This window comes from Neoarius graeffei, chromosome 10, assembly GCF_027579695.1.
Source record: "Neoarius graeffei isolate fNeoGra1 chromosome 10, fNeoGra1.pri, whole genome shotgun sequence".
Lineage (NCBI taxonomy): Eukaryota > Metazoa > Chordata > Actinopteri > Siluriformes > Ariidae > Neoarius > Neoarius graeffei.
In genome coordinates, this window is record NC_083578.1 from 82,224,058 (window position 1) to 82,368,236 (window position 144,179).

At 42.1% G+C, this 144,179-nt stretch overlaps 1 protein-coding gene across 1 annotated transcript; it reads right to left on the reverse strand.

The window, feature by feature from the left end:
• Positions 1-7,850: 7,850 nt before the first annotated feature.
• On the reverse strand, positions 7,851-99,213 carry LOC132893357 (sodium- and chloride-dependent creatine transporter 1-like). Its single transcript, XM_060932407.1, has 13 exons — positions 99,087-99,213; positions 67,889-68,020; positions 63,772-64,036; positions 56,351-56,483; positions 46,698-46,832; positions 45,729-45,832; positions 42,286-42,410; positions 36,028-36,140; positions 26,805-26,933; positions 26,486-26,588; positions 25,668-25,768; positions 20,268-20,438; positions 7,851-7,991 (listed from the first exon to the last, which is right to left on the reverse strand). The coding sequence occupies exons 1-13, from the start codon at positions 99,172-99,174 to the stop codon at positions 7,851-7,853; spliced, it is 1,740 nt and encodes a 579-aa protein (XP_060788390.1). The 5' UTR covers positions 99,175-99,213.
• Between the last annotated feature and the right edge of the window lie 44,966 nt (positions 99,214-144,179).

A 144,179-nucleotide genomic window follows, 5' to 3' on the forward strand; every position in this document is an offset into this window, starting at 1 on the left:
AGCATGCGCGCCATTATCAAAGAACACCTGTCTTTTTAATCAATGAACTGTGTTTGGGCTGCTTAAGGACCGCGCCCATGCAAGGACGATGCAAGGTATTACGCCACGTCTAGGAACGCGAAAAATCCGAAAAATAAATTTCTCCATTCGGAAAACCGGAGATTTTCAAGAGTTTTGTCAAATATCCGTATTTCCGGGTCATTAGCAGAAAAAATCCGGAGGAAAATCTGGAATTCCGGGAAAATCTGGAACACTTTCATGGCTAGAGGAGATACATGGATGTGGTGAGAGAGGACATGAAAGTGGCAGGTGTGGTAGAGAAGGATGAGGAAGACAGGGAGCAATGGAGATGAAAGATCCGCTGTGGCGACCCCTAATCGGGAGCAGCCAAAAGATGATTCACTTTTCCTCATTGTGTGCCCAATTCGTATTACATGAATGGGTTGTGTAAAGTGAGTTAAAGTTTAAATAGAGCTGGTTAAGCAAACTAAAGAGAGAGTAGAAAAATACAACTAAACTCATAAATAGGCCTAATTGAGAAAGTGGAAACTTTACTGAGTAAACTCAAGGGAGATACCAGGAACTAAACAACCAATATAAGAAACCTAGGTACAAAATGTATATCTCAACCCAAACAGGTTGCATTAAATCCAAGCGAGATAAATAGGGATAAATAACCTTATTTTCCTGAGATCTTGGTTTCATTTTGACTGGTTGAAGGGAAATTGAACAATTCCTCTGTTGTGTAAAAGTGTTTGATACCAACATGTGATTATTGTTTCTTTTAGGCAAGGCAAGTTTATTTATACACTGAAAAAAATGGCCTGTTAAATTAACACAAAAAAATCTTGTACATCGGTTGCACTTATTAAAATCATATCCACTAAGACCAATTAAGTCATGTTCAGTCAAACAGAACATGACTTAATTGGTCTTAGTGGATATGATTTTAATAAGTGCAACCGATGTACAAGATTTTGTGTTAATTTAACAGGCCATTTTTTTTCAGTGTATAGCGCATTTCATACACAGTGGCAGTTCAATGTGCTTTACAGAGGTAAAAGCAAAACAGTAAACAATAGAAAATAAAATTACATAAAATAAATGGGGAAGAAGAGAGAAAAAAATAAGAATTAAACAATAGTAGAAATAAAATAATAAAATGAAGTAAAAGTTCAGTAAAAAACAGCAGAATAAAATAGAATAAAAGTTAAGTAAAGTTTAAAACATGCAGAGACTGTAAAAGTTAAGTTTAAAACATGTACAGATGACGATATTTATCAGTTAGCAGAAAGCATCTGAGAACAGCTTGGTCTTTAGTCTAGATTTAAAGCTGCCAACAGCAGGAGCATTTTTTTATGTCCTTTGGGAGTTGGTTCCATAGCATAGTAGCTAAAAGCTGCTTCACCACACTTTGTTTTAACAACAGGTTTTACCAGTAAATTTTGCTGCTGCGATCTGGTAGATCTGATTGGGTTAGGCCGCTGCAACATATCAGAGAGGTAATTGGGCCCTGTACCATTTAGAGATTTGTACACCAGCAGCAATGCTTTAAAGTCAATTCTGTAGCTTACTGGAAGCCAGTGAAGGGACCTTAGAATTGGAGTAATGTGCTCTGTTCTTTTTGTTCGTGTGAGAACCCTAGCCGCTGCATTTTGAATCACCTGAAGTTGTTTGATGGTCTTTTTTGGCAGGCCTGTGAAAAGGCCATTGCAGTAATCAACCCTACTAGAGATGAAGGCATGTATAAGTTTTTCCAGATCATTTTTTGACATAAGTCCTCTTAGTTTGGAAATGTTTTTTAGGTGATAAAATGCCGATTTAGTGATTGCTTTCATGTGACTGTCAAAGTTTAGCTCGCTGTCAATGAAAACACCAAGATTTTTAACCATATCTTTTGTTTTAATCCCCTTTGTGTCAAGAATAGTAATCCTGAGTCTTTCATCTTTTTTCCCAAATAGAATTACTTCTGTTTTATCTGTGTTCAGCTGAAGAAAATTGTGACATCCAGTTGTTGATTTGGTCGATACACTGGTAGAGACATTCAAGGGGTCATAATCATTAGGTGATAGAGCGAAATAAATTTGGGTGTCATCTGCATAGCAGTGATACAAAATTGAGTTGTTCTTGATAATTTGTCCAAGTGGGAGCATATAAAGGTTGAATAGTAATGGCCCAAGGATCGACCCCTGGGGGACACCACAGGTCAAGGACATTGATGTTGAGGTACAATTTCCCATGGTAACAAAGAAGCTTCTATCTTTTAAGTATGATTTTAACCAATTGATAACTTTACCAGTCAACCCAACCAAGTGTTCAAGTCGATATAGCAGTATGTTGTGATCAATAGTATCAAAAGCTGCACTGAGGTCCAGTAACACCAGGACCGATGTTTTGCCTGCATCAGTATTAAGACGTATGTCATTTATAACTTTAATCAGCGCTGTTTCAGTGCTATGATTGGCACGAATTTTTTTTATTAATAATTAATAATTTTAATAATTTATTATATAAATAAGCCGGTAGTTAAAACTTATTCACTGTCTGTTATTCCCATGCACTAGTATTAATCACTCACCTGAACCTAGACTCTGGTCCTAGTAGTCATACTGTCAAGGCTACACAGAGTTCAATAGTGAGAGCTCTCTTATGCTGATGCTACTGTAGCTTCTACATTCTTCACTAATACACAGGAAAGACAAGACGCGAGCATGTTGCCGTGGAGTTAGTTTGTTTTATTGCCAGTTGTTGCTGTGGTATGGGTGAGTGGATCTTCAGCACATGGTCACAGTGGTATAAAGCATGAAGCCCTTTATACATCAACATCTTCAGTGATCAACTCCTGCATGAGCAATGACTTTTACAGCATGAGTCGTTATGTTATTACAACTTCAGCTTACGAATGGAAGACTGTGGTTACAGCTCACAGCATGTCACAAAGCACAATGATGAAAGAGTTAATCACTAAATTATCTATGTTAATAAGAGAGGACCTTCAAGACGGTAACCTGACCCAAAGCTTTAGCGTTCATCTACCTCGAAGATAATGTGCTCTAATATTAATGTTTAAGTCAATAAATTAACTTTTCACTAATGTCTTGATTTAGATTCAAATTGAATCTAAATCAATTTAAATTGAAAAATATATTTGATAGATTTTGATTACAGATTTACATTTATCTGCTTTCAATTTATAGAAGAGTAAAAGTTATTTAAGTTCATTTAGAAATAGATTTAATTCACTAATACTAGATTTATTTTTAATCAATTTATTACTCAATTCATTTAGTAATGTAAAACATTGCTGATTAAAGAAGACATCTTTTTGTACTTTATTATATATTTCCTACATGCTTCCTTTTTTCAAATTAGCATTACTACATCTAATTAACTAGACCAAACAACAGTTCGTTTGCAGTGAGCAAGTCTTTGGGACAAAGCTACTGTCAAGAACAACTTTTTTTTTTTTTTGTAATGTTCATGTTTCTTCTTTGACTATTCTACATACAATGACTAAACAACATTTTATCAGCTGATTATCCCAGCGTGCTGCTGGATGAAGAGGAATTTGAGAAACTTAAAAAAAAGAGAGAGAAAACAGTTCAAATGCTACATCTGTGATCAGTGATCATCACTGGCAGGTTCACTGGGTTTAGTTTTCAGTTTAATTTGAGAAGTGAGAACCAGATTCTCAACTCAAAACTAAACACCCAGAAGGTGCGTTTGGTTTTGGATCAGCCAATCATGTGGCTGCGTGTAAAATAATATAGCTCTGGGTTAACAGCTTCAGTTAATGTTCACATCAAATATCAGAATGAAGAATAAATGTGATCGTGACTTTGACCATGGCACACGTGTTGTAGATGAGCTGGTTTGAGTCTTTCAGAAACTGCGAATCTTCTGGGATTGACATGCACAACACTCTTTATAGTTGCAACCACTCTTTACAGCCATGCTGAGCAGAAAAGCATCTCAGAATGTACACCACATTGCGTTCCACGCCTATTCCCTGACAATATATTATTTTCACACAGATTGACTTAAACATGAACGAGCTCTGAATGTGTCATAATGAGCTGCACTTGCGATCTGTGATCAGCTTCGCTGCTTTCACTTTGATTTAAAAGGTTTTGGGAAATGAGGACGAAAGCCACAGAAACTACTTCGATATTCTGAGAGATTCTTAGATTGGATTAAGTGCTGTGCATGCAATGCTCAAGGGAGTAGCATGCAAAAGTTCATCCCCTGTGTTTTCTGAGTGAAAAAAAGGAGGCTGGAGGCAGTTACACAATTTACCAAGGAATATTACAATCTCAAACCTTTGAATGGATTGTTTCGGGGTTATTAATATCTTAACATGCACTTGAAGGATTTTTGTTACGTTTCTAAGGAAGGAATACCTATGAAACCTAACACACTATACAATAAAGTTATCTTACAGTCTTCTTGTTCCAAGGGTGTACAAACTTTTGCACTCAGCTGTACAGTATCTTGTGTGTCTGGACGTGAGATATTTTCACTTTTATTAATAAAACTACAGGTAGATGAGTTGATCATATAACTACAATACTGTATTGGTCCCTGGGTGGTCAGCTGACAATACTGAAATCTAGCACTCTCTCGATACTTATAACAGACAACATAATGTGCTGTCTTAACATTTCTCTCTGTAACGCCGTTGACTCGTATCATTAATAACTATCTTTCCACAGTCATAGCTTTATCAAAAATTCATCCTTCAGCAAACTTTTAAAATATACCTCACAGATATTCAGTATGGATATTTATACTTGGGTGTGTGTATATCAACAAAATAAAAGCCTTCACAAAATAAATCTCTGGTTTCTTTCACATTATGTAAAACAAATTTTAAGATTAAAATTTTACTTTTTAAAAAAAAAAAATTCTCATGGTATGTACATGTTGATAGTGTTAGAAAGGCTTAGAGTAAGGTACACTAGAGTAAGGAAAGAAGGGCAGAATTCCCACAGTGCACTTTGACTTAATATACATTTAGAAATTAATGGGCTCTTACAGTGAAACAAACAATAAAAGGCAAAGTTTGGCAACTGTAACCCGTCAACTCAGGCTGTACATCACTTCTGCACAGACCTTACACTAACAATCCATTATTCACTACTATTACATGACTGGAGTGTTCTCTCACTCCATTAGTTAACACACTAAACCTCAATGTTAGCAAAAAGCCACTTGCTGTGGTTTGTCATTCGCGTTTAAACCCAAACCATTTATCAAGACGTTAAAAAATCCTGCATATCAACCAACCTCTATAAGGTTTCTAGTGTAATCATTTTAGTTTGATATTTAAGGAATACTCTGCTGTTTTTCAACCTAATTCAAATCCACCACAACTGTATTCTATGTGTCATTACCATGAATGCAATTTTTAAATATTTACTTTTAAATGTTTTCTACTGAGGAAAAAAAATTGGTTAGCTGGATAATAAAAGTCTAAGGGCAGATGTCAAAGGGTGGCAATAAACATTCGGAGTATAAATACACCAATGATTATTGGAAATTATGTGCGCTGATTGGTGGAGAAATTCGGACTATTTCTCGATAATCAACTTTAGCGACTCAGCAAAATGGCGGCTAATCGCTTTGTCACTGTAAGTGAGGAAGAATTCCAAACTATGAAAGAAAATGCTGTTTCTAAAAGCACGAAAGATGCTATGAAGTTTGGTCGAAAACTATTCAAAGGTAAGACGGGATTGTGATTTATTTTATCGACTTCAAAACAAAGTATTTTATGTGACTCGGCGTCGATGAGTGACCAGTCGGTGCCACGCCTTTATTATATTTGCATGCTGCTTTTGAAGTTTGAAATAAATTCTTTTTTTAATATGATATTTTTAAAAACCATCACCTCTGTATTTATACTAAAACAAGTATCCGCCTCAGGCTCAGTGAATAATAATCTCGACTTCATCTTGGTTATTATTCACTGATATTCACTTCAGCAAATAACCGTTAAATACAAAACATTTTAGCATTTTAAGAGCGCTTTCATCAACTTTCAGTCAAGGGTATTTATTACTAAAGATTTACATCTGAATAAATTGTATGGGGTTTTTTTTCCAAGAGAGACACACACAGTAAAAACAAAAACTTCAGAAAAACATTGATAACCAGAATGTGTTTTGCTGCACCGCACCAATTAATGAAATAATAATAAAACTCCACAACTAAATAAGTCTCGTGTCCATCTCATCGTTGGCGTGTCCTGGCAGTTATTTTAAACTTCATCTCATCTCATTATCTGTAGCCGCTTTATCCTGTTCTACAGGGTCGCAGGCAAGCTGGAGCCTATCCCAGCTGACTATGGGCGAAAGGCAGGGTACACCCTGGACAAGTCGCCAGGTCATCACAGGGCTGACACATAGACACAGACAACCATTCACACTCACATTCACACCTACGGTCAATTTAGAGTCACCAGTTAACCTAACCTGCATGTCTTTGGACTGTGGGGGAAACCGGAGCACCCGGAGGAAACCCACGCGGACACAGGGAGAACATGCAAACTCCGCACAGAAAGGCCCTCGCCGGCCACGGGGCTCGAACCCGGACCTTCTTATTGTGAGGCGACAGCGCTAACCACTACACCACCGTGCCGCCCTATTTTAAACTTATTCTATATATTTATATGTTTTACGATAAACACAGTTTACTGACTGCCCTGACAGCTGCCCTTTAGATGCCTACTGTAAATGAAGTTTGATTAAACAGGTTTTCTCATCACAGGGAAATATGATGAAATCCGTCTCCATGGTAACCAGACATAACGCTCCAGATATGATAGAAAAAGCTGATGTTGAGAAAAGGCTGAATTACTCCTTCTTTAAGTCCCCGTCCTCACTGTTATCACTTATTCTTCGAGTATAATATCGAGTTTATTCAGCATTACAGCATAACTGTTACAGACTGCTTTAAAATGAAGCCAAGTCTGAATTTAGTGTTAAAAAATCTTATATTTACAAAAATCTGATATTTTAAAGAAAAAAAAAACAAGCTAAACGCAGACGTTTTATGGCAACAAGTCCTTCTTATCTGAGCGAGATAAAGGAAGTGTTCATGTTTGGCATGCAAACTGAGTTCTATTTTTTTACAGAAAATAAAGTGCTGACATTTTATACAGACATTGAGTTTAAAATAATCAATAAACTGTGCGATAAAAGGAATTGTTCAATGTACATCAGTGGTCAGTTAATGAAAAAGACGAAAGAACAACTACAGTATGTATTGTCTATTTTCATGTTCAAGCTAACACATTAATATATTGACCTAAATAGACACAAAATTCATTGTTTTATACATAGAGTAATACTATATGACAGAATAAAGAAAGGAGAATGTAATGATAGATCATCTATTTTGGCCTTTAGTTTTAAATACAGTGGACCCAATTGCTATGTCTAAACGAACGTTAATGACCATAGATTCAAATGACACGTATCTGTATTTATCCTCCTCATATCGAGCACCAACGTAACTTTTATCCGTGCCAAGCTGAACGAGGAGGATTGTGGGAATTCTGCCCTGAGGAGGTGATGGTAAGAAAGACCTACTCCAAGCTAGACTCCCTTTCATGCTGTGCATCTCTATCTGAACCAAAGACAAGCTAATAGTGTGCTGCTGAAATGGAGTGAAGTAGAAACAGCAGCGATTTCAACCCACGTCTTCTGCCTGATCAGACGACATGATTGAATCATGGGCTTCTTGTAAACTCATTCTCACAGCTAGTTGCTATTGAATTGTGGCTTTTAATTCAGGCAAGTGTAAAACTGAACTGGAATAAAGGCAGCGGCATTATCAGCTTGTCTTCACGGCTACATGCCGGTCTCGAAGATGATGACCATGTTGTCTTCGGTACCTGGGGAGAGCGATGACAGGCTTATGTTGTCACCATCAGGTGCCATGTACTCCGAATGATGCACACCCCACACGGGTTTGGTAAGATTCTCCCAGCGCTATGGATCAAGAAGAAATGAACACAACTCAGATGCTTGACTTAGATGTACACTCTGCCTCTGTAACTGTTTAGTTCTTCAAATATTTGTATATGTATTGAATTTAAACTAGAAGTCAGCGTGGTCTCTTTTTTCTTTTCTTCACAAAACTGTAAAAGTCCCAGAAGTAGAAATGGTAACACTATCACCATAGTGTGTAAATTCCGGCTCTGACAGTTCCTCAATCATCTACATCACTCCAGGACATGATTGTTCTTAACTAGTGATATACCAAGGACATTTATTTTAAAATCTCACTCATGCAGTTATTTGTCTGTGTATCTGCCTGCGATATTTTCTTCAAATTAGTTGCTTCTGTTTCCCAAAATATAAAAAACTCTTAGCCTAAGTAAACCATCGCAACCCTGACCAGGCGGTTACTAAGGATGCTGTAGTGTAAATTCAAATCACTCGGGTTATGCCACATGTTCGTTTCTTCATATTAATGAATGCTGTCTTTATTTGTCCCACAAGCTTCATATCTAACCACTCACTCTCCGGCCAATGTGGAAGTAAAAAACCTTTCACTCATTCAATCTTCCAGCCTCAATCCACACCTCTAATATACACCATACAGTGTACTGCATGTCTATTTCTGATAGCTTAAATCTGTAACTATTTCATCATATAGAAGGTGGGAATCTTTGAGATATTAGCTGCCATTTAGGTTGTCTTGTCTCATGGAACAACGGGGAGTCTTGGTGTTTTCAGAATGAGTTTTCAGAGCTGACAAATGGAGATTAGTGACTCTGAGAACAACCTGAATTAAAGCCGCAAGCGGCCTCGACGGGCCCTCGCGCCAGCGGCCAAGGGGGGCGGGGGCATGCGTCCCTGCGTAAAACCTTCCACAGCTTCTGCGGCAAGAGACATTACTCCCACAATGGCGACAAAGCACCGAATTGGACACATGGCAACAATAGGGTCTCGCACTTCGTGCGTTGTCGACCATGGCAAGCGCCTCAATAAGGGTCTTGAAAAGAGTTTGCTTGCCAAGTTTGACAAATCAGAAGCTGCAATATCATTTTTGCCATAATCAGCACCCACAGGGGCGAAAGTGCACAAAATTTGGCGTATATGTCAGGTGAGCTATGAAGAGTTTGCGTATGAAGTTTGATGACAATTGAGTAAATAGAAGATGAGATATAGATTTTTGAAGAATAAATTTTTTGGTTTTTCCCATGTCAGTAGGTGGCACTATGCTGTACATGAGCGATTATGAGTTGGAAAAATAAGTGTCTACAACAGCAACGTACAATCACAAGGTAGTGGTGTGAAGGAAAAGCATTATGGAATTATTTACCAAAAACCCGTTTTGGAGCAATTGCGTCGGCCAAAAACAGCGCCCCCCATGGACGAAAATTCCCAAAATGTGGTATACATGACATGGGAGGTAGTAAGAGGGTGGCCGTGAAGTTTGACCAAATTTGAGGAAAGATTGGATTTTTTGCCCAAAAATAGCGCCCCCAGTGGCGAAACATCACAGAAATTGGGTCACATGTCAGAAGCCCAATGAGTGATTTGCGTGTGAAGTATGAGCAGTGTTGAGCAATTAGAAGATTTGTTATGAATTTTTAAGCATGTAAAATTCTGCATTGAAAAATGATTGACGTATAACTTCTGAACGGTTTACGCTACGTGAAACGCATTTAGCAACTTTTGTCAGCCATGTCTGTAGATGATGTGTATCAATTTTGGTGACATTCCTATGAACGGTCTAGGAGGAGTTGCGCCGTCTTCGTGGCCATGCATTTCGCACAAAAGTGAAATTACCTCACTTCCTGTAGGGCGTGGCTAATGCATTGGCATTACATTTTTGTCCGGCTTGGTGAGATACATATGCGAACCAAAGGGCATGCCACTACTACAAACTACATGGCAACCAGGCACCTTAATGCGAGAGGCAAAAATCACAACATGTTAGGGGGCGCTATAGAGGCCCTGAGGCCCGCCTGGATCTGGGCTTCTGGTACTCAGTAGCGGTGGCAGTCTAAGAAAAAGGAGCCAAATTTCGAGCGTTGTCGACCATGGCAAGCGCCCCAATAAGGGTCTTGTAAAGAGTTTGCTTGCCAAGGTTGACAAATCAGAAGCTGCAATATCATTTCTGCCATAACCAGCACCCCCAGGGGCGAAAGTGCACAAAATTTGGCGTATATGACAGGTGAGCTATGAAGAGTTTGCCTATGAAGTGTGATGAAAATTGAGTAAGTAGAAGATGAGATATAGATTTTTGAAGAATAAATTTTTTGGTTTTTCCCATGTCAGTAGGTGGCGCTATGCTGTACATGAGCGATTATGAGTTGGAAAAATAAGTGTCTACAACAGCAACGTACTATCACAAGGTAGTGGTGTGAAGGAAAAGCATTATGGAATTATTAACCAAAAACCCATTTTGGAGAAATTGCGTCGGCCAAAAACAGCACCCCCCATGGACGAAAATTCCCAAAATGTGGTATACATGACATGGGAGGTAGTAAGAGGGTGGCCGTGAAGTTTGACCAAATTTGAGGAAAGATTGGATTTTTTGCCCAAAAATAGCGCCCCCAGTGGCGAAATATCACAGAAATTGGGTAACATGTCAGAAGCCCAATGATTGATTAGCGTGTGAAGTATGAGCAGTTTTGAGCAATTAGAAGATTTGCTATGAATTTTTTAGCATGTAAAATTTTGAAGTGAAAATTGATTGACGTATAACTTCTGAACGGTTTATCCTACGTGAAACGTATTTAGTAACTTTTGTCAGCCATGTGTGTAGATGATGTGTATCAATTTTGGTGACATTCCTATGAACGGTCTAGGAGGAGTTGCGCCGTCTTCGTGGCCATGCATTTCGCACAAAAGTGAAATTACCTCACTTCCTGTTGGGCGTGGCTAATGCATTGGCATTACATTTTTGTCCGGCTTAGTGAGATACATATGCGTACCAAATGGCATGCCAGTACTACAAACTATATGGAAACCAGGCACCTTAATGCGGGAGGCCAAAATCACAACGACTTAGGGGGCGCTATAGAGGCCCTGAGCCCCGGCCAAGTTTGGGCTTTTGGTTCTGAGTAGCGGTGGCAATTCTCGGAAGTGGTGCCAAATTTCGTGCGTTTTCGCCCATGGCAAGCGCCCCGAAAATGGCCCAACAGCGGAGAAAAATAAAGAAGAAGAAGAAGAAGACGGAAGAATAATTAAAGCCGCAAGCGGCCTCGACGGGCCCTCGCGCCAGCGGCCGGGGGGGCGGGGGCATGCGTCCCCGCGAAATACCGTAAAGAGTTTGCTTGCCAAGTTTGACAAATCAGAAGCTGCAATATCATTTGTGCCATAACCAGCACCCCCAGGGGCGAAAGTGCACAAAATTTGGCGTATATGTCAGGTGAGCTATGAAGAGTTTGCGTATGAAGTTTGATGACAATTGAGTAAATAGAAGATGAGATGTAGATTTTTGAAGAATACATTCTTTGGTTTTTCCCATGTCAGTAGGTGGCGCTATGCTGTACATGAGCGATTATGAGTTGGAAAAATAAGTGTCTACAACAGCAACGTACTATCACAAGGTAGAGGTGTGAAGGAAAAGCATTATGGAATTATTTACCAAAAACCCGTTTTGGAGCAATTGCATCGGCCAAAAACAGCGCCCCCCATGGACGAAAATTCCCAAAATGTGGTATACATGACATGGGAGGTAGTAAGAGGGTGGCCGTGAAGTTTGACCAAATTTGAGGAAAGATTGGATTTCTTGCCCAAAAATAGCGCCCCCAGTGGCGAAAGTGCACAGAATTTGGCGTATATGTCAGGTGAGCTATGAAGAGTTTGCGTATGAAGTTTGATGACAATTGAGTAAATAGAAGATGAGATATAGATTTTTGAAGAATAAATTTTTTGGATTTTCCCATGTCAGTAGGTGGCGCTATGCTGTACATGAGCGATTATGAGTTGGAAAAATAAGTGTCTACTACAGCAACGTACTATCACAAGGTAGTGGTGTGAAGGAAAAGCATTATGGAATTATTCACCAAAAACCCGTTTTGGAGCAAGTGCGTCGGCCAAAAACAGCGCCCCCCATGGACGAAAATTCCCAAAATGTGGTATACATGACATGGGAGGTAGTAAGAGGGTGGCCGTGAAGTTTGACCAAATTTGAGGAAAGATTGGATTTTTTGCCCAAAAATAGAGCCCCCAGTGGCGAAATATCACAGAAATTGGGTAACATGTCAGAAGCCCAATGAGTGATTTGCGTGTGAAGTATGAGCAGTTTTGAGCAATCAGAAGATTTGTTATGAATTTTTAAGCATGTAAAATTTTGCATCGAAAATTGATTGACGTATAACTTCTGAACGGTTTATCCTACGTGAAACGTATTTAGTAACTTTTGTCAGCCATGTCTGTAGATGATGTGTATCAATTTTGGTGACATTCCTATGAACGGTCTAGGAGGAGTTGCGCCGTCTTCGTGGCCATGCATTTCGCACAAAAGTGAAATTACCTCACTTCCTGTTGGGCGTGGCTAATGCATTGGCATTACATTTTTGTCCGGCTTAGTGAGATACATATGCGTACCAAATGGCATGCCACTACTACAAACTACACGGCACCCAGGCACCTTAAAGCGGGAGGCCAAAATCACAACGACTTAGGGGGCACTATAGAGGCCCTGAGCCCCGGCCAAGTTTGGGCTTTTGGTTCTGAGTAGCGGTGGCAATTCTCGGAACTGGTGCCAAATTTGGTGCGTTTTCGCCCATGGCAAGCGCCCCGAAAATGGCCCAACAGCGGAGAAAAATAAAGAAGAAGAAGAAGAAGAAGAAGAAGAAGAAGACGGAAGAATAATAATTAAAGCCGCAAGCGGCCTCGACGGGCCCTCGCGCCAGCGGCCAGGGGGGGCGGGGGCATGCGTCCCCGCGAAATACCGTAAAGAGTTTGCTTGCCAAGTTTGACAAATCAGAAGCTGCAATATCATTTGTGCCATAACCAGCACCCCCAGGGGCGAAAGTGCACAAAATTTGGCGTATATGTCAGGTGAGCTATGAAGAGTTTGCGTATGAAGTTTGATGACAATTGAGTAAATAGAAGATGAGATATAGATTTTTGAAGAATAAATTTTTTGGTTTTTCCCATGTCAGTTTGTGGCGCTATGCTGTACATGAGCGATTATGAGTTGGAAAAATAAGTGTCTACAACAGCAACGCACTATCACAAGGTAGTGGTGTGAAGGAAAAGCATTATGGAATTATTTACCAAAAACCCGTTTTGGAGCAATTGCGTCGGCCAAAAACAGCGCCCCCATGGACGAAAATTCCCAAAATGTGGTATACATGACATGGGATGTAGTAAGAGGGTGGCCGTGAAGTGTGACCAAATTTGAGGAAAGATTGGATTTTTTGCCCAAAAATAGCGCCCCCAGTGGCGAAATATCACAGAAATTGGGTAACATGTCAGAAGCCCAATGAGTGATTTGCGTGTGAAGTATGAGCAGTTTTGAGCAATTAGAAGATTTGTTATGAATTTTTAAGCATGTAAAATTTTGCATTGAAAATTGATTGACGTATAACTTCTGAACGGTTAACGCTACGTGAAACATATTTAGTAACTTTTGTCAGCCATGTCTGTAGATGATGTGTATCAATTTTGGTGACATTCCTATGAACGGTCAAGGAGGAGTTGCGCCGTCTTCGTGGCCATGCATTTCGCACAAAAGAGAAATTACCTCACTTCCTGTTGGGCGTGGCTAATGCATTGGCATTACATTTTTGTCCGGCTTAGTGAGATACATATGCGTACCAAATGGCATGCCACCACTACAAACTACATGGCAACCAGGCACCTTAAAGCGGGAGGCCAAAATCACAACGAGTTAGGGGGCGCTATAGCGGCCCTGAGGCCCGCCTGGATCTGGGCTTTTGGTTCTCAGTAGCGGTGGCAGTCTAAGAAAAAGGAGCCAAATTTCGTGCGTTGTCGACCATGGCAAGCGCCCCAATAAGGGTCTTGAAAAGAGTTTGCTTGCCAAGTTTGACAAATCAGAAGCTGCAATATCATTTCCGCCATAACCAGCACCCCCAGGGGCGAAAGTGCACAAAATTTGGCGTACATGTCAGGTGAGCTATGAAGAGTTAGCGAATGAAGTTTGATGACAATTGAGTAAATAGAAGATGAGATATAGATTTTTGAAGAATACATTTTTTGGTTTTTCCCATGTCAGAAGGTGGCGCTATGCTGTACATGAGCGATTATGAGTTGGAAAAATAAGTGTCTACAACAGGAACGCACTATCACAAGGTAGTGGTGTGAAGGAAAAGCATTATGGAATTATTTACCAAAAACCCGTTTTGGAGCAATTGCGTCGGCCAAAAACAGCGCCCCCCATGGACGAAAATTACCAAAATGCGGTATACATGACATGGGAGGTAGTAAGAGGGTGGCCGTTAAGTTTGACCAAATTTGAGGAAAGATTGGATTTTTTGCCCAAAAATAGCGCCCCCAGTGGCGAAATATCACAGAAATTGGGTAACATGTCAGAAGCCCAATGAGTGATTTGCGTGTGAAGTATGAGCAGTTTTGAACAATTAGAAGATTTGTTATGAATTTTTTAGCATGTAAAATTTTGAAGTGAAAATTGATTGACGTATAACTTCTGAACGGTTTATCCTACGTGAAACGTATTTAGTAACTTTTGTCAGCCATGTCTGTAGATGATGTCAATCAATTTTGGTGACATTCCCATGAACGGTCTAGGAGGAGTTGCGCCGTCTTCATGGCCATTCATTTCGCACAAAAGTGAAATTACCTCACTTCCTGTTGGGCGTGGCTAATGCATTGGCATTACATTTTTGTCCGGCTTAGTGAGATACATATGCATACCAAATGGCATGCCACTACTACAAACTATATGGCAACCAGGCACCTTAATGCGGGAAGCCAAAATCACAACGACTTAGGGGGCGCTATAGAGGCCCTGAGCCCCGGCCAAGTTTGGGCTTTTGGTTCTGAGTAGCGGTGGCAATTCTCGGAACTGGTGCCAAATTTCGTGCGTTTTCGCCCATGGCAAGCGCCCCGAAAATGGCCCAACAGCGGAGAAAAATAAAGAAGAAGAAGAAGACGGAAGAATAATAATAGTGAACTCTTACAAGAACAATAGGGCCTTCGCCCATAGGGCTCGGGCCCTAATAATAGTGAACTCTTACAAGAACAATAGGGCCTTCGCCCTATAGGGCTCGGGCCCTAATAATAGTGAACTCTTACAAGAACAATAGGGCCTTCGCCCATAGGGCTCGGGCCCTAATTATTACCATCCTAACAATCCTCCCCACAGTGGTGTAGTGGTTAGCATGGTCGCCTCACAGCAAGAAGGTTCTGGGTTTGAGCCCAGTGGCTGGCGGGGGTCTTTCTGTGCAGAGTTTGCATGTTCTCCCCGTGTCTGCGTGGGTTTCCTCCGGGTGCTCTGGTTTCCCCCACAGTCCAAAGACATGCGGTTAGGTTAATATGGGACGGCCTTGGGCTGAGGTGCCCTTCAGCGAGGCACCTAACTCCCAACTGCTCCCCGGGCGCTGTTAGCATGGCTGCCCACTGCTCTGGGTATGTGTGTGTGCTCATTGCTCACGTGTGTGTTCACTGCTTCAGATGGGTTAAATGCAGAGAGGAAATTTCACAAATGTGTGATGAATAAAGTTGTGCTTTCTTTTCTTTTCTTTTCTTTTCTTCATTACATACTTTTCCTCAAAACAGCTATAAATTCTACTTTATCTCCAGGCATTGCTCAATAAATAAACCAGGAATGAACAGTGAACAAGCAGGAGCTCGCTGTATTCAAACCTCTCTACGAAAGAATCAGCCTGAAAGAAAATTCTCTCTTTGTGAAATTTTTACACTTGTGCCTCAACCTCGAGTTTCTGCATCTACACCAAGTGTCAGGATTTACTGACCCCCTTTACTGACCCAGTCAGTTTGTTTTGTTCTGCCTATTTCAGAAAACGTGCTTCAACAAGCCGTTCAGATTTGGCTCAACTTTCTAGGTCACAAGTGGAGCTCATTAGAATAACCCCTCCTCTTCATCTGAATATCTCCACTCATGGCTTGAGAACTGCCCTTGTGAATGAATATTCATCTCATCTCATCTCATTATCTCTAGCCGCTTTATCCTGTTCTACAGGGTCGCAGGCAAGCTGGAGCCTATCCCAGCTGACTATGGGCGAAAGGCAGGGTACACCCTGGACAAGTCGCCAGGTCATCACAGGGCTGACACATAGACACAGACAACCATTCACACTCACATTCACACCTATGGTCAATTTAGAGTCACCAGTTAACCTAACCTGCATGTCTTTGGACTGTGGGGGAAACCGGAGCACCCGGAGGAAACCCACGCGGACACGGGGAGAACATGCAAACTCCGCACAGAAAGGCCCTCGCCGGCCCCGGGGCTCAAACCCAGGACCTTCTTGCTGTGAGGCGACAGCGCTAACCACTACACCACCATGCCGCCCTGAATGAATATTCGAATAAAGATAAATAGATACTTTATTCATCCCGAACAGGCCGTTTAGACAGAATGAGAAGGGAGCTGTGGTGTTTTATCCTTGTAGTATTTTGAGCAAACCTTCTCACAGAGATTTTATTAAGACCTAAGGGAACTGTGTCAACTGGTGGAAAAGGGGTATAATAGCTCATTATCTCTAGCCGCTTTATCCTGTTCTACAGGGTTGCAGTCAAGCTGGAGCCTATCCCATGTCACCTTTAAATAATCACTTATTCTGAACATTTAGCTCAACACTTGCCATGAGAATTTCATTATACAGGTGCTGGTCATATAATTAGAATATCATGAAAAAGTTGATTTATTTCAGTAATTCCATTCAAAAAGTGAAACTTGTATTTTATATTCATTCATTACACACAGACCGATATATTTCAAATGTTTATTTCTTTTAATGTTGATGATTATAACTGACAACTAATGAAAATCCCAAATTCAGTATCTCAGAAAATAAGAATATTACTTAAGACCAATATAAAAAAAGGATTTTTAGAAATGTTGGCCAACTGAAAAGTATGAACATGAAAAGTATGAGCATGTACAGCACTCAATACTTAGTTGGGGCTCCTTTTGTCTGAATTACTGCAGCAATGCAGCGTGGCATGGAGTCGATCAGTCTGTGGCACTGCTCAGGTGTTATGAGAGCCCAGGTTGCTCTGATAGTGGCCTTCAGCTCTTCTGCATTGTTGGGTCTGGCGTATCGCATCTTCCTCTTCACGATACCCCATAGATTTTCTATGGGGTTAAAGTCAGGCAAGTTTGCTGGCCAATTAAGAACAGGGATACCATGGTCCTTAAACCAGGTACTGGTAGCTTTGGCACTGTGTGCAGGTGCCAATTACTGTTGGAAAATGAAATCTGCATCTCCATAAAGTTGGTCAGCAGCAGGAAGCATGACGTGCTCTAAAACTTCCTGGTAGACGGCTGCGTTGACCTTGGACCTCAGAAAACACAGTGGACCAACACCAGCAGATGACATGGCACCCCAAACCATCACTGACTGTGGAAACTTTACACTGGACCTCAAGCAACGTGGATTCTGTGCCTCTCCTCTCTTCCTCCAGACTCTGGGACCTTGATTTCCAAAGGAAATGCAAAATGTACTTTCATCAGAGAACTTAACTTTGGACCACTCAGCAGCAGTCCAGTCCTTTTTGTCTTTAGCCCAGGCGAGACGCTTCTGACGCTGTCTCTTGTTCAAGAGTGGCTTGACACAAGGAATGCGACAGCTGAAACCCATGTCTTGCATACGTCTGTGCGTGGTGGTTCTTGAAGCACTGACTCCAGCTGCAGTCCACTCTTTGTGAATCTCCCCCACATTTTTGAATGGGTTTTGTTTCACAATCCTCTCCAGGGTGTGGTTATCCCTATTGCTTGTACACTTTTTTCTACCACATCTTTTCCTTCCCTTCACCTCTCTATTAATGTGCTTGGAGACAGAGCTCTGTGAACAGCCAGCCTCTTTAGCAATGACCTTTTGTGTCTTGCCCTCCTTGTGCAAGGTGTCAATGGTCGTCTTTTGGAAACTGTCAAGTCCGCAGTCTTCCCCATGATTGTGTCGCCTACAGAACTAGACTGAGAGACCATTTAAAGGCCTTTGCAGGTGTTTTGAGTTAATTAGCTGATTAGAGTGTGGCACCAGGTGTCTTCAATATTGAACCTTTTCACAATACTGTAATTTTCTGAGATACTGAATTTGGGGTTTTCATTAGTTGTCAGTTATAATCATCAAAATTAAAAGAAATAAACACTTGAAATATATCAGTCTGTGTGTAATGAATGAATATAATATACAAGTTTCACTTTTTGAATGGAATTACTGAAATAAATGAACTTTTTCATGATATTCTAATTATATGACCAGCACCTGTATTAAATTTGGAGTCCAATACTTTTTCACAAAAGTGCTGAAATTCTTGCTCATGATCATCACAAATTACGGCATAAACGCAATATATTAACATGACCCTGAAAGCTGCTGAAGTCCACCTTCAACTACAACCCCGATTCCAAAAAAGTTGGGACAAAGTACAAATTGTAAATAAAAACGGAATGCAATAATTTACAAATCTCAAAAACTGATATTGTATTCACAATAGAACACAGACAACATATCAAATGTCGAAAGTGAGACATTTTGAAATTTCATGCCAAATATTGGCTCATTTGAAATTTCATGACAGCAACACATCTCAAAAAAGTTGGGACAGGGGCAATAAGAGGCTGGAAAAGTTAAAGGTACAAAAAAGGAACAGCTGGAGGACCAAATTGCAACTCATTAGGTCAATTGGCAATAGGTCATTAACATGACTGGGTATAAAAAGAGCATCTTGGAGTGGCAGCGGCTCTCAGAAGTAAAGATGGGAAGAGGATCACCAATCCCCCTAATTCTGCGCTGACAAATAGTGGAGCAATATCAGAAAGGAGTTCGACAGTGTAAAATTGCAAAGAGTTTGAACATATCATCATCTACAGTGCATAATATCATCAAAAGATTCAGAGAATCTGGAAGAATCTCTGTGCGTAAGGGTCAAGGCCGGAAAACCATACTGGGTGCCCGTGATCTTCGGGCCCTTAGACGGCACTGCATCACATACAGGCATGCTTCTGTATTGGAAATCACAAAATGGGCTCAGGAATATTTCCAGAGAACATCATCTGTGAACACAATTCACCGTGCCATCCACCGTTGCCAGCTAAAACTCTATAGTTCAAAGAAGAAGCCGTATCTAAACACGATCCAGAAGCGCAGACGTCTTCTCTGGGCCAAGGCTCATTTAAAATGGACTGTGGCAAAGTGGAAAACTGTTCTGTGGTCAGACGAATCAAAATTTGAAGTTCTTTATGGAAATCAGGGACGCCGTGTCATTCGGACTAAAGAGGAGAAGGACGACCCAAGTTGTTATCAGCGCTCAGTTCAGAAGCCTGCATCTCTGATGGTATGGGGTTGCATTAGTGCGTGTGGCATGGGCAGCTTACACATCTGGAAAGACCCCATCAATGCTGAAAGGTATATCCAGGTTCTAGAGCAACATATGCTCCCATCCAGACGACGTCTCTTTCAGGGAAGACCTTGCATTTTCCAACATGACAATGCCAAACCACATACTGCATCAATTACAGCATCATGGCTGCGTAGAAGAAGGGTCCGGGTACTGAACTGGCCAGCCTGCAGTCCAGATCTTTCACCCATAGAAAACATTTGGCGCATCATAAAACGGAAGATACGACAAAAAAGACCTAAGACAGTTGAGCAACTAGAATCCTACATTAGACAAGAATGGGTTAGCATTCCTATCCCTAAACTTGAGCAACTTGTCTCCTCAGTCCCCAGACGTTTACAGACTGTTTTAAAGAGAAAAGGGGATGTCTCACAGTGGTAAACATGGCCTTGTCCCAACTTTTTTGAGATGTGTTGTTGTCATGAAATTTAAAATCACCTCATTTTTCTCTTTAAATGATACATTTTCTCAGTTTAAACATTTGATATGTCATCTATGTTCTATTCTGAATAAAATATGGAATTTTGAAACTTCCACATCATTGCATTCTGTTTTTATTTACAATTTGTACTTTGTCCCAACTTTTTTGGAATCGGGGTTGTACTTCATGAAATCTTGAAGTGTTCACTAGAGTCTACTGTACTGTAAGAGTTTACTGAGCTCTAATCAGAGAGAGAATGCTGTGTACGTTGTACACAAAAAGTAGAAGCCTTGCGTGGGCGGTACCTGTCTGAAGGATCCTTTGGCCATGATGAGCTTGTAGATGACACCAAAAGGGATGCAGAGCATGGAGGAGAGAGCCATCCACCATCCGATCATCTCCCCCCACCACGGGTACACATACATATTGTTGTAGGTAAGAGGCATGTAGTTCACCAGATGGAACACGAATATTCCCTGAGATGTGGAGAGAGAGAGAGACAATACAAACACTAGTCAGTTTCAACCATAACATCCACCCATACTGTGTGTGTGTATGAGAAAGAGATATGATCTCTGTATATGAGTATGCTTTAATAACTAGACTGCATTTCCGCAGAGAAAATGCAGTGTGCTTGCTGAGCTGTAGCAGAACAGCTAGCATGCTAGCATGCTAAAAGCTAGCATGCCAACATGCTAATGCCAACATGCTAACAACTAGCATGCTAACAGTTAGCATACTAACATGCTAAAAGCTAGTATGTTAACATGTTAATGCTAACATGCTAATAGATAACATGCTAACAGCTAGCATTCTAACATGCTAATGATTAACATGCTATTTGTTAAAATTCTAACACTTTAAGGCTAATATGCTGACAGCTATCATGCTAACAGCTAACAGGCTAACATGCTAATGGCTAGTATGTTAACTTTTAGCATGCTAACACGCTGAGGGTGACATGCTAACAGCTAACATGCTAACAGTTAGCATGCTAACATGTTCAGGCGAACTCGCTAACAACAAACATGCGAACTCTGCATGCTACCATGCTAATCCTAACATGTTAACAGCTCTCATGATAACATGCTAATGGTGAACATGCTAACAACTCGCGAGCTAACAGCAGGCATGTTATCATAAGAGGTAACATGCTAACAGCTAGCATGGTAACACGTGAATTCTTATATGCTAATTGCTATCGTGTGTGCATGTAAGTATTCCTAATAAAGTGGCCATTGAGTTGAAGTTGATTTGCTGTCAAAGTCTCAAATGAGCAGATCCTTGCCAAATACATCATCACCTATAGGGGAAGGGAGGAATGACTCAGTCAAGCTTCCATTGATTAGCGGCAAAATGGAGAAAAAATGGACGGATGAAAGGCAAGAGAAAGACGAGTGCGGGTCAGAACCGATATCATGTGTGTGATGGTGATTTGGCCTGAGGTGCCGTATGAAGTTTGGTGGATGTGTGGTGAAGTGTTACTGAGCAAAACTCCATTCATTTGAATGGGGCCAAAAATCAATGGAAGCCTTTGGAGGTAAAAAGAGATGCGTGAAAACCGAGGAAAAGACGAGTGCAGGTCTCAGATGAGGGGATGGATCTGTGCGGGGACTTGGCCTGAGGCATCAAGTGAAGTTTCTTGAAGTTTGGTCACTTGGTTAAAAAAAATTGATGGAGAGTGAAAGTTTTTCTCCTGAAACACCATTCATTTTCAATGGGGCCAAAAATCAATGCAAGCCTATGGAGGAAAAAGGGATGAGCAAAAAGAAAGGAAAAATATGAGTGTGGGTCAGAACCGATTGCATGTATGTGTCGGGGGAGTTGGCCTGAAGTATCACATGAGGTTTGGTGTATCTGCGATGGAGCGTGTCCGAGTAGGACGATTCGATTCATGAGCCCTATTCATTCTCTATGGGAAAAACCAAAAGAAAAACGACAAGAACAAGAGAACGGGCGCGCTGATCCAAAAGCTGTATACAAGCACACTGCACCACTTCGGGCCAGACGTCTCAGAGTTGGAACGGTGTCTCTATCTCGAACGCCCTAGGAGGAGTAGTGGATCCAAAAAACGTGTCGGAATAAGGCAGAATAAGTAAATTTAAGAAGGACAATAGTGTGCTTGCCTTTGGCAAGCACACTAATTAAACAAAATGGCATTATGGGTGTTATTCCTGTCCTTTACTCACCTGATTGAACTCCTCTGCTCATGATCAAGCGTGAGAGGAGCAGGTTCAGGTGTTGATAAAGCAGGGTCATGTGTGCTGACATGCTGAATGTTTAGGCTCTCCTGGGGACTGGATATAAACATGACTGGCCTAAACATAGCGAATCTGTCCTAAATTCTGAAATTCATGTCTGCTTGGTGTTATTACTAGTACAACCCCAATTCCAAAAAAGTTGGGACACTGTGTAAACTGTAAATAAAAACAAAAATGTGATAATTTGCAAATCATGGAAACCCTATATTTCTTTGAAAATAGTACAAAGACAGCAGATCACATGTTGAAACTGAGAAATTTTATTGTTTTTTGAAAAATATGTGCTCATTTTGAATTTGATGTCAGCAACACGTTTCAAAAAAGTTGGGACAGGGGCATGTCTACCACTGTGCTGCATCACCTCTACTTTTAACAACACTCTGTAAACGTTTGGGAACTGAGGAGAGCAATTGCTGTAGTTTTGAAAGAGAAATGTTGTCCCATTTTTGCACGAGACACAATTTCAGTTGCTCAACAGTTCGGGTCTCCTTTGTCATATTTTGAGCTTCATAATGCGCCAAATGTTTTAAATGGGAGACAGGTCTGGATTGCAGGCAGGCCAGTTTAGCACCCAGACTCTTCTACTACAGAACCATGCAGTTTTAATATGTGCAGAAAGCAGTTTGGCATTGTCTTGCTGAAAGAAGGAAGGCCTTCCCTGAAAAATATTTTGTCTGGATGGCAGCATGTTGCTCTGAAACATGTATATATCATTCAGCATTCATAATGCCTTCCAAGATGTGCAAGCTACCCAATGTCACGTACATTAATGCACCCTCATACGGTACCATCACAGACGCTGGCTTTTGAACTGTGCACTGATAACAAGCCGGCTGGTCCCTCTCCTTTTTAGCCTGGAGGACGTGATGTCCAAGATTTCTAAAAAGAATTTCAGATTTCGATTCGTCAGACCTTGGGACAATTTTCCACTTCACCTCAGTCCATCGTAAAAGAGCTTGGGCCCAGAGAAGGTAGCTGTGTTTCTGGATATTGTTTATATCTAGTTTTAACTTGCATTTGTGGATGCAGAAATGAACTGTTTTCACAGACGATGGTTTTCTGAAGTGTTCCTGAGCCCATCCAGTGATTTCCACTACAGACATGTGTCTGCTTTTAATGCAGTGACACCTGAGGGCCTGAAGATCACAGGCATCCAGTGTCAGGTTTCAGCCTTGTCTCTTGCATACAGAAATTTCTCCAGATTCTCTGAATCTTTTAATGATATTATGGACCATAGATGATGTGATCCCCAAATTCTGTGCAATTTTACATTGAGGAACGTTATTCTTAAGTTGTTGTACTGTTTGCCCAAGCAGTCTTTTACAGAGCGGTGAACCCCTCCCCATCTTTACTTCTGAGAGACTCCGCCTCTCTGGGATGCTCTTTTTATACCCAATCATGTTACTGACCTGTTGCCAATTAACCTAATTACTTTTTTTTAGCATTACACAACTTTTTCAGTCTTTTGTTGCCCCTGTCCCAACTTTTCTGAAATGTGTTGCTGACATCAAATTCAAAATGAGCATATATTTTTCAAAAAACAAAATTTTTCAGTTTCAACATTTGATATGTTGTCTTTGTACTATTTTCAATGCAATATAGGGTTTCCATGATTTGCAAATTATCGCATTCTGATTTTACTGGTGTTTTACAGAATGTCCCAACTTTTTTGGAATCGGGGTTGTATTCCAGTCTTTAAAAAAAACCTTAAAACGCTGGAACACATGCAGTCTGTTCCAACAAAACATTTTCATAGTCTTTATTTTCCATTATTACAGGGCTTTGTTGAATTCTCAATTGTGATTGATCAAGAACGTCATCCTACCATCTGTTATTTCTGTATAACAGACCGTTGCTATGGAGCATGTCATGAGTAGAAGCAAGAAATTCATTTTTAAATCAATAAAATCATTTGAAATCAATATTTAATCGAGCTTTATGAGAATAGAATAGTTAATCTTCAGACTTAAAGGGATAGTTCGGGATTTTTGACATGAATCTGTATGGCATCCCCATCAATAGTGTCGTGCAAACACACTGACTTACCCCTGACAGCATCCTGTGAGTCCAGTTCTTGTCCAGTTTTGGTCCAGACGAAAGTAATCCGGCAAGTTTGTTGGGGTCACGAAAGTAAAACGTTTTTCGTCTCAAAACAGTATGTGTTCAAAAGAGTGATATATTTGCATCACAAAACCGTTGCCAAATAAAAAGTCAGACCTCGAAATCGCTTGGCACTATTTTCTCTCCCTTCTTATCACTGCGCGCTGCCGGCTTCATCCAGCTGCGGCTCCAGCTTCAAGGATAAGCTGGAGCCGCATAAGTAGGAGTCCCGGCGGGTGGTTTGTATTCGATTCATTTATATCCCGACCTTGTCAGCTGTCACATTTATGTTCATGGACCCGGTAAGCTGGTAAATAATATTTATTTATTTATTTCTTTACCAAATTCTAACAGAAAACGAGAGCGCCCGAAAGGGAAAACCGAGCCGAGCCGCCTCACGGCTGTAATGCAAATTGCTTTCCTCCTCAGTATACAAGTGCGCTTCCATGGCAGGGAAAAAGAAACTACCACTGCTGCCTATGTAGTGCCCTATTTATACAAATAGGAGTCATTCAGGATTCAGCCATGTTTTTGCTCCGTGTCATGGCTGAATCCTGAATGACTCCTATTTGTATAAATAGGGCACTACATAGGCAGTAGTGGTAGTTTCTTTTTCCCTGCCATGGAAGCGCACTTGTATACTGAGGAGGAAAGCAATTTGCATTACAGCCGTGAGGCGGCTCGGTTTTCCCTTTCGGGCGCTCTCGTTTTCTGTTAGAATTTGGTAAAGAAAAAAATAAATAAATATTATTTACCAGCTTACCGGGTCCATGAACATAAATGTGACAGCTGACAAGGTCGGGATATAAACGAATCGAATACAAACCACCCGCCGGGACTCCTACTTATGCGGCTCCAGCTTATCCTTGAAGCTGGAGCCGCAGCTGGATGAAGCCGGCAGCACGCAGTGATAAGAAGGGAGAGAAAATAGTGCCAAGCGATTTCGAGGTCTGACTTTTTATTTGGCAACGGTTTTGTGATGCAAATATATCACCCTTTTGAACACATACTGTTTTGAGACGAAAAACGTTTTACTTTCGTGACCCCAACAAACTTGCCGGACTACTTTCGTCTGGACCAAAACTGGACAAGAACTGGACTCACAGGATGCTGTCGGGGTAAGTCAGTGTATTTGCACGACACTATTGATGGGGATGCCATACAGATTCATGTCAAAAATCCCGAACTATCCCTTTAACTCCTCTAGTGCTGAATGATGTATACGAAACAATCCAAGGATTGCGCATCGAAGACAACACCACTATTACGGAAAATTATGGCACTGTATTTTCTAGCCACTGCAGTATTTCTGTAAGTTCAGAAGCAGAAAACAGATTCTCTCACCATGCAAACACATGGAGTAAGAAATGACCAGCACCACTTCATCCAAGGGAAAGGCCGGTAACCGATCATACGGCCAATGTCATCCATAAACCTATCAGCACCTGCACACACACACAGGGTACACACTTTAATACACAGGCGCAGATGAGTTTGTATAGCCTTTACTTTAGTATACAAATCATGGATAAGAATGCGGGATACAATGCGTGATCTTCATAATTATGTAACAAAAATAGAACACAACAGGTGTGCTGTTATCAGAAAATAATCAGTGTGATGTGAAAGCCGCCCTGAAGTTGATTATTTTCCACCCTGAAGAGTTTTTAATCCACTTACACCACTTGTCAATGATTATGATATTTTATTAAGTAAAGAATGATAGGTTGGATTTGTTTCCATTTACAGTTACATATAAACACGTGTTAAAAACAAGTTAGCTCCTGCGTTAGACTTCTCTATTTCTCTCTACATGTTAGTAAGACGCATCTTGTCATGTTATTGAGACACTCCGAAGCACAAAGTTCTCCGTCCTGAAGACTTTCCCTGAAGACACTGCAGACCCCTTTCCAAAAATGTTACCAAACACCAAACCTGACCATGTCCACAATTTACAACTCCACATGTTTATGTGGAGCATCTACCATACAAGCCCCTGTCTAAGCTGTTACTACAGAAACATTAAGGTATAACAACAAGCGCATTAATTTGGATCCTGCAGCCAGAACTACCATCAGAGCTACTGTTATAGAAAACTACTGAGCGTTAAACAGTGATGTGTTATACAGTATTACAGAATATGTGGTGTTGGTGAGTCTTACCATAAACCCAGGCGACAACCACACATTCCCAGAATGCCTGCCACAACAGGGTCATTCCACTGGCTGAATAATAGTCAAAAATCTGGAAGACATACATCCCTCCCTACACACACAAATGGACAGTGAGGTCTACTGTAACAGCCTGCAATAATAATAATCATCATCATAAAAAAAAACTCTTGCGCAGCTTTACTGAAATGCATAATAAATACCTCCATAAATGATTGTAATAATTTGCTGAAGATGATCCACAGTGATCCTATTTCAGTAACAGTCTATGGGAACTAAGAATGTTGGCTAAAATATTTGCTCCACTTACCTGTGTAACCATGGAGAGATCAATAACAAAGCAAAACGTGCAGCAGATCGCCACAGTGATTTCTCGCTTGTAAAACTTCTGAGGGAGCAGATCCAGGATGCCAGTTATAAAGCCTTCCACGCCAACAAACTACACGAGGAGAAGCAACACATCAAATTACACATGATTCTGACTGCTGGTGCTATCTCTGGCTCACTGAGTGAACGTCAGCACTTGAGGCATCATTGGGTTCATAACTGAAGCACATAACACCACAGATTCAAAACACTGCTGAAAAATCCCAGTACTGCATTCACCATTAATGTTCTGTCAGGCTTTTTGGGCTGTTTCACAATTGTGTGTGTGTGTGGGTACACACACATACATACATATACATATATCCACACACACACACGAGCGTAAGTCAAAAAGTTTTAAGACAGATGTTATAATTTCAAAAAGAATTCAAAAAAGGAGTACAAAGAAGGAATTCTCTGATGGAAACATTGCTTGCAGAAGTGTTTAGACTTAAATGGAGGATATGTAGAGAAATAGCTTTATTTTCATAAATAAAGATTTTTTTAATTTGTCTTAGAACTTTTGACTTACGTTCGTGGGCGTGTGTGTGTATATATACCGGTACGTGTGTGTGTGTGTATATATATACAGTATATATCAGAGGTGGGGACTTGAGACTTGGGGACTTGGACCCGAGTCGACTCGAGTCACTGTTTTCATGACTTGTGACTTGACTTGACTCGGACTTGGAAGTTTAAGACTCGGGACTTGACATGACTTGACACACGATGACTTGAGTGACTTGAGTGTTATTTCCATCGTGTTTTTATTGTGAAAATAAAATGTAATATGCACATACTTCAGTAATTTTGATTGCACTGCCGTTGCGTTGTCACCGCCCTGTCCATCAGGCACGCTCTCTGCGTGGGCTATATACCGGCACGTCCCATGCCACGATGTGTTCACAGATTTCACATCATATCATCATGTCAGCCATCCCAAGAGTAATCACTTTCGGCTTCAAGGGCTACTGCCTAGAAGGTAAATGACGAACGGCGCAGTGCAAGATTTGCAACGTGACGATTTCTGACAGCCAGACCACGACCTCCAATTTCGTCCGGCATCTGAAGATCCATTCTGCCCAGTAAGTTTATTAATGTGTTATTTGGTGATAGCAGCTAAACTCCTCATTAGCCAATGTTAGCCACGAGAGTGAGCGGTAGGAGGATTTTAGCCGTTGCAGATGTAGCTAGGGATTCAGTTTATTATTGTGAAATTCTTATGTGAATGCTGGTAAGTCAAGTTTAATGATATTGTATATCAGTAGTAGTAAGTTGATTGTGCACTTTGCAGTCGTGATGCTGAATAACATAAGCAGCTTCCTACCCTGTTGTTCTGTTTCAGGGTTAAGCTAATGGTCAGCTTGTGAACATGTACACGTTCATGAGCAGTACAAATTCGTGTAAGTGTGTTCGTGTACATTAGCCAGACTGTCCATAGGGCATAGAGGCAGGGGAGTTTATCATAGCCGTTTGAATTAGCAGTGCAGCAACCTGCACATTTTTTTTCGTCACACTACCCGATCAAAAAAGAAAAGAAAACTCTGTCCCACTGCCTATCATGCACTATTGAAAAAAGTGCCACGATTTGGATTCACCGGCATGCCACTCGCTGTTTGAATACAGGCTAGCAGCAATACTAAACTCTGCAAAATAGGCTGACTGTGTGCGGGAGTCTCGGTTCCCGCTGTAACACAGTGTTACGAAAATAAATTGTGCAGTCATCCAAACCATGAATTTACATTTAGTATATCAGGCTACCAGGCCGCCAAAACAATGGTTTGAATGACTGCAATTTAGAGAGCACAACTCTGTAACTGAACAGATGCATTGGATATTTCCCAGTGAGGTAATTTAAAAAGTCTCTGGGTAATTGTTCAAGGAAAGATGAATCCCGCGCACTGTCCTTTCCGTATTGTTCCCGAAACGTTGCACTTGTGGTAAGGAGGACAGTGTGTTAGCCACGACCGAAATGTTGTGAGCAAAGTTCCTGTGGAAAGGAATGCACAGGATGCATATTTCATCTCATCTCATTATCTCTAGCCGCTTTATCCTTCTACAGGGTCGCAGGCAAGCTGGAGCCTATCCCAGCTGACTACGGGCGAAAGGCGGGGTACACCCTGGACAAGTCGCCAGGTCATCACAGGGCTGACACATAGACACAGACAACCATTTACACTCACATTCACACCTACGGTCAATTTAGAGTCACCAGTTAACCTAACCTGCATGTCTTTGGACTGTGGGGGAAACCGGAGCACCCGGAGGAAACCCACGCGGACACGGGGAGAACATGCAAACTCCACACAGAAAGGCCCTCGCCGGCCACGGGGCTCGAACCCAGGACCTTCTTGCTGTGAGGCGACAGCGCTAACCACTACACCACCGTGCCGCCCATGCATATTTCATTTAATATTTATTTTCGTAACAATCTATTATAGCGGGAACCAAGACTCCCGCGCCAAAGTCGTTCTATATGTCCCCGCTCCGCACAGGCTGAGGCAGCCTCGGAGAGGGAGAGAGCGAGAGAGCACTTTTGCACACACCTCTGGAGCTTGTCATATGGGGTAAGATGATGTCACTTTTGCACAGGCGAACAGGTCTTCTTTTTGAGACCTAAATTATGTCTGACACATTTCTCTATCCTTTGGGGGTTTTTTTTACTGGCGCAAACATACATCGAAGTCACTTCAGGTTTCTCCACATGTATCTTATTAATAATAATCATCTCATCTGACGTGATTAGAGATTGGAGGAGCTCATGCCCCTGTTAACCCAAGGTGTCGTCCTACCCTCTTTTAACTACGCACATAACAGAATGCCAATTCTCTGTTTATTTTTCTTGTTGGCTGATGACAATGTGAGAAACTTAGTTGGCTTTCAATCTTGCAATCAATTTTGCCATCAATAAATAACTTTGTGACATTATTACTGTTTTGTATTATTCCATGATGTATTTTACAGAACATGAGTATTTAAAATGCAAATATTTAACAGGTTGGGCACATGTGCCAGGGATATTTACTGACATTTACTTATGTATTGCCTTTTCAGTGTATTAAATTCATATTCTGCTGCTAAAATTACGCCAATACGCCTAAGGTGACTTGACTTGGACTTGACTTGACTTATTATAGGACTTGACTTGACTTGACATAGCCTGTGACTTGACTTGCCCAAGACAAAAAAGACTTGGGACTTACTTGGGACTTGAAGGTTAAGACTTGAGACTTACTTGAGACTTGCACATGTGTGACTTGGTCCCATCTCTGGAGATATATATATATATATATATATATATATATATATATATATATACATACACACTCATATATATATATATATATATATATATATATATATATATATATATATATATATATATATCAGGGTTCTCCACGAGGGGTTTTAGAGGTGCGGGCCGCCCCCCTTTCTGTGATTCCCGCCCCCATTTAATTTCTGCCGCCCCTTTACAAAAGGAAGAGACGTGCCCTTTGTTTTCTTTGTGACAGATAGCCTTTCTCTGTTGGAGTACCGACAACGCGACAACACCCGAGTGTGAAACTCATTTACCAGCAATTAGTTTAGTCAGTCTGACGATTATAGTCTAAGAAAAGCGTTTCACACTTCGGCGTTTTTGACACATTGTTCTTGCGCCGGGAGATAACACGCCTTTATAATAACGTGTGAATCGACACCAAGTTCGAGATAACTGTTATTGTCGGCAGAGAAATAAAGGATAAAAACAAAAAGTTCAAAGTTGGTGCGGCAAGCGTGATATTGCCTATAAAACCGTGAGGATATAACCTGGCTGTCAGTGTTACTGTAGCTCTTGAAGCTCTGCACGTTGCAATCCAGGGGCCTCCACCAGAGGAGTTTGATTTTCACAAAGCTGCAAAACTATGGGCAGGCATTAGGAACAGGAAGATCACCTTCGAAGTGGATGTTTAGGAAAAGAGGAAAGCAGGTAATTTTGAGTTAGTTTCTTTCAAATATCAAAGCATTTTGTGCAACCATATTTTAGAGATCATGTTAGGCTGTGTAACTATTACAATGCATTTTGCTTGAGTCTGTATGAATCAGTTTAAATTACAATGTCATTTTTCTTTTTTATCTTCTTAGACTGTTAACTGGTGAACATGCATGGAGCAGTGTAAATATAGCCATAGAGCAGTGTAAATATAGCCATGGAGCAGTGTAAATATAGTTAAAACAACATCTTTTCAATGTACTTTACTCTCTAAAAAAATAATTTTTTCCAGTTGTGCCTGCAATTACATTTCCATTTCAAACAATGTCAGCTTTTGTGGAGCAGTGTGAATATAGTTAATACAAAAGATTTTCTGTACTTTTCTGTTCTTTTTTTGTAGTTTGCTAAATAAAAAATATTTTTTCCAGTTCCATTTCAATGTGTCTGAATATGATGTGTAAGTGTGTAATGTTTGATGTATGATGTGTTTTGTACCAGTCCAATTGATTCCTCTATTCTAAATGATTACTATTTGAGAGTATTTTATGCAAATTTTATGCAAATGACATATGTAAATATATGCAAATTTGTTTCAAGGTCATCCGATTGACCCCCACCCCCCTATATTTTCAATCTGTGGAGAACCCTGTATATACTGTATATATATGTGTGTGTGTGTGTGTGTGTATATATATATATATATATATATATATATATATATATATATATATATATATACACACACACACACACATACATACATACATACATACATATATACAACCCCAATTCCAAAAAAGTTGGGACAAAGTACAAATTGTAAATAAAAATGGAATGCAATGATGTGGAAGTTTCAAAATTCCATATTTTATTCAGAATAGAACATAGATGACATATCAAATGTTTAAACTGAGAAAATGTATCATTTAAAGAGAAAAATTAGGTGATTTTAAATTTCATGACAACAACACATCTCAAAAAAGTTGGGACAAGGCCATGTTTCCCACTGTGAGACATCCCCTTTTCTCTTTACAACAGTCTGTAAACGTCTGGGGACTGAGGAGACAAGTTGCTCAAGTTTAGGGATAGGAATGTTAACCCATTCTTGTCTAATGTAGGATTCTAGTTGCTCAACTGTATTAGGTCTTTTTTGTCGTATCTTCCGTTTTATGATGTGCCAAATGTTTTCTATGGGTGAAAGATCTGGACTGCAGGCTGGCCAGTTCAGTACCCGGACCCTTCTTCTACGCAGCCATGATGCTGTAATTGGTGCAGTATGTGGTTGGCATTGTCATGTTGGAAAATGCAAGGTCTTCCCTGAAAGAGACGTCGTCTGGATGGGAGCATATGCTGCTTTAGAACCTGGATATACCTTTCAGCATTGATGGTGTCTTTCCAGATGTGTAAACTGCCCATGCCACACGCACTAATGCAACCCCATACCATCAGAGATGCAGGCTTCTGAACTGAGCGCTGATAACAACTTGGGTCGTCCTTCTCCTCTTTAGTCCGAATGACACGGCGTCCCTGATTTCCATAAAGAACTTCAAATTTTGATTTGTCTGACCACAGAACAGTTTTCCACTTTGCCACAGTCCATTTTAAATGAGCCTTGGCCCAGAGAAGATGTCTGCGCTTCTGGATCATGTTTAGATACGGCTTCTTCTTTGAACTATAGAGTTTTAGCTGGCAACGGCGGATGGCACGGTGAATTGTGTTCACAGATAATGTTCTCTGGAAATATTCCTGAGCCCATTTTGTGATTTCCAATACAGAAGCATGCCTGTATGTGATGCAATGCTGCCTAAGGGCCCGAAGATCACGGGCACCCAGTATGGTTTTCTGGCCTTGACCCTTACGCACGGAGATTCTTCCAGATTCTCTGAATCTTTTGATGATATTATGCACTGTAGATGATGATATGTTCAAACTCTTTGCAATTTTACACTGTCAAACTCCTTTCTGATATTGCTCCACTATTTGTCGGCGCAGAATTAGGGGGATTGGTGATCCTCTTCCCATCTTTACTTCTGAGAGCCGCTGCCACTCCAAGATGCTCTTTTTATGCCCAGTCATGTTAATGACCTATTGCCAATCGGGGTTGTACATACATATACGCACACGCACACACACACACACACACACACACATATATATATATATATATATATATATATATATATATATATATATATATATACACACACACACACACACACAGTGGGGCAAAAAAAGTATTTAGTCAGTCACCAATTGTGCAAGTTCTCCCACTTAAAAAGATGAGAAAGGCCTGTAATTTTCATCATAGGTATACCTCAACTATGAGAGACAAAATGAGAAAAAAAATCCAGAAAATCACATTGTCTGATTTTTAACGAATTTATTTGCAAATTATGGTGGAAAACAAGTATTTGGTCAATAACAAAAGTTCATCTCAGTACTTTGTTATATACCCTTTGTTGGCAATGACAGAGGTCAAACGTTTTCTGTAAGTCTTCACAAGGTTTTCACACACTGTTGCTGGTATTTTGGCCCATTCCTCCATGCAGATCTCCTCTAGAGCAGTGATGTTTTGGGGCTGTCGCTGGGCAACACGGACTTTCAACTTCCTCCAAAGATTTTCTATGGGGTTGAGATCTGGAGACTGACTAGGCCACTCCAGGACCTTGAAATGCTTCAGGATAAAGCGGCTAGAGATAATGAATGAGGGTAGGCACAACCAAGAAAAGTTTTTGTATTTCTGTTTGTGGGTAACAGTTTAAATGAGGAGCTCAAGGGATGTCCAGACATGAAGTGGTTTAAAAAGATGTACAAAAATTTTATTTTCACAAGGTATAAGGATGAAGGGGATTAATCGTAACTGGCTGTTTACTGTGTATTTTTTTTTATTTTGTTCTTTTTTGAGTCATCATCTATTTGATTTGTTTTTATCTTGTTCTTCTCCATTGTGAGGGTGGTATTAGTAGTAAACCTGTGTAGACATATGAATATACATATATAATTAATTATATGATATAGTCATAGAGAATTAATACCTGAATAGTTGAAGTAATAAGTAATATACAGTGTATGTATGTGTGTATATATATATATGGAAGCTAGATAATCAATTTATATTGACTAAAGAAGAGGGCTGGGATTAAATAAGTTTTTACTTCAGCCCACTCCTTTTCGGACATGTAAATTCAAAACTGCTTAGTGCGTCCTTGTTTGTATTTTTGTTTTGTTTTCTTTGTTTTTGATATATTATTATTACCTATATTATTTATGGTTTATTTTCTAATTTAGTGGCTTTTTACGTGTTCTTGTTGCAAATGCTGTTTTGCTTTTCTTGTTTTCTGCTTATTTATTCATTGTTTGTTTACATGTTCAAAATAAATTATCATCATCATTCTTTGTGTTCTTGACACATGATTGGCTGACTGAGCAGATGTATTATCCATCCATTATCTGTAGCCACTTATCCTGTTCTACAGGGTCGCAGGCAAGCTGGAGCCTATCCCAGCTGACTATGGGCGAGAGGTGGGGTACACCCTGGACAAGCTGCCAAATCATCGCAGGGCTGACACATAGACACAGACAACCATTCACACTCACATTCACACCTACGGTCAATTTAGAGCCACCAATTAGCCTAGCCTGCATGCCTTTGGGGGAAACCGGAGCACCTGGAGGAAACCCACGCAGACAACATGCAAACTCTACACAGAAAGGCCCTCGTCGGCCGCTGGGCTCGAACCCGGACCTTCTTGCTGTGAGGCGACAGTGCTAACCACTACACCACCGTGCCGCCCCGATGTATTATCCAGGTGTATTAAAATGGACCACTGTATGTGGTAAATATATGGTATATGGGAATCTGTCCATTAATATGTCTGCGTGGGTTTCCTCTGGGTGTGCCGGTTTCCCCCACAGTCCAAACACATGCAGGTTAGGCTAATTGGTGGCTCTAAATTGACCATAGGTGTGAGTGTGAATAGTTGTTTGTCTATGGCCCTGTTTACATTATTTCAAATCAGCGGATCATCAGATTAACGTTTTTAAAACGATTCGCGTGCACACAGCAACGCCAATACACGATTCGCGTGCACACAGCAACGCCAATACACGGATACGCTAATCACATGACTAATTAGACGGCACGTCACATGATCCCAGTGCATATCGGGCATGCGCAAGTCACTCACCACTTGCAAGTGGAAGGATGGCAAGCGAACACCTTCTCCAGCAGATAAACACACCTGGCTGTGATGTTCATGTTCTCACTGAGTTTAAGCGCCTGAAGGAGGTAAATAAGTTGAAATGTGTAAATAAACCTCAGTGCAGCTCAGCGCTTCCTCCTGCGCTCCAAATCACTCCGCCCTGAATAGCGAGTGCCCTCTGGAGGGTGCGCACTCCGGCCCTGCGCAGCTCACAGAGCGCGCGAGTGAAGCGCACGAGCAGTGATTCGGGACTGAGCCGCTGTGTGTGTGATCCCAACGCCAGCGAATCAGGAAGGTGGATGTCACAGTGACGTTGTCCAATGACGACGTCAGCTAGAGCTCAGCACAGCGTATCCGCGTATTCTCAATGTTTACACAGCACCGGACCAGACACGATCTAGATTGAACATGGACCCTGGCGGATTCCCGTTTCCCGGCGTTTCCAGGCGTTTTAATGTAAACGGACAGTGCATCCGCGAAGAAAACGAGACAGATACGGTCTAATGTAAACTTGGCCTATATGTGTCAGCCTTGTGATGAGTAGTGGTGTGGTTAGCACTGTCGCTTCACAGCAAGAAGGTCCTGGGTTCGAGCCCAGCGGCCAACGAGGGCCTTTCTGTGTGGAGATGTGAGTGGACAACCATTCACACTCACATCTACGGTCAATTTAGAGCCACCAGTTAACCTAACCTGCATGTCTTTGGACTGTGGGGGAAACCGGAGCACCCGGAGGAAACCCACACAGACACGGGGAGAACATGCAAATTCCACACAGAAAGTCCCTCGCTGGCCGCAAACCCAGGACCTTCTTGCTGTGAGGCAACAGTGCTAACCAACTGCACCATCGTGCTGCCTGCTGATTAAACTCATCAGTTATATTATTAAGCCTGAAAATTGTTAAAAGACACAAATTGCAAAACAGTGACCCAGGACCTAAGAAAGCACCAGTTTCATAGTAGGTGTTAAATCCCACCACGTGACCCTGAATGACTGACCTGACTGTCCAGCCCCAGTGTCAGCAGCATGAAGAAGAAGAGTGCGGCCCAAAATGGTGCCACGGGCATCATCGACACGGCTTTGGGGTACGCGATGAACGCCAGGCCCGGTCCTGCAAGCAGGAGAGCAGCATAAGACACATTCATCACAATAGACCAGGGGCAGGCCATGATACACACCAACACACAACACCAACGTCACAGAGACAGAGAGAGCAAGATGGAGAGAGACTGAGAGGAAAAGAGAGATGAAGGTGCATCTGGATGTGATGACGTGTGTGAAAGAATTATTCTTGTGTCATTTTCTGGGTTGAGTAGGTTCTCTCTAGCGACAGCAGTGTTCACATTCAGACACATTAGTTACAACAGTGTTGTACTATAGATTTGTTTAGGTTTTGGCAAAGGGACGGTGCTGTTTGAGTTGTGTTTGAGTTAGCATTTGGGTATTAAACCGTGTTGAATTTAGCGCAACTCTTAAGAAGGAACAAACCACTTCATTGTGTGCAGTTCTAGGAAAATAATCAATGATGGCTTGGTGTTTTGTTGCATGATGCAAAGCAGTTTTACTGTTACCACCTTGAAGTTGATTATTTTCTTTATTTACGCCCCCTAAGAGTTGTATTCCTCTTATACCATGGCAATTTGCTAACAATTCATTTTTCCTAATTATTAAAACGTCATACTTTTTTTTTAAATCTCTTTTTAGTCACATTTAAAGATGTGCAACTTTCGCAGCAAGTTTCTATTATCAATGATATTATTATTATTATTATTATTATTATTATTATTATACTTGCAATCGCACTCCGGTTCGTCACCACAACAAGGACAGACAAGATCTTTCACACAGCCAAAAATACTTCACAAACTCACGACATGTTCTCTGTCTCATGTACACACATACGCATGTGCTGAATGAATAAACAAACAAACAAACAAACAATGCAGGGGCGGCACGGTGGTGTAGTGGTTAGCGCTGTCGCCTCACAGCAAGAAGGTCCGGGTTCGAGCCCCGTGGCCAGCGAGGGCCTTTCTGTGTGGAGTCTGCATGTTCTCCCCGTGTCCGTGTGGGTTTCCTCCGGGTGCTCCGGTTTCCCCCACAGTCCAAAGACATGCAGGTTAGGTTAACTGGTGACTCTAAATTGACCGTAGGTGTGAATGTGAGTGTGAATGGTTGTCTGTGTCTATGTGTCAGCCCTGTGATGACCTGGCGACTTGTCCAGGGTGTACCCCGCCTTTCGCCCATAGTCAGCTGGGATAGGCTCCAGCTTGCCTGCGACCCTGTAGAAGGATAAAGCGGCTAGAGATAATGAGATGAGATGACCTTCACTTGCATGAAGATCAGTTTGTGAGGTGTTCCTCAGAAAAACATCACGATTAAAATTAAAACGTGCATATCAACAGCTATTAAACAAATCACCTCCATTTTGAAATCCAAAAATTGTGCATTCTAACAGTCAATCAGGCTATGTTATTTTATTTCTTGTCCCGTTTTAATTATTTATTATATTACAGCAATTTGGTCAACTTGACATGTTTTAGAAATAAAGCTTACTTGCATATTAGTTTCAAAGGTGAGCTCTGGAATATTCACCCTGTTGCGTTTAGCCAATCAGACAACAGCTTCATGAAATCCAAGGTGACAGAAATGATCAAATAACGGAGCAGATAGAGCATGTAGTGGCATGTACGTGCAAGCAGGCATGTACTCTAAGACAACCTTCTTTATCATTCTGTCTCTCTGCACTGAATCTAGAATATGATGTTCTTTCTTTAGACGCAACAAATTCACGCAAACTGTTCAACACTCTGATATGAATTTTGATCTGGAACACTGAGTGCTCTTACAGCACACCAGGAGGACTGACCAAAAGAGCTGAAACACACCAAGGAGCTCAATCTTGCTCAAGATCTAACAGGAATATTAGGAATTCACATTTGCCATCACATCTTTCTCCAAAGCTCATGAGGCCGAGCACATTCTAAGCATAGAGGAGAAGCACACAACAGTCGAAACACTGAAAGAGTCAGAAACCGTTTTTGTTTTCTAGCCAAATGGCCATTCAGTACTTATTCAGTAATTATTTGGTGGCAAGCTAATGATGGGAAATGTATCATCAGGGGCGTATCACCCGCGGGGGATGTGTACGTTTCATCCCCCCCACTTTTGTTGAAACACAATTTCATCCCCCGCACTTTTGTCAGATTAAAATGACATCATTATGAAAATTATACAGCTACTATAAAATGTGTAACAAGGAAGTAAACTATTGCCATAACGTTAGACAAAAAACAGCCACGCAACGGACTCAAAACAGTTTTTCTCACCCGACCAATCAGCAGTTGCGTGAATATAATAGCCAGTTTGCGTAGCGTGCCAAAAGCGCTCAATAATACAGTATCTGTCTGCAGAGCTGCAGAGCCAACACCAGTTTTACCGCTCCTGATTCACCGTTCCAGGTTTGACGTCGCATGCGGTGCTTACTGTGCCTGGCTCTGCAGACAGACCCTTCTCAAAGCGCTTGCGATGCCGTCGTTCAAACAGTTGTCCCAGATGCCACGCCCTAAAAGATTGTGTTAATAGTAGTTACTAGTTGTAAAGTCAGTTGAGGCAAGTTTTTTTTATTACGAGTGTGTGTGTTTGTACCAAGTCTACTTTTCATGCATTATAACTGCTTATCACTTTTTAGAAGAGTTTTTCAATTGAGATTTAAAGGCATTTCAAATCGAATGAATGTTCAATAATTGTTGTACAGTAATGTTATTTGGCCATTCAGTGTTTGTTGTATGTGTAGTCTATTGCATCATTTTCAAATTTTATGCATTAAACCTGATGTAATGCATGATGCAAACAAGTTTTGTACACGAGTTTGAATAATTAAAGACATTAAAAGCAGGAACTGCCCCGTCTTATTTGAATGCTATACTAAAGAGGTCCTTCCAGGATGCTGCGCTTCTCCAACATGAACTGATTAGCCATGCCTCCTGCTCACACAAAGCAATCCCAGTCCAAACTGTTATGCATGATGGTGTATGATCTATACATTGTGTATGACTTCTTGGGCTATGTGAAGTTTTTGGTTTTGTTTATATCAGTGTATACCAGTGTAGGCAGCAATACTGACATCTCTGTTATAGAACAGTATCCTGTTACCTAGAATTATCACTCAATACTTTTTGCCTTCACTTACTGAATAATTACATAGCCCTGGCAGTTAAAAAAAAAGTTAGTTAAAGTCCTTCCCGCGCCTACAGTACCTGGTATTCCTAGGCAGTCTCCCACTCAAGTACTAACCAGGCCCAACTCTGATGGTGGCGCATCGGGCGGCGCCGATCTCCGTTTCCGTAGCCCTCGGCCTCTCGCCTATTACATAGCTAGGGTTACAGTGGGGGGCTAGTCCTCTGGTAACCACGAGAGTTTAACTCCCCATGCACATCTGTATTGCAACGTGCCTTGGCAGATGGTAGTAGGTACCACTTTTATAATGGTCTTTGGTATGACCCGACCGTGAATAGAACTCACGATCTCCCGATCGAGAGCCAGACACGCTACCACTAGGCCACTAGTCGGTACTAGCCCTGGCAGTAACAACACCAAAACCCAACATGATAGATCTCTGCATGAAATGCAGAACTTGGCTGGAGTCAACTGGATTTATAGGCTTTCTGCTGTCGCTGTCCTCCCTTTCATTTGCATCCATGGACCATGGGTATGAAAAAGTTCCATATCGGTCATTGACAGTACATCACAGTGTACACACCGGGAGTGTATATAGCCATAAACCGATTTCTAATGATATGGCTTCCCCATTCCAGAACACCCCCACTTTTGGAAAGCTTGATACGCCCCTGTGTATCATTATCATTATCATTACCTGTGTGATTTTCTGTTCAATACATTTTCCCATCATTATTATTCATTATTGTTCATAAATCAAACACAGAACAAACATCTTCAATAGTAAAAACAGTAGGAAATCTGTAAACGTTTTATTTGTAATCTTGAACTTTAACAGGGGTGGTGCAGTGGTTAGCATCGTCACCTCAAAGCAAGAAGGTTCTGGGTTCGGACCTGGTGATTGACCTTTCTGTGTGGAGTTTGCATGTTCTCCTCGTGCCTGAGTGAGCTTACTCCCACAGTCCAAAGATATGCAGATTAGGTCAGCTGACTACTCTAAATTACCCGTGAGTGTGAATGTGAATGGCTGGCTGTCTTTGACAGACTGGCAACCTGCCCAGGGTGAACGCCGCCTCCCACCAAACGTCAGCTGGAATTGGCTCCAGCTTCCCCCATAACCCTGACAGATAAGCGGTATAGATAATGGATGGATGGATGACCTTTGATGGAAAATGGAATTAATGTGCTGTACATTTTCCCTTCATAATTGTTTCCCACCATATGAACAATAACTTCTGACTGGCCATTTGACTGAAAACAAAACAGAACTTTCTGACTTCTGCACATCACTGTATCTTCTTTCCCAGACAGAAGAGAGACAAAAGATCCGGATCCAGTGCAAAATAATATATAGATAATGTATCAGAGTGTTTTCAAATGTCCTTGCTTCAAGTCAATCTGAATGGCTAATTAAAATCAGCTCATGCTTTATCTGATTTGATTAGCAAAACGTTGCTACTCTGGCAATCAAAAGCCAGACAAGAGGCATTTCCAAGTAGATGAATGCATCAGTGACTTTCTCACGAAAACTCAACATGACTTAGTCTCTTCAACTAAAGCTTCTTATCCACTGTAGGGCTGAAAGATTACCATGCGCACCATCCTGTGCCAGCGTGGACTCGGTGTGAACAGCTGGTTTTACTTTTCCCACTACCACTCTGAAGAATGACACGGTGGAGGATTTGAAATGGTATGAGATTTTTTTTTTACATTTCATGCACGACAAAGTAAAAGATTCATGGGGTGTTAATTCCTGTCCTTTCATACAGTATGTTTTATATTATCATGAGGAAACAGGACTAATAAAGTGGAATAAGGTGAGATATGCAAGACAATTGTAATACTTGGCAAATTATAAATTGATTAAAAAAATAATGTCTTTCTTTATTTCACTCACAATAGTATACACTCGCTGGCCACTTTATTAGATACGCCTGCTGTTTTATGCAGTTATCTTATCAGTCAGTTCCTTGATAGCAGCACAATGCATAAAATCATGCAGATACAAATCAAGAGCTTCAGTTAATGTTCACTTCAAATATCAGAATGGGGAAAAATTGTGATCTCTGTGACTTTCACTGTGGCATGAGTGTTGGTGCCAGGTGGACTGGTTTGAGTATTTCAGAAACTGCTGATCTCCTGGGGTTTCACGCACAACAGTCTCTAGAGTTTACGCAGAATGATGCGAAAAACAAAAAACATTGAGTGAGCGACAGTTCTGTGGGTGGAAACGTCTTGTTGATAAGAGAGGTCAGAGGAAAATGGCCAAATTGGTTTGAGCTGCCAGGAAGGATATACTGTAGTAACTCATAGCAACGGGCGGCACGGTGGTGTAGTGGTTAGCGCTGTCGCCTCACAGCAAGAAGGTCCGGGTTCGAGCCCCGTGGCCGACGAGGGCCTTTCTGTGTAGAGTTTGCATGTTCTCCCCGTGTCCGCGTGGGTTTCCTCCGGGTGCTCCGGTTTCCCCCACAGTCCAAAGACATGCAGGTTAGGTTAACTGGTGGCTCTAAATTGACCGTAGGTGTGAATGTGAGTGTGAATGGTTGTCTGTGTCTATGTGTCAGCCCTGTGATGACCTGGCGACTTGTCCAGGGTGTACCCCGCCTTTCACCCGTAGTCAGCTGGGATAGGCTCCAGCTTGCCTGCGACCCTGTAGAACAGGATAAAGCGGCTAGGGATAATGAGAATGAGAAGTAAATAGCCCCTATTCCACACCACAACTGTAGCAACCCATATTACGTCAAGAACCGCTCAACTAAGTAAAGAGAAACAACATAAATAATTACTTTAAGACCTGAAGTGACTTTTAATGAATAAAAATAAAGAAAAAACGTTGAATTAGAAGGCGTGTCCAAACTTTTGCCAGGTACTGTATGTATGTATGTATGTATGTATCACAGGGACACTACTGTAAACTTTATCCCTGATAGAAAATCATGAACAGTTCTCAATTCCAGTAAATTCTCATCAGGAATTCAGATCAGGATTAAACAGTACAGCTCAGCCAGAAAGTCCAGAGTAAAGCCCATACACACTTCATAAACATGCGCTGAATACGCTAACTGTTACTGGACTCTTACCTGACTCTGCCACTTTTGAGATGTCCACACCTTGCTCAGCAGCCATGAAGCCCAGAATGGAAAAAACCACAAAGCCAGCGAAGAAACTGGTACCGCTGTTTATCAGGGCCAACACAAACGTATCCCTGAGGATGACGGGACAAACAAAAGTCAGACATGTCTGGGACAGACAGCACATTAACTCAAAAATATACAGTACTTTGGTATATAGTTTGTGATTTCATCAAGAAGTCAATTCAATCCTGTCTAATATGCAAATTACTATGGAATGACATTGTATCTGAAAGCTTAGCCATGTACTCTGTAGGGGAGACTGGGGAGACTTGGGACAGTTTGTCTCATCTCATCTCATTATCTCTAGCCGCTTTATCCTTCTACAGGGCCGCAGGCAAGCTGGAGCCTATCCCAGCTGACTATGGGCGAAAGGCAGGGTACACCCTGGACAAGTCGCCAGGTCATCACAGGGCTGACACATAGACACAGACAACCATTCACACCTACGGTCAATTTAGAGTCACCAGTTAACCTAACCTGCATGTCTTTGGACTGTGGGGGAAACCGGAGCACCCGGAGGAAACCCACGCGGACACGGGGAGAACATGCAAACTCCGCACAGAAAGGCCCTCGCCGGCCACGGGGCTCGAACCCGGACCTTCATGCTGTGAGGCGACAGCGCTAACCACTACACCACCGTGCCGCCGGGACAGTTTGTATTCCCATCAATTAATTTCAACCAATCATGTTTTAGATGGCATCAGAAGTTAGATGTTGCCCCTTCGAGTAACCTACTTCCTTTAGAGCCATGAAGCTGGACACTGCAATAAGGTATGTGCAGTTCAATATTTCTGTCAACCAAAACTTGTATTTTCTACTTCGCCTCCACCTCCATTCTATGGTGTGATGTACGCTGGTGAATTCAGGATTTGTTGGGAATTAAAGTATGTAGCCTGGAGTTACCATATATAGTATCATTTATTGCACTTAAATTCTAGGGAAAAACACTTAAAGACTTTTTTTTTTCAAAGTGGCCAGATGAGGAGAGTTGGGACAGTTCATCATGTTACAGGTTTTTTTTTTTCTTGTGGTTTACAAATATAAAATTGTCCATTTTTTGTGTGTGTGTGTGTGTGTGTGTGTGTGTGTGTGTGTGTGTGTGTGTGTGAAAAATATGGGTGTGTACCGGCATGAGGATTAATCTTATTTCATTCCTTCTTGAGAATGGAACTGTTTTGTCGAGTCAGGTTTTGGGTAAACTGACATTTTTCTATCGCTGTACCAGCATTGTGTGTTCATACAGTTCATATTTTACAAGCAGTGCTTAATTTGTGAAGTGGGAGGTCCCGGAACGCAGGAGGCGGGTGGGTCCGGCGACTCAAAAAAAAAAAACGGCGGGGGGTGGTTTACTATAACTTTACGCACACACGTGTGTGTAAAAAAAAAAAATAATATCAGACATTATGAACTTAGAAAACGCTTTAGTGACGAACAGTTTGACAGTAATATGTCGTGATATTATGTTATAAAATATTATTTTTTATTAGGCTATATATTAAATTATATATCAAATGTATCTTCTAAATTAACAACTGTACTCATATCACAACCGGTTTATTTCACCATTGGAGAGATCACACAAGACATGAGTTAAATGACTCATTTTAAGGATTTAAGTAGGGTATTTAAAAGCAGTGCTAGTGGGACTCTGTAGCTCAGGTGGATAAGGCACTATACTATAAATCCGGGGACCCGGGTTCGATTGCGGCCATTTTCCGAGCCCTCCCTGTTTTTCTCCCGCTCATTTCCTGTCTCTACACTGTCCTATCCAATAAAGGTGGAAAAACTCCAAAAAAGAGAATAATTTAAAAGCAGTGCCAGCAAACATAAGTGCAATCAATTCAAGTAATAGTTAAGAAATAAAGGGTTTACAAATTCATTTAAAAAATTTTAGTAAGCTTTCTTGTTTTTTTTGTTGCCATTTTTTCCACAGCGCAAGCTAACGGCTACAAAAAACCCGATGTTCTACTGAGCGGAAGTATACACCCCATGCCCCCCCCCCTTCCCCTTTCGCATAGATTTTGTGGATGTCATAGGAGAGAAATCAACAACAGATATCAAAATCAAAACCGAACACTAAACACATTTTTATTCACTTATTTATTTAATTTATTGTTTGATTTTTTTTCCCTTTGTGATGGTCACGGAGGTGATCTGATCCATTTAAATAGCTGCCGGAACACCGAATGAAATGAAAATAGCTGCCAGATCCCACGACGGAGGTTCCGGATCTTGTTCCGTCATGTTCAGGCTCAAATTAAGCCCTGGTTACAAGTTTTGAGAATAAAGAAAAATTAAATATTTAGGATTAAGCTAGGTATTTTATTTCTGTTCCATATCTCCCCAATGTGTCCCAAGTCTCCTACGATAATGTCCCTTGTCTCCCCTCAGTGTCTAATGTCTCCCTGCAAAAAATTATGACAGAAAAAATAAAGCCTGAAGGCCAGTATATGTGACAATCTGAGAAACTAATGTTGTGGTAAGAGGCTATAGTAAATACTCTCTAAGGCAATATGAATGTGACGCTACCTGCAAAGAATTTCACACAATCTACAAAAGCTGAAAACTTGTCCCAAGTCTCCCCGCTCTTCCCTATGTGAGGCTAACTAGCTGATTAGCAAATTAAATACTAAACAAAATGCTGGTTGTTATAGTGTATTTTTTTTTTTTGGCTACTCTTAAATAAATCACTGAGAATAGGAAAATATAAATCCAGATTCAATCATGTCTACCTGTGATACATGTAAGCTAGTTTGTGAGCAATTAACATGTGAGTTAGCTTACTTATCTAATGCTAGTCATTAAAAAAGGTCTGTGATGGCATGTACACTCTGTTGAGAATATGATGATGCTATTTGAGATCCAGATACTGAAATTCCACTTGTGTGGCAAATGTGAGTTTAACTAGCAGTTAACTAGCCGGCTGGCTAAGTTAGCTAATATTACCCAGTTAGTCCATGGCATGTTTCCAATTTTACGCATCATCATATATCGTGGCACTTTTATAATGAAAGCAAAGGGGTCAAGATATGCCATTTGTACTAGTTTTTTGGGCATTATAAAAGAAAATATTCCACATTTAATGAGTCAACACTAATTATTTTACTGGTTTAAAATGATCACATTTAGGAGTACATTATGCCTCAGTTTAATATAATATTCAATAAGTGATCGAGTTCTCTCTTTACACTTACGAAGCTTCCCTTGAATTATGTCTTATGACCATTAAATGGCCGTCCTTCAGTGTGTTAAAGCTTGTCGTTTGCTAAAAAAAAATGATAATGGAAAGTCATGCAACATAGAAGTAGAGACTGGGCAGTCACAGACAACAAAAATAGAGAGCGAGAGAGAGAAAAAAAAGCAGTGTGCTTATAAAAGATGAAACTTACCTGTAGCAGTTGTTGTTGAATTGATTATAACTGCCAAGAGCAGTCAGGGCTCCAAGTCCGATGGCATAAGAAAAGAACACTTGAGTACCGGCATCGATCCAGACCTGAATGATGGACTTGTTTAGGTCTTGGAATGTTCCCCATTTTACAAATAAATTCACTCTTTATATGGAAACAGTGTTCATTTTAAGGAGTATTTCTATCTGGCTTTCCATTAAGCTGATTAATGCGCAATTTGAAACATGCAAACTTAAAACTGAGTAATGGAAACGTGAATTTTTAAAAAAAACTCGCAAATATCACAAAGAGGTTTCTATGCTCACATGAGGAGGTTTCTGAGGCAATTTGATAAATTAATATTTCACAAAACTGAAATGGAAACACATTTTTCACATTGGAATTAACATTATCCCGGCGATTGTAGTAGATGCAATTGAAATCCCATGCCAAATATCAGACCTCAGAGATCTGAATGACTCTCGCAAGGGAAGAAAACCCAGGTTTAATCGCATAACATCACTCAATTTAAACACAGACCATTCACTATTGTGTTTTGCTGACTTTTTTTTTTTTTAATTCCTTCTATTCTGCACAAAACAGTAATGGAAACCTGGCTATTGTTTGAGGCTAAACAAAGTAACCCTAGAGACTGATATAAAGGCACGCTTAAAAATAAGAAATAAACACTTTTCCCCTTCAAACACTGCTGAGCAGGCGTAGACTTCCATTACTCCTTATTTTCTGAAATATCTTGTCACCTGTTAGCGTTAGGAGTGATTTATAAATATGTAACGATCCTATTCATTATTCTGTCAGGATATCAAAATGGATGGCTTTTGCAGTGAAGCTGAACATTTAATCCTCTCAGAAATCTTGTCATGCTAGCAGTAGCTGCATTTGGGCTAACTGAAAAATTGCATAAATTAGATTAGATATATATTTTTACAGACCCATTCCTTCAGTGCTCACCTGGGCCTCTTTAATCTTTGACCAGTCAGGCTTCAGATAGTACATGATACCATTATAAGCCCCAGGAAGGGTCACACCTCTCACCAGGAGAATGATCAGGACAACGTAGGGGAACATGGCAGTGAAATACACAACCTGCAACACACATAAGCAACAGTTATGGATATTATAAACAGGGGATCTGCTGAATGTCCTTTTTTGTTCAAGTACATGGAACACATTTAAGAAGGTTGAAGAAATCCAGTTTGTGATCAGTGGGCCAGTTATTCATTTTTTAGCTTATCCGGCCGCCAGCCAGCCTGGATGAGCTTATGCGATCACGCGTCATCTGTCCGTCGTCCGTATGTTATCATCCATCCACATTTTTAAAAAATCGCTACTCCTCCTACAGGATTGATCGGATTTCGATCAAACTCGCATACAATGTTCCCATGGGCGCCGCCAGGGGGGGAAAGGTTAGAACAATTCTAGGGGCCTAGCACTGCCATGGGGCCCTTTAAGGGGCTGATGATATGCTTTTAATGATTTTAATAAGACTTTTGAAATAACAACAATGCAATATTCCATCTGGTAAAATGACCTAATTGAACAAGGTTGTCTATTTCTTGAGTTCTTCAACATATTGTCATTTAATCCTCCCCCTTTTGCGAAATGGTACGGTCCAGTTCTGGTAGAAGCGCGATGCGTTAAATCTGTGTGCTGATCAGTGCAACGCTACTTGCTGCTGTGTCGCGGTGCAGCAGCCAGCCAGCCAGCAGTGGAGTGCGTACAGTCTATGATCGCTAAATATGAAGAGTGGCTGTCAAAAATGTAAAGAAAGGCAGCTGAAAGCTGAGAGGGACCGGAGAGGCAGGCAACTGGTCACTCAGTTTTTCCCAAATAAAGGTAGCTATCGCTCACATGTGTGTTCAAAATATTAGCGAATGGTAAATGAACAGTGTGAACGTGGTTGGATTAGCCTATCAAGAGAACACTTTAACAGTTTGTACAGTGACATTTTTTCCATTTTAATAACTGAACTGACTTGTGTGATAAACAAGATGAAATATTACATTATGCTGGTGCTAATAACTAGTGCTAATAACCAGTTTCATAACTAATGGGGTGCCCTAAATATGCACAGATTCAGCCTCAGGGGGACCTCCGCCCTACCAAACCACTGAACCCCCCTTTGGAGAAGGAGGTAAGCAGCAATACAACCCATAAATGCTTTAGGATTGAAGTTTTTAATGAGCGAGCGCCATATACAGTTTGCTAGATTAAAGTGTTGCTAATAACGGACACCAGTCAAGTGTTTGACATGGTTACGTGTATGGAATGTTCACACGTTCCAAACCATTGGTTTCAAATTGAGGAGCTAGAGAAAGCGCAGCACACATAAAAGAGGGATAGAGGTTACAACATATGAAGAAATACGTACGTAATTGATCAAATTGAAATGTCACTCCGTGTCACTTTGAAATAAATTTATAATAAGATGTTTCCTGTCTTTTATGGGTAACATTTGTAAGGCTACTGAGTATGGAGTTCATTTAAATGCATCAAACTTGAATGCACTGACCAGTTTTCATCTAGTCCCTGGTAGGTTAACACATAAAATGTAATAACAAAGTCACAAACTCAAGGTCCATGGGCTATCAAAAGTCAAATGACAATAGTGCAATTGTGACGAGGGTGGGCAAAGTTGGGGGGCCCAAAATTCTAATCTTTCATGGGGCCCAAAATTTCTGGCGGCGCCCCTGATGTTCCCCAGGTGGGTGTGCATCAAAGTTGTCAAGATGGTGGCACTACCTGTCATATTTATGAGTTTATTGGCATCTTTGGCAGTATGAACTACAGCCTCATTGAGGCTATTTTATTTTTCTCTCTTGCAAAGCCAATGGCAATCTTTGGCTTTTGGCAATACAAAGCAGGTCAGAAATATAGAACATTGTCTACAATTCTGTAGGTTAAAATATGCCAGCAGTGCAATTAATAAGCAGTTTTATTGCCAGCTTAGTGACTTTGCTGCTAGTGGATGTGGCGACCTATAAGACCCCTTTAATGATTTTATTATTTAAAAAGCAACAAATCTGGAAATTTTCTGAGCAGACATTAGTAACTGCAAGCTCTACAGTGGTGTACAGCCATTGTAGGGCCAAAAAAAAAAGGACCTGGGGAGGGAAGTAATATTCCAAGGAAAAACTCGGGGGATTAAAGTTGAAAATGTTATGAGAAAAAAAAAAACCTCAGAAATTCCAAGATTGTCACAAAATTACGATAAAAAAAAAAAAAAGCACAACGATCTCGTGCTTCCCGGCTTTCTGGCTACAATGCATTCTGGGAAATGTTAGAGAAAATCTCTTAGCACTTTATTCTTTTATATTGTGTGATCGAAAAGGAGAGACTGCATTTCCGATAACTCTCGGCTCAGCCGTTTCAAAGGAACAGAGATTTGGGTAGATTAGAATAATCCACACAATAAAAGCAACAGGAAATCAAATCAAGTTTATTTGTATAGCACTTTTAACAATAAACATTGTCGCAAAGCAGCTTTACAGAATTTGAACGACTTAAAACATGAGCTAATTTTATCCCTAATCTATCCCCAATGAGCAAGCCTGTGGCGACAGTGGCAAGGAAAATCTCCCTCAGACGACATGAGGAAGAAACCTCGAGAGGAACCAGACTCAAAAGGGAACCCATCCTCATTTGGGCAACAACAGACAGCCTGACTATAATATTAACAGTTTTAACAGGTATAACCCTCAACTGTCCTCATGGGGCCGTCCTTCACAGGAGCGGTGCGATAAAACTCCGACCAGACACAGGGCACCAGGATGGATCAAGCAGGTCCGAGGGGCAGAAGAGGCCAGCATCTCAATCCCAGGATCAACATGTAACTCAGAGGGACAGATTGGGGGGGGAAGAAAACACAGGTTGTTAGGTATGCCCTAAAAATGACAAGTATTAAATCTGTGTGGGAGGCTCGCAGAGACGAGAGTCTTTACATCAGGCATAACACACAACAATGGCATGTTAATATGGTAAAATATATCATGACCTGCTCTGGCTGGATGCTTGATTGGGTGATGGGAGCACACTCCTCAGCAATGATGAGATGCAGATGGGACCCTTAGGGCTGGCCAAGACAATTCAGTTACATTTCACCGGGTCTGGGACATGCGACAGAATGTCTGACGGTCGATTCCCTGCAGGCTACGATAGCCAGTCGAGGTCTCCACCCTCTCCACCAAAAGATTTCCTGTTGACTCCATGTAACTCAGAGGGACAGATTTGGGGTGGGGGGGGAGGGAAAGAAAACACAGGTGGTTAGGTATGCCCAATGTCACCTGAATAAGTAGAAACAGTATACATATTGCACCGAGTACAAGCAGGGACTCCGGCAACTAACTATGACAGCATAACTAAAAGGAGAGAGCCAGAAGGTAACACAGGCATGAGGGAGCCCCGGGACATAAAGCAGCCAGCCACTACACCGTCAACAAACTCGAGTGAGCAAGCGAGTGGGGACTGACAGCATCCATACATCCCAGTTTACCAAAACACTCTATGTCTGAGGACCCTCCAGATCTACTCCTTTACCTCATAAACACCATTAACAAAAGGCTTGACTAAACAGATATGTTTTCAGCCTAGACTTAAATGCTGAAACTGCTCTCGCACAATAAAAATATATTTAGGAAACAGCTAAGACAAAAAAGGACACAAATAAACAAAGCTGTGTACTTCCTTTAACTCTCGGCTCAGTCGTGACGTCTGTGGTGTGATAATACTGATCCAGTCTTACAAATTGAAGCAATGTGGTTCTTTGACAAAAAAAAAAAAGACAGGTTTTTTTTTCCTTGTATCTTTTTAATCTGGGAATTTCTGAGTTTTTTTCACAAATGTATGACTTTATAATCTCAGAGAATGTCTGAGTTTTTCAAAATTTCTGACTTTCATCTCAGAAATTCTGAGGGGTTTTTTTTTCTGAATATTACCTCCTCCCTCAGCTCTGATTTTCTTAACCTACAGTGACCCTAATACGCTGTTGTCCAGCTCACATACCAGCTGCTGATTATATCACTGGAGAAAACATGTTCGGTTGACACAACACCTTGTACGAGCCTGCGTTCCCAATTACCAATCACTGACCTTCATCATTTATCCCACCTGCATAATCATTTTCTTCTTCTTTGTTTTCTTTCTGCTAATATTTATTATACACTCATTGGCCACTTAATTAGGAACACCCATACACCTGCTGTTTTATGCAGTTACAGTGGGGCAAAAAAGTATTTAGTCAGCCACCAATTGTGCAAGTTCTCCCACTTAAAAAGATGAGAGAGGCCTGTAATTTTCATCATAGGTACACTTCAACTATGAGAGACAGAATGGGGGGAAAGAATCCAGGAAATCACATTGTAGGATTTTTAATGAATTAATTGGTAAATTTTCTGCAAAGGGACCAGGACGACTGATCCGTGTAAAGGAAAGAATGAATGGGGCCATGTGTCGTGAGATTTTGAGTGAAAACCTCCTTCCATCAGCAAGGGCATTGAAGATGAAACGTGGCTGGGTCTTTCAGCATGACAATGATCCCAAACACACCGCCCGGGCAACGAAGGAGTGGCTTCGTAAGAAGCATTTCAAGGTCCTGGAGTGGCCTAGCCAGTCTCCAGATCTCAACCCCATAATCATAATAAGTTATGAAAGTTTCATAATAAGTTATGAAAATCTTTGGAGGGAGTTGAAAGTCCGTGTTGCCCAGCGACAGCCCCAAAACATCACTGCTCTAGAGGAGATCTGCATGGAGGAATGGGCCAAAATACCAGCAACAGTGTGTGAAAACCTTGTGAAGACTTACAGAAAACGTTTGACCTCTGTCATTGCCAACAAAGGGTATATAACAAAGTATTGAGATGAACTTTTGTTATTGACCAAATACTTATTTTCCACCATCATTTGCAAATAAATTCTTTAAAAATCAGACAGTGTGATTTTCTGGATTTTTTTTCTCATTTTGTCTCTCATAGTTGAGGTATACCTATGATGAAAATTACAGGCCTCTCTCATCTTTTTAAGTGGGAGAACTTGCACAATTGGTGACTGACAATACTTTTTTGCCCCACTGTATCTAATCAGCCAATTCCTTGACAGCAGTATAATTCATAAAATCATGCAGATACAAATCAAGAGCTTCAGTAAATTTTCACTTCAAACATCAGAATGGGAAAAACTGTGATCTCTGTGGCTTTCACTGTGGCATGAGTGTTGGTGCCAGATGGACTGGTTTGAATATTTCAGAAACTCCTGATCTCCTGGGGTTTTCACATGACAGTCTCTAGAGTTTGCACGGAATGGTGTGAAAAACAAAAAAACATTGAATGAGCAACAGTTCTGCAGGTGGAATTGTCTTATTGATAAGAGAGGTCAAAGGAAAATGGCTAGATTGATTTGAGCTGCCAAGAGGGATATAGTAACTCATAGCAACTCTTTACAACTGTGGTGAGCAGAAAAGCATCTCTGCATGCAAAAGCAGAAGACCACACTGGGTTCCACTCCTGCTAGCCAAGAACAGGAGTCTTAGAATCAAGATCAAGTTCCTGTTAAAGTGGCTGGTGAGTGTATGTATTAAATTTACTATATATTGGATAATAAAAGTAAGTTATTTAGTTATTTTTGTCTGTAACCATTTCCTTCATGTAAATTTCTCAACCACTCACTACACCTGTTTTATTTTTTCTGCATTCCTGATAACATTTTCTCAATACATAAATAGCTACTTGGCTCCATTTTGTAAAGAGTTAGTTTGTGGTTCTATGTCGAAGGAACTCTTCTTTCATTAAGATATAAGTTATCATTTATGCTATTCCATACTAAAGTGTCTTTTTAGAAAATCTCCCTGCTTCGTGTAAGATGTTTTGATATGCAAATTAGTTTATGACAAAATCTGTTGACTTCTAGGGACTTTCTGAGCATGCATTCACCCTGAAAAGATTTGGCAATAATATTGATATGATTCCCTTTGTATGAAATATGATTCACTTTTATGAAACATCCATGATCGTTCTACATTTCATGTAATGACTGGGTGAGTCACACATAGCGAGGACATAATACATTTGAGACAAAGTATACCGTAAAGGAGGTGGTTGGTATTCATTCAATACAATGCATCAGACAAAGTTCTGAATGATGTTTCCTTTTTTCTTCTTCCACTCATATGTTCTGCTGTGGTGGCTTTGTTTACGAGCTCACCCGGCAACAGCCCCCTCACGCACTCCAGCTCTCGCTCCAAATACACACCTCGGTATGCAGTGTCACATGTCCATGGGGAAATGATTCACACACCCTGTGTCTGTCCTTGGACATGGAAAGCTCAGGCTGGGTTGATTATTTCTCAGTGGCTCTCAGGAATGATGAACTTAGCTTATAATGTGGCTAGTGTAGCACAATGTCGCCCAGAGACAGGGCCGCTATTCAGGACAGACACTTCACACACTGAACTCACCAGGTCCCCAGTCCCCTCCTGTGAATAAGTTTCTGTGTAATATATTGGCCCTGTGTTCTTGCTTTTTCATGTGATCATAGTACAGAGACTTTGAGGCTTTGAACCGTGCTGCCTTCTAATGAATCCTGACACTCGTTGTAGAGGTGGAACAATGACTCAACAAAGATGTGATTATATGCCTCTTCTATGAGAGACAGAACTTCAATAAGTCTCTCTGGAGCAAAAAATCAAATAACAACCAAGTAGAAATTACAGCAGTTGTATTTATCAGTAGGTGAAAAAACGATGTCTTTCATAAGCAAGGAAAAGAAGGCTTCACTGTTTCAGATTCGTTTTTAGTTACCCACCCACAACGGTCACTGATATAGCCTGATCTTGAACTAAGCTTTACACACATTATATTACAGAAGCTCCAATGCACAGTCCGGCTGAATCCTAATTTTCATTTGGGTTGCTCTATGTCTAATCCCTTACTGCATCTAAATACGGTAGGTTTGGACTGAATGTGGGAAACTTTCATTCATGGCCTTGTCCTATTGTGTTACTGGATTCCTTGGAATCATTACTGCATTATAACTCTTACTCACTACAGTACCACAGGCCACAACACTGGGGTTCGAGTTAATGAAATAAACCCCCACAAAAGCTAAATAATGCTTCTTACATACACAATATTGGCAAAAGTTTGTGGACACCTGCCCATCACACCTATTCCCATTCCAGATTTAGTCCCCCTTTACTGTTATAATAACCTTCACTCTTCTGGGAAGGCTTTCTACTCGAGTTTGGAGTGTGGCTCTGGGGATTTGTGTTCATTCAGCCACCAGAGCATTAATGAGGTCAGGCCTTGACATCGGGAAAGGAAGCCTGGTGCACAGTCAGTGTATCAATTCATCCCAAAGGTGTTCAGGTGTTCACTAAACTTGGCAAACCATGTCGCGCTTGGACCTCACTTTGTGCACGTCATGCTGGAACAGGTTCGGGCCTCTTAGTTCCAGTGAAATGAAATTACAGTGTGCTTAAAACTTTGTGGCAACAGTTTGATGAAGAACCACATATAGATGTGATGGTCAGGTGTCCACATACTTTTGGCCTTATAGTATACTTTGAGGGTGACAAGAACTAAAAATATTCCTCAGCACTTTGTAAATAAATAAACAGTAAATAAACTCTACTTTCTATCCCACCTGATCTGTGAGATGTAGGCTAATCTGATGCTTTGTTTCAGGGCCTCGTTTCATTTAATCAGATTCTGGAAAAAAGCCAATTAGCTCACTGGGACACGAGCTTATGGCATGGGAATGCAGGCCCAGGGAGCTTTGTGAGCTCAAACTACTTCTTTTAAAATGACAAATAGGAGAAATCGGCGGCTGGCACCTATTTTAGAGGGATTTTAAATGGCAATTTCCATTCCTTAACTGGAAATATTTGACTGTCTGTTTCTTTGTTGAGGCTGATTTTAAGCTGATGGTATGTGAAACATAAGCAAGTGGTTGTAAAATGCGTGGGGGATGGAGGGTGGCTGTATGAGACACCAGAAATAAACTCCACACATTCTGACGGTGAGGATTCATGTGATCTCACCCCCATAACATTCCCATAGTAGGCATATCAGACTTCTGCTGGCCGTGGTGTGAAAATTGTGCATGCAGACGCTCATCTAAGTTTATAAACTTGTCATTGCTTAACTCTTGAATATTTTCTATTGTGAATACTATCATTAAAAAGCTTATAATCTCTGCTTTCCAAAGAAATTTATCTCGTTAAGATCTGTTCAATACTTTGGGAGTAACAACAGGTTGAAGTTGGTACAACAGAGTTCACTCTCTGCTTGCGTGACGTCGGGAAACTGCCGGTGCTTTTTGAGTCACGGGAAAGCGGTCAAGCTCTCTCTCTCTCTCTCTCTCTCTCTCTCTCTTCTGATCGGTTTCCGACTGGATTACTCATGAATATCAATCAAATAACTTTTATAGGGATGTTCTCTCGCTCTCACTGTTTCTGATGAAGTATTCAGCAAAATTTCCCATTTGCTAGTTTTGATGTTATGATTCACAGGAGATTTTGAAGTGAGTTTTCATAGCTTTATCTACTTATTGTTTCAAATCAAACTGATTCATGTAAATAAATAACTATTTTAGAATATAACTGTCACTGTTTTGATGAATTATTGAGATCTTAGTGGTCGGAATGATATTTAAAAAAGTCGGAAGTCAGAAACACTAGTGTCAATTTCAATTCAGTTAATGTGAATTGTTTATTGGATGTGGATCACGCAATTTTTTCGAGGTTCACCTTGAAAGCTGTGAATATTATCATTTATATTATTTAATATAAACAGTAGTAGGCCCTACTTTTAAGAAATACAAAGGCCTACAGAGCACAAAGAAGGTATTAGAAATAATCTTCCATTACTTTTTTATTGAGTTTACCAATTTAACGTTTGACCTACTTATCATAATTAATACTAATTAAATATTAATTTGCATAATGTATTTTTTACTAATTTTTCAAACTTTGTATTCAGTATACAACCATCTATATGCCTGCCAATTTCCATGTAAATATCTTGAAAAATAAAAAAAAGTTATTAAGAAAAAACATTTGATCTCATTGGTTAACGAGGCCCATTTTGGACCATGTGATCCTCGTACAGAATATTACGGCAGTTTTCTAAAAATGAAGCCGTTTTTTCAATCTTTGATTTGTAATATTCTCAAGAACAGATAAATATATTTTAATTCTGTAAAAAGTATGCTGTTCTGCATTCAGTTCTGAATTCAATAAGAGCAATTTCACACAACTTTGACTGAATTTGAAATTTCACCTGATATGCCTAATCATACATTCAGAATCGTGTAAGATGCAGATCTGTGTTTGCAGCACAACACAAATAGGCAAAAAAGAGAAAAGAAAAGAAAATAAAGCAAGAGAGCTAGACATAGAGAACAAGGGAGCAGGATACAGTGAGTGCTGCTTTTAATCAGCTTGTCACTGTCTCCACGTGATTGCTCGTTTTTTACCTGGAGTCATAACTGCAGCAGGGATCAGTGGCCTCGCCAAGCTGCCTCTGTGTGTGTGTGTGTGTGTGTGTGTGTGTGTGTGTGTGTGTGTGTGTGTGTCTGAGAGAGAGAAAAACAGACTTTACACGGGTCTGTACCTTTCCTGTCGACTTTACTCCCTTCCATACGCAGAAGTAAACCAACACCCAGACAGCCATCAGACACAGAACCATTGCCCAGTTAATCTGGCCTATATCGTCCAGGCCTTTGGAGATACGCAGCACCTTATTCCTGCAGAATGAGGGACAGAGAACGCTGCCTGAAACAATGCAAGACTCATACGCTCACACATCCTAACTAAAAAATTAACAAATGTCCACACATCCTGTTTCTCAGAAAACAGAAGCTGTAAATCAGCTCTGAAACAATTTTTAAACTATATTTTCCTAATGCTTCCCTATAATACGACAGCTACACCGTCAGACACAAAAGGGTGCTGTATGTTTTCTTGTTGCTCTGGTGATAGCATTATTTTTGTACCTTTAATATGTATCTTTGACCTGGAAATTAAAGGTCAATGGTCAACACTTTAAAAGTACTGTACTGTGTCCACCTTTCTAGTTAGAAGAGACATACAACACATACAGAATGTGTACATTTGATAGTAGATGAGGAATAATAGCCTTTTTTCTGACTATGAGAGCTAACACATGCTTCCTCTGAGACACACCAAGCTACTGCAACGTCTCCAAGTTTAGCACATGCTGCATCACAGAGTGTAAAATTCAATATAAATTTTATTTGTATAGTGCTTTCGACAGCTGAGAATGTCAGAAAGCAGCTGTAGAGAAATCAGGATGTAGATTTAAATTTAGATCTTTTAATGAGTAAGCCAGAGATGACAGTTGGTGAGGAAAAATTCTGATGCATCGCAATATTTATGTTCATAAGCAGGGAGCCAGTAAAGGAAATGTCCAAGACGTCTATAGAAGAATATCTGTAAAATGTACCTAATTCACCAAAAGAGCGACAGGGATAGAACATTCATCCATTATCCATAGCTGCTTATCCTGTGCAGGGTCGCAGGCAAGCTGGAGCCTATCCCAGCTGACTATGGGAGAGAGGTGAGGTACACTCTGGACAAGTCGCCAGATCATCGCAGGGTTGACACATAGAGACAAGCAACCATTCATACTCATGGTCAATTTAGAGACACCAATTAGCCTAACCTGCATGTCTTTGGACTGTGGGGGAAACCGGAGCACCTGGAAGAAACCCACGCAGACACGGGGAGAACACGCAAACTCCACACAGAAAGGCCCCTGTCAGCCACTGGGCTCGAACCCAGAACCTTCTTGCTGTGAGGCGACAGTGCTAACCACGACACCATCGTGCCGCCGGGATAGAACATTCAGACTTTAAAACATTCCGATTTTTAAATGTTTAGATTTTGGTCCAGGTTATGAAAGTGCTGATGATCCCAGTATTGTGCACAAAAAGCTCAAGTAAAAATATTTCTATGTATTATATGGACACAAGTGTTTTACTGGGAAATATGCCACTCGTATTTTTCATATGAGCTACATCCAGGACATGGAGAACCAAAACCAGGACATATATCTCTATATGTCACTTTTGAAGAAATCAATGAATTATAGTTAGTTTTTTCTTTTTTTATCAGACATCTAGTTTTTAGGTTTGTTTACCTGACATGTTTCGACGTACGACTGTCGTCTTCCTCAGAGTGTCACCGGATGTTGTTGGTGACGCATCTTTTATCAGCTGATGTTTCCGAAGGCGTGGCCTTCCTGTCTGGTTTGACAGGTCGGTCACGCCTTCTACTGTCTGTTCGTCCCCTGCAAGATGGCACTCCAGGTATGGGAGAGCATGTATGCTCCCTCATCCCGGTTGATGGTCCTCGGGCTTCGCTTACGGATCTCCATGGCCTCCCTGATCCAGCGCTGATGTTTATTAAGCGTAAGCGAAGCCCGAGGACCATCAACCGGGATGAGGGAGCATACATGCTCTCCCATACCTGGAGTGCCATCTTGCAGGGGACGAACAGACAGTAGAAGGCATGACTGACCTGTCAAACCAGACAGGAAGGCCACGCCTTCGGAAACATCAGCTGATAAAAGATGCGTCACCAACAACATCCGGTGACACTCTGAGGAAGACGACAGTCGTACGTCGAAACATGTCAGGTAAACAAACCTAAAAACTAGATGTCTGATAAAAAAAGAAAAAACTAACTATATTTAATATATGACATAATGAACGTAATCGAAAAATCAATGAATTGTTTTGATAAATTTCAGTACTTTTTATTTGTGAATGTGTCTACATAAAAAGAAAATCACACATTGGCTTGAAGATATGAAGTTTATCTTCTTGTGTTGAAAAACTTGCATTTTTAATACGAACTTCATCGCAGAGCTGAGTGACATATTTAAATATTATTCTATCCACATTCACTGGATATGAGCAATTTCATGCCCTGATTGGCTACTCTACAGTACTTCTAGACTATCAGCTCATATACCATAAATAGAGAAAAACAAAATGGTGGAGCGTGTTGCTGAACCAAATGTGGATGAAATAAAAACTCTACTCAAAAACAAAACCCCAAAAAACACAAAAAAGCAACAAAATATGGAATGAAAATATTTGATGGTAAGAACATATCTTTTTCATTTTTCAAGAATTATTATTATAGCATTTTCACAAATTGCTACTGTCATTTTGTTGGTTTGTTTACATTCTAAGCGTAAATTATTTTGTTGGACATTTTGTATAAAGTTTTTATTGATCAAATTTTAAAAAAAATTAAAATAAAAATGCTGTTTCTCAAAATCCAGTGAATGTGGATATAATAAAACAGTTATTCCACTCAATCTCATCATACACAGCTTATAGCCAACTCAGTGCTCCGCGCCTCATCAGCTATCAACTCATGAGTGACTCGATTTTGTGGAATAACTGTTAAATATTGGCTGGCATTGAGTGGTATCTCATCTCATCTCATCTCATTATCTCTAGCCGCTTTATCCTGTTCTACAGGGTCGCAGGCAAGCTGGAGCCTATCCCAGCTGACTACGGGCAAAAGGCGGGGTACACCCTGGACAAGTCGCCAGGTCATCACAGGGCTGACACATAGGCCAAGTTTACATTAGACCGTATCTGTCTCGTTTTCTTCGCGGATGCACTGTCCGTTTACATTAAAACGCCTGGAAACGCCGGGAAACGGGAATCCGCCAGGGCCCACGTATTCAATCCAGATCGTGTCAGCTCCGGTGCTGTGTAAACATTGAGACACGCGGATACGCTGTGCTGAGCTCTAGCTGGCGTCGTCATTGGACAACGTCACTGTGACATCCACCTTCCTGATTCGCTGGCGTTGGTCATGTGACGCGACTGCTGAAAAACGGCGCGGACTTCCGCCTTGTATCACCTTTCATTAAAGAGTATAAAAGTATGAAAATACTGCAAATACTGATGCAAATACTGCCCTTTGTGTAGTTATGATTGTCTTTAGGCTTGCCATCCTTCCACTTGCAAGTGGTAAGTGATATGCGCTGGGATCACACACACAGCGGCTCAGTCCCGAATCATTGCTTATGTGCTTCACTCGCGCGCTCTGTGAGCTGCGCAGGGCCGGAGTGCGCACCCTCCAGAGGGCACTCGCTGTTCAGGGCGGAGTGATTTGGAGCGCAGGGTGCCTGCGGAGCCGAGCGTATCCGTGTATTGGTGTTGCTGTGTGCACGCAAATCGTGTATTGGTGTTGCTGTGTGCACACTAATCGTTTTAAAAACGTTAATCTGATGATCCGCTGATACGGTCTAATGTAAACATGGGCATAGACACAGACAACCATTCACACTCACATTCACACCTACGGTCAATTTAGAGTCACCAGTTAACCTAACCTGCATGTCTTTGGACTGTGGGGGAAACCGGAGCACCCGGAGGAAACCCACGCGGACACGGGGAAAACATGCAAACTCCACACAGAAAGGCCCTCGCCAGCCACGGGGCTCGAACCCGGACCTTCTTGCTGTGAGGTGACAGCGCTAACCACTACACCACCTTGCCGCCCACATTGAGTGGTATATCAGATATATTCCATTCAGCTAGCATGATATTGAACGAGTCGAAGAAGAGTAGCTGAATGGAATATATTTGATATACCGCAAAAAAAAGCCAGCCAATATTATTATTATCCATACACATTCATGGGAACAATTATAGTTATACATATTATAACTCCAAAAACTCCTGTTTTTCTCTTGTAAATATGCATGAAGAATACCTAATGAAGTTTTGGTAGCCTTTCAAGTGTTCAACGCATCTTTCTCTTTCCTGGCGAACAAAGAAATGCTTCTGCGCAGCAGAAAACTCTCATTGAATATTCACATCTGCTCTAACATGTGATGTCATGTTATCTTGACAACCATGCAATATTGTAAACCATATTCAACGCTTATTCTCCATTGGGTAGAGTGATGTAATACACGTAAGATAAGTGATATGCTAACAATATTGTACGGTATGCTATCAAACCAAATGAATGAAACCCGCTAGAAGGGAATAGAACACGTTTTTATTCCATGGAAAAAGTGTCCTGTATGTATAATAATCCCCGATATTTCAATCCGATGATGTCACTCCCAATGTCTTCCCACTGACTAGACACGTTATCAAAATGGCGATCTGGTTCACAATTAAAATTCTTGTGATTAACTTGCATATGTTTTGTGGATGTGTCCACACAACATTACATGGTGGTACAAAGATATGAATTTGAAAGAAGTTTTCATATTGAAAAATATTTAATTCGTTCACTCTGGTCACTCGTGATATACATTCACGACTCAAAGATAAACTATGTATCTTCGTACCACCGTGTAATATCCTCTATGTCTTTGTTTTTTTCCTACCTCAGAAACAGGGCATAAAACAGTTTTAGTTCAGTGAAACTGCTTGGTCGTTAGAGTTCTTTATTACATGGTTCACTTGAATACTTGATTCTGATTGGTCAATTACGGCATTATACAGAAATAACAGACCGTTGCTATAGAAACAGTCAAAAGTTTGGATATTCATACTCATTCTACTCAATCATAGGTTTTTCTGTATTTTGACCATTTTCTACATTGTAGAATAACACTGAAGACATAAAAACTATGAAACAACATCTGGAACATATTTAACGTATCCAGCGTTTACCTTGACACTTTGCACACTATTGGCATTATCTTAACCAGTTTCATGAGGTAGTCACCTGGAATGCTTTTCAATTAACAGCTGTGCCTCATCAAAAGTTGACTAGTGGACGAGTTTCTTGCCTTCTTAATGCATTTGAGATCAAACAGTAAATAGTAAATAATAAACATACAGTAAATAGCCCTATTCAACACCATAACTGTAGTAATCCATATTATATCAAGAACCGCTAAACTAAGTAAAGAAAAACGACAGTCCATCATTACTTTAAGACATGAAGTGACTTTTAATTCATAAAAATAAATAAAAAACACTGAATTAGAAGGTGTGTCCAAACTTTTGACTGGTACTGTATGGATCATGTCATTAGCAGAAGCAATCAATCATTTTTCAATCAACATTTTATGTCAGATTATTGATTTCTTTCAGAAGCAGCTGTGTACTAAGCGTAATGTGTAATAAGTGTAATGACTTGAGGTTTTAAGTATAAGGGATAATGTACAGCAAGTCAGTCATTATTGCGAAATAAACCCCTTTAGGTTGATTCAAGACGTGCATCAAGTCCCGCATCACCCTATCAGGGTTTATTTCATGATAATGACTGGCTCGCTGTACATTATCCCTTATACTTTATGTTTTAAGTCAACTAGTGTTTCTACATTCAGTTAATTTGAACCCACAGTACTGCATATGTTAGCTTTCTAATCAATCTAAATACATTTTACAGGAAAAGGAAGCAGTTGTGATTATTCATTTGATTTACCCTTACTTCATTTGGCTGTGGAATTTCTACTTATCATCACAGCATAAACAAGCGGAGGCAGTCGTTTTCTTTAAAGCAACTCACTGGGTGGCATCCATCCAGAAGACACAGAAGTGTTATTACTGTACACTGCTGCTCTTGCTATTTGTTTATTCTATTTGAAAAACATTTTCACACATTTGCCAGGAAAGTTGAGTGATTTTAGAAACTCGTGTTCAGTTCAGTGACTCTTCCTTTGCTATTTAAAAAAGCCAAACACTTGCACCTTTAAAAACAATCTCTGCTTGGTGCTAACACGCCCTGAGATCAACGTTGCGTCTGAAATACACCGATTCTCATCAACATCACAAAGCCTGGTCTCTGGAGAGGTTTTACTAGGTACCTTTTTTGAACAGGAAACTGATGTCAAGTTATTTATAACCACACTTTCTGTTATCACCCAGATGAAGATGGGTTCCACTGTGAGTCTGGTTCCTCTCAAGGTTTCTTCCTCATGGTGTCATTCCTTGTCACCCGTTGCCTCAGGCTTGCTCATTAGGGATAAATACATTTATCAGGGAGCTCATGTTTAAAGTCTTTATTTTTATGTAAAGCTGCTTTGCGACAATGTCTGTTGTTAAAAGCTCTATACAAATAAAATAAACTGACTTGATGTTGGGTTCTACGTGGGAGTTTTAGGGTTCTAGATTTAATTTTTTTTTTTAATAAAAGCATAGCTTTCTAAAGAAAATCTACTCTGAATCGTAACTGATAACTATTGAAAATTGTTGTGTTCTATGTAAAGGATTAGCTCAGAAGGACCAACAACAACAGTTGAAGGTTCTAGATTTAACCACTTTTTAAAGTGTAGCTTCCTAAAATGGACTTGGTTGGAACCCTCTCTGACAGGAAAACTCTCTGTTGTAGAGTTCTACCTAGAACCTTTACTCAGAGGGACTGACCACAAAACTCATAAGAGCTTGATTTAACCTCTTTGGTTGTTTTTGTAAAGCATAGCTTTCCTAAAGGGACCTACTCAGAACCCTGTCTGAGAGGGAGGTTCTCTGTTCTAGAGTTCTACATAGAACCTTTACACATTCCCCTAAAGTTTAAAACTAACCTTTAAGGAGTAGCTTCTTAAAGGGGACATATGTGGAACCCTGTCTCACATCGTAGAATATTTACAGATTTTTTCTCAGAAGGACAAACCAAAGATCCCTGAACGGTTCTAGTTTTAATCTCTTTTTTACCACTGAAAGTGTAACTAATTAAAAGGGACGTACCTACCGTAGCACACTGTCTGATAGGGAAGCCTGGCTCTATGTAGAAACTTTCAGAATTTATGCAGAGGGACAAACCAAAACACACAAGCACTCTTTCATGTGTATATTAGGTTTCGGTTATTTAAGCAGAAGAGAGTTTGTTTTCTGTGAAACTAGAGATGTTGAGCTAACAACCAAGTGGAACATCTCCATCACCAATCTGCTGTGTAAAATCTAAGGTTTATTTTCTAGGGCCTAGCAGCATCATTACACTGAATCACATTAAAAATCTCCATTGACCGATTACAAAGAAACACTGAGATAAAATGCAAATTAAAAGAAATAAACTTACTCCCAAAATTCAATGATAGGAGACGTGGCGTTCTCTAACTCCTCACAGGTCTTGTTCATGAAGGTGTAGTTGCTGATGGTTCCATTCTTGCAGGCGTCGTGGCGGAAGGTCTCGATACAGTTCTCTGTGTTCCAGTAGTTGGTGCAGGTGGACCAGGGCAGTGTCTTAGTGAAGGACTGGAGGAGGTAATAGAAACTCCATGCCAAGACCATGATGTAGTAGGTGTTGCAGAAGAACACTATAACCGTCGAAGCATAGCCGAGTCCTGAGACACACAGTATAAAAGTGGAACAGGGAGAAATTTTACTTTCAGGTTTTTACAAACTGCATGCGTCTCAACAAATATAATACGGCCACATTGATTCAAAACAGCATTCAGAACTGAACTCACATTCATTTCTGCATTGATAAAGATAGAAACAGCAAAATATATTACATCATGATTCTAGATATTTTCACAATACACAATATGTATTCTGATATTTAACTTTGAAGTGCTAACAAAGTGCAAGAAGCAGAAATTAAGCACTTGAATAGGTTTTAATGTCCAGTCAGCTACAGGTCTGTTGTTGTGATGTTGTAACCGTCTTTCCCAGTGAGGATGGGGTGGCCTGTGTTCTTCGTTCTAGTTAATGAGACATAGCCTGTGTTTTTAGTCCTAATGAAGGAGGCGTGGCCTGTGTTTTTAGTACTAATGAAGGAGGCATGGCCTGTGTTTTTAGTACTAATGAAGGAGGCATGGCCTGTGTTCTTCATCCTAATCAATGAGACATGGCCTGGGATTTTAGTACTAATGAATGAGGCATTGTTTGAGTTTTGAATACTAATGAATGAGGCATGGTCTGGGTTTTTAGTAGAAATGAAAGCGGTATGACCTGTTTTTTTTTGCCCTAAGGAGGTGTGGCCTGTGTTTTTATCACTAATGGAGGAGGCGTGGCCTGTGTTTTTAGTACTAATGAAGGAGGCGTGGCCTGTATTTTTAGTACTATTGAACAAGGCATGGCCTGTGTTTTTAGCACTAAAGAAGGAGGCATGACCTTTTTTTTTTTTTAGTACTAATGAAAGAGGCATGGCCTGGGTTTTTAGTCCTAAGGAGGTGTGGCCTATGTGTTTCATACAAATTAAAGTAGTGTGGCCTGTGTTTTTAGCACTAATGAAGCAGGCGTGGCCTGTGTTTTTAGCACTAATGAAGGAGGCGTGGCCTGTGTTCTTCGTCCTAATTAATGAGACATGGCCTGGGGTTTTAGGACTAATGAATGATGCATTGTTTGAGTTTTGAATACTAATGAATGAGGCATGGTCTGGGTTTTTAGTAGTAATGAAAGCGGTATGACCTGGGGGTTTTTGCCCTAAGGAGGTGTGGCCTGTGTTTTTAGCACTAATGAAGGAGGCATGGCCTGTATTTTTAGTACTAATGAATGAGGCATGGCCTGTGTTTTTAGCACTAAAGAAGAAGGTGTGGCCTTTTTCTTTAGTACTAATGAAAGAGACATGGCCTGGGTTTTTAGTCCTACGGAGGTGTGGCCTATGTGTTTCATGCAAATTAAAGTAGTGTGGCCTGTGTTTTTAGCACTAATGAAGGAGGCGTGGCCTGTGTTTTTAGTACTAATGAAGGAGGCATGGCCTATGTTTTTAGTCCTAATGAAGGAGGTGTGGCCTGGTTTTAGCACTAATGAAGGAGGCGTGGCCTGTGTTTTTAGTACTAATGAAGGAGGCATGGCCTGTGTTTTTAGTACTAATGAAGGAGGTGTGGCCTGGTTTTAGCACTAATGAAGGAGGCGTGGCCTGTGTTTTTAGTACTAATGAAGGAGGCATGGCCTGTGTTTTTAGTACTAATGAAGGAGGTGTGGCCTGGTTTTAGCACTAATGAAGGAGGCATGGCCTGTGTTTTTAGTACTAATGAAGGAGGCATGGCCTATGTTTTTAGTACTAATGAAGGAGGCATGGCCTGTGTTTTTGGCACTAATGAATGAGGCATGGTCTGTGTTTTTAGTACTAATGAATGAGGCATGGTCTGGGTTTTTAGTAGTAATGAAAGCGGTATGACCTGGGTTTTTTTGCCCTAAGGAGGTGTGGCCTGTGTTTTTAGCACTAATGAAGGAGGCGTGGCCTGTATTTTTGGTACTAATGAATGAGGCATGGCCTGTATTTTTAGCACTACAGAAGGAGGCGTGACTTTTTTTAGTACTAATGAAAGAGGCATGGCCTGGGTTTTTAGTCCTAAGGAGGTGTGGCATATGTGTTTCATACAAATTAAAGTAGTGTGGCCTGTGTTTTTAGCACTAATGAAGCAGGCGTGGCCTGTGTTTTTAGCACTAATGAAGGAGGCGTGGCCTGTGTTCTTCGTCCTAATTAATGAGACATGGCCTGGGGTTTTAGGACTAATGAATGATGCATTGTTTGAGTTTTGAATACTAATGAATGAGGCATGGTCTGGGTTTTTAGTAGTAATGAAAGCGGTATGACCTGGGGGTTTTTGCCCTAAGGAGGTGTGGCCTGTGTTTTTAGCACTAATGAAGGAGGCATGGCCTGTATTTTTAGTACTAATGAATGAGGCATGGCCTGTGTTTTTAGCACTAAAGAAGAAGGTGTGGCCTTTTTCTTTAGTACTAATGAAAGAGACATGGCCTGGGTTTTTAGTCCTACGGAGGTGTGGCCTATGTGTTTCATGCAAATTAAAGTAGTGTGGCCTGTGTTTTTAGCACTAATGAAGGAGGCGTGGCCTGTGTTTTTAGTACTAATGAAGGAGGCATGGCCTATGTTTTTAGTCCTAATGAAGGAGGTGTGGCCTGGTTTTAGCACTAATGAAGGAGGCGTGGCCTGTGTTTTTAGTACTAATGAAGGAGGCATGGCCTGTGTTTTTAGTACTAATGAAGGAGGTGTGGCCTGGTTTTAGCACTAATGAAGGAGGCGTGGCCTGTGTTTTTAGTACTAATGAAGGAGGCATGGCCTATGTTTTTAGTACTAATGAAGGAGGCATGGCCTGTGTTTTTAGTACTAATGAAGGAGGTGTGGCCTGGTTTTAGCACTAATGAAGGAGGCATGGCCTGTGTTTTTAGTACTAATGAAGGAGGCATGGCCTATGTTTTTAGTACTAATGAAGGAGGCATGGCCTGTGTTTTTGGCACTAATGAATGAGGCATGGTCTGTGTTTTTAGTACTAATGAATGAGGCATGGTCTGGGTTTTTAGTAGTAATGAAAGCGGTATGACCTGGGGTTTTTTGCCCTAAGGAGGTGTGGCCTGTGTTTTTAGCACTAATGAAGGAGGCGTGGCCTGTATTTTTGGTACTAATGAATGAGGCATGGCCTGTATTTTTAGCACTACAGAAGGAGGCGTGACTTTTTTTAGTACTAATGAAAGAGGCATGGCCTGGGTTTTTAGTCCTAAGGAGGTGTGGCATATGTGTTTCATACAAATTAAAGTAGTGTGGCCTGTGTTTTTAGTACTAAAGCATGAGGCATGGCCTGGATTTTAAAGGCTGATGAAGGAGGCACTTCCTTTCATTTTTCTACTTCAAATGGATTTCATTACTGTCACACAGCTCAGAGTTAAAGATTTAAAGAGTTAAATTTATCTTTCATACATTGGATCACGGGCGGCACGGTGGTGTAGTGGTTAGCACTGTCGCCTCACAGCAAGAAGGTCCGGGTTCGATCCCCGTGGCCGGCGAGGGCCTTTCTGTGCGGAGTTTGCATGTTCTCCCCGTGTCTGCGTGGGTTTCCTCTGGGTGCTCCGGTTTCCCCCCACAGTCCAAAGACATGCAGGTTAGGTTAACTGGTGACTCTAAATTGACCGTAGGTGTGAATGTGAGTGTGAATGGTTGTCTGTGTCTATGTGTCAGCCCTGTGATGACCTGGCGACTTGTCCAGGGTGTACCCCGCCTTTCGCCCGTAGTCAGCTGGGATAGGCTCCAGCTTGCCTGCGACCCTGTAGAACAGGATAAAGCGGCTAGAGATAATGAGATGAGATGAGACATTGGATCACTCGCTGAATAGTAAAACACCTCTATATTGTATTGCATCTGTCATAAACTGGATAACTGTTCAGATCGAACTGGACCTCGAATCATCTCAGGAGGCAACATCTAGTTCTGCAAGCTAAGATGGAAGTCATACCTTGAAAGAGAGGAGCGATGTTCCACACAGCGATGCTTCCAGCCTTCATAAACTGGCCCAGAGAAATTTCCAGAAAGAAAACAGGAATTCCACCGAGGAATATGAACAACACATAGGGAATGAGAAAGACGCCTGTGCAGGAAAGAGAGAGAAAAAAGAGAAATAGAAAGATTTGAATCATTTCAGTTGGCTTAATCTTAATAAACCACTGCACTGCTAAATGCTAGAATCTGATTGGTCAGAAAGCGTTGATTAATTTTCTAATGCAACAGCTCGGACAATAGTTCCGGCTGTAAGGTTTATATTCATGCATTAATTCAAATACATTATCATTTCTATAGTAACAACTTACACTGGAACATGTATGGCAGATGTGGCAGATTATCTAAGACTCATTACATACAGATAAAAAACGTTATTTCACAGAGAAAAACATTCCTGAGTTGGCAATGGGAAAAGAATAAAGCACTTAAGGAGGTGCTATTCTTGTCAAATAATCAATTTCAGAGTGGTAACGGTGTCTGGCCACATCATACCACCTGGGTGATTATTTTCGTGTCATAGCAGGCACCCAAGTGATTTAATCCTTACATAAAAGTATGGTTTATACAATTCACTTGTATAACTTGATTTATACATTTCCATTTTTAATAACTGCATGTAAGCATGTAACAATATATCATGGGACAAAAATTGAGATACAAATTTATGACAATTCAAATCGATGTAATGAAAAATTAATCGCGATTATTATCAGGTTGCGTAATCTTAGTTTTTCCAAGTGGTAATTGTGTTGTTTAGACCACAGAGGAATACATGTGACTTCACCATCGGCAGAAGTAACACAGCACTAACACAGATCTGCAAAAACACAAAAAAAACAGATCTAAAATGAGAAAGAGCTGTTGTGAGATTGTACAAATAGATTTAACAAAAAATCAGAGCTCTATTTTTACAGACTATTGAAAGCTAAAGAAAAGAGAAGCAAATGGAGGGAGTGTAAATGTTCATAACTTTTTTTCACTTTTATTAAAAGGAATATTTTGGTTAATAGGCTGTTATATTTTAATCCAACCTTTGCAAATGTGGTTTAATAATTGCTGCTGGTTATTAAGAAAATGAAACAAAAGTTTTTTTTATTTAAATTTAAGAAAATGATTTTGAGGTTGATGAAGAATAGGAAAATAAATGTTGTATTTTTTTTTAGTCATAAAAGTTTCTTCATTTAATATTTTTTCAAACCTATCAGAAAATTTAATCCTGAACCTGATATCATGAATCAAATTGAATCGTGAATGGGGTGAATTAAGTATTTTATTATTATTATTATTATTATTATTGCAGTATTATATTGTCAGTATTTTATTCAGTATTAAGGTAAATGTATAAATAGTGTTTTCAGATGAATACTGTGGGATTATGAATGACACAACATAAGCATGCAGGCTTTGTTTCCTTTTCAAGGCAGCAAGTTCAAGGACACCATCCTCCTTTTGGCTGTGTTCATTTTCAGAGCTTTCAAGTGCATTTTCAAACACCTCCAGTCGAGAGATCTGCGAGTGACAGTGGCAGCTGAAGCTCAGCCTATTTGTTCGTTCATTCATTCATTCATTTATTCAATCATTCATTAATTTATTCAAAGGTGGGGGAGGGACAAAAGGGGGATGAGAGGCAGGAAAAGGGGGATGGGCTTCAATCATGGACCAATCAGCTGCAGCAACATAAGCCTTAGGTGGGGTTTACATTAGACCGTATCAGCGGATCATCAGATTAACGTTTTTAAAACAATTCGCGTGCACACAGCAACGCCAATACACGATTTGCGTGCATACAGCAACGCCAATACACGGATACGCTCGGATCCGCAGGCATCCTGCGCTCCAAATCACTCCGCTCTGAACAGCGAGTGCCCTCTGGAGGGTGCGCACTCCGGCCCTGCGCAGCTCACAGAGCGCGCGAGTGAAGCGCACGAGCAGTGATTCGGGACTGAGCCGCTGTGTGTGTGATCCCAGTGCATATCGGGCATGCGCGTCACTTACCACTTGCAAGTGGAAGGATGGCAAGCCTAAAGACAATCATAACTACACAATGGGCAGTATTTGCATCAGTATTTGCAGTATTTTCATACTTTTATACTCTTTAATGAAAGGTGATACAAGGCGGAAGTCCGCGCCGTTTTTCAGCAGTCACGTCACATGACCAACGCCAGCGAATCAGGAAGGTGGATGTCACAGTGACGTTGTCCAATGACGACGCCAGCTAGAGCTCAGCACAGCGTATCCGCGTATTCTCAATGTTTACACAGCACCGGACCAGACACGATCTGGATTGAATACGTGGACCCTGGCGGATTCCCGTTTCCCGGCGTTTCCAGGTGTTTTAATGTAAACGGACAGTGCATCCGCGAAGAAAACGAGACAGATACGGTCTAATGTAAACTTGGCCTTAATTCAGACTGAAGAACAAATGATGAGTTGGACTGAATGAAAATCCTGCTGAGAGAGAGAAGAACTAAGATGAGAAAAAAAGGGTGAGAGAAAAACAGAGAGAGAGAGAGAACTGTGTCAAGTGTCATCCTTGCGTAACAGTCAGGCTATACAGACTCATGGGAACGGCAAATTGCTCCCTATCGCATAAAGAAATTTCAAAATGGCTGGTGCAGCGATCAGAGCACTACAGTGAATTAGCATGAGCATGTTTTCTAAGTCAGAATCAAGACTGCATGGAACACATAATGAACACTATTGAGAACAGGGAGGGTTGTGAATGAGCAGGCAGCTTTGCCTTTCAGAAAAGCGAGCGCTATTGTTTGACACAGAGCCCTTTTGATAAGCAGCCGAGACAGAGGCTGAAAGTCGAGAACGTGCTGCGCAGTCATGATAATGACAGAGTGTGACGTTGGGAACCCCGGTGTGTGACGTTAGGACTGCTGCACTGAGCAAAGGCAGCTCAGGAAATATGCAGTGTGGGCTCAGAGAGAGAGAGAGAGAGAGAGAGAGAGAGAGAGAGAGACAGGTTTGTTTGCAAACAAAGAGCGTGTCAATGAAATGACTGCCGGTGGATGATGTATGAGAATATGACTGCTGGCCTGCATTTACACACTTATACAACACACACGCACACACACATCGAGTCTCTCTCCCTTTGTCTTTCTTTCTCTCTCACTTACAAGTCTGCACACTGCGGAGGCTGCGTCGTGACTGCTCAGGAAATGACAGGATTCGAAAATGAAGGGAAAACTAATAGACAGGTCTGAATGAGTCTGCATCAGTGCACTTTCAAATAAGCTCAAGGGTTTCTGCTGAATAAAGAACGTCAACAGGACCAAATATTTCTGATTTAAAATAAACACTATAGAGCAAGTCAAATTCCTTTAAAAGCAGCATTTGATTTTTAATGATTTAAAACGTTTGTTCATTGAAAAAAACTATTCCTGATAGAATTTTTTATTTAATGAATAATAAAATCGACAGGTGGCATGGTGGTGCACTGGTCAGCACTGTCTCCTCACAGCAAGAGGGTTCTGGGTTCGAAACCTTTGGCCAACTGGGGCCTTTCTGTGTGGAGTTTGCATTTGTATCTTTATTTACATAAGATAGATGGGGTTTTATTCAGCATTTATTTTCAATTTGCTTTTTAAAAAATAATTTACGAACACGGCGGCACGGTGGTGTAGTGGTTAGCGCTGTCGCCTCACAGCAAGAAGGTCCTGGGTTCGAGCCCCGTGGCCGGCGAGGGCCTTTCTGTGCGGAGTTTGCATGTTCTCCCCGTGTCCGTGTGGGTTTCCTCCGGGTGCTCTGGTTTCCCCCACAGTCCAAAGACATGCAGGTTAGGTTAACTGGTGACTCTAAATTGACCGTAGGTGTGAATGTGAGTGTGAATGGTTGTCTGTGTCTATGTGTCAGCCCTGTGATGACCTGGCGACTTGTCCAGGGTGTACCCCGCCTTTCGCCCATAGTCAGCTGGGATAGGCTCCAGCTTGCCTGCGACCCTGTAGAAGGATAAAGCGGCTACAGATAATGAATGAATGAATGAATTTACGAACACATTTTATGGAAAATATTGATTTAATTTTTTTTTTTAATCGCGGGCAACATATCTTCCCATTATATGCAGCTGATTACTCTAAACTGCCCAGAAGGTGTGAGTGTGAATGGTTGCTCATCTCTGTTAGCCATGAGGTAGTCTGGTGACCTGATCAGGGCGTACCCTGCCTAATGTCTCTCTATAATATATTCCAATATTATTTTAGAGAGAACATTGCTGTGTCCACTCTAAACTGGCCGTGAGTGTGAATGGTTGTTTGTGTCTCTATGTGTGTGTCAGCCCTGCGATGAGCTGGCGACTTGTCCAGGGTGTACCCTGCCTCTTACCCATGGTTAGCTGGGATAGGCTCCAGCTTGCCCCCCGCGACCCTGCACAGGATAATTGATTACAGATAAAACAAAACAAATTGCTGTGTCCTGTGCTGTTCTCAAGCTTTCGGACACCGTGAACCACACTGAGGTTAACTTTGGCACTTTGCCTCAAACGCCATCAGTTAGAATAGCATCTGTTAATCTTTTAATCCCTTTTCTGACCAGCACTTGCCTCAGGGTGATTTAGGGATCAGGAAAAAAAGAACTGAACTTTGACTCAATTTTTGGAACCATTTATGTACGTACTCTACTACATTCTCAAACTTTAAAGAACTGTTAAAAATGCTTTGGTTTTTGCATGTGGGTCCAGTTAAACCCTGAAAACATCCACGACTCATAAGTGGGTCGAGACTTAATTCCTCACTGACTAATAGAAATCCCTGTTCTATCAGTGTCACTGTAGTTACTGAATAATAATAATAATAATAATAGGGTGTGGGCACGCTAGCTAAATTAAGAGCTGCTCCTTACAAAACCCCTCTGCCAAGTGCTTTTCTTGCAAACACCAGCTCACTCGCCAATAAAATGGACGAGCTCCGACTGGACATCACTACGAACAGGAGGTTAAAAGACTGCTGCTTTCTGATCTTTTCGGAGACGTGGCTGAACCCCAGTATACCGGACAGTGCAGCTGAGCTAGCAGGCCGCACGCTCCACCATGCTGACAGAATGTCCGACTCCTCCAGTTTCGGCCATGATGGAGTAGGCAGCAAGAGTGAGGAGCTCTGACCAAATTTACGTGTAACTATATATAAATTTACCTGAACATATCAGAATCGAAGTAATTTAACAAGCTGAGTGTTTTATAGAGCTACGAGCTTATGAAGACTTCCTCTAGACAAAAACAAACCTCTCTTACAATGAGAAACACAATTGCTAACAAGCTAACAGTCATGGCTTCCACTGCTAATGAACGCTCTTCCAAAGATGAAGGAATTACTATGCATCAGCTGGTGGAAGAACTGTCCAAGCAATGCGCCAGTCTCAAAGAAGACGTTTCTGTTCTCATTCAGGAGTCAGTTGGGCCGTTACAGGCTTTGATGAACGCCCTAAAAGAGACGGTGGACTCCTTTCAAACCCGCCTGACCGCAACGGAATCCCTGGCAGGGGAGAACTTTGATAAGATATATGCAGCTGAAGCAGCTATCAAGTCCCTGTGAACACAGAATGCTGCACTCCTGGATAGCATTGATGATTTAGAAAATCGTTCACGCAGAACCAATTTAAGGACTGATATGTTCCAGAAAACAGTGAGAGGGATGAGGACACTGTTACATTCATGTCGGCCATGCTTATGGAGATAACAGGTAAGAAGTTATTTGAGTCTGCCCCTATTCTAGAGAGAGCGCATAGAGTGGGCAAAAAGCCGGAAAAAGGAGGACTTTCTCCGAGACCATTTGTGGTACGCTTCCACCGATTCCAAGAAAAAGAACGACTGCTGAGATGGGCTAGACAGCATCAAGTGACATACCAGAATTCTACCCTGAGAATATACCCCGATTTCAGCACCAGTCTATCGAGGAGACGTGCAGAATTCAACAACATCAAACAAGCCCTGTAAGCGAAGGGGGTAAAATTCCAGCTTCTTTATCCTGCTACCCTGCGAGTTACCTTCGAGGGAAATACCTTCAAATTCGACACACCAGAGGAGGCAAAGGCGTTCTACAGTCGACAGGTCATGGCTCTAGACAGTCAAGACTAACCTGGCTCTGTTTGGACGATGGAGCGCAGCTAGCCCCGAGTGTGGAGCCAGCCAGCTAGCTTGCTGCTAACGATGTCATACGGACTTTGCTTCACATGGACTGATTATGGTAAATCATTCACCTTGAGGTAAATCTGTATTGTGCCTAATCTACTAGTTTAAAAGAAATGATTGTATAAATACTTAGTTGTTTTATCTGATCAGCGTTTTTCCTATTAATGTTTTAAGTGATAGCAGTGACTAGTTGTTGGTTATCCGCTCGGATTTGGACTCACATATTAAACTACTTCATTAGAGGATAGTCTTTACCTTAAATGTCCACGATCAACGTAGCTAATGACAACTGAGGACTTTTGTTTACCTTTGTGCATTGAGGCTAACTCGATTCGATTTATTGGTGTTTTTTTCTTTTTTTTTTGTTAACTACATTGCTTCAGAATGTAACTGGTGAATGGTCAGAGGCTTTCCATATATGGTAGCATTAAGTTTAGGATGCACCAGAAGATTCAGGATTTAGATGGAGGGAGCCTGCGGTCTGCCTATGTTTGGGAGGCAGGCATAGGAAAGTTGTGTGTTTTGTTTAAGGTTGGGACGGGATTATCTACTGATGCAACTGATGGTTTATTTTGTAATGAATGGGATTATACTGCCGAGGGGGATTTGAGTATGTTTTATTTGATGCTTTTATTTTTGGGGGATACTGAAAAATGTTATGGGGCACACACTCATTATTACTGTTACTAGTATTACTTTCATTTCATCCCCCCCATATAACATGACTGACAATATAACTATAAATAATGCCAAGGCTGAAATAGGTGTATCATCCACTCGTTTTATAACTTGGAATGTTAAAAGGTCTCAATGGGCCAAATAAAAGAGCAAAAATCTTTTCCCACTTAAAAAGGCTAAAAGCAGAAATTGTATTTTTACAAGAAACACATTTAAAAAATGCTGATCAAGTAAGGCTCAGAAAGAATTGGGTTGGACAGAGTTTCCATTCTAACTTCAAAACTAAAGCACATGGGGCAGCAATATTAATCCATAAAAAACTAGAAAAGCACTCGGAGAGCGCAGACCTCCGCCGAGAATCCTTTAAAAAAATCCGGGATCCAGAAGGTGATCCGGATCACCGCCAAAATTTAATGGATTGTTACTTGTACCCAGTCACACCTCTGGAAAAAATTTCAGAGCAATCCGTTCATAACTTTTTCCGTAATGTTGCTAACAGACAAACAAACAAACAGACAAACGCTACCAAAAACATAACCTCCTTGGCGGAGGTAAATATTGTTTACTCCAGCGCAAACAATCTCAGATCCTCAAGGGCGATTTGTAATAGTATCAGGGTCTCTCTTTAACACCTCAGTCGTACTTGTAAGTATATTATGTCCCTAATTGGGATGATGTTAGTTTCATTATTAAACTTACCACTCTCATACCAAATCTATACTCACATAAACTCATTATTGCTGGAGATTTGAATACTGTGATGGACCCAGCTATGGATCGCTCCAGTCCTAAAACTTTAGCACAACTTTAGCACTCTTTGTGAATTCTTGGATGAGACAGGATGTGGGCGGCACGGTGGTGTAGTGGTTAGCGCTGTCGCCTCACAGCAAGAAGGTCCGGGTTCGAGCCCCGTGGCCGGCGAGGGCCTTTCTGTGCGGAGTTTGCATGTTCTCCCCGTGTCCGCGTGGGTTTCCTCCGGGTGCTCCGGTTTCCCCCACAGTCCAAAGACATGCAGGTTAGGTTAACTGGTGACTCTAAATTGACCATAGATGTGAGTGTGAGTGTGAATGGTTGTCTGTGTCTATGTGTCAGCCCTGTGATGACCTGGCGACTTGTCCAGGGTGTACCCCGCCTTTCGCCCGTAGTCAGCTGGGATAGGCTCCAGCTTGCCTGCGACCCTGTAGAACAGGATAAAGCGGCTAGAGATAATGAGATGAGATGAGATGAGACAGGAGGTTTCTCTATCCACGCAAGAAGGAATTTTCATACTTTTCACATGTTCACCATACACACAGTAGAATAGATTATTTCTTTATTGACAAAACTCTTCTTCCTGCTGTAAAGAAAGCCGAGTATATTGCCATTGTAGAGTCAGATCATGCACCAGTGACTCTTGATCTCTTATTCTCTCAGAACCTATCACGGCGTAATCCCTGGAGATTAAACACAGCCCTGCTGGCAGACAATCAATTTTGCAAACTAATATCTGAGGCAATAGATGAGTTTTTGATATTCAACAAGTCAGATTCAATATCCCCATCCACATTATGGGAGACACTGAAAGTTGTTATAAGAGGCGAGATTATATCTTACACCATTTCACACAATAAAAAGAGAAAGCAGAAGGAGCAAGAACGTATCACATCAATAAGAAACATAGATCAGCAACATTCCATCACCCCAACTCCAGAATTATATACAGTGCCTTGAAAAAGTATTCATACCCCTTGAACTTTTTCACATTTTTCCACCTTACAACCACGAACTTAAAAGTTTTTTATTGAGATTTTATGTGATAAACCAACACAGAGTAGCACATAATTGTGAAGTGAAACAAAAATGATAAATGGCCTTCAAAATTTTAAACAAATAAAAATCTGAAAAATGTGGTGTGCATTAGTATTCAGCCCCCATGTGTCAATACTCTGTAGCGCCACCTTTTGCTGCAATTACAGCTGCAAGTCTTTTGTGGTATGTCTCTACCAGCTTTGCACATCTAGACACTGAAATTTTTGCCCATTCTTCTTTGCAAAATAGCTCAAGCTCAGCCAGATTGGATGGAGAGCGTCTGTGAACAGCAATTTTCAAGTCTTGCCACAGATGCTCAATGGGATTTAGGTCTGGACTTTGACTGGGCCATTCTAACACATGAATATTCTTTGATCTAAACCATTCCATTGTAGCTCTGGCTGTATGTTTAGGGTCATTGTCTTGCTGGAAGGTGAATCTCCTTCCCAGTCTCAAGTCTTTTGCAGCCTCCAACAGGTTTTCTTCCAGGATTGCCCTCTATTTAGCTCCATCCATCTTCCCATCAACTCTGACCAGCTTCCCTGTCCCTGCTGAAGAAAAGCATCCCCATAGCATGATGCTGCCACCACCATGTTTCACAGTGGGGATGGTGTGTGCAGGGTGATGAGCAGTGTTAGTTTTCCGCCACACATAGCACTTTGCATTTAAGCCTAGGTCACAACTGGACGTACGATTTTTTGGCCGTGCGATTTTTGGCGTTTGCCAAATCGCTGCGTTTTTTTTGTTCATGGAGAAAGACGCGCATTGGCCGTAAGTTTGTCTTGCAACCTGAAAAAAAACGTAAGTGCCCATAGAGTGAGTTTGACATGACAAAGAACCTCTGCGGCCGGTCTACGGCCAGAAAATCAGCACGTCACACGCACGCCCTCCGTGCGTTTCACATGCGCCCTCTGTGCATTTCTTGCGTTTTTTGCATGTAGACCGGCTGTAGGAGCATGTACGGCCGGTTATGACCGAGGCTTTAGGCCAAAAAGTTCAACTTTGGTCTCATCTGACCAAAGCACCTTCTTCCACATGTTTGCTGTGTCCCCTACATGACTTCTTATGCCTGTCTTTCAACAATAGCTTTCTTCTTGCCACTCTTCCAAAAAGGCCAGATTTGTGGAGTGTACGACTTATAGTTGTCCTGTGCACAGATTCTCCCACCTGAGCTGTGGATTTCTGCAGCTCCTCCAGAGTGATCATGGGCCTCTTGGCTGCTTCTCTGACTAGTGCCCTCCTTGCTCGCTCTGTCAGTTTAGGTAGACGGCCATGTCTTGGTAGGTTTGCAGTTGTGCCATACTTTTTCCATTTTTGAATGATGGATTGAACAGTGCTTCTTGAGATGTTCAGAGCTTGGGATATTTTTTATAACCTAACCCTGCTTTAAACTTCTCCAGAACTTTATCCCTGACCTGTCTGGCGAGTTCTTTGGTCTTCATGATGCTGTTTGTTCTTCAGTGTTCTCTAACAAACCACTGAGGCCTTCACAGAACAAGTGTATTTATGCTGAGATTAAATTACACACAGTAGGACTCTATTAACTAATTAGATGACTTCTGAAGGCAATTGATTGCACTGGATTGTATTTAGAGGTATCAGAGTACAGGGGGCTGAATACTAATGCACACCACATTTTTCAGATTTTTATTTGTTTAAAATTTTGAAGACCATTTATCATTTTCGTTTCACTTCACAATTATGTGCTACTCTGTGTTGGTCTATCACATAAAATCTCAATAAAAAACTTTTTAGTTCGTGGTTGTAAGGTGGAAAAATGGGAAAAAGTTCAAGGGGTATGAATACTTTTTCAAGGCACTGTAAAGAAAGGGTTGCATTGAAAACTCTATGATTTGTTATCAACAGAAAGAACTGAGAAGCACCAGTTGTGGTTAAGTGGTCGTTATTATGAGCATGGAGAGAAAGCAGGCCGCCTTCTGGTATACCAGCTTAAATGCAGATCTGCATCTCGTTTGATTCCACAGATTCGTAATAGACCTACTTCACAATCATTGACTATAGACCCAATGGAAATCAACAACACCTTTAAAGATTTTTACTCAGAATCATACACATCTGCTTTTCCACATAATAACTCAAGCATGACAACTTTTTTGGACAACTTAGAGATTCCAAAGATAGACGTGGATATTAAAGATGATCTTGACAAACCCTTTCAGCTGCAGGAGATTGTAAATTCTATTAAAAAAAATGCAAAGTGGTAAAACCCAGGGTCTGACGGCTATCCTGTGGAATTTTACAGGAAATTTGCTTCTCAGCTCGCCCCAATTCTACTTGAAATCTTTAGTTATTCTTTTAGTCAGAAAAATCTACCAACAAGTCTTACTGAGGCATCAATTTCTCTTCTTTTAAAACCAGGCAAGAACCCACTTGAATGTGGGTCCTGTTGACCTATTTGTTTGTTAAATGCAGATGTAAAAATTCTGGCCAAACTTCTTGCCTCAAGACTAGATAATGTACTACCCCAGGTCATCTCAATGGAACAAACTGGATTCATGAATGGCCGTCACTCCTTTACAAATATCCACAAACTCCTGAGTGTTGTGCACTCTCCAGCATCCAGGGAGGTGCCAGAAGTGGTTGTCTCCCTGGATGCTGAGAAAGCATTTGACAGAATTAAGTGCTGCTATCTACACTATTTGCTGTGCTTGAGAGGTTTGGTTTTGGCTCTAAATTTATCTCTTGGATCCACCTGTTATATACCTCTCTTAAAGCTTCAGTAATAACAAATAAATTAGCATCCCAACTTTTTCCTCTGTCCAGGGGCACACGTCAGGGGTGTCCCCTTAGCCCTCTATTATTTGCGTTAGCTTTCGAGCCTCTATCAATTAAGTTCAGAACAGCACTTAACATATATGGAATTCACAGGATGGAAATTGAACATAGAATCTCTCTTTATGCAGACGATCTGCTGCTGTATATTTCAGATCCAGTGTCATGTGTCCCTAATATCGTGAATATCCTGAATGAGTTTGGCCTTTTTTCTGGTTATAAATTGAACCTGTCTAAAAGTGAATGTTTTCCAATCAATAACTTAGCCCTTCAGATATCAGACAATGTACTCCCCTTCCGAATGTCAAAGTCTGGCTTTAAATACTTAGGCATAAATGTCACCCGCGCTTTCCCTGATCTTTATAAGAAAAATTTCAAACCACTCATGAATAAATTGGAATCAGATCTAAAGAGATGGTCTGCACTCTATTTATCTCTTGCAGGCAGAGTTAATTACATAAAGATGAATGTCTTACCTAGATTTCTATACCTGTTTCAGTGTTTCCCAGTGTCTGTCCAAATCCTTCTTTCAGTCATTGGATAGTTTATCTCTTCATTTTTGTGGGCTGGTAAAAATCCCAAGATCCGCAGAGAATTCTTGGAAAGACCTAGGGACCAAGGCAACCTGGCAGTTCCTAACATGAGGAAATACTACTGGGGGTCTAATATACAAAAAGTCATATACTGGTATCAGGCCCCAAAACTGGACTGGTGCAAAATTGAGGCAAACTCTTGTCTGCCGACATCACTTTCTGCTCTTATTACTGCAAAATTACCACTCTCACCATCAAAGTACACATCAAGCCCCATAGTAATTACCACCCTTAAAATATGGGCACAATTCAGGCAGAAGTTCCAGCTTAAAGACTTTTCTGTGTATAGCCCTATTTGTAACAACCACCTCTTCCAGGCAGCCAAACTGGACCACACCTTTACACAATGGCGTAAGCGTGGTCTTGCTACATGTTACAATTTCTTTATAGATGGCTATTTTGGCAGCTTTGCAGATCTCTCTGAAAAATTCCAGTCAGATTTATTCAGATACTTTCAGGTCTGTCACTTTATTCGGACCCTGGGTCCAGCCTTTCCAGCTCTGCCAGCAGACTCAGTTCTAGAGATGATCTTGAGGGCTCCTATGCAGCATAATGGACAGATATCAAACATCTCAAACATAATCACATCCCTTCAGAATATATCATTGGACCAGCTTAGAGCTGAATGGGAGGAAGAACTTGGTATGGAAATATCTGATGCAGCCTGGGACTGTGCTCAGTCTAGAGTTAACAATACGTCCTCTTGTGCCCGTCTCAACCTGATACAGTTCAAAGTCTTTCACAGAATCTATGACACCAAATCCAAACTATCCAAAATGTTGAAGACAGGTGTGGGCGCTGTAATACAACCCAAGCAGACATGGCACATATGTTTTGGAGTTGTCCAAAACTAAGAGACTTTTGGTCATCCGTTTGTAAAACTCTAAACGATGCATTTAATACCAAAGTGAAACCCTCTGCAGAAATGGCCATTTTTGGAGTATTAGTCAATGAGATTTTATTGGCCACAGACAAGAAAAATGCTTTTGCCTTTGCCTCTCTTTTAGCCCACAGAAGAACAGCTTTACAGTGGAAATCTCCTGATCCACCGAAAGTTTCTTTTTGGCTCAGCGACCTGATGCTTTTCCTGAAATTAGAAAAAATTAAGTATTTCACCAGAGGATCAATTAGAAAGTTCCACAAGATATGGAACCCCTTAATTTTGTACTTCGACAGGCTCAACACTCTCCCATAGCATCCTAAGGCCCTGATGATTCTTTTATTTATAACAAAAGAGAAGGCAGGATGTACTTTATACAAAGTGTGAAATTACCATTCCTTATTATTTTTTTTCTTTCTTCATTTCTTTTTTATACAAAAAAGAATGTCAGACTCCGGTAAGAAAAAAGGAGGAGGACTCTGTGTTTACATTAACGATGCTTGGTGGACAAGCACAACCACAATCAATAAGTTGGAATATTTAATGCTAAAATGCCGACCATTTTACTTGCCCAGGGAATATATAATAGTAATCATCATGGCAGTATACATACCACCACAGGCTAATGTTAACCTAGCACTGGAGCAGTTATATGATGTTATGAGTAAACAACAGAACATACATGTGGATGTACAGTGGTGCTTGAAAGTTTGTGAAGCCTTTAGAATTTTCTATATTTCTACATAAATATGACCTAAAACATCATCAGATTTTCACACTAGTCCTAAAAGTAGATAAAGAGAACCCAGTTAAACAAATGAGACAAAAATATTATACTTGGTCATATTGAGGAAAATGATCCAATATTACCAGTGATGGGAATAACAGCGTTAGAAATAAACGGCGTTACTAACGGCGTTACTTTTTTTAGTAACGAGTAATCTAACTAATTACTTTTTACATCGTTATAACGCCGTTCCCGTTACTTACAATAAAATACTATGCGTTACTTTATTAAAGCTGTTTTCATCTGGCACGCTGCTCGTTCAGCCTTTCTTTACTCTGCTTTAGTGTGGGGCGGGGAGATGCGAGACAACGGCATAGTCAGCCAATCAGAGTAGATTTGGACAGTATACGTAGGTAGGCCACACCTACTGCACTACTGCGCACACTTTCAATCAGAAGACACAGCGATGGCGAGCGGTCAGCCCAACACTGCGTTTTCACATTGGAAATACAGCCAGGACTTTTCATTACTTGAAATAAAAGGCAAAAATGTCCACGTGCAATGCACATTATGTCGAGGAACAAAGCGTTTGTCCTCGTCAGTGGCCAGTAATTAGTAACATAATTTTAATAACTACAAAAATATATTAAATTTGATAGATGTCTTCTCACATTGTCCCACAAAAATATTAATATAGTGTAGATAATGTTACTAATTGGTTCTGTTAAGTGTCCATTTCAGTCATTAAACACATTTAACATTCACTTTTATTATGATTACACTAATTGAATTTGATTTATTTTTTGGGGGGGTAACACAAAATGTAACGGAATAATTACTTTCCCTGGTAATTAGTTACTTTTATGACAAAGTAACTCCGTTACTAACTCAGTTACTTTTTGGAAAAAGTAACTAGTAACTATAACTAATTACTTTTTGAAAGTAACGTGCCCAACACTGAATATTACATATCTGTGAGTGGCAAAAGTACGTGAACCTTTGCTTTCAGTATCTGGTGTGACCCCCTTGTGCAGCAATAACTGCAACTAAACGTTTCCGGTAACTGTTGATCAGTCCTGCACACTGGCTTGGAGGAATTTTAGCCCGTTCCTCCGTACAGAACAGCTTCAACTCTGGGATGATGGTGGGTTTCCTCACATGAACTGCTCGCTTCAGGTCCTTCCGCAACATTTCCATTGGATTAAGATCAGGACTTTGACTTGGCCATTCCAAAACATTAACTTTATTCTTCTTTAACCATTCTTTGGTAGAACGACTTGTGTGCTTAAGGTCGTTGTCTTACTGCATGACCCACCTTCTCTTGACATTCAGTTCATGGACAGATGTCTTGACAGTTTCCTTTAGAATTCACTGGTATAATTCAGAATTCATTGTTCCATCAATGATGGCAAGTCATCCTGGCCCAGATGCAGCAAAACAGGCCCAAACCATGATACTACCACCACCATGTTTCACAGATGGGATAAGGTTCTTATGCTAGAATGTAATGTTTTCCTTTCTCCAAACATAACGCTTCTCATTTAAAGCAAAAAGTTCTATTTTGGCCTCATCTGTCCACAAAACATTTTTCCAATAGCCTTCTGGCTTGTCCACGTGATCTTTAGCAAACTGCAGACGAGCAGCAATGTTCTTTTTGGAGGGCAGTGGCTTTCTCCTTGCAACCCTGCCATGCACACCATTGTTGTTCTGTGTTCTCCTGATGGTGGACTCATGAACATTAACATTAGCCAATGTGAGAGAGGCCTTCAGTTGCTTAGAAGTTACCCTGGGGTTCTTTGTGACCTCACCGACTATTACACGCCTTGCTCTTGGAGTGATCTTTGTTGGTCGACCGCTCCTGGGGAGGGTAACGATGGTCTTGAATTTCCTCCATTTGTACACAACCTGTCTGACTGTGGATTGGTGGAGTCCAAACTCTTTAGAGATGGTTTTGTGACCTTTTCCAGCCTGATGAGCATCAACAATGCTTTTTCTGAGGTCCTCAGAAATCTCCTTTGTTCATGCCATGATACACTTCCACAAACATGTGTTGTGAAGATCAGACTTTGATAGATCCCTGTTCTTTAAATAAAACAGGGTGCTCACTTACACCTGATTGTCATCCCATTGATTGAAAACACCTGACTCTAATTTCACCTTCAAATTAACTGCTAATCCTAGAGGTTCTCATACTTTTGCCACTCACAGCTATGTAATATTGGATCATTTTCCTCAATAAATAAATGACCAAGTGTAATATTTTTGTCTCATTTGTTTAACTGGGTTCTCTTTATCTACTTTTAGGACTTGTGTGGAAATCTGATGATGTTTTAGGTCATATTTATGCAGAAATATAGAAATTTTTAAAGGGTTCACAAACATTCAAGCACCACTGTAGTTTTTATCATCGCTGGGGATTTTAACCAAGTACACCTCAAGAATATACTTCCTAGATTTTACCAACATGTGAAGTGCAAAACCAGAGGGGAAAACACCTTGGATCATGTTTACACAAACATAAAAGATGCCTACACGGTGATACCCCATTCCCACCTCGGAAAATCAGACCACCTCTCTTTGTTTCTTGTCCCTGCACACAAAGCCCTTGTTAACAGTGTGAACCCAACCAGCAGGATGGTTAAAGTCTGGTCAGAGGCTGCCACCTCCCAGCTCCAAGACTGCTTTGAGCACACAGACTGGAATATATTCTCCCATCTGACAGACTTGGACACATATGCTTCATCTGTGCTGCCATATATTAACTTCTGTGTGGACAATGTGACTGTTAACAAAAGGATCAATGTGTACCCAAATGAAAAACCATGGGTGAACAGCGAGGTAAAACAGTTGCTCAAGGTAAGGGACACAGCCTTCAAATCAGGAGATCCTTCAGCTTACAGTACCACCAGGGCAAATTTGAAGACAGGCATCAGGTCAGCAAAACACAAATACAAATAACGGATTGAAGAGGACTTTGGCAATAATTCCAATACGCGGCGGATGTGGCAAGGCATCCGATCAATCACGGATCACAAATAAGAAAAATGACATACAGCACACGCCATTCAAGAACAGTAATAACCAAGCAGAGGAGCTCAACGCTTTCTTTGCTCGGGTTGACAAAGACAATAACCAGCCTCCTGTCAGCGTCAATCTGACAGGAGACTCACAGCCCCTTGTCCTACACACGCATCAGGTACGACGGACATTCTGCAGCATTAACACAAGGAAAGCAGCAGGTCCTGATGGCATACAAGGACATATGCTTCAGGCCTGTGCTGACCAACTAGTAGAGGTATTCACACACACAACCTCTCTCTCTCCTTATGCACAGTTCCCACATGTCTGAACAACCATTGTTCCCATCCCCAAAAAACACACAATAACCTGCCTCAATGATTATCGCCCAGTCGCTCTTACCCCTGTTATTGCTAAGTGCTTTGAGCAGCTGATAATCACTCACATCAAAGACTCTATCCCAGTTGATCTCGACCAACACCAGTTTGCCTACCAGGCAAATAGATCAACTGAGGATGCCATCTGTGTGGTTCTTCATGCAGTCCTTTCACACCTGGAGAAGCCCAACACCTACGTTAGGATGTTGTTTGTTGACTACAGCTCAGCGTTTAGCACCATCGTGCCAAGCCAGCTGATCAACAAACTGTTTGCACTAGGACTAACTCCATACATATGCAAATGGTCACTGGACTTTCTGACCAATCGCCCCCAGTCAATCAGGCTTGGCAGACATACATCTTCCATCCTCACCCTGAGTACTGGCATGCCGTAAGGCTGTGTGCTGAGCCCCGTCCTCTACGCACTTTTCACCTACGACAAACCCACAAATCGAACATTATTATTAAGTTTGCGGATGATACGACAGTCATTGGGCTTATGTCTAACAACGATGAAGCTGTATACAGAGAGGAGGCTCAGAACCTGGCAGCATGGTGCAACACCAACAACCTGGTCTTGAACACCAAGAAGACCAAAGAAATCATTGTGGACTTCAGGACCTCCAAAAAGATAGCACACAGCCCAGTAACCATCAGAGCAGAGACTGTGGAGAGAGTCTCCAACTTCAAGTTTCTGGGAAAGACCATCGCGGAGGACCTCTCCTGGACTGATAACACCTCAGGGGTAGTAGGCAAAGTACAACAATGACTCTACTTTCTGAGGAGATTAAGAGGAGTCAACCTCCCCCAGAAGCTGCTGGTCAATTTCTATAGGTGCACCATAGAAAGCATATTAACAAACTGTATGACCGCCTGGTACAGCAGCTGCACCAAAGCTGCCAGAAAAGCCCTACAGCATATTGTGAAGACAGCACAGGACATAGTTGGCACTGAGTTGCCATCACTGGATCTGCTACACAACACTCGTTGTGTCAGAAGGGCCAAAAACATTATAAAGGACATCACTCACCCTGCACATCACATGTTTAAGCTCCTCCCATCAGGCAGGCGCTTCAGGTCTATACGCACACACACCAACAGGCTTAAAAACAGTTTCCTTCCGACTGAAATAAACTTATTAAATTCTGATATCTCTACAGACTGAGATATGGCATGTGCAATACATTGTTTTTCTATTCAATCCACAACCTGTACATATTGCTTGATTTTCATATCGTTTCTGTTAAGTGTATTTATGTTCATTTTGTATATATTATATTTATTTACTGTAGCTCTCAGGTATTTGCTAAGTAAGTGTTGTTTTGTTTTTTATATTTTTGTCTTAATATTTTGCACCGTAATTTTTTGCACCTTTGGGACTGGCACAAAAGAAATTTCGTTGTGCCTTAACAATGACAATAAAGTGTTTGAACTTGAATAATATTGATATTTAAGCATTGCCTAAAAGCAGAGCTCCTGATGAGTGTATGAGCAAAATATTTACAAGGGCACAAAATCAACCTGAATAGAATAATAATATTAAAGCATATGAACCATTGAATTGTGTAGTGTCGTATATTTCATGTCAGTAAATCGCTGCATTGTCTTGTGACAGTGAGACCAATAATATGATACGCACTGCAGTTACGAATACATATTTATTGCTTTCTTTGACATTGCATGCCATGTGCCAGAAACAACACCACAACATTTATTATGGTGTGACTCTGCTGGGTGCCTGGTGGACAGCAGTGAACCAGCGCTTTCACTATTACTATATAGCTACCGACTGTCGAATATTATCGGACATAAGAACTAACTGATATTGATCCACAGTAGTTTTAGATGATCTACAACTAAGGAAAGATGCTCATAATTGCTATTGAACTATACAATAATTATGTTTACATGAGTGTTCAGAGTAAGAAATCATTCAGGTAAAAAAAAAAATACAATGCATAGATACATTGCCCGCTATGAAAAAAACCAGTAGGATAAAAACCTTCAGGGAAAAAAAAACCTACTGGAAAACATCCTCCTTAACCGAATGAGCTCCAAGGGTTTGAGCTGAGATCTTAATATTTCAAACTTGATGTCAAACCGTTGTCTGGTTACAACTGTCAAATGTCCAACAAGCTAGTTGACTAATAAAACTGTTTTAACTAGTTTTATAAGAAACTGTCATGAATATTTTCCATAAAATATGTTAGTAAATACTCCCACGTTATTGTTTAAAAAGCAAATTAAAAATGAGCGCCGGATAAAAACCCATCTGTCTTATGTAAATAAAGATACAGATCTCGTTGTCTGGTGGTCAAGTGTTTATGAGATGCGTTGTCTTGCACTTACGATCAGGTTCCCTGTGGTGGTACACGGACGTCGTTCGGTCGCAAAAGCCATCAAAAATCAGGTCGATGCATTACCATATTCTCTTAAGTATGGAGCTTCGCTCTGCGCACGAGCTCTGCTATAACACCTGCTAAGATAAAAAAGAGTAGATTTATCTCGAAATATACTGTAGTATTAGGAATAAGGAGTAAAAAATGACAAGACATGTTGTTAAAGGAAAAGTATTTATGATGGATGTGTGATACGGCTCCATGCAAAGCTATCAGCCCTGACACCCTATACAGCATGTGTTGGAGTGTTTTATTCATTCAGTGAATGCCATTAATGAATGACACATTCTTTTTAAACACTTATCCAGTAGTGACATTTATTGTTATTTTAAATGAACAAGCAAAGTTGGTTCCTGCTATCACTTATGTCATAGCAGCTATAAACAGTCAATAGACATTTATCTCCATCCTGAAGAATTTCCCGTAGTAGGAAACTTACTATTATAAAACACCAATATTGGAGACTCCTTCCATAAATATCAAATAAACATCAAGTTACAGAAAGTTTCACCGTTCTGAGCATCCTCCATATAAGCTGTTGTAAATGGGTTACTATAGAAACGGTAACAACAACAGCGTTGTGGCATAAACTGATGGAGCTAAGGTGCATCTCTTCTTTAGGATGAATACAGCAAAACAAAATTCCACTGATGAAGTCAAAGTAAATCAGGCAATGAGGAACATGATATGGTTAGTATTTTTATTAAAAGGTGAAAAAAATCAATCAAATTTAAGATATTAACCAGAGTGTCAGCGACGCAGTAGCTCACACGACTGTACCATGAGAAACCAGACTCTTTTATAATTAGCTAAGTTCTTCTTCATGAGAACAACTGCAACAATCTGATCTTCCAAACAAAACAATCAGAATCAAAATCCATTGAAAACTGAGGGAGGAGTAGCGACGTTCCTGATAGTTCGTTAACTGGCCTACTTAGCAATTTGCTAATGAGAAATCACAAAACCAGGGAGTAATTTTTGTGCAGACTGATTAGATCTTCCACACAAAACAATCAGAATCAAAATCCATTGAAAACTCAGGGAGGAGTAGTGACTTTCCTGACAGTTTGTTAACCGGCCTATGGCTGGGTGAACTAAAAATATTTATAGTACTGTGCAAAAGTCTTAGGAACATGCAAAGAAATGCTGTAGACAAAAACATGGCTTAAAAATAATGAAATGAAATGTTTCAACATTAAAAAAATACTATAAACAGCAGTAAGCCATAATAAATGAAACAAAGTCAATATTTGATGTGAGATGATCCATCCATTATCTGTAGCCGCTTATCCTGTTCTACAGGGTCGCAGGCAAGCTGGAGCCTATCCCAGCCGACTATGTACTAGCGGGGTACACCCTGGATAAGTCGCCAGGTTATCGCAGGGCTGACACAGAGACAAACAACCATTCACACCTACGGTCAATTTAGTGCCACCAATTAACCTAACCTGCATGTCTTTGGACTGTGGGGGAAACCGGAGCACCTAGAGGAAACCCACACAGACATGGGGAGAACATCCAAACTCCACACAGAAAGGCCCTCGCTGGCCGCTGGGCTCGAACCCAGGACCTTCTTGCTGTGAGGCGACAGTGTTAACCACTACACCACCGTGCCACCTGGAATAGTACATGCAGTGGTGCTTGACAGTTTGTGAACCCTTTAGAATTTTCTATATTTCTGCATAAATATGACCTAAAACATCATCAGATTTTCACACAAGTCCTAAAAGTAGATAAAGAGAACCCAGTTAAACAAATGAGACAAAAATATTATACTTGGTCATTTATTTATTGAGGAAAATGACCCGATATTACATATCTGTGAGTGGCAAAAGTATGTGAACTTCTAGGATTAGCAGTTAATTTGAAGGTAAAATTTGAGTCAGGTATTTTCAATCAATGGGATGACAATCAGGTGTGAGTGGGCACCCTGTTTTATTTAAAGAACAGGGATCTATCAAAGTCTGATCTTCACAACACATGTTTGTGGAAGTGTATCATGGCACGAACAAAGGAGATTTCTGAGGACCTCAGAAAATGTGTTGTTGATGCTCATCAGGCTGGAAAAGGTTACAAAACCATCTCTAAAGAGTTTGGACTCCACCAATCCACAGTCAGACAGATTGTGTACAAATGGAGGAAATTCAAGACCATTGTTACCCTCCCCAGGAGTGGTCGACCAACAAAGATCAAAGAACAAAGACCAACAGCAAGGCGTGTAATAGTCGGCGAGGTCACAAAGGACCCCAGGGTAACTTCTAAGCAACTGAAGGCCTCTCCCACATTGGCTAATGTTAATGTTCATGAGTCCACCATCAGAAGAACACTGAACAACAATGGTGTGCGTGGCAGGGTTGCAAGGAGAAAGCCACTGCTCTCCAAAAGGAACATTGCTGCTCGTCTGCAGTTTGCTAAAGATCACATGGACAAGCCAAAAAGCTATTGGAAAAATGTTTTGTTGATGGATGAGACTAAAATAGAACATTTTGGTTTAAATGAGAAGCATTATGTTTGGAGAAAGGAAAACACTGCATTCCAGCATAAGAACCTTATCCCATCTGTGAAACATGGTGGTGGTAGTATCATGGTTTGGGCCTGTTTTGCTGCATCTGGGCCAGGACAGCTTGCCATCGTTGATGGAACAATGAATTCTGAATTATACCAGCGAATTCTAAAGGAAAATGTCAGGACAACTGTCCATGAACTGAATCTCAAGAGAAGGTGGGTTATGCAGCAAGACAACGACCCTAAGCACACAAGTCGTTCTACCAAAGAATGGTTAAAGAAGAATAAAGTTAATGTTTTGGAATGGCCAAGTCAAAGTCCTGACCTTAATCCAATCGAAATGTTGCGGAAGGACCTGAAGCGAGCAGTTCATGTGAGGAAACCCACCAACATCCCAGAGTTGAAGCTGTTCTGTACGGAGGAACGGGCTAAAATTCCTCCAAGCCGGTGTGCAGGACTGATCAACAGTTACCGCAAACGTTTAGCTGCAGTTATTGCTGCACAAGGGGGTCACACCAGATACTGAAAGCAAAGGTTCACATACATTTGCCACTCACAGATATGTAATATCGGATCATTTTCCTCAATAAACAAATGACCAAGTATAATATTTTTGTCTCATTTGTTTAACTGGGCTCTCTTTATCTACTTTTAAGACTTGTGTGAAAATCTGATGATGTTTTAGGTCATATTTATGCAGAAATATTGAAAATTCTAAAGGTTTCACAAACTTTCAAGCACCACTGTAATTTACAATTATTCGCCAAAGGTGAAGTTAATATCTGTGAATAATAACTGAGACAAAGTCGAGGTTATTATTCACTGACATTTAACGAGCCTGAGGTGGATAATTGTTTTAGTATAAATGCATAGATGATTATTTTTTTAAAAACCAACATATTAAAAAAAAAAAGTTATTTCAAACTTTAAAAGCAGCATGCAAATGTATTAACGGCATGTTTTATATATATATATATATATATTTTTTTTTTCTTATCAGTGCAATCTGTGTACATACAGAACCAATACAATTCTGTTTATATTCTATTTTTACTATTTTATCAGTGCAATCTGTGTACATATAGAACGAATACAATTCTGTTTACATTCTGTTTATACTATTTTACCAGTGCAAATCTGTATACTTTACTATTTATTTTTATACTTTATTTCTTTTTTTTCTATAACTCATGAGTCAACAGCACCTTCAATTTCGTTGCACCTTTGAAAAAGTGACAATGACAATAAACACTTGTCTTTGATCCAGCTTACACAGCTGGAACTTACAAAGTTACACCCCTCCCCCATATAGAGGATGTGCAGTCACATGACCCGTCCGTGTTTACTCCGCCTACTCCGCCATATTGGACGGCTTCAGGATAGTTTACCTTGCGCGAGTGTAATGGATCCAGGGAGTAATCCCCAAGAAAATTCGGAAAATACCCCATCTACATCACACGATTACTTGTCTAAGTTTGTTCAGCATCTTGAAGGTGACGTGAGGCAGCGTTACGTGGAAAAGTGTTCCAGGTTGGGGATTGCAGATCCGTACAACTTGCCGCAATCCTTGTTCAGGGAAATACGGAGCTGCGGTGCCGGCGATTTGCCCGATCTGGCCTACCACGACATTTACAATTTTCTCGTTAATCGTGAATCGTATTACACTGGCAAAGCCCTCAAAGCTTACAAGAGCCTGGAAGCTTATAAATATTTTGTTGCGGGATGGATATCTCAACTATACCTCTGGAAGGTTCCGAAGGAGGAAGTCTACTTGATAACCTCACGGATAAGTGGCATTAAGACGTTTATCATAAAGAGACTATGCAGGACGTTTTATCGCTTATTTAGTAATTTTAATACAGAATTTACTCTGATGAAATTATTCAGACACTCCAACGCCCACCCAAAAAAAAAAAATCGGATCTGCACGATTCAGCCGTGAAAAAGGCGCATCCGCCGTTTGCATCCCTGTTTAAACTCATAGGTTAACCGACTTTAACCGGCTAATGAGGCTCGGTGGTCGGTCAAGATTTTTTTTTAGTTTTCGCCATCCCTACTGTGGATTGGCCTTTCAAAGGCATATATGAGCCAAAAAGATGAAACATTGTCATAGACTAGGCCAGGGTAGTAGGGCTAGGCATAGCCATTTTAAACGTTAGAGACTGCCTAGTTTCTAAGTATGCAGTTATCATTCAATCCGAAAATCAACTTAACAGATGTACTAGGAGTATTGAATTAGAAGATTACACCCACCTGATATGAAGTGTTCACTACAAATTCGGCTGGTAGAACTGGGGTTCCAGTTTTCTCTTCGCACAGCGGACACCCATTTTGCGTGTCTCTCCTCGTCTGCGGGGAATCTATAAAATGACAGGCCCTCCTTTTGGCCCTGTCTATTGGTACAACCAAATGCTGAACAAGATATAACCATTCTCGAAAGATTTACTCCCACACACTTGATAATTAGAATGGGTTCGTCTAAGTTCTATGCGCGGCCTTGCCGTCCAAAATGGCGGATAAACAAATATCACGTGACCTCGTGACGTCACGTGCATGCTCCCTATTGAGGTTTTTCACCTGACGTCACAGGGTCACATGACGCCCCGGTGTCCGCCATTTTGAACGGCAAGCTAGCTAATGACTGTTAAAACCTTTCAGTCTCAAGTTTTTCCTTTACTGTATTTACTAGTTTACTGAGCCAGCCAGCCCCGGAGTGCACTAGCTAGCTAGTGCCAGCCAGCCCCGGAGCGCGCTAGCTAGCTAGCTAGTGCCAGCCAGCCAGCCAGCCCCGGAGCGCGCTAGCTAGCTAGCTAGCTGGCGCCAGCCAGCCAGCCAGCCCCGGAGCGTGCTAGCTAGCTAGCTAGCTGGCACCAGCCAGCCAGCAGGCCCCGGAGCACGCTAGCTAGCTAGCTAGCTAGCTGGCGCCAGCCAGCCAGCCAGCCCCGGAGCGCGCTAGCTAGCTAGCTAGCACCAGCCAGCCAGCCCCGGAGCGCACTAGCTAGCTAGCTAGCTAGCGCCAGCCAGCCAGCCAGCCCCGGAGCGCGCTAGCTAGCTAGCGCCAGCCAGCCAGCCCCGGAGCGCGCTAGCTAGCTAGCACCAGCCAGCCAGCCCCGGAGCGCGCTCAGTAAACTAGTAAATACAGTAAAGGAAAAACTTATAACGGGCCATGTCTCAACAGACTAAGAAGTTATTTCAATGACATTTAATAACATTTTGTTTATCCTGAGGACCGAAAGTAAATGAAAATGTGAACAAACCTTAGCTGTCAGTGAACAATCCTGGTGGAAGCAGGTAAACGTCGTTCTCTAAGCCTGCTAACCTCAATTTTTGCAAATACCTCTCCCTCTGCTCGCCCTGTAAATGCCCTACGTCGCTGGATAGTGAAGGTGTTTTCTGCATCTCGCTCCTTTTTCTTTTATGTTTTTCATTTGTCGCCTTCCTTGCATTCAAACTGATTCGAGCCGTGCTGTCCAAAATGGCAGCATCACATGACTTGGTCACGTGGGTGAAATACCTCAATAGGACAGTCAGATCACCTTTCTCTGTTTCTCACCCCTAAGTACTCACCACTCATCCAACGTGTGAAACCCATAATGAAGACAATAAAAGTGTGCCCAGAGGGGACAGACTCTGTTACAGGACCAATTCAAACACACAGACTGGAATATGTTTGCCATTCAAGCAACCTGTCACTCCCACACAGACATTGAGAGCTATGCTTCCTCTGTACTGGACTACATCACCACCACCATAGACAGCATCACCACCCAGAAAATGATCACCTTGTACCCAAATCAGAAACCCTGGATGAACAGAGATGTCCGTCTACTGCTGAAAGCCCACAACACTGCTTTCAGATCAGGAGATGTACAAGCCTACAGTACAGCCAGAGCTGACTTGAAGCGTGGCATCAAGAAGACCAAGAACTGCTACAAACAGAAGGTTGAGGAGCATTTCTCCAACTCCAACCCCCAACGTATGTGGCAAGGCATTCAGGTCATTAGCGACTACAAGTCCAACAACCCTTCCCCCCCATCCTCTGATATCTCCTTTCTCAACGAGCTCAACGATTTCTATGCTCGGTTTGAGAAGGACAACCAGGAGTCTGCATCCAGGGCAAGGCTAACTACAGACCACCAACCCCTAACACTCTCCCCCACTGATGTTAAAGCAGTGCTGAGCAGGATTAATTCACATAAAGCTGCAGGCCCTGATGGCATCCCTGGATGTGTGTTCAGAGCATGTGCTGGGGAGCTGGCGGGGGTCCTGATGGACTTATTCAACATGTCTTTGGCCCATGCTATCGTTCCGACCTGCTTCAAGACCACCTTCATCGTGCCAGTACCAAAACACTCCACTCCAACATGTCTCAACGACTACTGTCTAGTAGCACTCACCCCCATCATTACAAAGTGTTTAGAGCAGCTGGTCCTGACAAATCACAAATGGACCCCCACCAATTTGCCTACCGCAAGAACAGGACCACAGAGGATGCAGTCTCCCTAGCACTGCACTCTGTCCTCTCGCACCTGGATAATGGCAAAACATACGCCAGAATGCTGTTCATAGACTTCACTTCAGCATTTAACACTGTCATCCCCTCTAAGCTCATCACCAAACTCATAGATCTGGGCATCAGTGCTCCCATCTGCAACTGGTTGTTGGATTTTCTAACCAACAGGCCCCAACATGTTCGTTTAGACCAGAGGTGGGCAAACTACGGCCCGCGGGCCACATCCAGCCCGTTGGCGCTTTTAATCCGGCCCGCAGAAGACAATCATATAAACACGATTGAGCAGATCTATAAACTATAAGCGTCAGTGTTATCACGTAGACAGGTGTTCTAGAGATCCGTCTTTCCAGTCAGTCGTATTCACGCGAGATTACATTTATTACACTTATCCTGTTCTACAGGGTCGCAGGCAAGCTGGAGCCTATCCCAGCCGACTATGTACTAGCGGGGTACACCCTGGATAAGTCGCCAGATTATCGCAGGGCTCGTGGGGAGAACATGCAAACTCCACACAGAAGGGCCCTCGCCAGCCCCGGGGCTCGAACCCAGGACCTTCTTGCTGTGAGGCGACAGCGCTAACCACTACACCACCGTGCCGCCCGCTCAAAGATGTAATTTAAGAATTAAGTGTGCTACTTTTCTTACTATCACGTGTGTGTGTGTGTGTGTGTGTGTGTGTGTGTGTGTGTGTGTGTGTGTGTGTGTGTATTACTTTTCTGGATGGATCCAGTGCCAATCTGTTGAACTGCAAACATTTTTCTGCTCTGCCTTTGTTGACTGAGAACTAAAATAAATGTCAATCTGATCTGCATTTGGGTCTCTGTCAGTGAAGGCCTTACAATAACACTAAAGCTTTTCCAGTTTATGTTCGATATGTATGAATTTGGTGTTGGCCCGGCCCGCCTGGCAAATTTCAAAAGTCAATGTGGCCCCTGAGCCAAAAAGTTTGCCCACCCCTGGTTTAGACCATCACTGCTCCTCTACCCTTATACTAAACACTGGTATACCACAAGGCTGTGTGATGAGCCTGTTCCTCTACTCCCTTTTTACTCATGACTGCAGACCTGTGCATTACACTAACACCATCATCAAGTTTGCAGATGACACCACAATGATAGGCCAACAATGAGTCAGCCTACAGAGAGGAGGTGGACCGCCTAGCTGTGTAATGCAGCGAGAACAACCTACTGCTCAACACCAATAAAACCAAGGAGCTCATCGTGGACTTCAGGAGGAATGCTGGCACACACACACCCATTCACATCAACGGTGCAGCAGTGGAGCATGTGACCAGCTTCAAATTCCTGGGGATCCATATCTCGCAGGACCTCACCTGGACAACCAACTGCTTCAACTTGGTCAAGAAGGCTTACCACCGTCTCTTTTTCTTGAGGACTCTGAAGAAAAACCACCTCTCTTCAGACATCCTGGTGAACTTCTACCATTGTACTATCGAGAGCATCCTAACCAACTGTATTACAGTGTGGTATGGGAACTGCTCTGTCTTGGACCAGAAGGCACTGCAGAGGGTGGGGAAGATCACCCAGTGTGTCGTGGGAGCCTCACTTCCTCCTATTGAGGATGTCTACAGGAAGCGATGTCTCAGGACAGCCATAAACATCATCAAAGACTCCAGCACACAAACTGTTCACTCTCCTGCCCTCTGGAAGGCGCTACAGGAGCCTTCAGACCAAAACCACCAGGTTCAGGAACAGTTTTTTTCCTTCAGTTGTCTCACTGCTGAACTCCACCCCCCATGGTCCCCCCCACACACACACACACACTCATCAACAACCCCCCCCAACAAACTGAAATGACTTGAACTGACTTCATTGCACTATCACTATTTGCACTACTGTGTATTCATATTGTGTTTTGTATATACTGCAAATATCTATGTATCATACCATTGCACTACAGTTCATTCATATTGCACATTTTCATTCATATTGCACATTTTGAACATACTGTAAATATCTATCATATCATTATACCATTCCATACCCTGTAATTCCTGTACATTTATATTTATATTTATGTATATTACACTTATTTACTGCTATGCACTTCTGGTTAGATGCAATCTGCATTTCATTGCCTTGTACCTGTGACATGTGCAATGACAATAAAGTTGAATCTAATCTAATCTAATCTAATCTAATCTAATCTAATCTAATCTAATCTAATCTACGTAATCTAATTTTAGTTTAAGTCACACGTTCCTAACTCTTTGTCCTGGAACACACTCTGTGCTTCAAATTTTCGCATTTTTCTGTTCTCTAACACACTGGATCCAACTCCGAAAAGGATGTTAGAGAAGGGGAAAAAATGCTAAAGTATGAAGTCTGATTCAGACATGAGATGCTGTTGGCAGCACGGTGGTGTAGTGGTTAGCACTGTCGTCTCACAGCAAGAAGGTCCTGGGTTCGAGCCCAGTGGCCGACGGGGGCCTTTCTGTGTGGAGTTTGCATGTTCTCCCCATGTCTGTGTGGGTTTCCTGTGGGTGCTCTGGTTTCCCCCACAATTCAAAGAAATGCAGTTAGGTTAACATGGGATGGCCTTGGGCTGAAGCGCCCAAGAGTGGCGGCGTGCACGTATGCAGTGTCTTTGCTCTCCTATGATGAACTGAATTTCATTGTACATTTGTGCAGTGACAATAAAGGCATTCCATTCAGCTACTGTTGGTGAACCTTTCCTACAGCTGAGCAAACTCGTTTTCTCTGCGGAAATACAGTGTAGTTAGCAAATTAACATCCTTTCCAAAGTTGGATCCAGTGTGTTAGAGAACGGAAAAATGCTAAAATATGAAGCACAGAGTGTGTTCCAGGACAAAGAGTTGGGAACATGTGACTTAAACCAAAATAAGTTGTGAAGTCTTCATGCGCTGATTCTCCTAAACTGCGAACAAAAAGGCATCTTTGGATGTGTCATTCTTCTAGATTTTGTGAAAGAGAAACGGTGTATTGTATCATGCCTTGACACTAGGGTGGACAAGTATATTTGGTATGCATCCTTAATGTGTGAGTGTGTGGTTTAAGTCAACTGACACGATTAATGAATGCTTGCACAACAACACCAGCATCTTAATCTCAGACAACTGCTGTATTCCACAGCAGATTAAGTGACCGCTTGGAACTGGAGAGGAAGTAAATTTAAGGGCAGCTGCAGAGATCCTACTGAACTAGAAAACCTGATACAAGTCATCATCAACCCTTCATGAGGTTAAAACTGGAAATGCACAGAAGGACCAAAGGACTGAAGGAGCAGGGCTGAGGAATCACCACTGTTAGAAATGGGGGTACAGTAGGAGTCCGTTTCTGTCCTCCACGGTACAATGTACATTAAGGTACCCCCTACGGCTCATTATTAGACCTCAAGGTACCTATGTTAGCTATGTTTTTAGGGCCAAAAAGGTACATACATGGTCCCAAACAGTATATAAAGGGTATAAATAAGTACCTTAGAGGGTACTGCGCCAGTAACAAGCCACTGTATCTCTAAAGATACAATAATGTACTTTATTCTCTGAGTGCACATGCCCTAAACCAGAGGCCCTCAACCCTCCTCCTTGAGATCTACCTTGCTGCAGGTTTCCTCTCTAACCTAGATTGAACACACCTCTTTTAATTGCTCAAGAAGGTCTAACGGCAATGAATGATTAGATGATAAGGTTAGGGCTAAAGCCTTCAGGAAAAGCTACAAATCTCGAAGAACAAAGCTGGTGGAAAACATCCATCCATCATCTGTAGGCACTTATCCTGTTCTACAGGGTCGCAAGCAAGCTGGAGCCTATCCCAGCTGACTATGGGTGAGAGGCGGGGTACACCCTGGACAAGTCGCCAGGTCATTGCAGGGCTGACACATAGAGACAAACAACCATTCACACTCTCATTCACACCTACGGTCAATTTAGAGCCACCAATTAACCTAACCTGCATGTCTTTGGACTGTGGGGGAAACCAGAGCACCCAGAGGAAACCCACGCAGACACAGGGAGAACATGCAAACTCCACACAGAAAGGCCCTCGCCGGCCGCTGTGCTCGAACCCAGGACCTTCTTGCTGTGAGGCGACAGTGCTAACCACTACACCACCGTGCCGCCCTGGTGGAAAGCAAGCATCCATCCATCCATTATCTGTAGCTGCTTTATCCTGTTCTACAGGGTCGCAGGCAAGCTGGAGCCTATCCTAGCTGACTATGGGCGAGAGGCGGGGTACACCCTGGACAAGTCGCCAGGTCATTGCAGGGCTGGCACAGAGACAAACAACCATTCACACTCACATTCACACCTACAGTCAATTTAGAGCCACCAATTAGCCTAGCCTGCATGTCTTTGGACTGTGGGGGAAACCGGAGCACCCAGAGGAAACCCATGCAGACACAGGGAGAACATGCAAACTCCACACAGAAAGGCCCTCGCCGGCCGCTGTGCTCGAACCCAGGACCTTCTTGCTGTGAGGTGACACTACACCACACACTACACCACTACGCCACCCTGTTGGAAAACAATGGCTGTTAAATGATTGCCTTGAGAAGCTCTCGATCACCTAAAAGAAGTGTGTTAGATTTAGGTTGGAAATGAAACCTGCAATTAGGTCAATTGAAAGGAAGAGGCTTGGTAACAACATGTTCTAACCTGTCTTCTGGTATGAATGAACCTCATGTATGTGGGGAAAGAGGATTCCCCTGACGGGATGGGACGTAGGCTGGGGCACTGGTTTGTTTGTTTGTTTGTTTGTTTATATATACTCACCTCCACCATTTTTGTAGCACAGGTAAGGGAAGCGCCACACGTTCCCCAGACCAACAGCGAAGCCCACACAGGACATCATGAAGTCCATCGGCCGGGTCCATGTCTCTCTCTCTGGCTGCACATGCGCAGTGTCGCTGTTGGGAATGAAGCGGCTGTCATTCTCCTCCACGTCTGCACTCAGTGCGCTCATCTCCATCCTAAACACACATGGAGCTTACACACACTCACACTCACAGAGCCCTAACCAGACAACAACAACAACAACAACAAAGACGGAGTGGGGGATCAGTCAGTACCTCTGGGATTGGAAATAATCCCAACTCTCTTTGTTCCTTTTTATTTGTCTGATGGCTCGAGTCAGTTTCCTTTAAATGTCCTTCTGTTCTTCTTCTTCTTTCTATCTATCTATCTGATATAAACCTGTAAGGGTTAACAGGATCTGGTCCTCTGCCTTTTATTTCTATAAAGGCTGTTTTTTTTATTTATTATTATTATTATTATTATTATTCAGAATTATTATTTAAAATATAGGCTTTTTTTTCAGTCAGGCTTCTCAGGGAGGTGTTTAAAAAAATCGTCCGCAGAAATAACCGGAGGGAAATAAGATGCTTGAGGAGGCTCGTGCGAAAAATGAAAGAAAAAAATTATCACCGGATTGAAAAGGGCACCTTCAAAAACAATCCACGAAACACTTGAAGGTGAGTCTGAAGAATCGCATCGGCACGTATCTCTCGAAGAGGAGGCGGCTGTCTGGACGGAAAAACCGGGCGCTGCTCGCGCGCTCAGCTCACCACTGTAAAGGAATTACATTCACCGGTTCACACGCACAAGAAATCCGCTTCTCCTACACCATCTCTCCCTGTGCGGATCCTCTCCGACTGCAGAAATAACACAACAGGTGTAACAGTGCGCTCTCTCTCTCTCTCTCTCTCTCTCTCTGTGTGTGTGTGGGTGGGTGGTGCTGGATCTCTTCTGTCTCTAGCCTGTGCGTCCACAGATGTTCACAGCTGGTTCTGCTGGTTGTGTCGTCACTCTGAGTCCACCCCCCCGCATGAGGACGCAGACATCACTATGGAAGGCCAAATGGATCAGAAACACGCAGCGTGTTGGAGCGTTTACCGTACGGTACATACAGGCCCGGCGCCAGGAACAGTATACTAAGGGGGCAATTAGAAATCGCAAGGGGGCAAATATTTTTCATATAGTGTGTAGTAGTGATGGCGGTCTGACAACGTGTTTCAAACAATTAACTGCGCCAACCACAAAACCACGGCCCCGAAGGTTGCTTTAGTCCGGGAAAATCATGTGACATATTACCAGGGCAGTTGCGCTTTATCAGCACCCGTGCCCACCTGTTAACCCTCCCCTCCAATTTTCTCACAGACACGCGGTACAACCGGAAAGATGCCAAACATATGCCAACACACACAAACCTACAGGGGCGGCACGGTGGTGTAGTGGTTAGCGCTGTCGCCTCACAGCAAGAAGGTCCTGGGTTCGAGCCCCGGGGCCGGCGAGGGCCTTTCTGTGTGGAGTTTGCATGTTCTCCCCGTGTCCGCGTGGGTTTCCTCCGGGTGCTCCGGTTTCCCCTACAGTCCAAAGACATGCAGGTTAGGTTAACTGGTGACTCTAAATTGACCGTAGGTGTGAATGTGAGTGTGAATGGTTGTCTGTGTCTATGTGTCAGCCCTGTGATGACCTGGCGACTTGTCCAGGGTGTACCCCGCCTTTCGCCCGTAGTCAGCTGGGATAGGCTCCAGCTTGCCTGCGACCCTGTAGAAGGATAAAGCGGCTAGAGATAATGAGATGAGATGAGAGACAAACCTACAGGCAAGTCCTTTACATTTAAAATACATACAAATAGCTCCGCGGCATGAAAACAAAACGTCAATGCAAGTCTAAGGTACTTGGCTCGGCGGCCAAAATCATAATTTAAAAAAATCAACAGACCCCGCGGCTGCACCAGTAATAGCCTTCCTGACTTGCACCGAGTCAACGCTAACCACTTAATCCTCGATCCCAGTTTAGGCGTGTAGGGGACAAAATAAACACTCTGAGGTGATTAATTTTCACCCCTGCTGCATGGGGGGTGACGTCAACGACACATATTCTTACGCTATTTGCGCACAAAGCGGACCATATATGAACACATACACCAACATAAACGGAGATAAACTTAGCCTACAAAAAAAGAAAATGGATTCACAATATTGTGATTGAATTCGTTTAATTCGGTGGGGGAAAGACTACTCCCGTAAACTTGAGTGCATATTACAGGATATTGCAGAGACAGTGCACTTGTAAGTGCACATGTAAAACCCCCGCCCGCACGACCCCTCCCCCTGTCCTTATCACAGGTCTGTGTGTGCGCGGCTATGTCAGCATTTCACACATACACCCACAATAACTAGTCCCCAGTAGTTAGGATTGATACATATGTCTAAAACAGGGTTAATATTAAATTCAGGCTTTTTGAAATAATCCTACCTTAATACAGTTGAATTCTACGATTGCAACGTAAGAATCATAACAACCAATCAGATTTGTTCTACCGTGCCAGTTTTACTAGTGATTTATGTGAAATGTATTTTTGTGCAATGCGCAACCACTTAATATTTCATATTTGAAAATGCATATTATTAATACGTCTATAATACATTATATTTTCATAAGAAAACAATTAAGTGATCTGAGTCTCCGTTGAGGGGGCGGGGCTGTAGCCACGAGGGGGTGACGCCCCCTTTCGCCCCCCCATGGCACCGGGCCTGGGTACATACATGGATGAACCTTATGAGCGAAACGGAACAGAACGGCTCCAGACTTAAAGTGCATATTCTGGACCAAAATCATCTCGTCTCGTCTTCTTCTGCTTATTCGGAGCCGGGTCGCGGAGGCAGCAGTCTGAGCATGGTGGAAGCCCAAACTTCCCTCTCCCCAGACACCTCGGTCAGCTCCTCGGGAAGAACGCCGAGGCGTTCCCAGGCCAGCTCAGAGACATATACCCCTTTTCCACCAAATCAGTTTCAGGGCTGGTTCAGGGCCAGTGCTGGTGCTGGTTCACAACTTGTTCAACTTGCGAGCCAGCTGAGAACCAGTTTGCTTTTCCATAGCTCGCGGTGCTAAGGGAAGCCACGTCATTACGTCGCTGTATACATCAGTTACGTCGCTGTATATGTCAGTTACGTCGCTACATTTGCATAAACCTTGGTGCGAATATCGAAGCAAAAACAACATGGAAGAAGCAGCAGCAGCTACAACAACAACAACAATAATAATGGATGACTTCGCGTTTGTACAGCTGCTGGTTCTCGTCACTTAAAAGTGGTGATCTTTCGCGGTCTTGTTATTGTTGTTGGTCTTAACAACTCCGCCCCCCTGCTGACATAAGCGGTTCTTTCCTCTGGCCCAGCAGAGAGTTGGTGTTAGCCTGGAACCGTTTTTTCTGGCCCCAGAGCCAGTTCTTTGTCAGTGGAAACAGAAAACCCGGTTCCAAGCTAAGCACTGGCCCCGAACCAGCCCTGGAACTGCTTTGGTGGAAAAGGGGCAATAGTCCCTCCAGCATGTCCTGGGTCTTCCCCGGGGCCTCCTCCCAGGGGGGCATGCCTAGAACACCTCCCCAGGGAGGCGTCCAGGAGGCATCCGAAAGAGATGCCCGAGCCACCTCAGCTGATTCCTCTCGATGTGGAGGAGCAGCGGCTCTACTCCGAGCTCCTCCCAAGTGACTGTGCTTCTCACCCTATCTCTAAGGGAGCGCCCAGCCACCCTGCAAAGGAAACTCATTTTGGCCGCTTATATCCACGATCTTGTTCTTTCGGTCATTACCCAAAGCTCATGACCATAGGTGAGGGTCGGAACGTAGATCGACCAGTAAATCGAGAGCTTCGCCTTTTGGCTCAGCTCCTTCTTCACCATGACGGATCGGTAAAGTGACCGCATCACTGCGGAGGCCGCACTGATCCGCCTGTCGATCTCACGCTCTATCCTTCCCTCACTCGTGAACAAGATCCCAAGGTACTTAAACTCCTCCACTTGAGGCAGGACTTCTCCACCAACCTGGAGAGGACAAGCCACCCTTTTCCGGTCGAGAACCATGGCCTCGGACTTGGAGGTGCTGATTCTCATCCCAGCCGCTTCACACTCAACTGCAAACCGCCCCAGTGCATGCTGAAGGTCCTGGTTTGAAGAAGCCAACAGGACAACATCATCTGCAAAAAGCAGAGATGAAATCCTGTGGTTCCCAAACAGGATTCCTTCCGGCCCCTGGCTGCACCTAGAAATTCTGTCCATAAAGATTATGAACACAACCGGTGACAAAGGGCAGCCCTGCCAGAGTCCAACATGCACTGGGAACAGGTCTGGCTTACTGCCGGCAATGCGAACCAGACTCCTGCTCCGTTCGTACAGGGACCGGACAGCCCTTAGCAAAGAGCCCCAAACCCCATACTCCCGAAGCACCTCCCCCCAGAATACCACGAGGGACACGGTCGAATGCCTTCTCCAGATCCACAAAGCACATGTGGACTGGTTGAGCAAACTCCCATGAACCCTCGAGCACCCTATGAAGGGTATAGAGCTGGTCCAGTGTTCTGACCAAATTCGTTTTTTTAAAATATGAAAGTATGTCCCTTTACACATTCATCCAGAAGGGTGATTTTGCACAAGGCCATCTGTCTACAGCAGAAAAAAAATAAAATAACAAAACGCGTCTGGAAAAATCCCAAGGGAGTCTGGAGCCAGATTCGTGACGTCACATGCAGAAACGCCAGCAGGCTGCGCGAGCTTGCATGGTTTCAGTGCACAGCCTGTGTAGACCAAGTTTAGCAGCTAGCAATTTTGCATTGAAATATGGAATTGTCACCTGAGCGCAATGTGGGAAACGATGAGTACTAATCCCATCAAGATTGGTGTTGCTACACCATTCTACGATACATCTGTTAACCATTTTAATAATTATGTGATAACGTTGAAGAAATTTGCAGAAAACCACCAGGTCGTTTTCTCATAAACAAACCAGTGCTGACATAGGATTCAGAAAGAGGCGTCCCGCACGCGACATCACGAAAATCAATGTCTCATCTCATCTCATTATCTCTAGCCACTTTATCCTTCTACAGGGTCGCAGGCAAGCTGGAGCCTATCCCAGCTGACTACGGGCGAAAGGCGGGGTACACCCTGGACAAGTCGCCAGGTCATCACAGGGCTGACACATAGACACAGACAACCATTCACACTCACATTCACACCTACGGTCAATTTAGAGTCACCAGTTAACCTAACCTGCATGTCTTTGGACTGTGGGGGAAACCGGAGCACCCGGAGGAAACCCACGCAGACACGGGGAGAACATGCAAACTCCACACAGAAAGGCCCTCGCCGGCCCCGGGGCTCGAACCCAGGACCTTCTTGCTGTGAGGCGACAGCGCTAACCACTACACCACCGTGCCGCCCAAAATTCTATCTATGTAATTTTATTAAATCTTCGGAATGCATTTTTGATCGCTATTTTGTCACTGCTATAGCAAGTTATGAGTGTTTGAAATATGCTTTGTAATATATCAGTCCATATGTCAAAGCAATGGCCGTAAACGAGATTCGTTGAGACCTGTGTGAGACATCATAGGACGGAAGTAAAACGTACAGCGGAAATCAAAGTGATCAGCATCTGCCAAGGTTGTCAAAAGACGCGCGCGCCTTCTTTCGAATGCTGATGTGATCAAGCCGGAAGTTTTGTTTGTTTTGATAGCGATCAGGAAAGTTTGAAAAACGTAGGCAGTAATTGTCATTTAAACTCATTTTTGTGCAATATTTCATTTGGAAAACAGCTTTCAAAATGGTGGCACTGACACCTGGCTGACACTTTAAGTTTCGTAGTCTCGCACAAGTCTCATGAAGATCGCGCGGATAAGCGACGCCTGCCGTGGACCAAACAAACTAAATTCAACATGGCTAAAAACCGAACAGGCCGATAAGTATAATATTTAATTGCAATTAGTTGCCAGTAGGGCAGCACGGTGGTGTAGTGGTTAGCACTGTCGCCTCACAGCAAGAAGGTCCTGGGTTTGAGCCTAGCAGCCAGCGAGGGCCTTTCTGTGTGGAGTTTGCTTGTTCTTCTTGTGTCCGCGTGGGTTTCCTCCGGGTGCTCCGGTTTCCCTCACAGTCCAAAGACATGCAGGTTAGGTTAATTGGTGGCTCTAAATTGACCGTAGGTGTGAATATGAGTATGAATGGTTGTGTGTCTCTGGGTCAGCCCTGCGATAACCTGGCAACTTGTCCAGGGTGTACCCTGCCTCTAGCCCATAGTCAGCTGGGATAGGCTCCAGCTTGCCTGCGACCCTGTAGAACAGGATAAGCAGCTACAGATGATGGATGGATGGATGATAGTTGCCAGTACGAGTCACGATATAAGGTTACAAAAACAAAAATGTAATTGAATAACACATTAATTAAGAAGTAAAGCAAGTTTAAAAATGTCTTCAGTTCTCCTTTAAAAGAATATGGGAAAGCATCATCCTGATTTTTGATGGGTTTTGCATTGAGCACAAACACAGGGATCCCGATTGTAAGTGCAAGGCAACATATCTCATAAACACGACCACTAGGCAATGGAATTTGTATATTTATTTACATAAGACAGATTGGTTTTTATCCAGCACTTATTTTGAATTTGCGTTTAAAAAAATAGCATACGATTGAGCGATAAAGTACAAAAAACAATGGCCAATAAAAGTACAACCTACCGACAACATCAGACCAACATATAACAAGCAAAGCAGGGGAGAGAAAGAAAAAGAATAAAGCACTACACATACAGCATTGTGATTACACTATCCATGAGAAATTTCTCCAGTGCGAATGTCTGAGTGATAAATTACCTTTATAAATGTGCAAAGGAAAGATTAGTTTAGCATGTGCAATTATATGGTATTTATACTGGAACCTCTTAGTTGAAGGTACTTTTTAGTGGTTAGAGGAATAATACTAATAATAATAATACACAATAGTGTCTAATGGGGTAGTGTATAAGGTTCTTATGTGTATTTTTGTTCATATATGTGCATTTGTAAGGATAAGGTCAGTGGCTGTTAAGAATCCTGATGACTTGTGGGAAAAAGCAGTGATTGAAGCAGGTGGTCCTTGTTCAAGTTCAAACACTTTATTATCATTGTTAAGGCACAACAAAATTTATTTTGTGCTAGTCCCAAAGGTGCAAAAAATTAAGGTGCGAAATATTAAGACACAAATATTAAAAAAAAAAAAACCACAGCACTTACTTAGCAAATACCTGAGAGCTATAGTAAGAAAGGTGATAAATAAATAAATACAATATATACAAAATGAACATAAAATGAAAGCACTGGTTCACTGCTGTCCACCAGGCACCCAGCAGAGTCACACCATAATAAATATCATGGTGTTGTTTCTGGCGCATGGTGTCAAAGAAAGGAATAAATATGATATGTATTCCTAACCGCAATGCGTATCTCATTATTAGTATCACTGTCACAAGCCAATTCAGCAATTTATTGACTTGAAACACACAACACTACACAATTCGGTTGTTCATATGCTATAATATTATTGTTCTATTCAGGTTGGTTCTGTGACCTTGCAAATATTTTGCTCATACACTCATCAGGAGCTCTGCGATAGGCACTGCCAAAATATCTATATTAAACTGTTAACAATCATATACCTCATTCCGATTGACACCTTAATCAGATTGAAAGAGGTGGTGTAGACCTCTGATTGGAATATCTGATTGGATATTAGCCATTTAAATGCTCGATCAGATTACCTTCTTCACCATATTCAGTACGCCTGATTGCAGCGATGACACTGTGACATTTTATGGATGGGAGAATCACAGGCAGGAAACATGTCAGCTTTGTGGGATTGTGGGAATGTCAGAAATTCTACTCCGATTGTATGCTTGGGATGCATAAATACGCACGTTTATCTGATCTCTTTCATGTAAATGGTACGTTGGGAATCTCCTAATTAATTCATTCCAAATGTTACTTAGGCTTGAGTTCAGAGCGAAACTTAGGCTTGAGTGTGGGGCCCCTAAAGGAAACTTTGCAAAAAAAATAATAAAGTCCAAAAAAATCTCAATTAGTTTTTCATTTTATTTAAAAAATCTCATGAAAATAAAAATTATTGCATGAACATTAATCATTTTCTCAAGAGATTTTTTTCTTCAGGAAAATGAGATAGTAAGTGATGTGTACATGATAATTACATAAAAACTTTACACAGTCCTTTTCTTTCAGAAAAAAAATTCATGAAAACCGAAAATTCTTGTGTGCAAATTCTTTAATGTTGCTGTTATTGTTGTTGTTGTTGTTGTTGTTGTTGTTTGCATAGGTTATTTGCATACTCCTGGCCTGACCTGCTGGAACCTGAATCACTTTGGTAACTTTAGTTTGATTTGGCTCTTGAAAAAAAAATGTCTTCTGTTTTGCAGCATTCTGTTTGTGATTTGTTTAGACAGGTCACAGGGACTGTGTCAGAGATAGGTGGGAAACAGATGCAAGCGCAGAAGTAAGATTTATTAATAATAGTGAAAACACATAGGCAAAGAATCCAAATCGACAGACAAGCTCATAAACATTAAATTAGAAAAAGGTCAGGCGAGGCACAAACAGACAGGCAGTGACAAAAACGGAAACTAGTAACAAGAACAAGGATCAGAAACCAGGAACTGCTGTCCACCAGGCACCCAGCAGAGTCACACCATAATAAATGTTATGGTGTTGTTTCTGGCACATGGCATGCAGTGTCAAAGAAAGGAATAAATATAAAGGTGTCTAATATGGAGAATAAAGCTCGGTAATGCGCACTAATGTAACATAATACTTCGCACTGAATGTGTGTAGACACAGCCCTTATATAGGAGCGTAGATTGCGCCTTAATCATGCACAGGTAAGCATAGTTAACAGCGCGTGTGCGAGAGTCCGCTCGACGTGCGCGCGCAGTCCAGAGCGCACCCAAGAATCCCACTGGTGTGCGCACCAAAGCGCACAGGACTGACAGACTGCAGTCGTAGATGTCCAGATTGCATGATTGCATGCCAACCACGAATTCCACCATCAAATGTGATAGGTTAATGTTGATTAGAAAAAAATATAGGCCGACAACCCCAATTCCAAAAAAGTTGGGACACTATGTAAAAGGTAAATAAAAACAATGCAATGACTTGCAAATATTGTTTGACCTACAGTACCAGTCAAAAGTTTAGACACACCTTCTAATTTAATGCTTTTTTTAATTAATTAAATTGAAATGGAGATCGATGCCGCACCCATACGCCTTAAAGAGTTGGTTCGTACTGGGACAGGAGCCTGCCTTGGAAGACCAGATTCTGGCGTGAGAGGGACTTTGATTTTTTTATTAATTAAAATACACTTCATGTCTTAAAGTAATGATGGCTGTCATTTCTCTTTACTTCGTCGAGCGGTTCTTGACATAATATGGATTACTGCAGTTGTGGAATAGAGCTATTTACTGTAATTTTATTATTTATTGTTCAATCTCAAACGCATTAAGAAGGCAAGAAACTAGTCCACTAATTCACTTTTGACAAGGCACAGCTGTTAATTGAAAAGCATTCCAGGTGACTACCTCATGAAATTGGTTAAGATAATGTCAATAGTGTGCAAAGGGTCATCCATGTAAATGATGGCTACTTTGAAAAATCTGAAATAAATATTAAACATATCTTGTTTTATAAACACTTTTTTTGTTTACCACATAATTCCATATATGCTCCATTTGTTATTTCATAGTTTTGATATCTTCAGTATTGTTCTACAATGAAGAAAATAGTCCGAATACAGGGGTGGCACGGTGGTGTAGTGGTTAGCGCTGTCGCCTCACAGCAAGAAGGTCCTGGGTTCGAGCCCCGTGGCCGGTGAGGGCCTTTCTGTGTGGAGTTTGCATGTTCTCCCCGTGTCCGCGTGGGTTTCCTCCGGGTGCTCCGGTTTCCCCCACAGTCCAAAGACATGCAGGTTAGGTTAACTGGTGACTCTAAATTGACCGTAGGTGTGAATGTGAGTGTGAATGGTTGTCTGTGTCTATGTGTCAGCCCTGTGATGACCTGGCGACTTGTCCAGGGTGTACCCCGCCTTTCGCCCGTAGTCAGCTGGGATAGGCTCCAGCTTGTCTGCGACCCTGTAGGATAAAGCGACTAGAGATAATGAGATGAGATGAAATACAGAAATGAGTACTGTAGGGGCGCACAAACTTTTGCCTGGTGCGTTATATGAAAGTAACTCTCTGTATGTGGGAGTTTCAGGTTTGTGAAAATAAGTTTTTTGACAAAGGAAAGTCTATAGGATAGAGGACTTTGTGCTTTCTGATTTCTCAATGACATGATAAACTGCATTATTAACTGAGAGAGAGAGAGAGAGAGAGAGATGCTGGTGAGGGAATAGCTTTTTATAGCTGCTATAACATAAATGCTAACAGGAGCTAACTTACCGCAGAGATTTTCTACAACACTACATTTAACTATAAATGGATTAAAAAAATGAAACATGTGGTTCAGTAAAAAATGAACACTGGTATTCAGTGGCAAACTGCTGTAGTATATGAGCAATAAAACACAATATTCCTGTCTCAGAATGCTCTGAAATGTTTTATATCTTAAAGAATTAATCATACAGCTAATTAATCACATGTTTTTCAGCTAGTGTCTTGACTATATCATAGGATTAATAACATATCTAATTAATTCAACGCATTATTAGTACTGTTTGTCAATAAAGCAAAATACATTTCACTGATATATTTCAGGGTGGGACGGTGGTGTAGTGGTTAGCGCTGTCGCCTCACAGCAAGAAGGTCCTGGGTTCGAGCCCAGCAGCTGACGGGGGCCTTTCTGTGTGGAGTTTGCATGTTCTCCCCGTGTCTGCGTGGGTTTCCTCCAGGTGCTCCGGTTTCCCCCACAGTCCAAAGACATGCAGGTTAGGTTAACTGGTGACTCTAAATTGACCGTAGGTGTGAATGTGAGTGTGAATGGTTGTCTGTGTCTATGTGTCAGCCCTGTGATGACCTGGCGACTTGTCCAGGGTGTACCCCGCCTTTCGCCCGTAGTCAGCTGGGATAGGCTCCAGCTTGCCTGCGACCCTGTAGAACAGGATAAGCGGCTACAGATAATGGATGGATGGATGGATGGATTATATATTTCGGTGGTTCTCTTGTCTTTTATTCAAATCTTCAGTCTGTTCATTTAGACACGTAAAAGTTTTGCATTTTGCATTTAAAATACCTGATCAATGTCCTTGATTTTCAAAACGGTTCCTAAGGATGAGACATATACCACAGAATCTGTGTTAAACTGCTGATCTGCTAATGTGGTGTATCAGTACATCTGTGACAAACAAAGGCTACATTATTCAGTGCTACATTATAAATCTGGAGTCCCTGAAGGACTTTCTCTAATCTAGAGAAATTCAGGCCTGTTCACTTGCTGTCATGCTCTCTGTGCTCAAGGTCAGGGACACATGAGAGGAGGAAAAACTCATCTCATCTCATTATCTCTAGCCGCTTTATCCTGTTCTACAGGGTCGCAGGCAAGCTGGAGCCTATCCCAGCTGACTACGGGCGAAAGGCGGGGTACACCCTGGACAAGTCGCCAGGTCATCACAGGGCTGACACATAGACACAGACAACCATTCACACTCACATTCACACCTACGGTCAATTTAGAGTCACCAGTTAACCTAACCTGCATGTCTTTGGACTGTGGGGGAAACCGGAGCACCCGGAGGAAACCCACACGGACAACATGCAAACTCCGCACAGAAAGGCCCTCGCCGGCCCCGGGGCTCGAACCCAGGACCTTCTTGCTGTGAGGCGACAGCGCTAACCACTACACCACCGTGCCGCCAGGAAGAAAAACTTTGACAGTAATAGGCCATTTGCAGGAATTGGTCACGTGTCAATTTTCCCCATAGCAACAAGCCCGTCGTGGGCAAGCTAACTTGACATTCCTTGACAACCATAAGAGTTTGACTGGCGATGCAAAGCAATCCATTTCTATAATAGCTGTTTTTACCTTTTCTACTGTCTTTTTTTACCTGAATTTTCGTGTGTACTTGGAAAAAGTTTGTGGTTTTAACTTCTCTCGTAAGTTAAAGCGAATCATTGGCTGTAAAAGAGAGTTTTTTGGACTCAAGTTGGTCGCCGCTGAAAGAAATTAACGTGCGAAATGGCGGATTTCTCAGGTATGTTTATAACTTATAATTTCTCCTTTTCTACCTTTATCATTCGCTTAAAGGGCCCATGGCATGGTGGTTTGTTGATGCTTTAAACGGGATCGTGGAGGCTTCCGGATGTTATATCCGCAGCCTTTCTCGAAATGAACCCTCGGAACGTAGATATAGCCTCCTGGGAGAAAGCCCCATTTCAGCGCTTTTCCTAGTGCATCGTTTTGCTAATGAGAAGCAGGAGGCGGGGAAGGGTAGAGGGTGTGGGCGGGCCATGGGGGAAGGGGGAGGGGCTTGACCAAGCTGCGGCCATGCTAGCTGTGTGTGAACAGTAGCAATGGCAGGTCAAGCAACAGTCCAAGCTTTCGCTTTTGACCCGGAGTCCGACCCCGAAGCAGAAGCGCAAGCAGTTGAACAAACTGTAAATCACCGACTTCAGCAGGACGTATCAGAATGGTGAGTCTGAAATGTTATGTCTGGAAACGGGAATTATTGGGTTGGTTATGTTTCCCGTTATAAAGTTCGCGATCAAACCGAGTCTGTGTTTACACAAAGGTAGTGATTTAGGCTATATCCCGGTTTGCTTGACAAAATGTTCACATGCTGATATAAATAGCCACCATACTTCATCATATCCCTATCGTGGTGGATACAAAATGTATCTACATGAAGTCATTTGTAAAACTCAACTATTTTTGCACAGCTTCCCAGCGCACCTTGTATTGCACTAGGGACTAGTCTGTTAGCAAAATAGGCATGCTCATGGCTGCACTGGAGAATAGCCAGCTTTTCTTTGTACATGTAGTTATATGGCATTCTAAGATACATATCGCTTATCCAACAGAAGACATGCATTGCGGAGCAATAGTCAAACATAAGCTCATAAGTTACAGTCAATTTCCAGACTAAACTCAGTTTAACAGAGCATGCTGCATGCTCTTTAGTTTTGTAGCGCAGATTACCTGGCTAACTGCAGGAAGCGGTTAGCTGCACAGCTAATGTAGCCATTGCTAGGCTAACGTGGCACCGATTTTAAAACACGGCAAAACGACCAGTTATACACTTACTTGTTCGGTGTTTGAGGCTGATGTGGCAGGGATGCTTGGCACAGACCCAGGCTTCAGTAACAGTTGATGTGCAAAACCTGCCCGGTACTGTCCCAAGTTGTGGAAACATTCATCAGTAAAATGCTTCCGACAAACATACACCGTCTTAGGTAGACTCGACGGCGTATTATTGAAGTAAATAAAATTAAGCCACTGCGTCTTCAGGGGCTCTCCCGTCGGCAGTAAAAACAGACTCCTTTCTGTGTTGTCACATCCATGTACAGCACAACTTCCATGTTTCACTCGCTTAGGTGGTGCCATGTTGTTGTGTCCTCTATGGTCTCCTCACTACAACTGGGCGGGCAATCCATACGGTGGGTGGGAATCCAAAGGGGGGGCGTGGGGATCATCTCCCTTGCTGACGTAGGCAAGGGAAGAGCTTCTCAACACGCCGTTTTGACGCGCCATTCTCAAATATTGGGCATAGTTTGGTTTACACATTATGAAATTTCTAGCCACTGGGGTGACTTAAGAAGGTCAGAGGAACTCATTTTAACGTTAAAAAACCTCAGAAAGTGAAAATTTCATGCCATGGGACCTTTAATGTGTGAAGACTCTTGAAAATAAATACAGATATACTGGTATCTGTAGATGTGTTTCAGCCGATAAGAAGCAGATTTATTCCCCAATGATTCGCTTTAACTTACGACAGAAGTTAAAACCACAAACTTTTTCCAGGTACACACAAAAATTCGGGTCAAAGAAGACAGTAGAAAAGGTAAAAACAGCTATTATAGAAATACAGAACATTCTAGTGGTGTGAGGAGAAATATCAGCTGTCATAGCTTTGCACATTTTTGTCCAGATTTAGACTGTGATTAGATTAATTCATCGATTGATCGATTGATTGATATGAAATCCTCTGGAATTAACATGTATTTCCTTGCTCTGAATTGTGTGTTTGGGTTGATGCTAAATACGATTGCCCTCTATTGGTGATACTTGTGTATTACATCTCAATAATGATTCAGACTGGCTGACAAAAGCTGCAGCTAAAATGGATTCCTCCTTAGAAGTTTGCCATTTTGTGAGGTTTTTATTGTGTAGAATTTTCCAGTAGAGTTCTCCAGATACAAAATTTGTAGAAATTTGTGAAAAATCATGCTCCCCAATTAGCGGCACGGTGGTGTAGTGGTTAGCACTGTCGCCTCACAGCAAGAAGGTCCTGGGTTCGAGCCCCGGGGCCGGCGAGGGCCTTTCTGTGCGGAGTTTGCATGTTCTCCCCGTGTCCGCGTGGGTTTCCTCCGGGTGCTCCGGTTTCCCCCACAGTCCAAAGACATGCAGGTTGGGTTAACTGGTGACTCTAAATTGACCGTAGGTGTGAATGTGAGTGTGAATGGTTGTCTGTGTCTATGTGTCAGCCCTGTGACGACCTGGCGACTTGTCCAGGGTGTACCCCGCCTTTCACCCGTAGTCAGCTGGGATAGGCTCCAGCTTGCCTGCGACCCTGTAGAACAGGATAAAGCGGCTAGAGATAATGAGATGAGATGAGATGAATTTCATAGTCATCTAAAATACATTAATATTTGGTGGTTAAACCCCCAAATTGTGCAATTAAGATGCTGGAAACCAAACTGTCAGGAATGAAAGAGCTTTTGTCAATCATTTTATATATATATATGATTAAAAGTACTGAGGAGATTTTTCTTCTCTTCACATTTGAAGAACAGTATAAACAGTAGTTGTTTGTTTGTTTGTTTGTTTGTTTTTATTGGAAGTTGTTATTTACTCAGTTTATTCAGTAGGATTCTTCCCTTAAATCAGAATTAAAGCTCTCTATTGAGCTTGATATGTCAATAAATCCTCCATCAGGGTTTTATTTCATAGCGACTGAAAGCAGTGTGGACTGGAATAAACTAGTCCACTGTGCATTTCTGTTACTTCTCTGGAGGAGAAGGAGCCATCGCTTCAGAGTCTGCGGTGGAGGTGATCATTTTCCTACAGTAAAGGCTTGAGAAGAGTGAAAGAGAAACAAGAGAGGGAAAAACAACAACAACAAACACAATAATAGAAGAAGTAAAAGTAAACAGAGATAAAGTCTTTAGTGCATAGTGTAATGACCCCTAAATCAAACACCAAAAAACGCACATTCACCACCGTTTAGTAACATCACAAGCACTCGTTCAGTTGTCTCCTTTTAAGGCAAAAATAACTGCAAGAGAAAACAAATTCACAGAACTGGAAAATACTTCTCGCCAAACAATCACATAATTCTATAATTTTATCATCTGAACAGTATTATCCACATAATCCACAAGAATTTTAGTCCATCTAGTAGAATATTAAACATTATGAGAAAGTTCATTAATTTATTAAAAGACAAAAGATTTATTAAAAGACAAAAAGAGGTTATATTCAGGAGAGAAAACAGAACAGTAACTTTTTTTTACATGCAAAAAATCAGAGAAAAAAAAGAATAAAAGACAACAGGATGCAACACACTGAACACAGCGTAATTTGACGTTAAGCATACAGGATGGGATCACTCCTTAAACCTGTATGGTACAATCCAGCAACAGGAAGTGATGCATGGATGTGGCTTCAGGAAGGTGAGACAGACAGGTGTGGGGGGGCAAACTCCATCAGTCGGATTTCTTATCATGCTGAGAGTCAAACGTTGCCTGGAAATAACACACACATGCACGCACACACAACATTGTAAGGCAAACAATTCCTCATTATACAAGAGATAAGAGTTTCACTCTGAACATAAACGTATTTATATGTACTACCTGGTATTCTGCAAAATTGTTTCTCTGAAAATTACATTTTGGAACTTGCTGAGTAAAGCAAGGATTTGGGGGAGACTAACTTCCATTTCAGGGGCGGCACAGTGGTGTAGTGGTTAGCACTGTCGCCTCACAGCAAGAAGGTTCTGGGTTCGAGCCCAGCGGCTGACGGGGGCCTTTCTGTGTGGAGTTTGCATGTTCTCCTTGTGTCTGCATGGGTTTCCTCCGGGTGCTCCGGTTCCCCCCACAGTCCAAAGACATGCAGGTTAGGTTAATTGGTGTCTCTAAATTGATGGTAGGTGTGAATGGTTGTCTGTCTCTACGTATGTGTCAGCCCTGCGATGACCTGGCAACTTGTCCAGGGTGTACCCCGCCTCTCACACATTGTCGGCTCGGATAGGCTCCAGCTTGCCTGCGACCCTGCACAGGATAAGCGGTTACGGATAATGAATGGATGGACCTCCATTTCCAGTGACACTGCAAAATTAAAACAAAAGCCAATTCAGTAAACAGGTCTTGTCTGATGAAACTGTGTTTGCAGTAGACAAATTATGTAAATGCTCATTGCTCACGTGTGTGTTCACTGCTTCAGATGGGTTAAATGCAGAGAGGAATTTCACAAGCGTGTGATGAATAAAAGTTGTTGTTCTTCTTCTTTTTCTTTCTAAACCATGACCTTAATGCACACTTGTTCACATAATTTTCTTCACCTCTGGCAGAAAGGAAAAAAAAAACACACACAACACAACACACCTCAAGCCCAAGCACAAAGGATCACACAGTCTGCATGATGATTGTGCTCCAACTCTCTATGTAATTTAGAACAATCATTTCTAGTACAAGCACTGATAACATACATGACACCATGATTACTGATCCGTCACACTCCAGTGCCGCAGCTCTGCTCTTTAATACTCTGCTCTAGGCACTGGGCCTCTCAGGACTACAAGTCATATCTGGATTGGTGAGAAAACTGAGAAAACTAAAACTTGAAGGTTTAACCTTCAAGAAATACAACCGGGTATTTACAAGCACGGTCACGTGTCATGCTAGTCCTGGTACGCACGTCTGATTTGAGGAGGCCTCAGGGTAGCTCGACATATTCCACAGGCTGGTGACTACGATCAGGAGTTAAATTGGGCCGGGGCTGTCCGGGGCTGAGCCCCGGCACATAAGCTCGGAGCGGATGGCATATGATCACGCACACATCAAAAGCAACAAACCCTTTTCACGATTTTCAGTTCTGAATAATTAAATATCGTTTTATTAATCAATAAACCCATGACTTTTATGAGATAGATCATAGTTTTCCTGATAACAAGACGACCTGTCAAAGCTATTTAGAACAGAACTTGCGATAAGAGATTCTGGTTTCTGGAACACTGCGTGGGTTGCCAATTCCGCTTTTTATAAGCGACTTTGGGGTTTCTTTTTTTGTGAGCTCGCTTTAAAAAAAAATCAGAAGTCGTGGTTTGCGGGTTTTTGGGCTTGTGTTTCAGCATTGTGACTTGTTTATAATTTTCTCCGTACACCGTCTAGACAATACAAAAAGCACCACATGCCAAATAAATAATTGAATACATAATAATAATAATAATAATAATAATAATAAATGCTTCCAATGTTATAGTGTTGTTTGTATTTGGTTGCATTCACTGCATGAATATATTTGATTGACAATTTGACTGACAGTGTTTTGGCATATTTAACATTTATCCTCCAAAATAAATCAACTGTTTTGGTTTAAGATTGTGCAAGCCTTCAAATTTTCTCACTGAACATTTCTCCTTCACATTTTTCACCTGTAGGCATGTGACAAGATTTAACATGATATTGCTCAACCTACCTCTGTAAAGTCAGCTAACAACTTATTAAAATGCACCAGAATTCAGCAAATAACATGTATGATAATAAAAAACTTCTGGGGGAGGACCCCCAGACCCCCCACTAATCATTTCCTTCAAACCAATGTACAACAACCTGTACAATCTGTTACATTGGCCAACCAATCTACATTCAAACTGCCATAATGTGTAGGGGGGCACTACAAGACACACATAGGCCTACAACACACAGATAAGGTGTATATCTCTGTGCAATATGATATGGTTATCAAATTAGAGGGTTATTTTCCAAAAAGTATATTGGGGCAGGGCGGCGGGGGCAGGGGCGGGTACGAGGCAGAGCCCCCCCACATAACCAATCCCAATTTAACCCCTGACTACGATGACAAAGTGAGAGCTGCACTTGGGAGAACAATGGTAACTCCTGGACAGACCAAGATATCACTGCACTCCTTCTATCAGCCCTCCATAGTTGATCGCATTCAATTTAAAACACTGATGCTTGCTGAAGAAAAAGACAAAAATACAAAACCTGAAGACGCTCGTCAAACTCTACTCTGTACCACATTCCCTTCATGCCTCTATCCATCAACATACAAGGAAGACATGCATTAAGGCTAAGGCTCTTCTCGGTCCTGGCACTCAGGTGATGGAGTGAACTCCTCTGGCTGTTTGAAGAGCTGAATCACTGACCTAAATGGCTTGCCTATGAACATTCATAATTAATGCAAGTTACCGATAGATTTCCAAGATTTATTGTGTAATGAAAGTGAGTTGACATATTTGGTTTAAAGTTCTGCTCTTAACATGTACCATTTACCCACAATGCTGTCTGTTTTTTCTTCCTGGCCTTGAATTTGAATTTCACTGAAACTGGCAGGACTACTAAGGGTGGGGGCAAATTTTGTAGTCAGGGCACTGAGAAAAAACATGGCCGTGAACAAGGCGATCAGTCAGTGGCACTGAGAGTTATAAATGTTCATGTGGGCCATGACGTAGAGACAAACTTCAAAACTTAATCCACATATACGTACACACAGCTGCTGTCAGACTGCATACAAAACTTTCTGCCTTTTGATGCCTTTGCTCATGTGACAGGGTCACACTGACTTGTCCTAAAAGATAAAGGACTCCGTTACGAGGTGCTCAGGTGTCCTCCAACCTCTCAACAGGCCTTGAGAAATAATTACAAACAGGAGCTACATTCTGACCGTACACTCAAAAAAAAAACATTGGCTTTACTTAACCGAGTTATGGCAACCGGTCCCACGAAACTATGTTAATTTAGATGTATTGAATACAGTTATGTTGAGTTATTCAAAACATAACTGTATTCAATACATCTAAATTAACACAGTTTCGTGGGACCGGGTGCCATAACTCGGTTAAGTAAATCCAATGTTTTATTTTTTTTGAGTGTACATCGTACAACAGTCCTTTTAAATTATGAAAACTGAGACAAAGAACAGATTCATGAAGTTCATAATCTATCCTGCATCACACCTTTAGAAAGCAATGTACTGTAAACTTTTAAAAGCAGGCTGTAAGCAAGGCATCATTGTCTACAAATAGTAATTCCTTTATCTGGCTGAATGTACATGAAATAGTTAACTGACATCATTTTCTGCATCAGCACCATGTCGAGAAATATCGTGTATTCAGTTAAAATGAAACACATCAAGGACATGAGCAAGATTATCTTCAGAAAAGATAAAACAAAAACCTGTATATGGGGACAGCACAACATGTCATTGTTAGAAACCAGACAATGAGTTACATTTAAAGTATTCCCAGAATGTACTCCCTCTTTTTGTGCAATTTTCCACACTAAACTAGAACTCAAGGCAAGGGGAAAATAAAAAGCTCAAATCTAGCATCTTTGTGTATTATTTCCATTTCTAATTACTATAACAACTCTGCTTGTTACCTTTAATTTTACGACTCAACAACCAGATCTAAGTAAGCCTCAGTTCTTCATTTGTGCTCATCATAATCACCGTGTACTCACACAGAAAACCAACACACACAAAATGAAGGATATGCTTTTAATGTGGACTACAAATTAAGCCAAGGGTACAGCATGTGAAATAGTGTGCGTTGCTCTATTGTATTTTGACCTCATCCCACACCATACACATCAGAAGACATGTGCACTCCTTGACTAGCAAGCTAAAGCCACCTGTCATTACCAGTAAGTAACCGATAATCATTAACTATCCTAAACGAAGAACACGGCCTGCAAGAGAAAGCAAAAAGTTGACCAGGAAACCCGTCAGTTCAAATCTGACCAGACTGGGCTGGGTTTCCCGAAAGCCTCTTAACGCTAAGAGCATCTTAACTAGGAGAGAGTGTTCGTTGTGCTGCTCGCTCTACCATTCAACAATGATCTGTGTGCTACGATGCTTTTGGAAAACTTGGCACCGATCAGTTGTTTTATTTTAGCAGACCACACCAGTGCTAAACCGGCATGCTTGATACGCATGCGGACCGTAGCTCTCTGAAAAGCAGATAATAGAAAGCGGCAACACTATGCATGCTGCCAGTTTTAATGCCAGCTACCCTAAAATTCACTGACTTGATGAGTGAATATGCGTTTATTTTTGTCCAGTCTTATTGTGGTACAACAACAGCAACATTAACAACACTAATAACTTCAAGTGTGGAACACTTTTCATATGTAAAATGATATAGAGCCAGGGGCGGTCCTGGGGGTGGTCTGACCGGGCAGCCGCCCGGGGCGGCATCACGAGGGGGGGGGGCGGGCGGCGCGGGCGCGAAAAAAAAAAACGGTCCCAAAAAAAAAATACCAAAGTTGCGCAGGTGACGTCATCATAACAAGAGGCATCAATACCTGAAGTTGGTCAGTTCTTGTAGCTCAATTGTAATTAAGGGTTTGCAGCAGTGTTACACACACACAAGTGTAACATGCAGCAAAAGCCATCATGCGTCACGTTTGCTGTGGGCACAAAACCCCGTATAATTTAAATAACAAACCAAACATGGTGCCGCAATGCATAGGACACAAACTCAAGACGCCTCTCAAATGTGCAGACCACATTACATTACATTGAGCAAAGGCTTTTCTGTGTGCGTGTGCGCGCGAGAAAGAGGAGAGAACAGAAAAGCAGAACAATCCAAACAACTTCAAAACGGCTGTACGTTTGATTGTGTGTATGAACCGAATGAATTCCCAAGATTAGAGTGGGGGAAAAAGCCCCCCTTAAGGAAAATTCAGTTTTTCTCGAAGTTGAAATGAACCATGTGTTTAGTTTTAATCATAGTTTTTGACAACAGTGACATGAACAATAATGCCACCTAAAGTTTGCCTAAAGTTAATACTTAATTTTTTTTTTTTAACAAAAACAAACATTGTGCCAAGGGGGCCTTTTACCCCCCCAGTGGGGTAAAAGGCCCCCTGAGGTGGGGCAATAGGCCCCCTCACTCAAAAAAAGCTGTTTGGATAGCAAAAGTGTTTACTTAAAGTGCCATTCCACCATTGGATGTATTCTTTGGCATAAAATACAATATATTTTATGACATGACTAGACAGAGAAATCTTTTAGCTTCAAAATGATATATCAAACATAATTTTTTGACAACAACAAGTATATTAATTTTGCGACCAAAGTCACCTACCCTTTTAATTTCCGCGCGGTAGTGAAACGTGATGTCATCGGCAGGTTCCCCTTCTTGTGTACCATGTGTCGGTCTATTTTTAGACCAGGAAACCCCCAAAGTGAGAGAGTCATTTCTCCTCATATATGGGGGGCCAAAAAAATTGCGAAAAATTTTGAGTTAATCTTTCAGTTAGCTAGATTTATTGGTATTAGCTAGATTTATTGGTATTATTTTTATCGCGTTCTATCCGCCATTGCTGATAATATGTGCCACGTCACACGTCACATGGTACACAAGAAGGGGAACCTGCCGATGACATCACGCGCGGAAATTAAAAGGGTAGGTGACTTTGGTCGCAAAATTAATATACTTGTCGTTGTCAAAAAATTATGTTTGATATATCATTTTGAAGCTAAAAGATTTCTCTATCTAGTGATACCATTTATATATGTTGTCAAAATATATTGTATTTTATGCCAAAGAATACATCCAATGGTGGAATGGCACTTTAAGCCTATAATGTGAAAGAAACAAGAAAATATCCCTGAATTAATGAATAGATGCATTATTTTATTATATTTCGCATTTTAATTTCATTTTTAATTCTAACTATAAGAATCTGAATCTGATGAGCATCAATTAGCCAAACATGATGTGACTAATCTTAGGCTACTGTTCTAGCTAGCTACATAGCTATCTAGGCTAATCTGAGGTAATATTTTTAATATTAAGTTCAAATTACTTGCTTTACTCAACCAGGTAAGCGAGATGTTATTAAAAACTATGTATCTGCTATTCAGAAATGTATGAAATACAGTAATTATGATAAAAGGAAATGATGCCCCCTGGGGGCCATTTACCCCGCCATTAAGGGGGCGTTTTACCCCACAGACTACACTTTTACAAAAAAGGGTCTTACTTTCAAAATGTGATTCAACTTTTTATACCTAATGTATTTTTTTTAACATACTGACTTGTCTACTCATACCACATACACAGCTGTGATACCTGACGAAATAGCAGCTATCTAAATACAGTTTTACTGATATCTGAAAATTATATCACTTACCATGAAATTTGATTTCTCTCCGCTGCGTTGCTGATATGCGATCCACAGTGGATATTTGTGTATCCCCGTTGTCAAGCCAGTCCATAGCAACAATAGAAATGTAACTTTCCGCCATTAAGGGGGCGTTTTACCCCACAGACTACACTTTTACAAAAAAGGGTCTTACTTTCAAAATGTGATTCAACTTTTTATACCTAATGTATTTTTTTAACGTACTGACTTGTCTACTCATACCACATACACAGCTGTGATATCTGACGAAATAGCAGCTATCTAAATACAGTTTTACTGATATCTGAAAATTATATCACTTACCATGAAATTTGATTTCTCTCTGCTGCGTTGCTGATATGCAATCCACAGTGGATATTTGTATATCCCCGTTGTCAAGCCAGTCCATAGCAACAATAGAAATGCAACTTTGCGCCATCTGGTGGTTATTTTGGGTAAAACAGGCCGGGGCGTATTACCCCACGGGGGCGTATTACCCCACTCTACTCTATTGTGGTCGTGGTGGTCAATTGGTCAAGTTGAAATGGTTCAGTCTCACCTCTCGCGTTAGGTGATCACCACTACACATTGACGGTGAGTTTGTGTTGGGGGAAGGGGGAATCATTCAGGAGGAGGTCGAATGACAAATAAACGGAGTCGTACTCGGAGATAGATCTAATGGATAGGAAAAGGTCAAAGCCATCAGGTGCCCAATTCCAGAAGAAAAGGAAAGAAGAGGAGGAGAAACGAGCAAAAGAAAAAGGTATGCTTTATGAATCAATTTCAGTGAGTGACATGAATTAGTGCCCTAATTAGGCCAAAAAAAAAATAGTGTGTTTCCGGTAACATGAAATACTAAAATAAGGTCGGTAGGTAGGAAAGTTTTTTTTTTCTTAATTTTTTTTATTTTGTTCGAAAAAATTAACACAAGTAAACATCTTACAAAATAGCATTTTGGCACAGAATCCTTTATACCACACATCATAATAAAATAAGTGTTTTAAATCTTTAAACGAATAAAAAAAATATCGCGAGAGTTCGAGTTATGATCTACGGAAGCGATATTTCATGATATTTTCATGTAATAACGTGAAAACACCTTATCAAGAAATAACGTGAAAATAACGTCCTAGGCTAGGCTACTTCCATTAAAAGCAGACGGCCTAGCCTAGCCTACTGTAGAACTTGGGTCGAGCAAAAACACCGAGCAAAAACATGGCTGAATCCTGAATGACTCCTATTTGTATAAATAGGGGACTACATAGGCGGCAAAATGTAGTGTTTTTCCCTGCCATGGAAGTGCACTTGTATACTGAAAAGGAAGCAATTTGCATTACAGCCTTGAATGAGGATTCAAAATGGTGGCTCGGCTCAGTTTTCCTTCCTCCTTCAGTATACAAGTGCGCTTCCATGTTTATGCAGGAGGGCTGATAGAAGTGGCGAAACATTTTACTTTTTATCGTTCCTTTCACAACTTGAATTCGTTGAAACAAAAAATTATGACAAACTAATGCCGCTTACACTAAAATATCGAGGGAAATTTGTAATAAAAACTTTACGGTCGGCAATTTTGACACGGAAATTCTCGATCGGTCGGGTTACCGGAAACACACTATTTTTTTTATTTGGCCTTAGCCTTATATTATTGATGCTTGCTAAGTTGGATGACCTGGCCTGGCCTGCCCCCCAACACGAAATTAATTTCAGCATAACGATTAGGCTTTGCAACAAAACGTTTAAAGTTATTGCTGTCATTGCCTTGGGTTAACGTTGGGCTCTGTATTAGCCAACAGAATGTTAACAGCTTTACATGGTCGTTTAAACATTTCTCGTCGTGTGTTGTATGTCGCGGACACGGCCCGTTATAAATTTGCTGTTACCAGAATGGCAATGATCAAGTCGTAATGTATTACTTAAGACTCTGTGTAATGTCATAGTAGTGTAGCCTGCCACTCTGCCTGTCACTGTGGCTCAGGCAGAGAGGAGTTTCTCGAAGCTAAAACTGATCAAGACTTACCTAAGGTCAACAATGTCACAGGAACGGTTCAGTGGCCTTGCTGTGATCAGCATAAACCACGCCTTAGGGGAACAAATCTCATATGAAGACACTGTGGAAGAATTTGCATCCAGGAAGGCCAGAAAAGCCAACTTTTAGGTTGTGCTTTCACTTTTGCATCCTGAATATAATTGCCACTTAAATGTATGTAGACTGTTTTCCTCTTACTTCTTTTGCACGTCTTGTTATAATGACAAATTATAGTGGTTTGCCATTTTTGCCACTTTAAAGAGTGTTAACTTCTTCATTTGTTACTTCTTGTTATTTATGATACACAATAGTGTTTGTTATTTCTTCTTATGTGTACAGTAATATGCATAGGATTTACCTCTTCTCTGTCGTTAGTTCATTTGTTTATGATACATGATTGCGTTTTACCATTTTTGCCACTTTAATGTATAGTATTTTTAGATCTTTTGTCACTTCATGTTATTCTGTAATTGTGATTGTTTAACTGTTTAGCTTCTTTTGTTATTTATATGGTGCGACTTTAATGGAGGTTTAAGTCTTCTTGTTAATAATAATGGTGAATGGTACTCTATGATAATTCATTGTGCGCTCTGTTGGTAAAACTGACTGACTTGTGCAATATTTTGACCATCGGGTGGTGCTGTAGTGCAGTGTGCTTTCTTAAATAGCTGTGGATAGCTGTAATGCGAAGTCATTGAGTCTTTTTGTTTATTGTTTATCTTTTATTGTTTATCTTTGTATTTTTTATTGCACTAGTCATTAAAACTGGAAATTTGTTCTTGAAAATAGCTGTTGTGAGTTTGTGTATGGGGTCGTGTGTGTTCTGGACGAAGTTAGTGTTTTCTTAGGTGGTGGGTGGGAGGTGGTTGTCGGGTTGGGCCGGGGGGGGGGGGGGGGGGGGGGGGCGCCAGCAGGGGGTTTCGCCCGGGGAGTAAATCACTCTAGGATCGCCACTGTATAGAGCTGAATTAAAAAGAACAAATAGATGAAAAGAGAACAAACAGCAGAAGAAGCAGTAGTACTAAAGCACAGCAAACTATCAAAGAGAAATTAAAATAATACAAATCTAAAAGTAAATTATATTGTTTGACACAAGAAAAGCAAACAATACAATTTGGCATTGATAGCTTGATGTAAGCAAATACTTTTAAAAGTGTCAGTGTTGGTGTGTTACTGTGGGAAAATGCTTGAGTTTAACTATCCAGAAACATTGAGATAATGAATATAATGCACTGTAATGCAAGAGACAATCAGATTTAAAGGTTGTGTGCATTCACAGATTATTCACAGGGTAAATGTTGTTTTTAAATAGTTGATGAGTGTGTATGTACTGGAGGTGTGTGTGGGGTGTGTGTGTGTGTGTGTGTGTGTGTGTGAGAGAGACTCGATTAAGTGGAATAACTGTTAAATATTTGATGTTAATATTAAATATGCAGATGCGCAGCTTGTGAACAAGCAAGGCGGGCAACTGCTTGGGGCCCCCTGGCCCGGGGCCCCCCGGAGAGTCGGGGCCCGAGGGCTTATTTATTTTGTTTTTATTGTTCTTTACCATTGTATTTTCACATTTGGAATTTAAAAAACTTTGGTTTCATACATTTTTCGTTGGTGTCAGATTATTTATAACATATTGGTGATGAACACTGGTCAGAAGGGCCCCCTGGAAATTTTTGCTTGGGGCCACAACAGACTCTAGAATCGCCTCTGTAAATATGTCCACAATGAAATGTTAATTGGTGAAAAAATCTCTAGATGGAACATGGTAAAAGTATGTCGACATCCAAAATATTATTTTATTATTATTTTTTTTATTTTTTAATAATTATAAAAGTGCAGTACACAGATGTGAACACTAGAGGGCATTAATCAGTGTTGGAGATTAATCCTATACCGGTATTAAAGGCCATTCCAGAGGCTTGAGTTGCAAAATCTCAAATCACAATCTGAATACAAATGTGCAGATGGCCAGTGTTTCCAGGACAGGATGAATTATAAAATGTTTACAGAAGATGGAAAAAAATAGTATGCAATGTTTCTATTACAATGATAGATGCAATGATAGATACAATGAAGATGCAAGGAGTAGACATAAAGAAAGTTGGTGAATTCAAGTACCTGGGGTCAACTGTGCAGGAAAATGGGGGCTCCCATAGTGAGGTGAGAAAGAGAGTGCAGGCAGGGTGGAGCGGTTGGAGAAGGATTTCAGGAGTCATTTGTGATAGGAAAGTCCCAACAAAAGTGAAAGGTAAGATGTATAAGATGGTAGTGAGACTAGCTGTGATGTATGGATTGGAGACCGTACCCTTAACAAAGAGACAGGAGGCAAAGTTGGAGGTGGCGGAGTTGAAGACATTAAGGTTTGCGATGGGAGGTTGGACAGGATAAGGAACGAGCACATCAGAGGGACAGCACATGTGGAGAGCTTGGGAATTAAGCTAAGAGAGATGAGACTGAGATGGGATGGGCACATCCTGAGAAGAGATGCAGAGCATGTTGGAAGGAGAATGTTGAGGATGAAGCTGCCAGGCACACGAAAATGAGGAAGGCCAAAGAGGAGATCCATGGATGTGGTGAGAGAGGACATGAAAGTGGCAGGTGTGGTAGAGAAGGATGCGGAAGACAGGGAGCAATGGAGACGAAAGATCCACTATGGCGACCCCTAATCAGGAGTAGCCAAAAGAAGAAGAAGACAATGTTTCTATTACTATTGAATGTGGACATATTATTATAGAGTTTTATACTGCTATGAAATAAAACCCTGATGGAGAATTTATTGACATATCAGGTTCAATAGAGAGCTTTAATTCTGATTTAAGGGAATAAGACTACTGAATAAATTGAGTAAATAACAACTTCAAAATAATAATAATAATAATAATAACAATAATAAATTAAAAAGCCGATTGTTTATAGTGTTCTTGAAATGTGGAGGGAAGAAAAATCTACTCAGAACTTTTAATCAAATACATAAAATTAAGGTTTCCAGCATCTTAACTGCACAATTTTGGGCTTTAACCACCAAATATTAATGCGTTTTAGATGACAGTGACTATGAAATTACTCAGTAAATATGTGAAGCAGTTTGAGGTCATTCTGAGGTGAACTCATAACAGTATATAGGTGAATTTAATTGATGCCCAGAGAAGTTTGGCATGTGTTAATCACGAAGATTATTTGGGAGGAGCATGGCATTTCTACAAATTTTGCATCTGGAGAATTCTATTGGAAGATTCTACACAATAGAAACCTCACAAATGGCAAACTTCTAAAGAGGAATCCATTTTAGCTGCAGCTTTTGTCAACCAGAGTGTGAATCATTATTGAAATGCAATACACAAGCATCATCACTAAAGGGCATTGTGTTTCTCATCTCATCTCATTATCTCTAGCCGCTCCATCCTTCTACAGGGTCGCAGGCAAGCTGGAGCCCATCCCAGCTGACTACAGGCGAAAGGCGGGGTACACCCTGGACAAGTCGCCAGGTCATCACAGGGCTGACACATAAACACAGACAACCATTCACACTCACATCTACGGTCAATTTAGAGTCACCAGTTAACCTAACCTGCATGTCTTTGGACTGTGGGGGAAACCGGAGCACCTGGAGGAAACCCACGCGGACACGGGGAGAACATGCAAACTCCGCACAGAAAGGCCCTCGCTGGCCACGGGGCTCGAACCCAGGACCTTCTTGCTGTGAGGCGACAGCGCTAACCACTACACCACCGTGCCGCCCGCATTGTGTTTCCATCCATTTTTTTTTTCTTTCTAACCTAACCTGCATGTCTTTGGACTGTGGGGGAAACCAGAGCACCCAGAGGAAACCCACGCAGACACAGGGAGAACATGCAAACTCCACACAGAAAGGCCCTCATCAGCCACGGGGCTCAAACCCGGACCTTCTTGCTGTGAGGGGACAGCGCTAACCACTATACCACCGTGCCACTCGTGTTTCCATCCATCCATTGTGGCATATCACTACAGTGGCGTTGCCACTCTGACGGTTTCAGCCATCAGAGTTTCTAGAGAACATTACAGTAGTGGTTTCCCGTTGCTTTAACACTGGATTATTATAGAGGTTTTCTCCTCTCAACCATCCACACTCACATTCACACCTATGGACAATTTAGAGTCACCAATTAACCTAACCTACATGTCTTTGGACTGTGGGGGAAACCGGAGCACCCGAAGGAAACCCATGCAGACACGAGGAGAACATGCAAACTCCACACAGAAAGGCCCTGTCGAACCCAGAACCTTCTTGCTGTGAGGCGACAGTGCTAACCACGACACCATTGTGCCACCCTTGCATCATGTTTACCATCAATCCGAACACACAATTGAGAGCAACGAAATAAATGTTAATTCCAGAGGATTTCATATCAATCAATCAATCAATCGATTGATGAAGTAACCTAATCACAATCTAAATCTGGACAAAAATGTGCTAAGCTATGACTGAATGACAGCTGATATTTCTCCTCACACCACTAGAATGTTCTGGACTGTTGAGTTGAGCTATTACTACCAAAGTTGTTCCTATCTCATGTGTCCCTGACCTTGAGCACAGAGAGCATGACAGCAAGCGAACAAGCCTGAATTTCTCTAGATTAGAGAAAGTCCTTCAGGGACTCCAGATTTATAATATAGCACTTGAAGAAGAAGCCTTTATTTATCACAGATACACTACACCACAGTGAAGTTATTTTCTTCACATATCTGCATCCCAGCTTGTTAGGAAGCTGGGGTCAGAGGGCAGAGAAATATTGCTTGCACAACAGCAGCATCTTGTTGGTGCTGGGGCTTGAACCCACAATCTTCTGATCAGCAACGAGGTCGGTAAAGGTTTTGGCATATTTTCGTGCTTGCTTTCTTGATTTCTGTTGTTCCTACTGATGTTGTTGAGAAAATAATGGATGTTGATGAGCAGAGATATTTGTTCATTTTTACTGCTGAACTCCTACACTAGTGCAGCATGTCATGTCAGAACAGTGGGGAGAAAATATGAAAATAGCATGTAAACTCATCATTTAATCATTTAAATGCGGCTTACTTGACTGTGGCTCGAAGTTGTATTTCAAAATAGTTGCACCCAAAATCTGAATTCATAGTTGGAGTAACTTTAATTCATTAAAAAAAAACAGTTTCTCTCACAACCCCATTTGGCCCTTTTCAATTTGGTGATTTTTGGGGAGACAAACACCTCCCTAAGAAGCCTGACGGGACTAAAAACTAAAAACAAGATGTATGTCTGTATTTTAAATAACAATTCTGACTTTTTTTTTAAAGCCTTTATAGAAATAAAAGGCAGAGGACCAGAACCTGTTAACCCTTACAAGTTTATAGCAGATAGAAGAAGAAGAAGAAGAAGAAGAAGAAGAAGAAGAAGAAGAAGAAGAAGAAGAAGAAGAACAGAAGGACATTTAAAGGAAACTGACTCAAGCCATCAGACAAATAAAAAGGAACAAAGAGAGTTGGGATTATTTCCAATCCCAGAGGCACTGACTGATCTCCCACCCCCTCATATATATATATATATATATATATATATATATATATATATATATATATATATATATATATATATATATATATATAGAGAGAGAGAGAGAGAGAGAGAGAGAGAGAGTCTTGTTTTTTTATTCTATTTAAATAATTACTTTCATCTTTTTTTTTAATTCTCTTTTCAGGCACCAATCACCAAAGCGAATTTCCTCTTGTATGGTGAAAAAAAACATACTTGCCAATAAAGTTGATTATGATTCTGATTCTGGGAAGGAGAAGAGTGCACTGAGTGCAGACTGCTGCATGATGGAGGAGAATAAAAGCCACCTCATTCCCAATGGGAGACACGAGACTGCAAACAGCAACACAGCGTGCATGCAGCCGCAGAGAGAGACATGGACCCAGCCGATGGATTTCATTATGTCCTGTGTGGGCTTTGCCGTTGGTCTGGGGAAAGTGTGGCGTTTCGCTTACCTGTGCTACAAAAATGGTGGAGGTGAGTTAAAAAATAAATAAATAAACAAACAAACAAATCAGTAATGCCCCAGCCTACATCACGTCCTGTCAGGGGAATCCTCTTACTCCTCATACATGAGGTTCATTCATGCCTGAAGACAGCTTAGGACATGTGGTCGCCAAGCCTCTTCCTTTAGATCGATCTAATTGCAGGTTTCATCTCCAACCTAAATCTAATCACGGGCGATTGCTCTAAGACAACGAGGGAGGCTCAGCCTCCTCTAAATATGACGAACATCGTGTAGGATGAATTGCGCTAGGCTTATGTTATAGCCGACCTTATAACATTGCTATTTCAGATCCAGAATCATAGAAATATATGTGCTCAACCCAACTACAGTACGAAATCATTCCGTTATAACTTTCCCCAGTTCGCCTAATGTGTGCGTGAGTTTTTCCCCCTCGTGACAGTGCGATGCAGCCCAGCCTCAGTGGACTTCAATGGCATTTGGGAGCTATGCACTTTTCAATCTCAAAATGCAAGACGGTTATTGGACAAATACTGCGAAAACGCCCGCCCACCGGACTCCCAGCCTCAGTGGACTTCAATGGCATTTGGGAGCTATGCACTTTTCAATCTCAAAATGCAAGATGATTATTGGACAAATACTGCGAAAATGCCTCACAGTGGGAGGGACATGGCAAAGCTTTCCGCGAGGAGACTGGTGATTGGTGAAAGCGGTCGGATATTTTCTTTGATTGACAGCTCGTTTCAAATATAGACAGGCAGCGGTGAATTTCAGTTCAGTCCCATGCGGATTCGCAAGTGCTGTGGTGTATTGTAAGAGATCAGCTTACATTTCGATTTCATTCATTACATACAGTTTCTACCAGCTTTTTTAGTTTGTATATATTTGCATTGTAAATAAAGTGTAAATATAGTGTTGTCAAGTTTGCTATCTTAGTTCCAGAAATTTCGTTTATTTGAGTGACTGAACTTGAACTTGAGGGGGCTAGTCAGCTAGCAAGAAAGCTGTGCATGATGCCAAGCATTGCTGATTTAATTTTGGCGAAGCCATTTGCCAGTCTTCCTTTCGAGGAAAAAATTAAAATTAAAGAGCAGGGTAGACCAACGCCTCAAATTGACTTGGTGAAAAGGTAGGGAATAATACTCGTTCCTTTCAGCTCTCCTGGTACGAGAAAGTGAATTGGCTAACAGCAAGTGACCCACATCAGCAACAGTAAATAGGCTACTTTAGTAATATGTCATGGATGGACCAAAAATATAGAATCTATTTAATCATGAAACAATAAGCGCTCAACAGTGGTTCGCCCTGTCTATAGTGTGTCTTCGGGCGCGCAAGTGCGCATCCGCGGCTATTCTCTGTTTTGGCCATGTAATAGCCTAAGTGTTGTTGGCTGAGAGTGTTTTTGCATAACGTAGATAATTGACATAGATCTGTTGCTTGTTTTGAATATGGCTGCACTTGGAGCAGTCTGTCGGTGTCGTGAGCAGTCTGGGCTGAAGTAAAGGTCTTTTATGCACCGAACACATTTCGCAGCGAGATATCCCAATGGTGCCTGGCACGTTTTTTTTTTTAATAAAACAAAGTTGCTTTGTTAATCTGTGTTCTCATTAAAATGACAGTTTAGCAGCTCATTCAAGCAACCATGTTGCGAAGAGCTTCCTGGAGGAAAATATAATAAACGCGTTGAAAACAAGAAACAATCTCAGTGCGTCAAGACTGCAGGGAAACGAAACAAGCACTCAGATGTGTTCTCTTTACAAATAGCATAAATGGCACACTTTCTCTCCTGTAAAGGAAGAAGACACAAAAGCAACTCACCGAGTGGGTGGTGAGGAATTCAGTAAATAATAATAATAATAATATTATTATTATTATTATTATTATTATTATTATTATTATTATTATTATCATTAATAGACCTGTTACTTTCCCAAAGCGCCCCCTCTCGTCCGACCAGGCTTTACATATGCTAGACTACTACTTGGGAGGATGGTCGTGCTTTAATGCAAGCTGAAAAAAAATGTCAAAACGTCCAAAATTGTCAGGAGCCCAGGGGAGAAAGAAAAAGGAAAGAAGAGGAGGAAAAACGCGACAAAGACAGAGGTAATGTCACACTCAGTAAAGATGATGCCGATATTATTTTTCTGTTGCAAAACCATGATTGATAACGTCATTAACCACTTGTTTTCTAGGCTATGCAGCAAAGCAATGGATAACATTATATCAGTGTACATAATTAATGTTAGAGCATAACTTGGCATTCTCACATGCTATATTATACTGCAGTTAACTAATTCTTTGCCTTCTGCTAATTTGCATTTCACTGTAATAAACAATTAGACAATGCAATTGATAGCCTACCATTACTAATATACAGTATGAATTACTAATATAATTTGCATAATAAAGAGTGCACCGCCTCAGTGGACTTGCCATTATAAGTATCAACTATGTGGTCTCAAATCAGTTATCATATGATGATGTTGTAGATGACTTTGCTGCAAGAAAGACTAGGAGGGTAAAGCTATAGCAGGTTATGTGAGATTGAGGACGCGCTGGTGTTGTTCAAGTTCAACTTTTATTGTCAATTTCCTCACATGCACCAGTCATACAAAGGAGCTGAAATTACGTTTTTCACTCTCCCATATGTGGACAGAGACAGGACAGACATCAAAGTGCTGAGAAAAAAAATAGGAAAGCAGCACAACATATCAACATATAGTAAACTAGTATTTCCCTTGTACTATATTCAATATCAACATATACACATATACATGTAGTTACATATCAACAGTTTTTCCCCCTGTTCTACATTTAGTTTTTCAATAGTTGAAGTTGAAGGCAGTACCAAAAAACACCACTAGAGGTCTTTTAATATCACAATTTTATTTTTTTTATTTTTATTTAAATCCTTGTATTTTTCATGCACACTGGTTTCTTTAATATCTTATTTTGTGCAATGCCTTTTTTATATTGCATTTACGAATTACAACACTTGTTTACATTTTTTATTTTGGGAGTACTGTAAATGTAATACTTTATGTAAGCCATTTATATTATGTTTCATATATTCAGTTCATATTTTGTATTTGTTTCTTTAATTCAGTATTAAATATTTTGAATGTGCAATTTCTTTATTTAATGCCTTTAATTAAGTATTTTGAACGTGCAATTTTTTTGTTTAAATAAAAGAATGTTTTAAGACAAAGCTATTCCATTTCTTGTTAGTATAGATACACTATCAGTGGCTTTAACTGGTGTTGGGGAGGGGGCGCCACCTAAAATCTTGCCTAGGGTGTCAAATTGGTAAGGGCCTGTCCCCTTGGATACTCACCGGTATGCGATACGCTCCGGCCCGATCGAGGGCGGCCTCTGGCGCGTCGGGGATCCGAACCACCGCACCCACTTCCATCGCCGTGCACTGCTGTTGCAGGTGGCCCGGCTCCCCGCAGCGCCAGCAAACCAGCCCGGGCTTTCCCTCTGCACCAGTGTTCTGCGGCTCACTCACCTGGGGGGGGGGAGAGACAGACACAGAAGGGAGAAACGGGAGGGCACCGTGGGTGCGGCGGGCTGGCTGGGGTGGTGCTGGCCCCCGCCTCCGCGGTGGGGGAATGGGGCGAGGACGGGACACAGGAGGAGGGGGAGAGAGAGAGAGAGAGAGAAGAGGAGAGAAGAGAAGATGCCGTCTGCTGTCCTGCCGCTGGAACAGCCGCCAAATGGTGCTATGCCAGCTCAACTGCCTGATCCAGCGACGCCGGGCGGTGGCACTGGACCCACTCCGCGGTTCCTGCTGGCAAGCGAGCGATGAATTGTTCCAGCACCACCTGGTCGATGATCCCCTCGGCATCACGGTTGTCGGCCCTCAACCACCGCCAGCAGGCGTCCCGGAGCTGCTGGCCAAACGCGAACGGCCGGCCGACTTCCTCCAAGCACAACGCGCGGAAGCGCTGGCGCTGATGTTCTGGGGTGCGCCCCACGCGCTGGAGGACGGCCCGGCGGAGGTCCGCGGAGGTCAGCCGGCGGTCGGCGGGGAGCTGTAGTGCGGCCAGCTGTGCCTCTCCCGTTAGCAGGGGGAGGAGGCGTGTCGCGCGCTGCTCCATCGGCCACCCCGAGGCTTCTGCGACTTGCTCGAAGAGCGTGATGAATGCCTCGGGGTCATCCTGCGGGCCCATCTTGGTGACGGTGAGGGGCGACGGGCCCGCGGTAGGAGCGCTGGTGGACCCCGCCGACACGAGGAGGTGCCGGAACGCCTCTCGGTCTTCTTGCTGGGCCAGCACCAGGGCCTCAAAGTGTCGCTCTTGTTCCTTTCGGAGGGTGACGAGCGCCTGGTGCTGGCTTTGCTGGGCCGTGGCGAGGGCGTGGACCAGGTCGGCGAACAGGGAGGACTCCATGGGGCTGATCGGCTGGTGCTCCACGTCCCGGGTTTCGGCACCACTGTAGCGGTTCGCTATGAATGAGTGGAGCACAGAGGACGGCAGGACAGAGATCAGGTTGACACGTTTTTATTGTCACACTTTTCAGTCTAACAACTATGTTTTAACGTTTACAGACACCCATACACACTCGGCGTCTGGTTTCGGGGAGAGCTCCTCTGCTCTCACTCTCCCTCCTTAAATAGGGTGCGGTCACTGGGAAGACATACAAACACAGGTTAATTGCCATCAGGTGTAGTGATTCTGCCACTTACCTTCCCTGACTCCGCCCTCCTGTCACAGACCGGCGCTTGACCACGCCCCCACTGCCACAAATATATATTTTTCTGGATATGAATTAAACACAGCTACAATTTGGAAAACATTTTTAAACAAAAACACAGCCGAGAACATTTCACACTACAGACCTGGATTAAAAGTGAAGGGTTATCAAAATTGTCAATAAAACATTTCTCAGTCAAAATAAGTAAAATATAGGGAAAGTGTCATTGAATGAAATGTGTGGCACCCAGCGCTGTGTTTGGCTCCCCAAGGTCAGTGCTTGTGCCTATTCCAGAACACTCTGCTGTTACTGCTGAGGTTCCTGACAAAGAGCTGCTTTCAATAATGATTAATTTTTAAACAACATGCCACAATTTTTAAATATAAAATGTTAAAATATACCCCCCCAACACCACCATCATGTATATTGGACAGTAGGCTAATGGGCCAAAAGAACCTGTTATTTCACAGTTTGTGACCCTGCCAACAATCAGCCAGATCAGAGGCAAGAGTATGGGCAAAATTGATGTGTTTTTTCTTTTAAAATCTGGAAATATCGTAACCGACCAGCCTCCTCTGTTTGAAAGACTACCAGCCGTCACTGAATCTAATACACCTCTTTTAGGTGATTGAGAATTTCTAAAGGCAATCATTTAACAACCATTGTTTTCCACCAGCTTTGTTCTTGGTGATCTGTAGATTTTCCTGAAGGCTTTAGGTCCAACCTGATCATCTAATCTTTCATTGCCTTTAGACGTTCTTGAGCAACTAAGGCTACATCCACACGACAACGGCAACGAGATGTTATTTAAAAATATATCGCGTCCAAATGGGCAACGATCAGTAAAATATCAGGTCCATATGGCAACGCAACGCTTGCTGAAAACGATGCAATACACATGCCACACCTCTCGGGGCGCTGTAAGACGGTCCCTTCGGAGACACCAGAACAATAGAAGAAGTAAGGACGCATGCGCATAAACTATTATGCGCGAGACTTCATATTAGCCACAAAGTCAGGAAAATCTGTTCGTAAAATTACATTATAATGACCAAATACAATGAAAAGTATTTTTCCAGTCTCACCTGTGAAAGGTAATCCCATGTGATCTCGTTTGGACGGCAAACCTGTTGGCACAGTTAAACGCAGCTAATCTTTATTCTCCGCTTTGACCTATCCAATATGGCGGCGAGGATGATGTATGATTCTACGCGGAAGGCGGCGTCTTTAATGGTCTGGAATAAATTGAATACTACACGTTGATGGATTAATTTGTTGTTTCTCACCTGTGAAAGGTAATCCCATGTGATCTCGTTTGGACGGTAAACCTGTTGGTACAGTTAAAGGCAGCACATGAATCTTTATTCTCCGCTTTGACCTATCCAATATGGCGGCGAGGATGACGTATGATTCTACGCGGAAGGCGGCGTCTTTAATGTCTCGTCTCGTCTTCTTCCGCTTTATCCGGGACCGGGTCGCGGAGGCAGCAGTCTAAGCAGGGAAGCCCAAACTTCCCTTTCCCCAGACACCTCGGCCAGCTCCTCGGGAAGAACACCGAGGCGTTCCCAGGCCAGCCGAGAGACATAGTCCCTCCAGCGTGTCCTGGGTCTTCCCCGGGGCCTCCTCCCGGGGGGACATGCCTGGAACACCTCCCCAGGGAGGCGTCCAGGAGGCATCCGAAAAAGATGCCCGAGCCACCTCAGCTGATTCCTCTCGATGTGGAGCAGCAGCGGCTCTACTCCGAGCTCCTCCCGAGTGACTGTGCTTCTAACCCTATCTCTAAGGGAGCGCCCAGCCACCCTGCGAAGGAAACTCATTTCGGCCGCTTGTATCCGCGATCTTGTCCTTTCGGTCATTACCCAAAGCTCATGACCATAGGTGAGAGTCGGAACGTAGATCGACCGGTAAATTGAGAGCTTCGCCTTTTGGCTCAGCTCCTTCTTCACCACAACGGACCGGTAAAGCGACCGCATCACTGCGGAGGCTGCACCGATCCGCCTGTCGATCTCACGCTCCATCCTTCCCTCACTCGTGAACAAGATCCCGAGATACTTAAACTCCTCCACTTGAGGCAGAACTTCTCCACCAACCTGGAGAGGGCAAGCCACCCTTTTCCGGTCGAGAACCATGGCCTCGGACTTGGAGGTGCTGATTCTCATCCCAGCCACTTCACACTCGACTGCAAACCGCCCCAGTGCATGCTGAAGGTCCTGGTTTGAAGAAGCCAACAGGACAACATCATCCGCAAAAAGCAGAGATGAAATCCTGTGGTTCCCAAACAGGATTCCTTCCGGCCCCTGGCTGCGCCTAGATATTCTGTCCATAAAAATTATGAACAGAACCGGTGACAAAGGGCAGCCCTGCCGCAGTCCAACATGCACTGGGAACAGGTCTGACTTACTGCCGGCAATGCGAACCAGACTCCTGCTCCGTTCGTACAGGGACCGGACAGCCCTTAGCAAAGAGCCCCGAACCCCATACTCCCGAAGCACCCCCCACAGAATACTACGGGGGACACGGTCGAATGCCTTCTCCAGATCCACAAAGCACATGTGGACTGGTTGGGCAAACTCCCATGAACCCTCGAGCACCCTATGAAGGGTATAGAGCTGGTCCAGTGTTCCGCGACCAGGACGAAAACCGCATTGTTCCTCCTGGATCCGAGGTTCGACTATTGGTCGAATTCTCCTCTCCAGTACCCTGGAGTAAACTTTCCCTGGGAGGCTGAGAAGTGTGATTCCCCTATAATTGGAGCACACTCTCCGGTCCCCTTTCTTAAAAAGAGGGACCACCACCCCAGTCTGCCACTCCAGAGGCACTGTCCCTGACCGCCACGCGATGTTGCAGAGGCGTGTCAACCAAGACAGCCCCACAACATCCAGAGACTTGAGATACTCAGGGCGGATCTCATCCACCCCCGGTGCCCTGCCACCGAGGAGCTTGCAAACCACCTCAGTGACTTCGGCTTGGGTAATGGACGAGTCCACCTCTGAGTCATCAGCCTCAGTCTCCTCAGTGGAAGACATGACGGTGGGATTGAGGAGATCCTCAAAGTATTCCTTCCACCGCCCGACAATGTCCCCAGTCGAGGTCAACAGCTCCCCACCCGCACTGTAAACAGTGTTGGCAGAGTACTGCTTCCCCCTCCTGAGGCGCCGGACGGTTTGCCAGAATTTCTTCGAGGCCGACCGATAGTCCTTCTCCATGGCCTCCCCGAACTCCTCCCAGTTCCGAGTTTTTGCCTCCGCAACTGCCCGAGCTGCAGCACGCCTGGCCTGCCGATACCCGTCAGCTGCCTCGGGAGTCCTGGAGGTTAACATGGCCCGATAGGACTCCTTCTTCAGCTTGACGGCATCCCTTACTTCTGGTGTCCACCACCGGGTTCGGGGATTGCCGCCACGACAGGCACCGGAGACCTTGCGGCCACAGCTCCGAACAGCTGCGTCCACAATGGAGGTAGAGAACATGGTCCACTCAGAGTCAATGTCCCCCGCCTCCCTCGGAAGCTGGGAAAAGCTCTCCCGGAGGTGGGAGTTAAAGACCTCCCCGACAGAGTGCTCGGCCAGACGTTCCCAGCAGACCCTCACCATACGTTTGGGCCTGCCAGGTCTGTCCAGCTTCCTCCTCCGCCAGCGGATCCAACTCACCACCAGGTGGTGATCAGTTGACAGCTCAGCCCCTCTCTTCACCCGAGTGTCCAAGACATAGGGCCGGAGATCAGATGAAACGACTACAAAGTCTATCATTGACCTCCGACCTAAGGTGTCCTGGTGCCACGTGCACTTATGGACACCCCTATGCTCGAACATGGTGTTCGCTATGGACAAACCGTGACTAGCACAGAAGTCCAATAACAAAACACCACTCGGGTTCAGATCGGGGAGGCCGTTCCTCCCAACCACGCCCCTCCAGGTGTCACTGTCATCTCCCACGTGAGCATTGAAGTCCCCCAGTAACACAATGGAGTCCCCAGTCTGAGCACTCCTCAGTACCTCTCCCAGGGACTCCAAGAAGGCCGGATACTCTATACTGCTATTTGGGCCATAGGCACAAACAACAGCAAGAGCCCTCTCCCCAATCCGAAGGCGCAGCGAGGCGACCCTCTCGTTCACTGGGGTAAACTCCAACACATGGCGGCTGAGCTGGGGAGCTATAAGCAAGCCCACACCAGCCCGCCGCCGCTCACCACGGGTGACTCCAGAGAAGTGGAGAGTCCAGCCCCTCTCGAGGAGCTGGGTTCCAGAGCCCAAGCTGTGTGTGGAGGTAAGCCCAACTATCTCTAGCCGGTACCTCTCAACCTCCCGCACAAGCTCAGGCTCTTTCCCCCCCAGCGAAGTGACATTCCATGTCCCAACAGCCAGCCGCTGTGTCCGGGGATCAGGTCGTCGAGGCCCCTGCCTTCGACTGCCACCCAATCCACATTGCACCAGTCCCCTACTGCTACCTCTGTGGGTGGTGAACCCACAGGAGGTCGGGCCCACGTCACCTCTTCGGGCTGAGCCCGGCCGGGCCCCATGGGCAAAGGCCCAGCCACCAAGCGCTCGCATACGAGCCCCAACCCCGGGCCTGGCTCCAGGGTGGGGCCCCGGCTGCGTCATCCCGGGCGACGTCACGGTCCTCGGATTTTTCTCCATAGGGGTTTTGGTGAACTGCTCTTAGTCTGGCCTGTCACCTAGGACCTGTCTGCCTTGGGAAACCCTGACAGGGGCATAATGCCCCCGACAACATAGCTCCTAGGATCATTCAAGCACACAAACCCCTCCACCACAATAAGGTGGCAGTTCAAGGAGGGGGTCTTTAATGGTCCGGAATAAATTGAATGTTACACGTTGATGGATTAATTTGCTCCTCTACGCCCTTTTTGAGGAATGTATTGTCGGACTTAAATCAACATCTGAAGAGGTGAGATCGCTCCTTTTTTTCCCTATTTTTGCTGGCGGGATTGACTCTGCCCTAAGGGCAGAGTCTCTCTCTCTCTCTCTCTCTCTCTCTCTCTCACTTTGCACCATTACACAATAAATATTCACAGTGAAAATATTTTGTAAGCGCGTTTCATGAACCAAGTTATAGGATTTGTTGACAACTTGCATCGCATCGCAATGAGAAGATCATTGGCACTACTGGTGTTAAGAATCAGACCATTTCATAAATGAATATTTTGCTGTAGAGCTGCAGTGTTTGTACAATTGCATGTTTTTGCTTCACTATTACTGTCACTATTCTGCTTCTTGCATTACTACTGTGAACTAACACTGAACATAATAATAATAATAATAATAATAATAATAATAATAATAATAATATCCAAGCTCGTGTTTCACTCTCACTAGTGCTCTGTAAGGCTTTTTCCTGGTGATATTTGTTACACTTCTACCCGGCGTGAAGCACTCACAGTCATGTGGTTGTGACATCATCGTAAACAAATCTGTTCTACTCATCCAGACGACTTCACAACAGCAACGTTGCCAGATCTTTCCACTCTGGAACCCGTTCTCAAAAAGATTGCGTTTTGGGCACCCAAAACACCGCTGCCGTGTGGACGCCAGGCCTAAACGATAAGCAATTGTATCAGAGTCACCTGAATCCGTTGCCGTGTGGACAGGGCCTAAAAGAGGTGTGTTTGATTTAGGTTAGAGATGAAACCTACAGGAACGTAGATCTCAAGGAGGAGGGTTGAGGACCTCTGGTTTAGGGCATGTGCGCTCTCAGAAAATAAAGTACAATATTGTACCTTTAGGGGTACAATGGCTTGTCACTGGCGCAGTACCCTCTAAGGTACTTATTTATACCCTTTATATACTGCTTGGGACCATATATGTACCTTTTTGGCCCTAAAAACATAGCTAACATAGATACCTTGAGGTCTAATAGTGAGCTGTAGGGGGTACATTAGTGTAGATTGTACCATGGGGGACAGAAATGGACTCCTACTGTACCCTTATTTCTAACAGTGTTGTGATTCCTCAGCCCTGTTCTTTCAGTCCTTTGGTCCTTCTGTGCATTTCGTTTTAACCTCATGAAGGGTTGATGATGAGAAAAAATACATTTTTTTTCTCTTTGACATTATAGCATTTTTAATAGTATCTGAACATGTATCATTAACAGGAGTAAACCAGTTCCTATAATGCTTGCTACCCTTTAAATAAAACCACTGTTTCACAATCAGGGTATACTTTTTGGGTCCACAATATTCCAAAAATCAAACCTCAGATGTTTGTGTTTCTCTGCTGCCAAAAATGACCTTTTGAGATAGAAATGACCTGCGCAAAATTTCAGAGCTACAGGTCATATACTGGGTGTGTTACTTGTGGTGAGAAGACAGCATATAGTGTATTTCTAAAACTACCTTTCTTATAGTCCACAAGAATAAGGGGTACAAAGTGAAAAACTGTTGAAATGGATGTGATTTTAAGTACAAATTTTCAAGTACATACTGTGCAGTGGTGTTTGTACAGAGTGGTAACTGTAATAGCAACTGAAGTGGTGATGATCCTTGTGGTTTTCAGAGAGGACACTTTTTGACAGACTCACATTTCAACCACATGTGAAGCTCCGCTGTAAATGTGTCTCACATCTGTTTCAAGTCCTGTTTTTTACTGTGCAACAACAGAGGATATATTCTGCTTCAAAAGAGACAAATATTTTCTTCAATCATCATTTACAACCTCATCATATGGTCAGTACTTTTCAGAGAGGACATTTTTAACGGATAAAGGACACTGTCGGGGCACTTAGTTTACAAAAAATATAACTTCCATTTAAATATCTTTCTGTTGTGAATGAAAGTACGTATACGCCCCAAGCTAAAACCTAGTTAGTGCTAAAAAAAAAGCAATTCTGAATTTAACCAATAAAATCTAAGTGTAATAATTACAGTAGAATTAAATGAAATGAGAACAAGGTCAAAACTGAGCCCACATCTGACTCTTACAAACATATTTATAAGAGTGTATAACAGACATTAGTGCTGTAAGTAGGGCTGGTGTGTTCCTGTAAAATAAGGAATAAAAAACTCCAGCATATGTATATAAAATAGTTGAAAAGGTTCAGGTTAAATCCAGCTAAATGGGACAACTACATGGGCAACACGGTGGTGTAATGGTTAGCACTGTTGTCTCACAGCAAGAAGGTCTGGGTTCGAGCCCAGCGGCCGACAGGGGCCTTTCTGTGTGGAGTTTGCATGTTCTCCTCGTGTCTGTGTGGGTTTCCTCTGGGTGTTCTGGTTTCCCCCACAGTCCAAAGGCATGCAGGTTAGGCTGATTGGTGGCTCCAAATTGACCGTAGGTGTGAGTGTGAATGGTTGTCTGTGTCTATGTGTCAGCCCTGCGATGACCTGGTGACTTGTCCAGGGTGTACCCCGCCTCTCGCCCATAGTCAGCTGGGATAGGCTCCAGCTTGCTTGCGACCCTGTAGAACAGGATAAGCGGCTACAGATAATGGATGGATGGATGGATGGATGGATGTCCTTATATACATTTCCACAGCCCCCAACACTGAAATGAACATCCTGGCATGTAAACACCTTGTTATATCTGACTCAAGTCAAAAGCATTTTAATTTATAGCACCCATATAGTGGCCTAATATAAAGAAGACATTGAGAAGGTCCCAGGTGTATAGAATATATTCTGATATTCCCAACAGCAAAAACAATTATTAATAGCACTACAGCAAGTGGCACACAACAGGAAAAGGCAAAGATAAGAGTGTCAACTTTTCTACATATCAACATATTTTACATATCACTGCATATCATTGCTAATTTTTGTTTGCATCGATCTGATTTTGCAAGGTAGTTGGCATTGAAACTGGCAGCATGCATTAGTGCTGAAGTGCCGTTTTAGATTATCTACTTTGCAGACATATCTGCATGCATATCAGGCATGTTGGTTTAGCATTGGCACTTTGTGTTTTTTCGTGCAGGCCATGTCATTCTGTCATTCTTTGTTTAGGATCATTAGCATGATTATAAATGTGACTTACTTGCAATATTTCACTTAGATGGCAGGTGGCTTAGCTGGTGTGCGTGCAGTACTCTTTGACTTGCATCTTTTACGTCTCCACGCTCTCTACAACAGTGTAGGCTGAAGGTTGAGTGTACAGTGTGGGCTGAGGTCAAAATAATGTGAGGCAGTGTGCACTTTATTTCTCATGTTAATACAGGTGCGTTAGTACCAGTGACCTTGGGTCCAAGGTTGTCATAGCCGGGGGGGTGATGGGGTTGAGCTCCCATCGCTTATAAAATGCTCCCATGGCGTGCGTCTCTCATAGCCTCTGACAACCAAATCCAACTCCTGGCCTGCTTGTGTGACTTACTCTTAAGCTCAGCAGACCTGCTTCTACAGACAGGAGAAGGGATGAAGGCGGGTCACTGGCGCCTTAAAACCAGTTGCTCACAGAAGAAGGAAAACTTTAAACCTCCGCTGCCTTGCGGCTACATCCATCCTAGGCATGGAAAAGGCTTCAGGAGTAAACCTCGAGGTCAAATCAGGAGCTGGAGTCCCTAAGGCGGTTCATGTCTAAGTGCGGTCATGTTCTGGCAACTCCTGCAACGCCGCTGAAACCAAACGTATTGGCTTCTGCCTTTCCATTGGAATATTTCAGTGATGTGGAGAGGGGGGATCTGCTGCATGGGTAACAGCCTATCCTCCATAGCTTCTCTACCCAGGCTTCGCACTCTGGAGAGGATACTCCAGCTTCGCCAGCATTGACACAACACAGGAAGTAGCAGACTACTGGTTATAAGTCTCATGCTCGATTGGCATAGAGCGAGATGCCGGGGTTGCTTCCGATGGTGGGAGAGGTCATCATACCTCATTGGGCAGCTACCGCCCGCCTTAAGCTGGGCAGCCCCCAGTCAATAAGGTGCTGCCTTGCCACGGTCCGTTAACTCTTCTGGGTGCGTAGGGTTTAGAGCGCACGCTGACAAGCGGGCCGTCAATTTTTGCACCATGAACTAATAAGAAGAAAACTCCCGCCCTATGACTGGGCACCTGGAACGTATGAACTATGTCTCCAGGTCTTTCTGAGGACTTACAGAATATAAGCGACATACAGAAGACTGCAATCATTGATATAGAACTCAACAGGCTCCAGCTGGACGTCATCACCCTTCAAGAGATGTGACTAGCAGATTTAGGATCTTTAAGGGAGAAACATTCCTCTTTTTTCTGGATAGGAAGATCAGTAGACGTGACTTGGGAGCATGGCGCTGGCTTTGCTGTCAGGAACACCCTGCTGAGATTCATCACCCCACCTACTGGTGGAAGCAAAAGGATCTTGTCTCTAAAACTCCACTCTTCGGCAGGACCAGCCACCCTAATCAGTGTCTATGCGCCGACTCTGACGTCCTCTATGGAAACCAAAGACAAGTTCTACGATGATCTAGCCACAACTATCGAGAGAATTCCTGAGAAAGAGCCACTGTTTATCCTTGGGGACTTCAATGCCAGAGTGGGCGCAGACCACACCTCATGGCCCACTTGTCTGGGGCAGTTCGGGATCGGGAAGATAAACGAGAATGGCCAACGCCTGCTTGAACTTTGCTGCCATCACGGCCTCTGTGTCAGCAACACATTCTTCAACACAAAACCCCAACACAAAGTGTTCTGGAGACATCCCAGATCTAAACACTGGCACCAGCTTGACCTGATCCTGACCAGATGCTCCAATCTGCCAAGCATCGCCGTCACACGCAGCTATCAGGGCGCTGACTGTGACACGGACCATTCTCTGGTATGCAGCAAGGTTAAACTGCAGCCAAAGAGACTGCAACGCTCAAAGAGGGAAGGTAGGCAGTAGGCGACACTGGCAAGATTC

Coding starts and splice junctions, on each gene's coding strand:
- LOC132893357 (XM_060932407.1), bottom strand. CDS start 99,174: ATGGACTTCATGATGTCCTGTGTGGGCTTCGCTGTTGGTCTGGGGAAC. Junction 68,021..99,086: donor GTGCTACAAAAATGGTGGAG/GTGAGTATATAT, acceptor TTTCCTGCACAG/GCGTCTTTCTCATTCCCTAT. Junction 45,833..46,697: donor CAAAGATTAAAGAGGCCCAG/GTGAGCACTGAA, acceptor TCCATCATTCAG/GTCTGGATCGATGCCGGTAC.